General features: G+C 46.2%; 1 protein-coding gene across 1 annotated transcript; it reads left to right on the top strand.

Annotated features, from left to right (window-relative positions):
* The first annotated feature begins 68,462 nt into the window (after positions 1 to 68,462).
* CRACR2A (calcium release activated channel regulator 2A) lies at positions 68,463 to 142,688 on the top strand. Its single transcript, XM_043561959.1, has 17 exons — positions 68,463 to 68,953; positions 77,832 to 77,943; positions 79,077 to 79,260; positions 82,820 to 82,966; positions 97,156 to 97,246; positions 100,816 to 100,911; positions 103,112 to 103,299; positions 108,422 to 108,493; positions 112,422 to 112,467; positions 114,403 to 114,509; positions 118,327 to 118,645; positions 122,714 to 122,846; positions 128,884 to 128,965; positions 129,107 to 129,221; positions 137,698 to 137,799; positions 140,482 to 140,558; positions 142,184 to 142,688. Exons 1-17 carry the CDS (start codon positions 68,738 to 68,740, stop codon positions 142,266 to 142,268), a joined length of 2,172 nt encoding a protein of 723 aa, XP_043417894.1. The 5' UTR covers positions 68,463 to 68,737; the 3' UTR covers positions 142,269 to 142,688.
* The last annotated feature ends 1,491 nt before the right edge of the window (positions 142,689 to 144,179 follow it).

Below are 144,179 nucleotides of genomic sequence, written 5' to 3'. Positions count from 1 at the left end.
AAACAAAGGGAGGAGGGACTGAAAGTTTCTGCATCACCTCAGGGAATGATGCACATTTTGTTCCCATCAGACAACTTTTTGCCTTACATGGGCACAGGCAACTTCCGGTAAGGCTGTAACCTCTGTAGTACTCAGCCAATGAGGAACCAGGGGAGGGACTTGCACACTAGGAGATAAATGGTCCGCCGTGACTGTCCCTTAATATGCCTTTCAATCAGACACCCCCTCTTGCAAGAATGTTGATTAAAGAAAGCCTCACTTCACTGTGTTCTGAGTCTCTGTGTCCCTCCTTTGATTGGGTTGGTGGGCTTATTTCTTACAGTAAACTTACATAAAGACAGACAGAGAGACCTTATAGCTATTGTTTTAAATTTTTAGCCATGAGTCCGGTACAATAATCCAAAACTAACTGGTTTATAAAATAATAGTTGAATCCAAAATTTGTTTTGCCAGTTAGAATAAATTAAATTCATCTGCTCAGATAGCTAAAGCCTTTAACTCATATTTGCCGAGAAGACATTTAAGATTTTTTCATTAGCCCAGTTTCCAAATCAGTCCTTCTTTTCTCCCCTCCTTCTCTTGAGAAACTTCTCCCTTAAAGCTTTCACTTCAAAGAATGGCTCTTAGTCTTAGAGAAGATGGAGGTAGAAAATTTACATCACAAAGGCACATTTTCTTCAAGGAATTTTGGGGTATATTTGCCTATTATCAGAGGTCTAGAGTAATTATTTTTAAATATTTTCCTTCTTTTTCTTAAGGGCAGGACAATTCTGTTTGTAGTGACATGATCTTCTACAATACCTAACAAGCATTTTGAGATGAATAGGAGAGGCTTGGGGATTGGTAAGGATAAGTGAGGTTTGCATTGCTTCTAGAGTTACATTTATGGTTTTGTAGAGATTTGTTAAGACAGTAAATTGTTTCTAACTCCTCAAAGAATTGAACTGCAGCTTGAATATCAACAGAACAACCCACCTATCCAACCAGACTTGCTTCTTTATATCAGGGAGATTTCCAACTAAGATGGAAATCAGAGAGTTCTGTGTTTTAAAACCTCAAGATTAACTTCTTTAATGCAGAATGCCTTTTTAATTTTTTTAATGTTTATTCATTTTTAGAGATGGTGACAGAGTGCAAGCCGAGGAAGGGCAGAGAGAGGAGGAGACACAGAATCTGAATCTCCAGGCTCTGCACTGTCAGCACAGAGTCCACGCTAGAACTCAGGAACCAAGAGATCATGACCTGAACTGAAGTTGGACGTTCATTGACAGCCACCCAGGTGCCCCCACAATGCCTTTCTAAAAATCTGTGTAAATCAGGGGTGCCTGGGTGGCTCAGTTGGTTAAACCATGAGGGGCTCAGGTCATGATCTCACGGCTCATGAGTTCAAGCCCCACATCGGGCTCTCGGCTGACAGCTCAGAGCTTGGAGCCTGCTTCAGATTTTGTGTCTCCCTCTCTTTCTGTCCCTCCCCTGCTTGCACTCTCTGTCTCTCTCACTCTCTCTCAAAAATAAATTAGCATTAAAAATTTTCAGAAAAAAATCTGTGTGAATCATTCAACAAAGGACTTTGAGTGCTCTCATTCTTTCTGGGTACACAATTCAACCTTGGGTCAATTCACCTTGGGTAGGGGGGAAGAATTTAATTTGCTTTTATCAGTCCCTGAATATCGGCCTCCAGCTGATCCATTTCCTGATCATTTATAGGAAGACCTGGGAGAAATTCTAGTTATCCTTTGGGGAGAGGGCATTCCCCAGGGGGCTATCTGGCTTGTCTGATAAGTACAGTGTAATCATGCATTGAGAGAACATCCCTTAACAGCGAATTGGGGTCTCAGTGAGTGGGATTGTGAATGGCCACTAATCTTTTCAACCCTTGTCTAAATTTGTTAGGTTATTCTGAAAGTGGAGGTAAAAGGGTTTTATAATTTAGAATACCTGCTGCTGTCCAGGGGACATGAATTCTTTGCAAGATAGGGGGGTGTCCAATATACATCTGCAAAGACGTTGCATAGGAAGGGCTGATCTTGCAGAACCAGATTACAGAGTCCTAGAAAGTAGGAGTTAGAAGGGACAGAACAGTGAGCCTTACTGCCCATCTCAGGTGCTTCTGCCAAATTACTTTCTTGATTTTCATATTTATATGGGTAACCTGCATACCCCAGGCCTGGAGTATGCTGTTCATAAATCTTGCAAAGAAAGGGAAGTCAAACCAAGCAGCTGGGTGTTGAAAGGATTTTCTGGGAAAACTGGAGGAATTGGGGGGGATCTAAGGGAATTTGATGAGGTCATAGGCTAGATTTGAGAGAAAGGGCCCAGTGACCCAAAATATCTTCTGGAGCATCAGGGACAGGGAGCTGGGGATGAGGAGAAGGGAAATTCATGTTAGATGTGGATTTAAATTTTCATTTTAAGTACAGTTTCTATTCTTCTGTCTTATTAAGGAAGCTCTTAGGGTTAGCCCTCATACTCTTTTGTGTCCAGTTTTAACTTGATCTTTCCACAGGTACTGTTGGAGAAATGAATAAAGTACACCAAAGATGGCCGATGGGGCTAAAACAAACTCTGGTCTCTAGCTTAGAGACCCCTCCTCCAGTTCTTCTTCCTTTGCTGAGCGTGCGAAAACCCCCACAGATATGGAAGCTGACAACTATAAATTACCCTTCCCACTTGCATTCAAAGCTCAGGTCTTTGGAGAAATGGTCTCCTCTGAGCTCACTGGTGTTAAATAAATCTCCAATCCACCAAGATCTCCAAGTGCCGCTTGGTTTTTTCACCAGCGGTCCAGCCTGGTTCTGTAACAGTACTAGTGAGACAATTGTTTAGGATGAGTGTTCTCTTGAAAAATTTGTTTTTCTTTGAAATATAGGCAATTCAAAGGATCCATCATCTGGCAGTGAGTGAGTAGGATCTTACAGGGACTCAAACCAAAATGTTTTTTTATGGCTTTACCACGAACACAAGAGGCATCCTTCAAGGAGAGTGCAAAAGATACAGCCCTCCCCATTTCCACAAAGTTCCACAAATTTCACTCTCAGGGTTAGTGTAATAAAGATCTAGCCACAAATGGGATGCAACCCACATTTCTGTCTTACCAAATTAGTGAAGTGCTGTTTCCCTTTTCCCATGAGACTAATGTGGAAATGAGGTTGAGACAACAAAAGTCCTGTATGTGCCTGGACCCATTATAACAAATCCCCCACTGTCCAAGAGTTGGGAGTCAGACAAGAGAGCAAGTGCACGTCAGTATGTGCATCCTCTGGTTGGTGGAGACAAGAGAGCATATACTCACTGGTCATAAAACCAAGCTCACAAGACATAGAGCAAGATGAGAGAGGAAGAATCAGTTAAGCATCTGACTCTTGATCTCAGCTCAGGTCTTGATCTCAGGGTTGTGAGTTCAAGCCCTGAGTTGGGCTCTGTGCTAGGTATGAAGCCTACTTAACACACACACACACACACACACACACACACACACGGAGGAAACTGTTCACATTAACAGCTTTAGTTAAGCCTTGGGTTTCTTAGCACCAAATTAATATCTGAGAGCGATGTGCTGCTGGGTCTGGGATTGTGTGTTGTTTTACAGTCTACTTTGCTGCATAGAAATTTTCTTGAGGTTGACAGGCGACCCAGTGTCAGTCTAACCCATTTTGTGACCAACTTATCTTAGCTCAGAGACATAGCGTTAGGTGGCCAGAGCTCTATCAGCTTTGAGGTGCTGATTTGACCACCACACGCTTTCACTTCCAAGATTGCCTTAGCAATAGCCTTTACCTCATTTGCATGTTCACTCACAGCAAAGTTTGTCTAAACAGACATCAGTCTGGAAGAACCATGAATTCACCAGTCTGTAAGGCTGGTCTGGACAATAGGCTATAGGACTTATGCCTGTCTTCTACCTATGGTTTTCCTCCTTATGACAAATGACACAAAAGACAGAGACAAAGGGAAAAAATGACCATCTCTGGGACAAAAGGGATCAATACAAAATAAAGTACTCATAACAAATCTTTTTGAAAAGTTTATTTATTTTGAGAGAGAGAGAGAGAGAAAGCAGGGGAGGTGCAGAGAGAGAGGGAGAGAATCCCAAGCAGGCTCTGCACTATCAGTGTGGAGTCCAATGTGGGACTTGAACCCATGAACCATAAAATCATGACCAGAGCCAAAACCAGAGTCAGATGCTCAACCAACTGAGCCACCCAGACGCCCCCATAACAAATCTTTAGCAGAGTTGCTGTCCCCAAGGAGCTAGTTCACACAAATATTCTTTCCTACCAATCTAACTTTACAAAAAGAAGAGGACTCTCACCACTCTCCCCTCCATCAGACCCTGTAGACAGGGATCCAGGAGACTGACGTGTTAAGAATTCTTACCTTCTGTCAGCTTTTGTCAGAGGCCCCAGGATCTCTCAGCAGCAGCAGCAGCCCCAGAACCAGCGGTGTCCAGCCAGTGAAGATCCCTTTCACAGTTGCCAGATGTAGGGGTGGAAAAAATTTCCATTCTTCTCTTCCAGGTTCTTTGGCTGGTATAATTATTACATTGATGTAAGACAGATTAACACAAGAAAAAGAAGCACATTTTATTTCACGTATGGTGGCCCCATAGAAATATGAGCCCCAATGGGCAGCTAAGTTATAGAACATCCTAAGTTAAGGAAAGGCGTTAGGGGTCTGGAAATACAAAGGAGAGGCAGATCGTTCACAAGACGGGAGGAGACGTTTGGAAAACAGGTTGTCCAGTTACACACATGAGCTTCTTAGGTAAAAAGGTATGTATCTTTGATAATAGCTCTCTTCTAGTACAGGCCTCCTTTCTAATGTAAATTTAGGCAGTTGAGGGGGAGGTAAAGAGCTTTTCCTGAATCTACAGTTTCTTAAAAATAATCAGCCTAAAATAATCCTTATGCTGGAGAGCATATTTTTGGGGTGACAAATTTTGCTCCCCTAAAGTTTCAGTATATTTTCTTTTCTCCCCTCCTTTGTTCCATTATTATAATACCTATTTCTACATATGTTATATAGTTAATACAGCATCATAAAAATTTTTGCTTTGTAAAATTTATGTTTTTTAAACAAGTTAGGAGGAGAACTAAGAAATTATACTTATAGGGTCTTTTATATTTACCCACATGTTTATCATTTCTGAAGCTCTTCATTCTTACTGTGGATTCAAGCATCATCTGTTATCACCTTCTCTCAGATTAAAGGGTTTCCTTTCATATTATTACAAGTTGTGTCTGCTAGCACAGAACTGTCTCCGTCTTTCATTATCTGGGACAATCTTTATCTCACCTACATTTATGAAGGATGGTTTTGCTGGATATAGAATTTTCAGTTGACAGATATTTTCCAGCACTTTGGAATACGTCATTCCACTGCTTTGTGGTATCCATTGTTTCACGATTGATTCATTTGTATAATTTCTATCTTTTTATTAAGATTGTTTTTATTCATTGAACTGTTGTCCTCCTTTCTTTAAATTTTTGAGTAATTTTGTTTTGTTTTTTGTTTTGTTTTGTTTTTTTTAGTTCCTAAAACATATTTATAACAGTTGCTTTAAAGATTTAGTCTCATAGAGCTGACACCTTAGGGACACCTGGTCCCTACTGACTTTTTTTTCTGAATAGGGTCACACTTTCTTGTTGCTTTGCTTGTGTTACAGTTTCTTTGTTGAAAACTGCGTATTTTACATAGCATTAAAAGAGGACTTCAACTACTCTCATTTTGACCTCAAGCTTTCTAATTGATTAAGTTCTTTTCAGCTTATTTCTTATCCCAGGCAAAAGACTGTGCAAGCAAACCATCCCCTGATGGGAACCAAAACTATCCCCTCAAGCAGTAAGGACTTCCCTGAGCCAGCAAGACCCCAAGACAACAATCAGATTGACCTTCATTGCCGGCCTGCATGTACCCACCCACCATTGTCCCACATTTTCCTTCTATAAACCCAAAAGTATTTTGGGCACTTTGAAGACCATCTATGAGATACTAGTCCACTGTCTTCCTGTGGTTAGTATCACTGAAATAAATCATTTTCCTGTCTCACCTCCACTTATTTGTCTTTTCTCTTTCTCCCATCAGAGGGGGAGAGAGAGGGGGAGAGAATCTCAAGCAGGCTTCATGCTCAGAAGGAGCCTTATGTGGGGCTCAATCCCACAATCCTGGGATCATGATCTGAGTCGAAATCTAGAGATCTAGAGTCAGATGCTCAACCAACTGAACCACCCAGGTGCCCCATCATTTCCATTTCTTTGAATTTTTTCCAATGGCAAGTGGCCAAACCTCATCTGTTTTGAACCCCTAGAACCAGGTGCTCTTGCACCCCTGCACCCCAGCTACAGTATATTGTAGTAACTACATATTATAGTCTCCCCCCTGAGTGCTGTTTTGTGTGTGTGTTTAATAACTTGCCTCGACTAAATCGGTGAAGTCTGCCTCCCCTGCAATGTGCATCCACAAATGTTTCTGCTGCTTTGTTCTTCTTGCTATTTATTCAATAGGCCCTTTGACTTTTATTTTCTCAAATTCCAGATTGTCAGCTAGTATAACTTTTGATATCTAAAATCTAGCATTGGTTGACAGCACCAACAATTTTTTTTTTCTTTACCAAAACAAAACATCTTCCCAAAATGGCGACGTTCCTAACAAGCTGTAGATGGTGGACGAGTGAGGTAATCCGGAGCCTCCCACGGTGCACGAGGCAGCAGCTTCCTTTTGTTGTCTCTGCTTTTAGAAGGGCGCTCCATCCACCAAACTCGGATTACAAACATTTCCTGGTTTCCGGAACCCTGTTTAACTTTCCTGTGTTTCTCATCGCCCTATTTACGACGTTAGAATCCAGGGTAAGGTGGTTTTGCATGAATGTGTGCGCATGCGCGAGAAAGCAAACTTGTGAGGACAGAAGAGCTGTCCTTTCCTTTTTGAAACATTTTATAAATAGCAAAATAGTAGATATAAAACATTAATTTAATCATCCCCACGGAGCTAATTCTACCTGAATTTTCCTGTACTTTTTTGGGTAACATATTACTTATGGTAGACTCTAACTTTTTTTTTTTTTTTAGCAGAAGTAATGATATGGTTTCTACTGTCCTTTAGGAAACACGCTTGACTATATGGTGCCTTTTCTTTCCTTGCCCCATAAATGTGAAATTCAGAAATGCCTGATAGAAAAGTACAACCTCCTACCCAGGGTGGCATCAGAGGCCACACTTAAAGAGGGTGGAGGTGGGATGACATCCTGCATTCACAGCCAGGAGTGGTCATGTCACCACTGCCATTGGTCAAGTCGCCCTGAACCACAGTTACCCTCTTTATGATAGATGGGATTGGCTCTGTGACTCTAGTTTTCTTCCAGCTCCCTAACTACAACCCCATCTGAATGATGAAGCCCATCTTGCTGCAGGAGGGAGGGCAGAAAGCCATTGCTCATGTCTTGCTTGACCTGCTTCTGAAGGATTCCAGATTGGTGAACCCCGCAGGGGAAGTACATGCCTTTCATAAATTTCCTCAAGGAGACCTCATTTTTCCTAACTTCTGGCTTTATGCTTCAATAACAGCCATGAGCCTGACTTGGCCCCTGCAGCCTCATGGAAAATGTCTTTCCTCTGCAAAGCCCAGCATTTTCAAAGAGGAGAAAGATGGCAGATGTGGATACTGGGCAACCTTCCCTGGAGTCCACTTACTCCAGTCGAGCTCACTAACCCTCTGCCCCCTCAGCAACTGTTTGCTTTGGACTTTGCTGGATAGGCTCTGGGAGGTGGGGCAGATGCTGCCATTCTGCATGGCGCCGCCCTGGAGAGTCAATATTGAAAGGTCTGTTTGTTTTTCTAGCCTCCACCTGTTGGAAACTCCATAATTACAGCCACTCATAATCAGGAAGAAGGGACAGCAGGGGAATTCCTGTACTGGAACAGTGAATGTTTCCACTGTTCTCCTGGGGGGACCAAGAGAGACCAACCCGCCTTCAGTTATAGTTGAGAACAGCGTGTAGGCAAGAAGACACAGAGATGACAGGAGGAGGGTGCCATGAAGCTTAATGGTGACTCAGGAAGCACACCTCCTGGAAGTGTCCCGTGCCCTCTAAGCCTACTTGCTACTCTTCCTTATTGGGTGTCCCCCCACCACTCCCCCAGCAAAGGAGGCAGCAACTCGCAGCATAAGTGTCTAAATGCTACCCACCCCATTGGCTTACCCCAGACCCTCCAACCATCACCTATTTTCCTGTGTTCTAGAGAAGTTGGGGAGTCACCCAGGACATCCCTCCACCTTCCTCTTGGGCCTCACTCCCCACCCTTACCCACTGCTATCTTCTGCAGTCTCTGGGACTTAGGGGCTTCCCCACCCCCACCCGTGCTCTCCAGGCCCTCCTGTCTCTTCTGGAACCAGGGCCTTTGACCCCTCTGCTCTCCCCATTCCTTCTTTCTTCATCAGATTCTTGACCTCGATCTAGAAACACTTTGTCTCCTTTACATTTCTCTCCCCCTCCCTGCGCACTATCTCCTTCCCTCTGCTGCCAGCCTCCCTGAGAGGGGCCCCTCCTCATTCCTCTATTTCCTCACTTCCCATTCACTCCCAAACCATAGTGTTGAGGCATTCAACACTCCTCCCAAATAAGAACAAAACGCAACACAACACAACAAAACCCCTGTTGTAGGACCAGAGGAAAGGGAGAAAGGGGGTGCTGGTATGAGCAGCACCAGAATGGTGCACCCAAAGAGAAGATTCAGGGGTGTTCTACTGGGGTCAGTGTCTGGGGAAGGATTCCAGGAGAAGGGGACATTTCAGCGGGGCCTGGATGCATGAATAAGAGTTCCAAACTCAGACAAGAAAGGGGAAGGGTGTTCCAGGCAAAGCAAGAACTCCCAGAGGCTGCTGTTTGGCAACAGCCTGGGTGCCTAGAGCCGGGGTGCATGTGTGTGTCTTGGGCAGCCGGGTTGAGGCTGGAAAATGAGCGTGTGGCCAGTTTGCCCAGGAAGGTTTTATATCCAGGCTGAGGGTCATCTGTCAGCCTGAACCTTAGGAGGCCTCTGGAGATTTATTTAATGCTTTATTAATACATATGTATTGGATGTTATTATGTGGGCATCTATGCCCACAGTTCACCGTATAGAAGAGGCAGGAGAGCATGAAGGACAAAATCCAGGAAGGCTGAACAGCAGGGGTGGGTCTGGGGTGGACCTGGAGTTTTTCAGGGGTGCATATCCAAAATGAGAGAAAAGCAGCGCCCTACCAGGCTGTCTGTAAACATTCTGAAACCTGGGCGAGGGGCCTAGGGGCACTGGAGCAGAGGGGCCCGGGAAGTCTGACCAGTCAGGCAGGCTAAGTCAGCAGCAGCCCCGCCCTCACCACCCAGGCTCCCGGGCTGGCTGAGGTCGCCTCCCGCCGGCCCAGACCCCACCGCGCGGCGAGGGCGGATCCTGGAGGGCGCCCAGGGGGCGGCGGCGCTGGCAGCCGGGGTGGGGGTGGGGGGCTCCAGGCACGCCACCGCCGCTTCTCTGGCGCCGTGGGCTGGTGCTGCCTGTACGGGTCGGGGCGGAGAAAGTGGAGCAGCCCCGCCTGGCAAGAGGCCACCTGACAGCTGTGAACTGAACCCGCGGCAAGGGCGGGTCAGAGGGAAGGCAGCGAAGCCCAAGGTACGGTGGAGGAGGGTTGAAGGGTCGAGGGGTGCGCGCTCCCCCTTCCCCGCTGTGCGCGGTGCAGCCCGGGAGTCGGCGTTTCCTCTCTGTACCCCCGGGGGCAGCCAGGTGTGCGCGAATGTGTGCGCAGCACATGGAGTTGGGGGGCAGGGGAGGCTGTGTGCCCCGGAGGGGAACAGCGGGGCTCCCTCACTCTTGCCCCCACACTGTGCCCGGCCCTTGCTCCCTGGTCGGGAAGATCCCTGAGAGGGACTGGAGGAGGGTGGAGAAGCACTAGGGTTGAGATCCAGAAGGCCCTCAGGGACCCTTTTGCCACACCCAGCCTCTTCGTTTTACAGAAGAGGAAACTGAGGTTCAGAGTGAAGTGACTTGCCCAAGGTCACAGGTCTAGAAAGGAAAACTCCTTACTTGCATGTCAGTGCTGTTATGAGCTCTTGCCACGTGGACCAGGACAAAAGCATGGCTGTTACCTTGAGTAAACACAAAGCACTGAGAGAGACAGAGAATCAAAAGACAAAGAGACAGAAAGAGAACCTTCCAGAGCAAAGGAAGAAGGTCAGGAAATGGGCTTATTACTGGGGCTGCACTTCCTCCCTGGGCCTGTTCCTGCTGTGGTCTGGCCACATGACTCAGCTGGCCCTGCAGCTGTGGACTAGGTGTGTGTGCGTGTGCATGCATGTGTGTGTGTGCATGTGTGTCTGTGTGTGTAGTCACATGTGTATATGTGTGTGTGCACACGTGTGTATGTGTATATTAGCACCAAGATGTAGTGAATCTCACCAAGCATTTGGAAAAGCCTGCTGAGTCCATATGTCCATCCACTTATACACAGTGAACTTGTTGGGGACTGCCCTGTGTTTGACTCTGAGGAGGTTTTTATAGACAGGTTCTGGCATTGAATGGACCATTTTAAGCCCGTATTGCCTTTATTTCCTTTAAACAACACACGCATACACAGAATGGCCCATTATTTCCACTCATCCATCAAGTGGTCAAGTAATTTCCTTGACATCTCAAATTGTTTCCTTTCCTTTAAGAGACATTTGGTTAAGGCTTAGCTTTAGTCAGAGCCAGAGGGTGTCCCATCCAAGTGTGCATGGTCAGTGAGAGCTGTCAAGTCAGAAGGTACCTGTGCCCACTGCCAGCCCCCGTAGGCACTGATGGGGGGAAGCAGAAAGGAGAGGGTGGTTGTGGGAGAAGAGGAAGGAGAGGGAGGGACACAGTGAAGAGATAAAGGAAGGAAGGAAGAGCTAAGTCCATGGCACAGACAAGTCAGTGGCATGGGCAGAGCTGTGTTTGGGGATCTACACTTCAGGAACATGCTCCCCAGTACTTAGAGACGGCACAAAGTCGGGAGATAACCAGATGGACATAAAAGAAAAGACAAGAGCTAGTCAGCCTTAGAATTTATCGTGCAATCCATTCACTTATGAGAGTGAAAAGGAGAGTGTTAATAATGATGCAGGACACCCTGGACAAATTGGTCTTCCTTATGACAGCCAGTACACATTAACTGGAACACATATGCTTCCTGGTTGACGCTTCACTAACAACCCCATCACTCTGCTGTCATACTTTTTTTTTTTTTATAGAAAAAGTAACTGAGGGGGGTGCCTGGGTGGCGCAGTCGGTTAAGCATCAGACTTCAGCCAGGTCACGATCTCACGGTCCGTGAGTTCGAGCCCCGCGTCAGGCTCTGGGCTGATGGCTCAGAGCCTGGAGCCTGTTTCCGATTCTGTGTCTCCCTCTCTCTGCCCCTCTCCCATTCATGCTCTGTCTCTCTCTGTCCCAAAAATAAATAAAAAACATTGAAAAAAAAATTTAAAAGAAAAAGTAACTGAGGAACAGAGAGGCAAAGTATCATGCCCACGGTCACGCAGCCAGTAAATGGTAGAGGCAGAATTTGAGTGCAGGCATTTGGGCTGTTCCAGAGCCTGGATCTGCAGCATCACATGACCCTGGCCCTCCACCACCAGCACTAAGATAGAGAGGACTCCCCTGTCCCCTTCCAGAACTCAGCATGTGAGCTTTTAGATAGTTGTTTCCTCTTATATCTGCTCTCAACCGTCAGCTTAGCATGACATCAGCTGGATAGGAAGCCGAGCTGTGGTCAAAGCTGTAGTGACAGAGGAGGAAGCACGCTGTGGGCCTTGTCCTTACAGGCTGCACCTTGTTTAGACAGCCTTGGCCTCGGGTCTCTAGGTTCTGATTCATTCTTGCTTTGTAGCCACTCTGGCCTTTCAGACTGGGTCCCTGAGGATGTTTGGTCTGGGTTAGATGTAACAAGATCCTCTGGAGGGCCTGTGTTGGGAGTGGGTTCCTAAAGGCCCTCTACTGCCAGGAGTGACTCAAGGGGGCCACCGTCTGATGGACAAAGTTACATTCAGGGGTCCCTCCCAACTTGAGGAATATAGGATTTTCTTTTGTGACAGATTCTTATGCTGACAGGCATTCCCTTTGTCAGTTTGTTTTGGCTCCCAGCCCTGGCTTTCTCAAAATGTCAGTGGGGCTCTTTCTTCCCTGACCTGCTTGTTGACACACCCTGGATGGGCTGGCCCGGGGAGGCATTGCTGGGGGCAGCATCTTAGCAGTGAGCAGAGTCTGGCCCTGGGTGATGCTCTGGGCATTTCTAGGAGATGCAGGAAGGTGGGAGCAGACAGGCTTCCCATGTGGTTCAGGTTCCAAGAACCTCTGTCCCCACTGACCTTGTGCTAAAGACCCCTTATTCACATAACAGAGCTACCCTGCCCTGGGGGCTGGGCCTGAGAAATTGTGGGAGGGAAGGAACCTTCCTTCTTCTTCTTCTTCTTTTTTTTTTTTAATTTATTCATTTTTGAGAGAGACAAAGACAGAACATGAATGGGGAAGGGGCAGAGAGAGAGGGAGACACAGAATCCAAAGCAGGCTCCAGGCTCTGAGCTATCAGCACAGAGCCTGACGCAGGGCTCAAACCCATGAACCGTGAGATCATGACCTGAGCCGAAGTCAGACGCTTAATCCACTGAGCCACCAGGCGCCCCCAGGAACCTTCCTTCTATAAGGGAGCTCCAGCAGTGTGGCTGGATTGGCTCAGCACCCAGCCCTTGCTCCTTGCACTCTCCTGGTTCTGTGCAATCTTCTGCCCTCCTGGGCTTGGAGGAAAGGTGAGAAGGTGAGAAGGTACAACTTAGCACCCAGGCTGGAGTGTGCCAAGACCCTCTGGGGCCATGGTGTGGGTGCCCTCCCCCCGCAGGGCCTGCATTTGCCTTTCTGGCCAGGCAACTTCCTTAGCTCCCCTTCTAACTCACAGCAGCACCAGGGAAGTATGAGCCTGGCTACAATGGCTCAGTTGCCAGTGCAGACAAGAAGACAATCTCCCATTAGCTGGGCGATGGGTTTATTTTCACTTTATTTACTTTAGAGATTGCTCAGTGTTGAGCTCCAGGATATGCAGCTGGCCCAGGTATTTGGATGGAGCTTTGCCACATTGAATCCACATAACCCCACACCTGTACTCGATGGGGTGGGAGGGGAGAAAGATGGACTTCCAGCAGCCCCACCCTGAGTAAACACAGAACTGAACCCCCATTTTACAGATGAGGAAGCCAAGGCTCTGAGAAGTAGAGTAATTTGCCTGAAGTCATATAGCCAATAAGAGGCCAATCTGGGGGGCACCTGGGTGGCTCAGTTGGTTAAGCGTCCAACTCCCAGTTTCGGCTCAGGTCATGATCTCACAGTTCCCCAGTTCGAGCTCGCATCTGACTCCAAGCTAACAACACAGAACCTGCTTGTCATTCTGTCTCCCTCTCTCTCTCTGCCCCTCCCCGACTTGTTCTCTATCTTTCAAATAAAAGTTAACCTAAAAAAAAAAAAAAAAAAGAGGCCAGTCTGGGATTTGAACTTGCAACCTGGCCCCAGGGCCATGCCTCAACCATCCCTCAGCTTGCACCTCTGAATGCTGAACCCAGAACCAGAACCAGACTGGCTCTGACTCTGACCAGCCATGTGTCCTCAGCCTGAGTTTCTTCCCTCTTCAGTGAAATGGGAATAATTACCTGCCAGTCTGCCTTGGGTGAGCAAATGGGTATGAAAGGGCACCGCAGTGAAGGCTTTCAGGAGCCCTTTGGTCGTGGTGTCTTTTGCTGTTGAGCTTCACCGTCCAGGGCTTGTCGCTCCTTGCCAGCATGCCCATCTTAGCCCCCGCTTCCCCAGAGGACAGGGACAACTTCTCTCACCTAATCAGCATCTGTGCTTCCTGAGCTCCTCTTGGCCAGCTAAGGGCCCCCAGGGGACCTGATTTAAGAAGAGAGGCCATGTCCCTTCAGCCAGCGTTCACAGTCCCCTTGGAGGGTTAGTCTAAAAAAATGGCCAGTCCTGTTGGGGTTCAGAGCAAGCAGAGTCAAGTATATATCTTGTGGCCTCACAGGGCAAGTGGGATTTGAGCTGAACCCAGAAGAGCGGGTCAACCTTGGAAAGACACAGAGGAAAGTGGAGGCGTTGGAGGTAGAGCCTGTGACAGGGTACGAAGCACAGTGGGCAAAGGCATGCTGGTGAGCAGCAGGAGGGCCTTCCCGATTGAAGGGTCCCCACAGAGGCCTGTGTCACTGAGTCAGTGTGTCCGGCTTCCAGCAGAACTCCGCATCACATTGCTGCCCTTGTGCTTGTAATGACAGCTGGGAAATGCTGTTGGGCCCCAGTGAGGCCAGGCCCAGGCCACAGGGCATTTATAGCAGGAGTGCCCTGAGGCACAGGACAGCCCTTTACACTCTGGAATGGTGGCACCAGGCTGGCATGCCTTGCTGCGGACACCAGTGAGGTCATGGCCAAGGGGGTTAGAGACCCTGGCCAGAGAGGCTACATGTGCCTCCAGCTAGAGTTTATATTTCTTTGGGAAGGAGGGGGGGGGGGGTGTCAAAGCCACTCTGTTTATAACCTGAACAAGACAGCAGCACCACTGTCCCCAGAGAACATGGAAGGGAAGGGGTGGAGGTCCTTGGGAGCTTCCTTCTATTTCATCTGAATTATGGTCAGAAATTCCTATCGGGGAGATACCGTCAGAAAAGACGAATTGTTCTGTATAAGAATCTTAGCTCTTTCTCTGATGCCATGATCCGTGATGGCTGTGGGTTTTCAAGTCTTCTGGCAGCTTGTATGAAACAGACGTCCCGGGGGCACCTGGGTGGCTCAGTGGGCTGAGTGCTCGACTTTGGCTCTGGTCGTGATCTCCCGATTCGTGAGTTCGAGCCCCGCATCGGGCTCTCTGCTGTCAGAGCAGAACCCACTTCAGACCCCTCTCTCTCTGTCCCTCCCCTGCTTTTGCTCTCTCTCAAAAGTAAATAAACCTTTACGAAAGTAATAAACAGATGTCCTGGGTAAGGATCAGCTTCATGCGAAAGAGGTGGTAGCCTTCAGTGTGGTGTCTGGGTGCATGGACAGTGCCTTCCCTGAGTCCCACAGAGAGAAGGCGACCCTAATTCTCCTTTCTGTTACTTTTGTTTTAATGTCTTCAGTGGGCTAAGAGTTCAGTTTTAGGATATTGTTTTATTTTAGAGTTTTTTTTTTTTTTTTGTTTTTTGTTTTTTGGTAACTTGGTCTTTTTTTTAATTGGAGTAAAATATACAGAACATAAAATTTACAATTTTAACCATTTTTAAGTGTGTAGTTCAGTGGCATTAAGAACATTCACAGTGTTGGGGCGCCTGGGTGGCTCAGTCAGTTAAACGTCCAACTCTTGATTTCCACTCAGGTCATGATCTCACGGTTTGGTGAGTTGGAGCCCCGTATTGGGCTCTGTGGGAAGCCTGCTTGGGATTCTCTCTCTCTCTCTCTCTCTCTCTGTCTCTGCCCCTCCCCTGCTCACACTCTCTCTGTCTCACTAAAAATAAGTAAATAAACTTAAAAAAAACAGCATTCACAGTGCTGTGTAGCCACCACGACCACCACCAGACGTGTCTTCATCTTCCCAACTGATACAGTGAGGTATTAACCCTGACCCCAGAGAGTTCCCCAGTCTTGCTGTGTCTCAGCTTCCTTTCTTGCAGTGGCCTAGCTATCAGATGCTCCCTCCACTTGGGCAATCTTTTTGCTGCTGTTCCTTGATACTTGCTGGGGTGTTGTTTTTTTTTACTCTTTGCTTCTGCCACACGAGCTTCTGTGACCCTACACTCCTTTGGGCTGGGTTCTGTGCTGAGCACTTTATACTGCACCTCATATATTTCTCCCAATGGTCCGCTATGGTATTTACTATCATTCATCCTTCCGAGATGAGGATGAACAAAAAAGATGTGGTTTATAGATACAATGGAATACTACTTGCATCAGAGATGCAACATCCTGAGGCCATGGTAATGCCAGAGGCCGGGATTGACTCTGGACTCTCTGACCTTCCTCCTTCGTCTGGATGGGAATGTCATTGTATAGAATCAAGCACAGTGTCTACTCCAGAAGGTTTCTAGAATCTGCAAAACTTTGGGTATATGTCCCATGAACCATCTTCCATTAGGATTCCTCACTGGAGGCTTTAGCCAAAAAGGGTTTGCTTGTAAATAGCTTAATTACATACCATAGATAAACTGCTAATGGAATTTACCAAACTGCTAAATTAAGCTTCTCAACTAATTACACACGTACTATAAAGTGCGAGTTTAGCTTTGACCGTGCATGGGTCCCTCCCACGGCGAGATAGATGGCGAATTCTCTTTGGCCATAGGGATTTGGTCACCATGTCAGTTCTTATTCTTAATCACGAGCAGTTGTGCTTTTCTGTCCCCTCTTGGTGTTCTGATGAAGCCTGACTCTGCATTTACTCAGGGCAATGTAATTTATCCCTACAACATGTTTGTCCTGACTACAAATGTGCCAGAATGTATTTCCTGTTTCTTCAGCAGACATTCTTTCCAGCATTTTTATCTTTTGCAGTGTGTGTCTCTTTGGCACCTTTCTCCTCCTCCTCCCCCTCCTCCGCCTCCTCCTCCTCCTTTTTTTTTTTTTCTGTACTAAATGACTTATTATTTTGTAAAAAATAATTGATTGTCAAATTGGCTTACATGCAACACTCAGTGCTCATCCTAACAAGTGCCCTCCTCAATGGCCATCACCCACTTTCCCCTCTCCCCCACCCCCCATCAACCCTCAGTTTGTTCTCTGTATTTAAGAGCCTCTTATGGTTTGCCTTCTTTCCTCTCTGTTTGTAACTAGTTTTTTCCCCTCCCCGCCATGGTCTTCTGGTAAGTTTCTCAAGATCCACATATGAGTGAAAACATGTATCTGTCCTTCCCTGACTGACTTCTTCCATTTAGCATAAAACCTTCCAGTTCCATCCACATTGCTGCAAATGGCATGATTTTATTCTTTCTCATTGCCAAGTAGTATTCCATTGTATCTATAAACCACATCTTCTTTGTTCATCAGTTGATGGACATTTAGGCTCTTTCCATAATTTGGCTATTGTTCAAAGTGCTGCTATAAACATTGGGGTACAAGTGCCCCTATGCATCAGCACTCCTGTATCCCTTGGGTAAATTCCTAGCAGTGCTATTGCTGGGTCATAGGGTAGATCTATTTTTAATTTTTTGAGGAACCTCCACAGTTTTCCAGAGTGGCTGTACCAGTTTGCATTCCCACCAACAGTGCTAGAGGGTTCCCATTTCTCCACATCCTTGCCAGCATCTATAGTCTCCTGATTTGTTCATTTTAGCCACTCTGACCGGCATGAGGTGATATCTCAGTGTGGTTTTGATTTGTATTTCCTTGATGAGGAGTGATGTTGAGCATCTTTTCATGAGCCTGTTGGCCATCTGGATGTCTTCTTTAGAAAAGTATCTATTCATGTCTTCTGCCCATTTCTTCATAGAATTGTTTTTTGGGTGTAGAGTTTGATGAGTTCTTTATGGATTTTGGATACTAGCCCTTTATCTGTTATGTCATTTGCAAATATCTTTTCCCATTCCATCGGTTGCCTTTTAGTTTTGTTGATTGTTTCCTTTGCAGTGCAGAAGCTTTTTGTCTTGATGAAGTCCATTCAATAGTTCATTTTTGCTTTTAATTCCCTTGCCTTTGGGGATGTGTCAAGTAAGAAATTGCTACAACTCAGGTCAGAGAGGCCTTTTCCTGCTTTCTCCTCTAGGGTTTTGATGGTTTCCTGTCTCACATTCAGGTCCTTCATCCATTTTGACTTTATTTTTGTGTATGGTGTAAGAAAGTGGTCTAGTTTCATCTTTCTGCATGTTGCTGTCCAGTTCCCCCAGCACAATTTGCTAAAGAGACTCTTTTTTCCATTGGATACTCTTTCCTGCTTTGTCAAAGATTAGTTGGCTGTACATTTGTGGGTCCAATTATGGGGTCTCTATCTATTCCATTGGTCTATGTGTCTGTTTTTGTCTGGCACCTTTCTACTTGCTTTTCATCACCCTCTCTGTGGACTCTGCTGGCCCCTGCTGTGTTGCCCCACACTCAGATTTCTAGGGTTCATCTTTGCTTGGGGCTCAGGGTTTCGTTTTTAGGAGATGTGGCTTAAGTCCAGGAATGAAGTCAGCTGGAGAAACAGCAAGGTATCCAGCAGACTTTGACATGGGCTCCCTGCATAAGATAATTTATTGAGTACCTACCATGTGCCAGGCACTGTTTCTAGTCTAGGACTTAGCATCCCCATTTTACAGATGAGGGGACTGAGGCTCAGAGTGGTTAAATAACTTGTCTGAGTTCACAAATCTAATTCTAGATTAGATACTTACATCAAGGACATCTCCCCCATTGCTGCCGATCCTTCTATCAGAAAGGCTCCCTGCAAAGGCTAATCCCTTGGGGAATGAGGTCTGCTGAATAACAGAGCTCTGTTAACACACCTGTAACATGGGAGCAGTTTCCTCTGACTTGGCACTAGGTAACGTGCTCCAGGCACAGGCCAGTCAGAAATATAGGGATGGGGAAGACCGATTGAAAAGTCTGCTCTAGCATTTTTTAAGGAATGTGATTTTAATACACTGGACCGCTGCTTGAATCAGAAACAAAGACACAAAAAGGAACTGCTAAGTGAAATGAATGTTAATGAAAAAAAAAATTACTAGGCCTCCATTATGCAATCACACATTGCAAACTAAAAATATTTTTTTAAACATGCAAGCCCTATTTGCTGGAGTTAGAAATAGAATGAAGAGCTCTAATTTGTTCTGAATAACAATCACATTACACCACTTACCACATCTGAATTTTCGGATACTTCAGGGGCTAAGTGAATGTGTTTTTAGTGATTATTAATGCCAGCCTCTCCCACCCCCTCCCCCAAAACCCCAAAACTTAAACAAAATGGATCAACAGGTAGTGATTAAGCACCTACTGTGTGCAGTACGTTGTGCTGGCAGAAAGAACAAAGGCCCTAATACTTGTGTTGACAGCATAGGTGACTGTTACAAAGAGAGCAAGACAGAGTGTGTACTCTGGAAAGAAATGGGCTTTAGAGAAGGCGTAACAGTGTAGGTGAGAACTGAGCTGGGCTTGCAGTGATAGTGGAATTCAGCAGATGGGTGGCCACATCGAGTCCTGGGAGGAGTGTTCCATGAGAATCCTTCAGTTCATTTTAATAGACAGTGTCTAAGGGCCCTTCTGAATGGAAATTAAACCCAAAAGACATGCTTTAACCCTGCCAATAATTTTTTAATGTTTTTAAATTTATTTTTGAGAGAGAGAGAAAGAGAGAAGAAAGATTGAGCATGAGTGGAGGAGGGGCAGAGAGAGACGGGGACAGAGGATCCGAAGCGGGCTCTGTGCTGACAGTAGAGAGCCTGATGTGGTCGTTGAGCTCATTAACCATGAGATTATGATCTGACCCGAAGTCGGATGCTTAACCGACTGAACCACCCAGGCGCCCCAACCCTACCAATATTTTCAAGGGTTACCTCTTCCTCCTACTGGCCATCACTGACCCAGTTTACCCTCTAAAAAATGTTAGGAGCCAGAACTCTCTGATCCTTCCTCTCTCACGTGGACAGAGATGTTGTATAGAATTCAGCACAGCCTGTCCTGCCTGGGCACATGTGTGTCTACACTCGGAGGGTTCTAGATTCTGCGTGGGTGCAAACCTGTGTTATATGGACCATGCTCCATTAGGATGGAGATGTGTTCAGAACCACACAGAAGGTTCTATAGGGCTGTAGAGTGGAAGCAGGCAGGGCCACCCACAGAGACTCACACTCTTTGTACAAAGTTATCCACCAGGAAAGCTACCCAAAACAGACAGAGAGGAGAAGCCCAGGTGATAACTCCTTTAACAATAGCCCACCATTGGCTTCTTCCATGTCTGCTGCCTGATTTCTTTTCAGCCTAGTTGTGGGGCACAGCCGAGGCCTGGCAACAGCCTTAACCATCCTTTCTGCCCCTACCTGCCTGGGTCCCTTACTAGTTCACGCACCACACAGCCATGCCATGCTGTCTGCAGCTGCAAAGTCAGGGCCGGGCTGTCCCAGAGGACTTTAGAAAGAGATGTTAACTAGCACAGTGGCGGTCATGGCTGACTGTCTTGTCCTCACCCAGGGAACACATGTGTTCACGCCACTGCTCAGGGCCGTTAGCCTATAAACTCCAGGCTGATTGGGCCTAATTAATGCTCCTGAGCGTGTTTTTCTTCTGTAGCTTAAGACACAAGCTGAGTGACAGAGTCATGCTTCATGTCCCCCTATGCAAATGCCAGTCTGATGGAAGTCCTAATGGGGTTCTCTTAGGATGCAGTTCTCTTAGGACCTGGTCCCCAGGAGTGGAAGCAGGCAGTCGGGTAAGACCAGAAAGCTCAAGCGGAGCAGTTATACTTGGCAGCAAGTTTGTGGCACTTGCTCACTGTTATTGGCCTCAGCCACCCACCCCACTGATGGCCCCATGCCCATCACATCTCTTAGGCATGTTGTGAACAGTAGAATGAAGCAGTAACAATGGGAAACCACTTTACAAGGATAAAACCTTTTAAATGGAGGCTGCTTATATTTTTTTGCAGCCAAGTAGTCCCCATCCGTTCACCAGGCTGGGCTTAATTGACCATTTGCTTTGTAGGTCTTTAAAATAGGTCCGTGGGGAGTCAGCTCAGGCCTCAGTGCCATTTACCAATAGGGTGAGCTTGGCCAGTGACCAGAGTCCAGAGCTCCCAGCTTGCAAGACTCTCAGGCAGAAATGGGAAGGGTCCAGGCTGACTGGCGCCTCGGGGAGCCCGGGTTCCGTTTCATCCCCAACAGCATGGAGATGCCCCACAAATAGAGGTGTTAATCTGAGGCTTTGTCGTCTGTAAGAAACGATCCACAGTACGTCCTGATATCCGGAGCTCCTGCCCTTCCTTCACAAATATTTGCCCAGGGGTATAGAGAGTAGAGGTAGCTGTGGAGAAGAAAGGATGGAGCATGGTGCCTGGCCGCAAGTGCAGGTGTGTGTGGTCAGACACCTGTCAGCTTCACTTGGTGTAGATGCAAGTGCACTCATTCACTGAGTGCCTCCCATGTACCTGAGTTATGAGACAGGACTATTACTCTCATCCTTAGCTTAGAGGTGAGGAAAGTGGAAGCCAAGCCACCTGCTCAAGGTCATCCGGGTAATAAGTGTAGAATCAGAATTCAAATGCACATGTTTGGACTACAGATCCCCGACTCCCAACAGGCTAAGACCAGTACGCTGACGATGATCCTTCCTGTGGACCAAGCTCTTTGCTCTTTGCACAGCGGTCCCATGCTCCGCTTTTAAATCTTCACAGCAGAGCAGTGAGGTGATTATAATGCTGGGTGTTGTATGCTCCACTGTGCATGTTAAATGAAATGATGCCTATGGAAACACTTAGTAAATTGTAAGATGCTCTCCAAATATGATATAATTACTGCCTCCAATTTACAGGTGAGGAGAATAAAATCAGAGAGGTTCAGTGGCTTGACTAAGGACACATGGGAACAAATGGAAGAGTAAGGATGCCAGCCCAGGTCTTAGAACTTCAGGACTGGTGTTAGTTGTTTCCTTGACACAATCAAGGGAAGATTGGTTCTGGATTTGTCCTTCCCTTCCCTGTTTGTTTGGTTTTTTTCCTTAGTGTTTATTTTTGAGATAGAGCGCATGTGCACAGGGGAAGGGCAGAGAGAGAGGGGGACAGAGGATCTAGAGGAGGTTCTGCGTTTACAGCAGCAAGCCCAGCACAGGGCTCGAACTCAAGAACCACAAGATCTTGACCTGAGCCAAAGTCAGATGCTCAACTGGCTGAGCCACCCAGGTGTCCCTATCCCCTCCCTGGTTTTGTCCACCCTCACTCCCCATCACCACCCCCCCCCCCGCCCCACTGCCTTCTAGATTGTTGCCAAATGAAAATTAGGCAGAGAACTTCAAAGGGTCTAAGCTAACTTTTCTTAGCTGCCTTTTCTCTTCTTTCATAGTCCTTATGAAACAGAGTGAAGTCCAGGATGGAGTCAGGGAGAGTGTCTCAGCATGGGGACAGGGGTGCAGAAGCTGCAGCAGAGGGGTCATCTGTGTGCCTCCTGCTGTCTCCTGGTTGTCAGAAGAGCCCTGGGACAGGGGAGCAGGTGGAATGAACCATTTTGCCCTATGGATGGACGAACACATTTTTTATGATCTCTTAAAACTGCGAACGTAGGTTATCTTACAATTGTGAGTTAAATGGAAATCCAAAGTGTACATATCCCTGGAACGTGTGTGTGCGCACATGCAGTATTTTAAAAATAGAGATATCATATTTTGTTTGGAAGATCTTGGGCTTGATACTGAAAAGATAACAAGGAAACAGCTGCTAAGCATCAGCTCTGTAGTGCAGATTCATATGCTGTGACAAAGTGCCAGAATTGTATCTTCCACCTGAAGCAGAGGCAGTAATTCTCTGTTGCTAACAGTGTCTTCCTTCCTTGTTTATTTATTACATTTTGAAGAGGTAGGAAATTAGGATTTATTTTACATCTTCTGGAGGCAGAAGCTATGTTGAGAGCATTTGTATGTGTCTGCTCATTTATTCCTTACAACAGCCTTGAATAAGTGGTATTATTATGTGAATTTTTAAGTTTTATTTATTTATTTTGAGAGAGAGAGAGGGACAGAGAGAGACAGAGAGAATATGAATCTCAGCAGGCTCTGCAGGGTCAGCAAGAAGCCCGATGCAAGGCTCCAGTTCCCACAAGATCATGACTTGAGCTGAAACCAAGAGTCATATGCTTAACTGACTAAGCCACATAGGCGCCCCATATGAATTTTTTAAAAACATTTTATTTTAAGTAATCTTTACACCCAGCATAGGACTTGACCTTACAACCCTGAGATCAAGAGTCGCATGCTCTACCAACTGAGCCAGCCAGGTATCTCTATTATATGAATTTAATTTTTTTAAATCTTTATTTATTTTTGAGAGAGAGAGACAGACATGAGCAAGGGAGGAACAGAGAGAAAGGGAGACACAGAATCGGAAGCAGGCTCCAGGCTCTGAGCTGTCAGCACAGAGCCCAACGTGGGCCTCGAACTCAAAAACCGCGAGATAATGACCTGAGGTGAAGTCAGAAGCTTAACCGACTGAGCTACCCAGGCACCCCCCTATTATATGAATTTTTAAGATGAAGATTCAAGTTTCGCAGGTAGTAAGAAATGACAGCAAGAGATTAGTGTAAACATGTCTGACTCCAGATCTACCCTCTTTTGTCAGTGGACTGAGAAAATCCATTTTCGTTTTCCTTCTTCTTCATTCCTTCTTTAATCTCAGATCTTCCATCAGAATCTTTCCTCCTGTCAGAAATATACCTTTTAAAAATTTCCTTTAAGGGGCACCTGGCTGGCTCAGTCGGTTAGGCATCTGACTTCGGCTCAGGTCATGATCTCGAAGTTCATGAGTTTGAGCCCCAAATCGGGCTCTTTGTTGTCAGTGCAGAGCCTGCTTTAGATCCTCGGTCTGCCTCTTTCTCTGTCCCTCCCCCATTTGCTCTGTCTCTCTCTCAAAAAAAAAAAAGTACTCTTTAATGAGGGTCTGCTTGTGGCAAACTAGAATTTTGTTTATTGGATAACGCCTTCATTTCTCTTATTCTTTTTTTAAAAAAATATTTTATTAGTTTATTTTATTATTTTTTTAATGTTTATTTATTTTTGAGAGAAACAGAGAAAGACAGGGTGCAAGCTGATGAGGGGCAGAGAGAGAGAGGGAGACACAGAATCCAAAGCAGGCTCCAGGCTCTGAGCAGTCAGCACAGAGCTGGATGCGGGGCTCGAACCCACGAACCATGAGATCATGACCTAAGCCGAAGTCGGACGCTCAACTGGCTGAGCCACCCAGGTGCCCCTTTATTTATTTATTCTTTAAGTAATCTCTACACCCAATGTGGGGCTCAAACTCACAACCCTGAGATTAAGAGTCACACGCTCTACTGACTGAGCCAGCCAGGTGCCCCCATTTCTCTTATTCTTAAAGAATGTTTTTTTAGGTATAGAATTCTCAGATGACAGTTACTGTCTTCTACCATGTTGAGGGCATTTGACCACCACCTTTTGACTTAAAATCATTTAAAGGTAACTTGTCTCTTCTCATTGGCTGCTTTTAAGATACTCTTTTTGTCTTTGACGTTCTGTAGTCTCACTAAGATATAACTAGTTGTGGGTTTCCTTTTATTCATTCTTCTTGAGATTCATTGGCATTCTTGAATATGTGTATTGGTATCTTTATTCACTTTTATAGCCATTATCTGTCCAAATACTTTCTCTCTCTCTTCCCTTGCTAGGGCTTCACAAAGGCACATGCTAGTTTCTAGTTTTCATGTCTCTTAAGCTCTCTCCATATTTTTCTGAGTCTTTGTCTTTCTGTGTTGCATTTTGGTTAGTTTATTTTGACCTAGCTCCTAGCTCACTACTTCTTTCTCAGACTGTATCTAATATGCTATTAAGTCTGTCCACAGATTGTGATTTTAGTTATTTATTTTTACTTCTAAAAATTCCTTTTGGTCCATTTTCCCCATATATTCTTCATTATTTCTCTCAATTTGTTGCTGTTGTTCCTTGTACATAATTTTAAGCTTGTCTTTAATTTCTTTGATTACATTATAGCCATTATTATAATCAGAACCTAGATATTCCATTATCTGCAGAAGTCCCTGACCAGTGAATTCCTTCTTCTCTTGCCAGCTCATCATGCTCTTAGAGATATTTTTTTTTTAAATGTATTTTATACAAGATTTTTCAGTTGTTTTTAGTGCAGGGGTGGGGGGGGGGTGGTGGTGGTCAAAGTACTTAGCCTACTATAATGCCAGAAAAAGAAGTTTAGAATATTTATTTGAGGAGGGCACTTGTTGGGATGAGTACTGGGTGTTGTATGTAAGTGATGAATCATGGGAATCTACTCCTGAAGCCAAGAGCACACTGAGTACTCTGTATGTTAGCTAACCTGACAATAAATTATGTATATATGAAGAAAGAAATTCTGTTAAAAAGAATTGACAAAATTGGGGCACCTGAGTGGCTCAGCCAGTTAAGCGTCCAATTCATGATCTCTGCTCAGGTCTTGATCTCAGTGTTGTGAGTTCAAGTCTTGTGTTGGGCTCCACGCTGGGTGCAAAGCCTACCTAAAAAAAAAAATAAATAAAATGGCATATTATGAGTGGGAAGAGTAACCCAATGGAGATTGGCCTCTGGGACCTAGAATTGTCCACACTGTACTGAATGTAGTTTATGAACACCCTGAACAGTGCATGTATGCCTTAATGAGAAGCCAGCCAGCATGGCTTTCCAGCCCAAGTGGTAGAGTGATGGAGGCTTGTTCTGCTCTGTGCCCCACCCCCCAAGGACATGACCCCAGAAGTAGTACAAGCAAACAAGGTGAGGAGGTTTTCAAGAGACCTCCTATCTGAGGGATCATTTTATCTCTAAGGGGTTAGAGGCACCCTGAGGAGAGGAGGCTGGTAAGACTTGTCTCCCAATTGCTGCTATGAGTCATGGAGAGCCACTGGGGCTTGGTCTTGTCTCTGTTTGGAATTCAGGGACACATGTTACTCCAGCTCAGTGATCCTCTGGGGGTATCCAAAATGGATGTAGAGAGGACCATAGAGCACAAGCTGGCCTCAACCCCTCTCCCTATTTACCATATCCAATCCCTCAGTCCTCCTGATCCCACCTTCTAAGAAGTTCTAGAATCTCCCACCTTGGTCCAGGACACTACCATCTCTCACCTGGACTATAATATTCCCCCACCTGCTTTTGGTACATCCACTCCCCATTCCATCTTTCCCTTACCCATTTTATTCCCCACAAGTTGGCCAAAGTTATCTTTTAAAAAACAAATCAGATTGTGACTGTCCCAAACTTTTAGACTACAATATCAGTGATTTCCTAAAACTGCTTGGATGAAGTCCCAGATCCCTAACCCGGCCCCCAGAGCCCCTTCATCCCGCATTCCTGGCCACTCCCTGCCATGTTAAAATTGTTCTCTTCACTTCCATTTCCTTCCATTTCTTGAACACATGAGAGCTCTTTCTCCTTGAGGGTGTTTGCAGGGGCTGCTCCTTGTCCCTGCTTTCCATCCTCTTCCCTGGCTCACTCCTGTTCGTCTTGAGGAACTCACCTTAAACGTCCCTTCCTTTCCCTCATCTTCTGTCTCTGCTAGTGCTGTTGCTTTCCACTCCCTAGAGCAAGCATTCTGTATGTCTTCATGTCTTCATCAGAGCCACTTCCCTCACTTGTGATCCCATCATTATTTTTGTCATGTCTGTTCATTGTGTGTCTTCCCTCACCACCTGCTGGGGGTTGGATTCATGTGTGTCCTGCTTGTCACTATATCTCCAACATAAAGTACAACGCCTGGCTGGAGTATGGTAGATATTGCTTCTCTAGAGAATAAGTCTATGAACGAATCTGGCTTCTGCCTCTATCCCTCCACTGGGACTGCTCTTTCTGAGTTCACCTGTGACCTCCCCATTGCTAAATCCAGTCTTTCTTCTCAGTCTTGACACTTGACACTTCCTTATTGGAAGCCATTGTCAACTCTCTGCTTCTTTAGACATTCTCCAACTTTTCTCGTCCTTGGATTCTGAGACAACATTCTTTCCTTTGTTTTCTTCTGCCTCTCTAAGTTCTTCTTCTGAGTCTCCTTTGCTCACTTGCTCCAGAGTCCCTTAAATGTTAGCATCCTGCATGAATCCAACCTTCACTCTTTTCCTTCCTACACAATCTGTGATCAGCCTTAACTTTATCGTGGCCTCAGGTATCACATTTATTCAGGTGAACCCCAAACCTATGTGTCCAGCCTGGACCCCACCCCTGAGTACCAGATCCTTCTTTCTCATTGTATTTTGAAATGCCTTCATCCCAATATGCCACAGATACCTCAGTATTCACGTTTCCTAAATGTACTTAATTATCTTCCCTGCCAAACTTGTTCCTCTTCCAGCATTTCCAGTCTAGCTAAACACTTTCTCCACTGACCTAACTTCTGAAGCTAGAAGCTGTGGAGGCATCCTGGATAACTGCCAACACTGTATCCCATGTCCAGCCGTTATCACAACCTGTCTCTTACGTTCTCCTCTTGCATCCCTGTTTCTGTGCACTACCACCAGCTTAGTGCAACCCCTGCTCTTACCTGGGCTTCCACCTTCTGGCCATTTCTCCTCCGGTTCATTCCTAACACCAGTGCAGAGATCTTGCCCCAAAGAACAAAGCTCAATCATGCCACTTCTCTGCCTCACCTCCCACCTTCATTCAAAATGCCTATACCATAACGCCCATTCTCCTTAGGCTAATATGCAGAGTTCTTCAGATTTACCTCATTTTCCCTGCTGACTTTGCTTCTGTTCCCAACATCCCTCTTCCTCTGAACATTCTGAACACGCCATCCTTTCTCATCATGTGTTTATGGTGTCAATCAGGGGTTCTCAAACATTATGGGGCTTCCAGAATGACACAGAAGGCTTATTAAACACAGCATGCTGGATCTCACCTCCAGAGGTTCTGATTCCGTAAGTCTGAAATGAGGCCCAAGATCTGAATTTGTAACAGGTTCCCAGGGGCTTCTGGTGCTGTTGCTCTGGTGACCATTGTGAGAATCACTGATGTAGACGAGTCAAGAGTATGAGCCTGGGAGCACTGGCGCCAGCAATGAAATCCTGCCTCTGCCACTCACTTCCTATATCAGCCTCTCCACGCCTTACTTTGTTTTTCCATAAAATGAGGCTAATAATATGAGCTACCTGATAGGCTTTGGTGGAGGACTAACTGAGTTAATACTCAGAAAGCACTAAAAACAGTCAGTGCCTGGTTTGCTGTAAGTGCTCAGGAAATGTTCGCCGCCATCATTGTTTATTATATTTTCATCATTATTCGTATCCTTGGTTGTGAAGGTCTTTCTGCTCACCATCTTCTACTCTTCCCTCAGGAATTAGTTTCTTTTCCGCGGTGCTTTTGCTAGCACTGCCTACCCCGAGGTCTTCCATGCCCAGTGTGCACATCCTACCATGTGCTTGCCACATGGCACTTAACCTCCTTGCCAGGGGTGGGTCTTACCCACCAGGTACCCCTCAAGGCTTCATTTTTGAGTCCCTGTCTGAAACATCATAGGGAACTCAAAATGTCTAATTAATTAAATAACCAAATTGGCATATACTGTAGAATTGATTACTGTATTGAAAAGATGGTCAAATGTGTCAAGTCTGGGAAGATGATGGACTACCAAGAAAAGGTGGGAAGATGGGGTGCCTGGGTGGCTCAGTCGGTTAATTGTAGACCTCAGCTCAGGTCGTCATCTCATAGTCCATGAGTTTGAGCCCTCTGCTGGGCTCTGTGCTGACAGCTCAGAGCCTGGAGCCTGCTTCAGATTCTGTGTCTCCCTCTCTCTCTGCCCCTCCTCTGCTTGCACTCTCTCTCTCTCTCAAAAATAAATAAAAAAGAAAAGGTGGGAAGAGAATGATGTGGAAGTTTGGGAAGCTATAGTCAGTATGGTGAGATTGCGCTTCAGAAATATGGTCCTGTGGTTCCAGGAATGTCTGAACGCACATCACTTAGGATCATCTTAGGTGTAGGCAGTAAAAACAAAACTCCAAAACCCATTTCAGTGAACATAAACAACAGGGGTATTTATTACTTGTATAATGAGAAGTCTGGGGGTGGGGGAGTGACATCAGGGCTGATTAGTCCAGTGGTTGGTTCAATGATATCATCAAGGACCTGGGTTCTTTCTTTCGCCATTCTTCCCTTATGCTTATGCATTATGGTCACAACGTAGTTGCAGAAGGTCACCGTGTGGCTGGACAAGACAACATCCAGCAGAGGAAGAGGTTGCTGCATCTCTCTTTTTAAGAGCCAGGAAAACATTTCCAGAAACATCCTCAGGAGACCCCTCTCATGTTTCCGTGACCAGAGGGAGTGACATACCCATCCCTAACTTGCCCACAGGCAAGGGGCCTGCATGTGTTCTGACTGGATAGGGCCCCTGAGCTGGGCATAGGTCGCCTATGCTGAGTGGTAGCACAATTGGAGTTCTGTTGGAAAGGAGCAAGGGAGAGATGGATGTTGCTGAGGCAAGTAGTGGTGTCTGCTTCAAAGCCAGACTCAAAGCCCATCTGGAAGTTCATTTGATAAGCAACAGGCTAAAAATTAAGTGACTTCAAAGGCCTTTTCTACTCTGAGAATCTATAATGAATTACATGAAGTCAAAGTGAAGAGACCTTTCCTCTGTCTGTTCGACCTACAGGTCATACCCTGACCACAGCTGCCCCTCAGGGGACTGGCCTGGAGCCAAAGTCAGGTCATCAGGCTGCTTGTCAAGGGTGGAGCCTCAGCCACTTGCCACTTTTCCTCATGAGCCCTGCCTGGGTGTCCACCTGGCACTCCCACGGCCACGTCTGTTCGTCTCAGAGCAGCCCAACCCGGAGGCCTGGGCTTCAGAGAGAGCTCCAGGAGAGCTCAGTCCCGTGTGCTGCCTCCCCGACCCCAGGCGTGGAAGCAGATGCAAGGCTTCCTTCTGGTAAGGACCGGAGGTTCCTAGAGGCAGGTATAGTGGGAACCTGCCAGGGGGTTGGGACAAATAAGCAAAGGTTCTGAGTGATGATGCAGACGACAGTATCTTTGCTAAGGGTCTCTGATTTTCTATAGCCCCTCTTAAAACCTCTTCTAGGTGACCTGCCAAAGCAGACCCCAGACTACCTGGATTTTGTGTTTCTTGCATATCAGATTTGTAGATAAGTGTAGAATAGGCTTATTGTTCATGGTCTTCCTCTTTGAACAGGAAAAGAGAGCTGATAAGAAACTGAGGGGTAGCAGACAGTGATCATGGACAGCAGTGGGCATCCGCAGTGGGCAAGAGGTTTGGGCTTTAGGCTAGGAGCAGTGGTGACAGCTTCTAGAAATTGTCTACTAGCCTGACATTCCAACACTTTCCCAGGTCTTCCGGACACACATGTCAGGAGCAGCTAAAATGAAATACAGTGGAAGATTGAGGCCAGACAGCAGTCCAGTGGGATTTAGTTGAGAGTGACTTCTGTGGCATCCACTGGGGGGTGAGATCATGGTTATTTGGCCGATATGAAATGTATTGTGTTATATTACATATATGTATTATATATGTATATAATGTGTATGTGTGTATATATATGTATATAATGTGCATGTGTGTGTGTCTCCCTCTCTCTCTCTGTCTCTCTGTCTCTCTGTCTCTCTGTCTCTCTCTCTCTCTCTCTATATATATATATATGTATTATATTTTTTGTGTCTGTCTGACATCTTCAATCACATTGTCAACTCCCTTAGGGCAGATAGAGAACATTTTCTTTTTCCTGTGACCTTCACAAGGTCAGTACTCAGTGATTATTGACCAACTGAGTTTTTGTTGCATACCTATGCAATAAAACTTGATCAGCCAAGGTCCTAAAGTTTTCATTCACTGGGACAGAGTTGCCCTCTGTGTCTACCGAGCCCCTACTGAGATGGAACAGTGTCAGATGGCTCTGTCACTTGAGCTGGCCGGAGTGTATTTATTTCCTATGGCAGCCATAACAAAGTACCACCAACAGGGTGACTTAAAACAGCAGAAATTTATTATATCAGAGTTCTGGGGGATTGAAACCCAGTGTCAAGGTGTGGCAAGGCCATGCTCCCTCCCTAACCTGTAAGGGAATCCTTCCATGCCTCTACCCAGCTTCTGGTCGTTTGTTCGCAATCATTAGCATTTTGTGGCTCGTAGCCACATAATTCATGCTCCACCTTCGTTGTCACATGGCTTTCTCCCTGTGTGTCTATCTTCATGTGACTGTCTTATAAATACACCAGTCATACTGGATTAGGGGCCCACCCTATTCCAGTACGACCTCATCTTAGCTAGTGACATCTGCAATGACCCTGTTTCAAAATCAGCTCCCACTGGAGGTCCTAGGGGTTAGGGCTTCACCATATCTTTATTGGAATTTACCCTGGAACACTAAGTGAGCTCATTCAGGGTGACAAGATAGAAACACACAAAGGCTAGGGGTGAATATTAACAGAGAGAGAATCCCAAGCAGGTGTGGGACTTGATCTCACAAAACCATGAGATCATGATCTGAGCTGAAATCAAGAGTCAGACTCCTAACCAAGTGAGCCATCCAGGTGCCCCCCCCCTTTTATTAGTTTTATACATCCTTCTAGAGTTTCAATTTGCAAATACAAGTCATTACAAATATATCTTATGTCTCCATCCTGTTTTTTCTCACTATACACACTTCTTTTTAACCTTGTTTTTTTTTTTTTTCCTTCACTTATCTTGGCACTCTTTTTCTATTAGTATGTTTAGAGCTTTCCCACAATTTTTTTAAAAGGGGCATAGTACTTCATTGTAGGGATGTACCCTAATTTACTCAACCAATCCCCTCCTGATGGACACAGGTTGTTTTCAGTCATTTGGCATTTATTACAAGTAATGCTGCAATGGGTAAGATTGCCATTTTGTATTGTACCTAAATGTACCTTAAAAGTTCTGAAATGTCTATGAATTGTCAAGGGGACTGGAAACACTGGGTTCTGATAACCATATGCTGACCATTGATTTGGACATTTTCCCAACCCTTATCCCCACCCCCCAATTTGTCATCTTCTTTTTCTTCTTCTTTTTTTTTTTTCTTTTTTGGAGGGTAGGGAGGGGCAGAGGGAGAGAGAGAATCTTAAGCACGAAGCCTGACATGGGGCTTGATCACATGAACCGTGAAATCATGACCTGAGCCAAAATCAAGAGTCAGAGGCTCAACAAACTGACCCCTCCAAGCGCCCCCCCAAAGGGAGTCTTTTTCAAGAAGAGAAGAAGAGGGTAGATTTCTGTGTGGATGTGATTCTGTTTCATTTGCACATGACAAGTGCGCTTTCCTGTGTTACTTGTCCAGGCACCTGGGTGTGCAGCCTTGCCTTGTTATGTCCATGCCATTTTATCCCAGAGTGGAAGGGAAGAAACCCTACTCACTATTTGTTTTAGCACAGCCTGGGTGGCTGCTTGGGGACCAAGGATAAAAATGTCAAATGACAGTCAAAAGGCTCATTCTGTCACATGTACTGTCTCACCAGAACCCCATGAGGATGTGGGATTCCCATTTGCATTTTATAGACAAGGAAACAGTATCAGAGTGAAATCATTTGACAAAGATTCATGACTTGTGCTTTGTAGAAGGAGTATTTGAACCTACAAATTTCTCTGCCTCTAGAACCTGATGCTTTAACTAATATATTACACTGCCTCCAGGGTCTTAAAAAAAGTGTGATTTACAGTTATACCTTTTACCTTTCAAGTTTGCTGTTAGTGGTGGCATGGTGATGATGGTCATGACAGAGGTAAGAGAGCAGCTCTGAAAATGGGCCAGTTGGTGACATGCCCCAAAGAAGGCTTATAATGAGAATGCGTTTTTGTTCTCCTAACAAAGGTGATGGCTCAGCCTTTTTGGTCTGTCGCACTGTAATTGGCCCTATTGCCCCCTTTACTCTTTCAGTCCCCAAATATTTATAGTATGACTTCTGAATGTGAGGTACGGTGCTAGATGTGAGAGATAAGAGGGGTGAGCCACACCCTGGTCCTTGGAGCCCAGTTAGGACATGTCAACAGGAAGCTGCTGTGCCACCTGGGAAATGTGGTATTGGAATGGCATGATGTGTCAGGCTGGGGCCTGAATGTGATCAAAGAAATGAATTCACTGCAGTGGGGGAACAGGGTGGGTGGTTTCCAGTTGCCTTGGGTCTTTATCATTGCTTGATGAAGGAAGGAAGTGAGGGTCCGGAAGTGGAGACTGTGGGCTAAGGTATTGAGCCATCCTTCTGCCCACAGCAGGGGGTGGGGGATGAAGCTGATGGTGACTGCAGCTCTGTAGGCTGTGGGCTCGGGTTGAAAGGTGGGTTGAAGGAAGTCTCCTCTCCCCTTTGCTGCTCCCAGCTCAGCTTTTCTCATGCTTGGCCATTCTGCTGGTGGCTCAGCTGGCCTCCCCTCACCCCCAGCTGGGACACTCACTCAGGGGGTTAGCATTCCACTGGATAGGATGGGGGGGGATGGGCCAGGAGTTCGTAGGTCACTGAATCTGACCTTTTTTTTTTAACACACTTTTTAAAAAAAATATAATTTATTGTCAAGTCAGCTAACATAACAGTGTATACAGTGTGCTCTTGGCTTTGGGGGTAGATTCCTGTGACTCATTGATTACATACAACACCCAGTGCTCATCCCAAAAAGTGCCCTCCTCCATGCCCATCACCCATTTTCCCCTCCTCCCCCATCAACCCTCAGTTTGTTCTCTGTATTTAAGAGTCTCTTATGGTTTGCCTCCCTCTTTGTTTGAAACTGTTTTTTCCCCTTCCCTTTCCCCCTGCTAATCTGTTAAGTTTCTCAAGTTCCACATATGAATCTGACCTTTTAAAGTTTGTTTATCCATTTTTGAGAGAGAAAGAGAACACAAGCAGGGAGGGGCAGAGAGAGGGAGACAGAATCCCAAGTAGGCTCTGTGATGTCAGCACAGAGCCCAGTGTGGGGCTCAAACTCACGAATCCTGAGATCATGACCTGAGCTGAAATCAAAAGTTGGACTCTTAGGATACTTAACTGACTGAGCCACCCAGGCACCCCTGAATCTGACCTTTTAAATCACACCTCAGCAAAAGGATCTCCCACTGGAGCCTCTTGTCACAGGGAAGCTCCTTTCCCTGCTTTTTCATGTTGCTATTTATGTATCTTCTGCCTGAGTCTGCATGCAACAGCATCTGTCATCTCTGTAGTTATCATAGAACAACTGGGGTGGGGGGGTTGCTTTTATTTCTTCTTTCTCTGAGAGTGAAGCCCACCACAGCAGCTTACTGGCAGAGGGAGTGGGGAGGGAGACAGTTGCTCTTCATTCAAAAACTGGTCTTAGGCAGGCTGGCAGTGAAATTTACAAAACACCGGTGTTGAAACTCAGTCCCAGTGAGTGCTGGGGATCTATTGCTTGTGCTTCTACGGAGGAGTAATGGAACTTGTTTTTTTTCTGGTTAAAAGGAGGATTCAGCCCTGAGGGAATACAGACAATGGGATTTTTTAGGGCCACAGCTGTGTATGTGTCTCTGTGCTGGTGGCTGCGTGCAGATCCGAGAGAAGAATCCCAAACCCGTCTTGTCCTCAAGTAACTCAGTGACAGGAAGAGGAGCAAAAAATACAGGTGACCGACCTTTGACCTTGGTGGGCTCATTGGAGACACCAGTAAGGTTGGGTTTGGTCAGTATTTCTAATGGGGTCAGCACTGCCCCCCAGAGGAGTGCTTCCCAGGTGTTCAGTGTGCCTTTGAATCACCTGGGGAACTTGTTAAAACACACATTCCCACCCATAGGTCTAGTTCAAGGCTTCAGATTCTGCATTTCCAACAGACTCCCAGATGCTGCTTCTGGCCCAGGGACCACAGTGCTTTGAGGATGGAAGCCCCAGAAGGCATTTAGTAAATCTGTAAGGATGGCTTTGAGTTGCTACATCCCCTGACAAGGGCCCTGCAATTTACCGTGTGGGGGCTGAGGGTGCTACCCCATCAGTGAAGAATCGTCACCTGCCCTGTCAAACTCAACCCCAAACAAATACAAATCAGTCATACTTTTCTACATGTAATACTGAGAAGTTTTCAGAGACGTTATGCCAAAAACCCAGTAATTTAGGAGATGGTTTCTGGGGAAGAGAAGCCTGACTGGAATAAAGACAAAATCTTGAAATGACTGGATAATTTCCCCACTCTATGCATTCTGTCTAGATTAGAGCATTTCCAAACATATATTTAACTGAAAAGGGTTTTAGTGCAATGTGTAGTTACTGCAAAAGCAAAGAAACCACTTACAGATTTGTAACAGAAGATTTGGGACTTCACCTAACACAGGAAGATGTAGGGCAACATATCATTAAATTAGCAGAGGCACATGAAATATTGCCATGTCAATAAACTCCTTTGTAAAACCTGCTTTTAAAATAGTTTCTATTCTCGGGGCACTCGGATGGCTCAGTCGGTTGGGTTGATTGACTCTTGATTTGACTCACAGTTTGTGAGTTCAAGCCCTGCTTGGGATTCTCTCTCTCTGCCCCTTCCCCCCTCAAAATAAATAAGCTTAAAATAGTTTCTATTCTAATATATGTCTATATAATCGTAGGACAATGATAGGATCACATTACGGTGATTTACTTTGGGGTTGCCTTTCTTTTTCACTCTTACTTTGATATTTCCCTTTGAGATCTATCAAACAACATTTTCCAATCTGCCCTCCTCTTCCCACTGCCTGAATGAAAAGGCTATTGCTTCCATAGCTTTTTTAATGCTGAAGACTGAATGTATGCCTCCACTCTGTGGGTGGGATTTCCAGATGGGAGACAGTGTTTTCCATGACTCTTTGTCACTGCCCTGTGCCATGTCAGCATAATGAATTTTTAGGACACTATATAAAGTTTAACTCATTCTCAAGAATAGCATCCTTCCTGGTTGTATCTGCTTTCACATTAGTAATTTCACCTGACTTGTTATCCCTACCTCTGTTAAGACTATTTCCTTCTTCCTCTTGTCAGATCCAAACCAGCAAGTGGGTTTGTTATTTCTTATCCTAACATTTTTAAAATTCTGTCGTCCCTTAGTCTTTTATTCCCTCGTACTCCTCATGTAGATGTATTCATTGTAAGCAGGTGTAAGCATTGACTGCTTCATTAGTGTGTTCCCATGCAGTCATGCATGAACACCTACATAATGAAATATTTATTATTTTAATATAAATTGCTTTCCTTTTTTTTCTCCTGCATATTGCAATTAGAGCTAAATTATGCATGTGTGTTGACTCACTTGTCTGGGAGTATCGTTTCAGGGAGTAAAGAGAGTGGTTGCAAATATTTGTTATAAAAATGGGGCGTGGATTGGAGAAGGTGGAGCACTAGGTCTCTGACATTTGTCCAGCATTTATTATTTTTTTTAAGTTTATTTACTTGAGAGAGAGAGAGAGAGAGAGAGAGCACGAGTGGGAGATGGAGCAGAGAGAGGGAGAGAGAGAGAAGATCCCAAGCAGGCTCCGTGCTGTCAGCACCGGGCCCAACTTGGGGCTCGATCTCACAAACCATGAGATCATGACCTGAGCCAAAATCAAGAGTTGGACATTCAACTGGCTGAGCCACCCAGGCGCCCCTGTGCAACATTTAAAAACCAGCAGATGGCAGTCTGATCTGAGGCTACATTGAAATGATCTTGGAGGAGAAAGCAGTCAGGAAAGTCAGTATCCCTCGTAGTGTCTGCTTGGATGAGATGCATGAGTCCTCCACACTTGAAATGGTCGTTATTCCCAGGTTGTTCCTGAGAAACTGGGAAACCCAAACAAACAAAAAGCAAAAACCCACACACATACTTCACACATTGACCCCACCCAGGGTCATTTGAAACTGAATCTCTGGACTGAGGCCACCCCTGCCCGCCCCCCGCCCTGGCATCTGGAATCTAAGTCTTCCCAGATGAAGACTGAGAATCACTGCCTGCAGTAAGGTGAATGGTGAAAATATAGGTCCACGTCCAGACCTACGAATGTGACTCTATCAGAAGAAGGGTCTTTGAAGATGTAAAAAAGACACAGATCTCCAGACAAGATGGTGTTGGGTTGTACACGTGGGCCCTCCATTTGATGACAAGTGTCCTTATAGAAGACGCAGAGAACAGACACTGAGAAGGGACGCCCATGTAGAGGACAGAGGCACAGATTGAAGCTGGAAGAAGGAAGGACTGATTTCTCCCCTAGAACCTTCAGAGGGGGCATAGCCCTGTGGACACCTAGGATTAAGACCTCTGGCCTCCAGGGGCGCCTGGGTGGCTCAGTCGGTTGAGCTTCCGACTTCAGCTCAGGTCATGATCTCACAGTTCCTGAGTTCAAGCCCCACATTGGGCTCTGTGCTGACAGTTCAGAGCCTGGAGCCTGCTTCGGATTCTGTGTGTGTCTCTCTCTCTGCCCCAACCCACTCACATTCTGTCTGTGTCTCTCTCAGAAATAAGTAAACATTAAAAAAAAATTAAAAAAAAAAAAAGACCTTTGGCCTCCAGAACCATGAGGGAATACATTTCTATTGTTTTTAGACACCTAATTTTTTTTAAGTTTATTTATTTTGAGAGAGACAGACAGAGTGTGAGAGGGGGAGAGAAAGAGGGAGAATCCCAAGCAGGCTCTGCACTATCAGCACGGAGCCTGATGCGGGACTTGAACTCATGAAACTGTGAGATCATGCCCTGAGCTGAAATCAAGAGTCAGATGCTTAACTGACTGAACCACCCAGGTGCCCCAAGACACCTAACTTTTGATGATTTGTTATGGCAGCCCTAGAAGACAAAGCCCCTGCCTAAACGGTGGATGACGTTTGGTAGGAGGGAAGGGACATAGGAGAGTTTTAGATATGGAAGCAACATGAGTGAGAAGGAGTGGCTGGAGGGAGGATGGGTGGCAGGAAGAGCAGAAAGGATTCTTCAGAGAACCCACCAGAGAATCCTTGGATGTAGATGATTCCTTTTCCTAAGAAAAACACCTTCCCCTCCAGGCTGGTTGTCCTACTTCAGGGAACTGTCTATGCAGCACCTCTTAGGACCACAAAGAGCCCCAGAAGCTCAGGAAGTGAGTTCACTCCTCCTTTGGCAAATGTGGAAACCACTGAGGGGTTCAGAGGAGGGAGTGACAGGGTGATGTTTTAAGGGTACAGGCCTGTATGGCCTGAGATCACATGCCTAAACACTAGTGTCTATTGTGAATTCGTGTAATTTTTCACTGAATCCATTCCACTCTCCAGCTCTTCCCACCCCAGAAGTGCTCCCTACAGTGGGGGCTTCCCTTACAAAGCCATTGTTTCCCAGCCCTGGAAGTGTGGGTGGTATTACTACCATCATCGCCTGGATCTGCCCAGGTCTTAGACATTGATCCCACCTCAGATCCCTAAGTGCAGTCACATCACTTCTGATGATCTCCAGAGGGACCATCCTCAGTCAACTGCGTTGGGAGGAAAGCAGCCAACCTCAAGCCACTTGTAATGCCAGCCGTGCTTCCTTAACCAGCCTGTTGTCTTGCAGAGGCATCTCGCGGGCACCGCACGATGGAACACAGATCCGTGCCCTACTTTCTGCAAACGTAAGCAAGGGAAATCATTCATTGACAATGCTCGTGAACTCCGTGTCCTCCCGGACTTTTGTGGCTGGCACATAGGAGCTGAGCGGGGGCGAGAGTGCCCCGGACCAAGCCTCGCTGATCACATTGCTGGATCTTGTGTGTGCATCTCTCATGCATTCTCAGCAGCCGACTCAGGAAGGACCAGTAGTGTGGGGGCAGAGAGGTCACCTGAGTACAATTGTCTTCAGGGTGGAGAGGCAATCATACACTGTCTGGCAAGGACCATCCAGGGACTGCAGTGCCAAGCTGGAGGGGAGGGGAGGGGGAGGATACCGGACTGGAAGCAGAGAGAAGAATCAGAGGGGAGCAACCAGCCCACGGTTATTCTTAGTCTTCAACTGTCAGCTGTGTTGGGGAGTTAACGTTACGCACTGTCCCAGAAACAAGCAAAGGACAGAAGAACTTCATTTCGTTTTCTGGGAATGAATGTCTTAAAAGGAAGGAGGTCACTTCCTTCTGTGGACACCACCCTATGGCACTGTGAAGTCAATGGCTACTGTTTTCATGTTGAGGGACAGGCTGCAAACTGCTGGGTGCAGGTTGGATTGGAGCTGTTAGCCTCAGGAGTTATTTGGGGATCTTCTGGACAGGATGTCCTGCAAGAGGGCCTCCCCGGCCTCCCCCTGCCTCCAGGAACCTGAGCGGCCATCCTTGCCCATTATGGATTGTGAAGGAGAAGGGCCATCCTCAAGTGAGATGTGGGGCCAAAGTTAGGGGGCAGGGATGAAGGACCATTGCTGGTGTCAAGTCTCACAGGGGCACTCAGCTGCGCCTTCCGGAGGCAGAGGACCAGGAAAAATGTTTCCAAGTTGAGCAGTGAGGTGTGCAGAGTGCAAATATACAGTTTCATCACTGTTTGAAAGAGGAACACTCCCTTGCTCACCATCTCCTGTTTGCAAGGGAATCTGAGGAATTTTCCCGGGGTGGGCGGAGGGGTGCATAAATCTTACACTAACTGACCACGTGAACTGTGGGGAGAAACAGTGGCCCCCAGAGGGCCAGCACTGCTGGAGGATCCCTGCCATGAGGAGAAGTCTGGGGCATGGCTGCCTTCTCTCACACAGTCCCAACCCAGAGAGAGGGCATCCCAGAAACCAGCCATCGGTCCACCCACCAGACACTGCAGCTGCCTCATGCTCAGTACTCTAGGGAGGTGCTGGGCGGACCGCTGGGGCTGAGACGGACAGGCCCTGGCCTCAGGGGGGCTCACAGTCCAGCAGGGGAAAGAGATGGTAACTGATGACACATGTAGTTATCCATTACAGTGGGGAGAGATGCTAGGGAGGGGCTTGAAGTCTGTGAGAACATACAATAGGAATCCTGGTCTGGGGGTCAGTGATGGAGGTGGGACTGGACACCGTTCCTGACTCCCCACTTGGCTTTCATCTGGGCGGAGGAAATTGATTTACCTGTGTCAAGGCCAGCCTTATTGATATGTTCATGAAGATGTCCCAGGCTGGGAACTTTTATTTTTTATTTTTTATCATTTTTTAAAGTGTATTTATTTATTTCAATAGAGAGAGAGAGAGAGAGGGACAGCAAATGGGGAAGGGGCAGAGAAAGAGAGAGTCGGGGAAAGAGAATCCCAAGCAGGCCCCACACTGCCAGTGCAGAGCCCAATGCGGGGCTTGAACCCACGGTCCGTGAGATCATGACCTGAGATGAAGTTGGACGCTCAACAAGGGCCCCTACCCCCCCAGTCTGGGAACTTTTAGAGAAATACAGTGGACAGGAAAATGTCAGAAGGCTGCCTGGGGAGGAGCTCTTTCCACAAGCCCTGTTCTGATGGGTGGGAGCTCTTCCAAGGACAGGGCAAGTCCCATTGGGTACTGTCTGTCCCTCTGTTGACATCAGAAATAATAAATGTGCTTGGGACACTTAGCAGCTCAGGAGCAGTCAGCCCTCCGTTCTCAGCACTGCCTCCAGACTCCCCCACCCCGCCTTCTATTTTCCTCACTTCCCTTCTCCGAGCAGCGGGGCTACCTCAGGTCCCTTCAGCCTCGAATGGGTGTCGTCTCTTTGTTTCTGTGATGTTGCCGTTTGACCCTGTCCTCCACACCGTCTTCAGACTCTCCTGGCTTCTCTGTCCACTGGCTGTAAGACCTTAGGCAGGTTACTCAACCTTTCTGAGCCTTGTATGTGAACAAGGGTGGACGTAGCACACAGGATTATAGGTGGGACCAACGAAGACAATATAGTTTTGCACTTAGCATAGTGCTTGGTACATAATAACTGCCTGAAGTATGTTAGGTTCTGGATCTCATGATGACTCCTTACTACCTACAAAATAAAGAATAACCCTCTTAGAATTCAGTTCATCCAAGGAGCATCTGTAGACTCCTGTTATGGGCTAGTTGTTATGCTAAGTGCTATGGTTACAGAATGAATGAGCCACGATCCCTGACCTCTGAGACCTGAAAATTGAGTAAGGTATAGACAGGAATACAGCCATGTGTAATGTGGTATGATGAGTGGTATATTAGCAACAAACACAAAGGGCCAAAGAAACACAGAGAATAAGCAACTGAGTCTACTTGGCACAGCATTTGAGGCCTCCAGACCCCCTGCTATACTTCCCACTCTAGGTGAGTGCCTGTACTACTGTCCTCTTACTCACATTTTCCCAAATTGTCCTCCCCATCGCTTCAGCCCTGGGGGCCATTTCATGCTTCTCCTCAGCCTGAGATCATCTCCCCCAACCTCACCACCCAATTCTATCTATCCTGCGGGGCCAATGTCCTTACCCTATTCTCCACAAAGCCTTCATTTATCATCCAAATAGCTATCCTTCATAATGTGTTGGTTTTTTCTTGAAAAACATAGTTTATTTGTTTATTCATAAGCAGCATATTATTTTTAAGTAGGCTTCACAACCAACGTGAGGCTTGAACTCACGACCTTGATATCAAGAGTCACATGCTCTACCAACTAAGCCAGCCAGGCGCCCTGAAGCACTGTGTGTTTGTCATAAAAAGAACTATCTGAGAATATAGCAGATAGTATAAGAAGAGAAAAAAAATGGCCCATAAATCCAATAAACAGAGATAGTCACCATTAACATTGGGGTGTATTTCTTCCCACCCTTTTTTAGTGCACACACAAACATACTTTTCTTACTACTTTTCCTCATTCTGCCCGACATTTAAGTCTGTCATGTACATCCATCTCCATTAGACTGTGAGCTTTTGAGGGCACGAATAATGTGCTCCTCACTTTTTATCCCTGTTACGGAACACAACGTCTTGCACTAAGGGCTTCCTCCATAAATGTCCGCTGAAGATATCCACCAGGTGAATTTGTTGGGCTTTGGAATGCAGCACACCGTTATTTTTGAAAAAACAGATTTACTGCCCTGGTGCTTGCTGCTTGTTTAAAACTAGCGTGCATTCCTCAAGCCCTGGTCTGCTGGGTGGCGGGAAAGGGGACAGAGATCCATAACGGTTCAACAGGTAGCTGAGACATGGGTGGGTAACTCGGTTTGCCCTGCATCGTGCGTCAGGTTGCACTGGAAAGGCAGTACTGCCCCTGGTGCCTGGCAGAGGCCCTTTTCTTGCTGTAGAATGACACGGTTGAGCCTGGTAAATCTTTTTTTATCCTTTCTGATCAAAAATAGTGTTGGCGTCTCACCCCGGGCTGGGGAGAGGTGGGTGGAATCTCCAAGAAATCCGTTTGGGCTCTTAACAACTGTTATCTTAGGTTAAAATTCGAAAGGCCCTTGGAGCCAGTGTTGGAAATGGAAATAAGACAGGGTCTTTTCCGGAAAGCTCCATGTAGGGAGGATAGGGAGGCCGGGACCAAGTCAGGAGGGGAATTCGCTCAGTGCACCACAGGGGAGAGCAAGCAAGGCAGAGACATAAGAGGGTTTCACCGGCATAAAAGCAGCGGAAAATGTTCACACAGCATCAGGATCCCGAGTGGAAACATGAGAGGCTGCTAGTGGGTTGAGTACCTTCCGTTTTTCGAAACAAAATGTAGGGAATTCATTGGTATAGTTGGCAACGGAAGAGTAAAGGCAGATGTAAGGGAGACAAGCCCCTTTGCCTTCTGAGATTTTTATTTGAAGATGGCAGGATGTTTATTATTTAGATGTCTTATATTTGTGGCATAGCCGAAGCTCTATCTAGAATTAAATATCTCTAAGGGAATTTCATTACAAGATCAAGGAAAAAGTCTGCAAGGTTTTGGCTTCTGATGAAAAGCATCAAACTAAGCAAAATCAAAGCAAACCCTTAAACAAACAAATTATTGATTTGGACTATGTGAGGAAACCTCAGTGGGAGAGCCTTTTTGGGAGTCAAACAGTGGAGAGGAGAGTGGGAAAATATTTAGGGCTCAGCCTTGGAGACTACCTTCTGGGCTGGGATTTCTCCTCTATGCCCACCGGGAAAAAGAAATGAAATTGATGCCATCTCGTGGTTTATAGAGTGGAAAAGACATGAGCCCAGCACCCAAGGAGGCCAAGTGACTTTTCCAATGCTGGGGCATCAGCGCTAACGTGAGGGAGTATGCTTTTTTAAAAAAAATCCAAAATCGACTTTTCTTTCTGCAACTCTATATTGCTGTGGGAGGTAAAGGGATTTAGTAGAAAGGGCATAGGTCTGAGACGCCCTTGGGTTGAATCTGGCTGTTTGGGGACAAGTTTTTAATACTGCTTTCAGACTCCATTTACTCACCTGTATGAAGACCACACTGCCCCCCCAGACTGCCTCAGGACTGTCCCCACCTTCTCAAGCACGGCCTCCAGCTCTTGAAAGCTCTCCCCGAGGCCTCACACACTTATGGGTTCACTCATTCATTTAGGGCCCGTTCCACGTGCTGGGGACCCAGCTGTGAACCAAAGCCACAAAGCCTTGGCCTCCATGGAGCTTACTTGCCAGGCCAGTGCTATGCGGTAGACACATAACAGGAGCCATACATAATGCTTTTCAATATTCTAGTAGCCATTTCAGAAAAAGTAAACAGGGGAAATTGGTTTTATTAACCTTTTGTTGAACCTGATACACACCAAATATCATTTCAAGTGCAATCTGCAAATGTGCTAATCAGATATTTGACATTCCTTTTTTTCTGAACTACGTTATTCTTACAACACATGTCAGTTTGGCCACATTTCAAGCACTTGATGGCCTCGCGTGGTTTGCAGCTACTCTATTGGACAGGGTAGTGGTAGGGGTCAGGAGCAAGACTCCGCTGGCCACCCCGGTGACCACAGTTGCCTGCCTGCCTGCGGGAGAAGGTGCCTACCCAAACCAAGGTGCCTCCCTGGGCACCCGGGTCCACCCTGCTGCAGCACGCTGATTTCACGAAGCAAGAGGGACAATGTCTACCCCAGGAGTTCTGTCCTAGTTCATGCATTCAGGCGAGAGAATGACACAGTGCTGTCTCTGTGATAACAACAGTAACATAATCAGTACTTAATGAGTACTAAGTATGGGCCAGCCCTGTGCTACCCACTTCACATGCTCTGTGTCTTAGTATCTTCTGGACAACTTTGCAAGAGGTACTCCTATCACCCGTGTTTAACAAAGGAGGAAAGTGGCTCAGAGAAGTTACATACCTTGCTGAGGGTCACATGAGTAGTAAGGGACAGAGCTGGGGCTTGAACCCAGGGCTGTCTAAAGCCACAGACTTGTGTTACTCAGAGAAAGCAGAGAATGAGATCCAGGATGAACACAGGTTCCCGGAGTCTTTGTCTAAGGCTCTCCTGCTCCACTCACAGGCCACACTGCCAAGTCAAAGTGCCTTGGGGATGCAGGTGTCATTGAGGATGACTCAGGGTCACATGGAGAGGTGACATCTGTGAGATGTGTGGGCGTTCCCGGGCCTAGGCATGTTCTTACTACAAATAAGATGGCACAACCTTTGAAAACCATGTAGCAGTGTGTGTATGCGCACGTGTGTGTGTTACAAATAAGATACTAGCTTTTTAAAAAGTTACTTATTTGTTTGTTTATTTATTTATTTATTTATTTATTTTAGAGAGAGTATCTCAAGCAGGCTCTGCACTGTCAGCGCAGAGCCCGAGGCAGAGCTTGAACCCATGAACTGTGAGATCATGACCTCTTGAGCTGAGATCAAGAGTTGGATGCTCAACCCACTGAGTCACCCATGTGCCCCACAAATAAGATATTAACTTGTAAAAAAAAGTGTCTCCTAACTCTTAAGTTTCATGTGAAAGTTTGCTGCCATTACTAAATATTTATTGCTATACTGTTACTGTGCAGTCACCAGTGTGTCCAGGGGGCTCACCACAGCCTTGATCCCTGGTGCCGTGATGTAATAGCAAATGGCAATGGAGAACAGAACCTGGCTTGCATATTCTGTCCCCAGTGGCTCCTAGCACCTGGAAGTTTTTGAACTTCACTTACAGATATATTGCAGTAAAACCCCATGCCCAGGTGAGCTAATTAGCCAGGTGTTCTCATTTGCCGGCTTTCCTGGTGCTGAAATCAGTCTTTATGTTCAGCCTTGGGTGGCCAGCAGCACTCCTGGCTCTTCAGAGCACAGCTCGAGAGACACTTAGAAGCCTTCAGACATGATCGAGGGCCCCAGGACTCCCTGCTCCAGTCCCTGGGCCAGTGAGAGGCCAGGAAGCCAGCCACCAGCATCTGGAAGAGAAAGTGTCCTCGAATGTGCCTCAGGTTCCAGGGCATCCTGGTGGTCTTGCTAAATGAGATTACCTTGAAGACCATCCAAATCCCATGCCCTCTCCAAGGCTATTTAAGTCCTGCTTTATGTACAGAAGACTTTCCTGCATGTGCGCCCCCTCCAACCGGTAATGTCCTGCAGTCTTGTGTCACTCAGACATGGAAGCTCCTTTCCTGTATGGTTAGCTGCACATTTTCCTTTCTTTCCCATTCCCAGACTTCTGTGAGTGACCTCTCCCGGCCACAATCATCCTGTGACATGTCTGATGTTGACTTGTGACATTTCTGGTGATGTGGTTGGTAAACTCCACCTTGCTGAGGAGAAGGTTTAGTGGGTTGGTTCGTTACTGTAAGTGTGCACAGTGTCCTTAATTAACTTTTCATTTGGCTTTGCCTGCCACCTCTCCATCCAGAACATGCATTCTCCGAGATTTGGGCTCTTGTAATTTTGACCTCCAACTGTATCTGCCTGACTTACCTTGGAGACTCAGCAACAATGTGTTGCTCAATACTGAGCAAAGGGCTAGTAAGTAGTACCTCAGTTCCATTCAGCTCCCTCTGATGCTAATTATTTGCATAACACTCTTTACTTTTACTTCGGTGCAGTTATATGTGTATTATATTTTCATGTATTAGTTAAAGCCTCTCCCCTGCACTGGTGGTGGGGGTGGGGGCAGTTAGTTCTCCGCTCTATCCTGAGCACCTAGTACAATGCTCAGAACCTGGTAGGGACCTGGACTAGTTAGTTCAGTAAACTCACATATGAACGAATCAGCGTGGCCACTGTGGGGGGCAGGGGTGATGAAGGCAGAGAGATGGGGAGTTAGGACCTGGGGTGCTCAGAGGCTTTCTGAAGGCTTCAGCTATAAAGAGAAGTGAGGTCAGCTATAGAAGGGCATGTGGAATAATGAAAAACATACTGGCCAAGAAGCCAGGGACCTAAGGGTCAGGTATTTTCCTGCACTGGGGTTTATTTCCTGTGTAACCTTGAGAAAGTCTTGTGAGGGTTGAGGGTGATAATTTTGCAAAATTGCTTTCTAAACTACAAAGTGGTGGGGTTAGATGCTATTCACCATCCTGAGATCTGGTCCCTGCCTACTTGTCCAAATATACTTCTATTAATTTTATTTAGCTAAGTTTTTCTTCTCATTTAAAAAACTGTTTTTTCTCCACTATTGCACAAATAATACATTGTAATAGCAAAAATATTAGAAAATACAGAAGGAGAGAAAAAAAAATCACCTCTTAAGATTACCATCCAGAGAGGCGCCTGGGTGACTCAGTTGGTTAAGCATCTGACTCTTGATTTCGGCTCAGGTTATGACCTCACGGTTCATGAGAAGCAGCCATGAGTCAGACTCTGCAGTGACAGTGCAGAGCCTGCTTGGGATTCTCACTCCCTCTCTCTCTGCCCCTCCCCTGCGTGCTCTTGTGTGTTCATGCATGTGCTCTCTCTCTCTCAAAATAAATAAAATTTTACATAAACTTAAAAAGAAGATTACTGTCTAGAAATAACACTGTTGATGTCTCCGTGTATAGCCTATGTAATTTTTTTTAAAAAAAATGGGTATGACCAGGAGCGCCTGGGTGGCTCAGTCGGTTAAGCTGAGTCGGCCGATGTCGGCCTAGGTCATGATCTCGCCATTCCCAAGTTCGAGCCCCGAGTTGGGCTCTGTGCTGACATCTTGGAGCCTGGAGCCTGCTTCAGATTCTGTGTCTCCCTCTCCACTAGAGTGGAGCCTCCCCACTCTGGTTGCTTCTAGCGTCCTCAGCAGCGATGCCAGTGAGGGGTACCGAAAGGTGACTTAGGGAGGAGGGTGTCTTCTTCCAGCACTTTTTACTCTCTCAAAGTACTTACTGGATTTATGTATCTATTGTTCGTCTCTCTCTACTGGAATATAAATTCCGCAAGGTCAAAAGCTTGCTAGATTTGACTTATTGCTGCCTTTTGGCACTTAAAACAGTGCCTGCATGTAGTAAATATTTATTAAATGAAGGCATGAACACCCCCGTGCTGTATTCACATGGAATAGGAAGCATTTGCTTTGGCTGAATTGTGCATATGAGCTGTATGGAAGGCCATGTTCACTGGTAAGACACATCTGGTCTGCCAGATCAAACTATAGTTGGAGACTGGGCTTAGCAGCAGTGTGATGGATAACCCCAACCCCCTCTGAGTCACCACTGCTACCTCCAGTGATTGCAAGCCTGCTCTCAGACCGTGCTACTTAGCATGTGGCCAATGCATTCTGCAGATTGGACACAAAGAGCTTCAAGAGCACTGCTGGGAACTGGGGCTTTGAGAGGGCCGTCCAGTTAGCCTTGAGGCTATGCCCTTCTCAGGCACAAGGGTCTGCCCTCACTGGGCTGGACACAGTCTCCAGACTCAGACCACTAAGCACTCAGGCCACTAAGCACTTCCACTTCATCTCCTCCTCTCCAGAATCTGGAAGAGGATGGGACTACACCTGGGTCATTGCAGCCCTGCCGGGAGGGAGGAAGTGAGGAATGGATCCTCTGTTTTTCCCCAAATTCCATAAAACCCCTTCCACTGTGGTCCCCAGTGGAAAGTGAGTTGTGATTGTGATTTGTCTGTGTGTGTTTCCTAGGTGGGATTCAAATCACAAGTAGCATAAGTGCCTGCCAGACAGGAAGAGTTATCTATTCCTCCCTCACCCCTGTCTTCAGCCTGTGTTGGGGCCACTGATATTGTTTTTAGTATTCATGAGGATCATTAGCAAGTGCTTAGATTTCAGAACCTGAGTCTTCTCCCAAGCCTTCTTTTCTCCCAAGCCTTCTTTTTTTATTTTTTTAAGTTTATTATTATTTTTTTAATGTTTATTTATTTTTGACAGAGAGAGAGAAACAGAGCATGAGCAGGGGAGACGCAGAGAGAGAGGGAGACACAGAATCCAAAGCAAGCTCCAGGCTCTGAGCTGTCAGCAGAGATGGCGAGATCATGACCTGATCCAAAGTCGGATGCTCAACCGACTGCGCCACCCAGGCGCCCCATAGGCACCCCTTTTTAAGTTTATTTTTATTTATTTTGAGAGAGAGACAGAGCAAGCGAACATGAACTGGAGAGGGGTAGAGAGAAAGGGAGACAGAGAATCCCAAGCAAGCTTCACACTGTCAGCGCAGAACCCTATGTGCGACTCGATTCCACCAATTGTGAGATCATGACCTGAGCTGAAACCAAGAGTCAGACACCTAACTGACTGAGCCACCCAGGTGCCCCTCTCCCAAGCCTTCTTGAGGACAGTTTCTTTCTTCTTTTTTTCCAGCTTTATTGAGATACATAGGTTAATTAACATATGACATTAACATATTAACATATAATTAACATAATTTACATATAACATTGGTTAATTAACATATAACATTGTGTAAGTTTAAGGTGTATAACAGAATGATTTCATATATATAATTGACAAATGGTTAGCACCATTTTGTTAACATCTGTCATAGCACATAGTTATAATTTTTCTCTTGTAATAAGAACTTTCATATCTGCTTCCTCACTATAGTCACCACTCTGTATGTTACATCCTTAAGACTTATTTATCTTATAACTACAAGTTTGTGATTTATGACCACCTTCACCCATTTCCTCCATGTCCTGTTCCCCACTTCTGGAAATCACCAGTCTGTTCTCTGTGTCTATGAATTCTGGTTTTTTAGATTCCACCTATAGATGAAATCGTATAGTATTTGTCTTTTTCTGTCTGATGTATTTCACTCAGCATAATGTCCTCAAGATTTGTGTTGTTCACAAATGACAGAATTTCTTCTTTTTTATGGCTGAGTAATATTACATTTCATGGCTGAATAATATAATATTTTATGTATATATACATATATATATAATGTAACACATTTTCTTCATTAATTCATCCATTGATAGATACTTGAGGTTGTTTCCATGCTTTGGCTTTGTAAACAATACTACAATGAACATGGGGATGTAGGTATCTCTTTGAGATAATGATTTTATTTCCTTTGGATATATATCCAGAAATTGAATTCTTGGATTGTATGGTGGTTCTACTTTTAATTTTTTTAATGTTTATTTATTTTTGAGAGAGAGAGAGAGAGAGAGAGAGAGAGAGAGACTAGGGAAGGGGTAGAGAGAGAGGGAGACACAGAATCCAAAGTAGGCTCCAGGCTCCGAGCTATCAGCACAGAGCCTGATGCAGGACTCAAACTCATAAGAACCGTGATATCATGACCTGAGTTGAAGTCAGATGCTCAACCAACTGAGACACCTAGGTGCCCCTCTCCTTTTAATTTTTTGAGGAACCTCCATACTGTGTCCCACAGTGGCTGCACCAATTTACATTCCCGCCAACAGTGCACGGGATTCCTTTTTCTCTACATCCCTCACCAATGCTTGTTAGCCAGTATCTTTTTGAGAATAGTAATTCTGACAGGTGTGAGGTGATATCTCATTGTGGTTTTGATTTGCATTTCCCTGATGATTAGTGATGTTGAGCACATTTTCATGTACTTGCTGTCTGTTTAAATGAGTGCCTTCTTTGGAAAAATGTTTTTTTAGATCCTTGGGTCATTTTTAATTGGATTATTTGCCTTTTTTGTTTTTGTTTTTGTTTCTATTTTGCTATTGAGTTGTATGATTCCCTTATATATTTTGAATATTACCACTTTATCAGATATGTGGTCTGCAAATATTTTCTTCCATTTTGTAGGTTGCCTTTTTATTTTGTTGTTGGTTTCTTTTCCTGTGCAAAAGCTTTTTAGTTTGATCTAGTTCCATTTGTTTATTTTTGCTTTTATTGCTTATGTTTTTGATGTCATTTCTAAAAAATCATTGTCAAGACTAGTATCAAAGAACTTTTTCCCTATGATTTCTTTCTATGAGTTTTATGGTGTCAGGTCTTACATTTAAGTCTTTAAGCATTTTGAGTTATTTTAAAAAATTTTTTATTATTTTTTAATCTTTATTTATTTTTGAGAGAAACAGACAAAATGTGAGTGGGGAAGGAGAAGGGGAGAAGAGGAGCGAGGAAAAAGAGAGAGAGACACAGAATCTGAAGCAGGCTCCAGGCTCTGAGCTGTCAGCACAGAGCCTGACATGGGGCCCAAACTCATGAACCACAAGATCACGGCCTGAGCTGAAGTCAGACACTTCACCGACTGATCCACCTAGGTGCCCCCATTTTGAGTTAATTTTTGTTAGTGATATAAGATATGGGTCTAGTTTCATTTTTTTGCATATGAGTATTCAATTTTTTTAAGCATCATTTATTAAAGACTATCTTTTCTCCATTGAGTATTCCTGAATCCCTTATCAAATTGTATATGTATGGGTTTAGTTGGGGGTTTAGTCTCTACCTCTGTTTTTATGACAGTACCATACTGTTTTGATTACTATATGGTTTGAAAGCAGGAAGCATGATACCTTGTTTTGTTCCTCTTTTGCAGATATGCTTTGGCTATTTGGAGTCTTTTGTGGTTCCAAACTAATTTTAGGATTATTTTTTCTATTTCTGCTAAAAAAAAATGCCTTTGAAATCTTAAGAGCGATTGCATTGAATCTGTAAGTTGCTTTGGGTAGTATGGACATTTTAACAATATTAATTCTTCTAATCCATGAACATGGAATATCTTTCCATTTATTTGTATCTTCTTTAGTTTCTTTCATTAATGTCTTTCAACGTTTATTTATTTTTGGGACAGAGAGAGACAGAGCATGAACGGGAGAGGGGCAGAGAGAGAGGGAGACACAGAATCGGAAGCAGGCTCCAGGCTCTGAGCCATCAGCCCAGAGTCCGACGCGGGGCTCGAACTCACGGACCGCGAGATCGTGACCTGGCTGAAGTCGGACGCTTAACCGACTGCACCACCCAGGCGCCCCTCATTAATGTCTTATAGTTTTTAGTGTACAGATGTTTCACCCCTTTGGTTAAATTTATTCCTAAGTATTTTATTGTTTTTTGATGCTATTGTAAATGGGATTGTTTTCTTTATTTCTTTTTAAGATAATTTGTTGTTATTGTATAGAAATGCTACTGATTTTTGTATGTTGATTTTATATTGTGCAACTTTACTAAATTTATTGGTCAGATCTAATAGTTTTTTGGTGAACCCCTTAGAATTTTCTATATATAAAACCATGTTATCAACACACAGATCATTTTACTTCTTCCTTTCCAATTATTTTTCTTGCCTGATTGCTGTGGCTAGAACTTCTAGTGCTGTGTTGAATAGGAATGGTGAGAATGGGCATCCTTGTCTTGTTCCTGATTTTAGAGGAAAAGCTTTTAACCCTTCACCAGTGAGTATGATTTTAGCTGTGGATTTTTCATATATGGTCTTTATTAAGTTGAGGTACATTTTTTATGCCCAGTTTTTTTTAGAGTTTTTACCATGAATGGATGTTGAATTTTGTCAAATGCTTTTTCTACACCTATTGAGATGATCATATAATTTTATAATTCATTTTATTAATGTGATGTGTCATATTCATTGATTTGCATATGTTGACCCATCCATGCAACCTAAGGATGAATCCCAATTGATCATGGTGTATGATCTTTTTAATGGTGCTGTTAAATTTGGCTTGTGTCTATATTCATCAGGAATAGGGTACACAGTTTCTTAAAAACTAGATGACAGAGGTCAGTTCTACTATATTAGGGTAGTTACATTAGTGGTAGTTCCACTACAAATGTAAACATTGTTTCAACAATGCCTCGGCAGGAGAAAGTTTGTCACTTTTACATGGTGACATTACATGCCATTTTAACATAGCTCTTTTACATGGGAACGAGAAAGCCTAGAACCTTTGCTGGCTGCTATGATTTGTTGTTCCACAGTCACTTGTCACTTACAGAGCCAATTCCCTGGCAGAGCATGACCACAGTCTTTTGCTTTCCTCTCTCTGCTCTCTGACCTCTCCCATAGCAATGATAAGGATATATTTGTGTTTGTATGTAGCATTGCTATTCACTTTCACATCCAGTGTTTCATCTGACACTCCTCTGATGGGACAGGTGAGAAACAGTTATTCCTACCTTTTCAGAGAAATGAACCAATTTTCCCAAGGTCACAGGTGGTGAAGCCAGCACCTGAACCAGATTTTTTTTTTTTAACGTTTATTTATTTTTGAGACAGAGAGACACAGAGCATGAACGGGGGAGGGGCAGAGAGAGAGGGAGACACAGATTCGGAAGCAGGCTCCAGGCTCTGAGCCATCAGCCCAGAGCCCGATGTGGGGCTCGAACTCACGGACCGCGAGATCGTGACCTGAGCCGAAGTCGTACACCCAACCGACTGAGCCACCCAGGCGCCCCTTGTGTCCTAAAAGGTTTTGACCAGGCATCAAAAAATCTGGTTCAGGGGGCGCTTGGGTGGCTCAGTCGGTTGGGCGTCTGACTTCGGCTCAGGTCACGATCTCGCGGTCCGTGAGTTCGAGCCCCACATCGGGCTCTGGGCTGATGGCTCAGAGCCTGGAGCCTGCTTCCGATTCTGTGTCTCCCTCTCTCTCTGCCCCTCCCCCGTTCATGCTCTGTGTCTCTCTGTCTCAAAAATAAATAAACGTTAAAAAAAAAAACAAAACCTTTTAGGACACTGTGGTTCCTGCCGGCCTCTTGATGGAGGAGCTTGAGACAGAACAAGACTTCTCCATTGAGAAGGAAGTCAGACTAGATGTTTGATGAGGGAAGGTTAGGAACTGTTAGCTAAGTTGCCAATTAGGCTTATCTCTGCAGTGTGGATTCATTGTTGTCCTTACTCCCCTTTCATTTTCTACCAGCCACTAAAGTTCATGATAGGACTATGCTGTCCAAACTCATCGTGATTCCTGCAGGACTGTGACCTGGGAGAAAATGTGTGACTTTAGCTCTTTGAGTGGCTGTTGTAGAAGGTGCATTAAACAGTGGTTCTTGGTTTTCTTTTCTGCTTCAGATTAAATCAGAAAAGAGAACATGGGCTTGGATTTTTTTTTGTTATTATTTATATATGTTCATTCACTTGGCTTTGATAGTGAGCCAGACATTTTGCTAAGTGCAGGAAATAGGATATGATCCGTTCTCTCAAGGCATGTGCAGGTGGTATGTATGTGTGTGTATATGTGGGGGAGAGAGAGAGAGAGAGAGAGAGAGAGAGTGTAAGAGAAGGATGGGGGAGCACAGACAAGTCAATCTCTACCAGGAATAATTCCTGCAGCAGACATAAGTCCTGGAGACTCTGAAAACCCAGAGGAAGAAGTCAGACTGTGCTGAGGTCAAGATGATTTCTCAAATAAAGTGCCCCTTAAATGGAATTCTTAAGTGTTCATAGGACTTAGCATAGACAAGGAGAAGGGCATTCCAGGCAAGTAAGTGGTATGTTTGAGATGCTGAGGCATTAAAGAGATGTGAGAATAGAAAATCATTTGGAGGGAAGAGAATGTGGAGAAGATAACTGTAAAGAGGTGGTGGCAGTCCTGCGTATTTAAGAGTTATCCTGAAAGCAGTAAGGAGGCATGGTCAGGTCCCCCGGGCAATGCTGCCATGGCTTGGCTAACTGGTCTGTTTGGGTAGTATCTATTAAAAGCCATTAAAATATGCGTACAAAATGCCCTTTGGCTCAATAACATTACCTCTGGGAATAATAATACTTACCACCTACTGCATAGTGCTTACCATACCAGATATTTTTGATATATTGTGTATGTTATTTTTAAAATTCTTATAACAATTCTGTAAAGTGCAAACCATTGGTCCCATTTTACCGATAGAGAAACTGAGGTTTCAAAGAGTCTGGTTTAGGATTGAATTCACACTGTGTCATTAATTACCTGCTTTCCTAAGACAAACTACTTACCCTTCTGGAGCTGTTTCCTGAAGAAGTACTATTTAAAAAAATAATGCAACCAGAATTAAATGCAAGGTGTTCTTTTTTTTTTTTTTTTTTTTTTTTGGTTATCCATTTATTTGGGTTGTTTCTGCCAGAGCTGACCTCCATTTTCTTAAATATTTACGATTAAATAGAAGAGCCAGAATTGAGTGGCGTGGAGTGGTGTGGACAGTGGCCTGGTTTTGGGGGGACCATTCTGACAGTGGCTTGCTCGTGCAGTTTTCCTTGTGTGCACCCATGCAGCTCTTATCTTCTACCTCCTTTATTTGTATCTTGTCCCCCTGCAAGATTGTAAATTCATTGAAGGAAGGGATGGTCTTAAGTACATCTTTGTATCTCTCACACCATCTGCCTGGTTCAGTGCTTTCCATGTGCCCAAGAGAGTTCAAAGTTTAGCTTTTTTTTTTTTAGTTTAGTTTATTTATTTACTTTGAGAGAGAGAGAGAGGAAGAGAGTGTGAGAGCAGAAGCAGGGGAGGGGCAGAGAGAAAGGGAGAGAGAGAGAGAAAGAGAGAGAGAGAGAGAGAGAGAGAGAGAATCCCCAGCAGGCTTCACACTGTCAGCCCAATGCGGGGCTTAAACCCATGAACCATGAGACTATGACCTGAGCCAAAACCACGAGTTGGATGCTTAACTGACTGAGCAATGCAGGCACCCCAAGATTAGCCTTTCTAGAAGTAATTAGAACATAATGATTCAAGGAAAAATAGGGGCTCTGAAAGTAAAGAGACTTGATGGCATAGGGAAGGACACAGAAAAAAAAGAAGATATTTTGGGCCGGAGACCTGGAAAGGAAGGTTTGGAATTAGGGGATCTGGGAGAATGTATTTAACAGGAAACATGCAAAATGTTCTCATTAATGCTGAGTCGAGAGAGTTGTCTTAGTATGGGTTCCCCAGAAGGAGATCTTGAGGGGAGGGGATCCATGTGCAAGTGGATGGAATTAAGGAAATGCTCTTGGGAGAACCCAGTAAAGGAGAGGGAAGGAGGACAGGTGTAGGGGAAATAGCCAGAGTGTCAGGTGGAGCTCCAGCCTCAGCCTTGTCCTACAAAAGTGTTCCAAACTGTAAAGTACAACTCGGAGTTTGTCCTCGCTTGGGCTTTCACACTTCCACCCCAGCCAGTCATTGGCTATCAGCTGTTTAGAGGTGACTGGGAAGCCCCAGGCACTTCTGTCTCTGTCTATAAGGACAAAGCCACTGCGGCAGCCCAAGGACCAGCCTTCGAAGAGGCACAGGTGCAGGGAGTTAGAAGCAAAGGCATGTAGATGCTGGTGAGGGGCGGGGGAGGGTGCACAAATATCCGAGGGGATGTGGGTGGGGCATCAGTAGTGTCACCTTGATAATTCCTGTCTTAACTGTGTCCAGCTGTACATACTGATGTCTGCCTCTGAAGCCCACTTTGCAGCTTCCTCACCTACAAAGCGGGACAGTCTTATTTTGCTTTTGCTCATATCACAGAACGATTGTCAAAACAAAATGAAATGAGACAGGGTACCTAGAATCATGTTGACATCAATAAGCCATTATACAAAGCCAGATGTCATTACCGTATCTTTCTTTTCCAGGCCCAGAGGATATATTAACTCCTGGTCCTCACTGGGCACTTGTCTTGCAGGCATCGATGCTGACAGCCTTTGAAAAGAGCTTGTTCGTGTTGGGAAAAGCGGGCACTTTTTTAATGTTGTTAAATTTTGCAGCAGTTTCTTTAATATATACCAGCCGCCTTGAACTACATCTAATTAACCACCAGATATCACGCTGTGGCAATGTTTGGCTTTGATGTGCTCATCAGCATCAGCAAGAAAATATTGGAAAGCTAATCATAATAGGACTTAGCTCTTATAAAATGCCTTTTATCTTCAAAGTGGTTTACAACCACTAATTATTAGAGGAATTGGGGTGAACAGCAACCATCTCACGGAGACCTCAAACCATTATCAGGACCTTTAATGTATCTTATAATAGAGCAAGAGAAGTGTGAAGGGGGATGTTTAATAATAGTTGTCCAGACCTGGAAGAGTTATTTTATGGAGGTAGGAGACAGCTGTTCCCTGTCTCCCTTGAGGCGAGAACAAGGAAATTGGACCTAATTTGAGGGAAGAGGAGGCAGGATGTAGCAGTTGCATAAGCGACAGCAGGCAGCAGAGTGGTAAGATTGCTCTCCCAAACGCTCTCCCGTACACCTGCCCCTTTATTTAGGCTGAGGAGGCATGTGGCCTTCTTGGTGGCCCGGGGTGGGTGACATCACACCACAAAGTCCCACCCAGCTGTGGCAGCCAGGGGTAGATTTAGGAGTTTCTTGATTGTATCTATTCATGTAATATTTTCTTTGTTTCGTTGCTTTTTTGCTTCTTAGTTTGCCCTGTTAGAATTTTATCTTGGGTGGAGGAAGCCCACTTGAATTCCATAATAGTAAGAATAACCGTAGCTAATATTTTACAGATGAGAAAGTGGGGCACGGAGAGCTTAGGACACCTGTCTGTGGCCATAGAGCTAGTAACTTGGGCGGGCCAGCGTTGGAATGTGTGTTCTTATCCACCACAGTAAGAGGCCTGTCAGAGAAGGGGAGGGATTGGTCCAAAACCCCCTGCACCGTGTGTCAAAAAAGTAGGTAACAATTGTGTTTTCCATACGCAAAGTCTCATTTCCAGTCTGGTTCCTGTGCTAAATACTTTAATCCTGAGCAGTGAGTGGTGAAAGGGGCCCTGCAAAGCAGCTCAGCATCTTTGTTCCTCACTGCAAGGAGGCATGTACCTGCCTCACTGTCCTGAACACACCAGAGGGTCTGCCCCAAGGCCGTGGAGAGGAGGGGAGGAGTGCGGGCATGAATAACAGGCAGCCACCCGTGAAACCCTGAGGTTTGGTTACAGAACGTCTTCCCCAAGTACCAAGATGCATTTGAGATGGGCTGTGCCCCTTAAGTCATAATGTGGGGACAGCGATAGGAGGCATCAGCTACCATCGCCTGTGCAGACAGTCCTGGGGATGCAGAGATCAGGACACCCTGGGCAGAAACATTAGCCTCATGATTCCTTTCTCAGTGAGGGCTGATTGTTGGAAGCTTGAAATGGGCCGTGATAGGAATACTGACGTTATAGGAACAGGCAGATGCTACAAATCCCCCCTCCTCACCCTGGAGAACTGGTTGCCGGATATTGCGGTGTCTTTTTTTTTTTTTTTCAGCACCATTTCCGACACAAATGATTCAATTCAATTCTGATGCTAACTCCCCAGAGTTAGCTTAGACCCGTGGTTGAGGGCTCCTTCCTGTAAGACTGCCCCCCTTCAGATCCCGATCTCAAGTCCCCAGTTGCCACCCATATGTCCGACCGACCCGCAGGAAATTCCGGGCTTCTCACAACCCCTCCTCACATTCAATAATTCACTAGGACTCACGGAACTTAAGCAAGTGCTTCACTTATATTTACTGGTTTATTATAAAGGATACAACTCAGGAACAGTCAGTGGAAGAGATGTGAAGGGCAAGGAAAGGTGTGTGTAGGAGAGTGGCATGGTGCTTGCATACCCTCTCACCTCCTCCATGCACTCACCAAGGTTTGGAAGCTCCCAAACCCCGTAGGTTAGGGCTTTTCATGGAGGTGTCATTATCAAGACATGATTGATTCAGTCATTGGCCATTGGTGATTAAACCTAAGCATCAGTCCCTCTCTCCTTCCTGAAGGTCAACCGTCAAATCTCCTGGTTGTTTCCTCTGGCAACAGGCCCCCATTCTGAAGCTTTCTAGAAGCCCACCAAGAATCAGCTCTTCCCCATAAACTCAGGTGTGCTCAAAAGGGGTTCATCATGAATAGCAAGAGACACCCCTTTCATTTAAGAAATTCCAAGGATTTTAGGAGCTCTGTGCCAGGAACCAGGGGCAAAAACCAAATATCTATTTTTTCATTAATCACAAATATTTACCACTCTCAGCCCTCACTGTCGATGGTCAGTTAAGAAGCCAACACATATTACTTAGGCACCTGCCATATGCTAAGTACCAGACTTGGAATTGGCAGGGCATTTGTTTATTTAAATATTCAAATATTAATTTCATACTCACTAAGATTTATTGGGATGGCACTTCTGGCTTCAAGGACGAAGTAAGTCATATCATGTACGCTTGAAACTCTAGGCAACTAGACCAAGCTGTATATTCTAATGCTGAAAGCATAATAGAGTCAGTAAGAATTCAGAGGGACAGCAGCCAAAGCAGTCCAGACTGGGCAGCCAGAAAGACTTCTCGGAGGAGGTGGACTTATACCTGGGCCCTGAAGGCATACCCAACACTGAGAGTCGGAACAGACCTATATAGACTGTTTTTATAGGATGAAGAAGGAACTGGAAAACTTGCCTTTGTCAAGTCCTAGAAAACACTTCGCATCTGAGGCCTTGATTCCTCCTTAACTTGCTCCTTCCCCGGGGGGCCCACCAGTGTCATTCCCTCATGACATCCCATCCACTCATATTGCAGTTGTGTTTGAAAGCCTTTGCTCAGCACCCCTCCTGTGCCCTCTGCAGTTTGACAAGACCTGCCTACCTCTGCCTCCTTTTGACACTGCCCACTCACAGTGAATGTCTGAGACTTTGAGCGGCTGCTGCATACGGACAATGCCTCTGGGGAAGCCTGGGTAATTAAAGAGATGCGAACAGATCCTGAAGATGCCTTTGTGCTTTTGATTTCCCAACTTCCCGGCCTGCAGGAGAGATTCAAGCGAGATCAGGGTGATTTAGTGGCTGCTTTCAAGTGCACAGCGGGTGTGGTATGTGTTGGGGAGTGGGGACCAGCTGCTCTCTATCTCCACTGAGCCCTGAGTAAGGGGGTATTCAGCTTAGAGCCCCTAGGAGGGATTTAGGTTTGATCTATGACCTTTCTGATTATAGCAGTTACTAAGCTACTGGAATTACTGTGGAATTCTGGGAAGTGTTCCTGGAAATGTTTGAGGGCTAGATGATTTCCATCTGTGTGTAAAGGCTTTTCAGGAAGCACTCTGGAGGGAGAAGAGTGGTCTGCAGGTCCTGATAGAGAAAGGAAGATGAAAAGTGGTGTCATGGCTCCCCTTGTGATGGTGGTGGCATTTTCCCTTTCCCTCTGGAATATACCCCACAATTTTCCCTTTTATGGCTGTATGTTAATCTAAAAAATATTTGAGGCAGAAAGTTGTGTTCGGCCCTGAGCCCACAGCAACCATGGGCTTCACCCAAATGTGAAACAGCCCAGCAAGCCACAGGGCTTTGTTTTATTTCTGAAAGAAAAGTAGAAACACTTCTGTTGTTTTGTCTGCTATTTCCCTTGGAAAACCCACAGATGCTGTTCGAAGATCACAGGCCAAACCAGAGGGGGCTGGCGTCACAGTAGGGGAACGGTCTGCCCCATTCCCTTACTGCCAGAGTTCACTGAGCTCTCTATGGTAAGGGACTGAGGATTTTCACAGAGAAATTACTTGATTTTATGCCGTATCCTGCTTTCCAGAGTTGAATTTAGAAGGAAGAATCAGGCTCCTAGGGATAAATACAGTAGGTGAGGTCAGATTTGCAAGTCGGGAGATAGGAGAAGGTTCTGGCCTGGGCCTATTCTCTCTCTGTCTCTCTGTCTCTCTCTCTCTCTCTCTCTTTTAATAGATCTATTTAGCTATTGACATATAATAAACTGTACATATTTAAAGTGTACAATTTGGTAAGTTCTAATATATATTTCTACATACATATGTATGTGTATGTAACTATATATGTGTATATATGTGTATGCATATATAACTATATATACACATATATACTCATACATGTATACATACATACATACATACATATCTGTATATATCTATCTAAATATATAATTTATATATATCCATGAAATGATCACAATTAAGACTGTGGACATATCCACACCCCCAAAAACTCTCCTCTTGCCCATTTGTAATCTCTCCTTCTCACCCTTCTTCACCTTCCCTTATCTCTTTCCTGTCACTATAGATTAGTCTTCATTTTTCTAATTTTATATAAATGACATCAAATACTATGTGCTCTTTTGTCTGGCTTTTTTTTTTTTTTTTTTTTGCTCACATGATTATTTCAAGATTCATCTGTTTCGTTGCTTAAATCAATAGTTGATTCCTTTTAATGCAGAGTGGCATTCCATTGCATGCATATATGACAGTTTGCTCACCCATGTACCTGTTGAGGAATATTTGTGCTGTTTTGGGCTACTACAAATAAAGCTTCTGTGAATGTTCATGTACAAGTCTTTGTGTGGAAAGAATGCTTTTATTTCTTTGGGTAAATATTTAGGAGTGGGATGTCAGGACCGTATGGTAGAAGTTTGACTTTTTAAAGAAACCTCCAAATGTTTTCCTAATTGGTTGTAGCATTTTACATTCCCACCGGCAGTGTGTGAGAGGTCCATCCAATTGTCCACATCTTTGCCAATACTTGGTATGCCGATCTTTTTTTATTTTAGCCATTCTAATAGGTGTTTGGTGGTGTTTCAGTGTGGCTTTAGATTGCATTTCCCTTATGACTAATGATGTTGAACATTTTCATGTAGTTATATGATATCCATATATCTTATTTGATGAAGTGGCTGTTCAAATGTTTTGCCCATTTAAAAATTGAGTTGTTTTCTTATTCATGAGTTCTGAGAACTTTGTATATATTCTGGATCAAAACCCTCTATCAGATACAGGCTTTGCAAATATTTTTCCCAATGTGTACTTAAATGGTGTCTTTCAAAGAACAGGAATTTTAAATTTTTATAGAGTCCAACAGATCAGTTTTTAAAATATGCTTTTGCTATTGTGCCTAAGGAAACTTTGACTAAGCCACAGTCACAAGGACATTTTCTTCTTGTAGTTTTATATTTTTAGACGTTACAGTTAGGTCTATGATCCATTTTGAGTCAATTTTTGTATGTGGTATAAGGTATGCATTGACATTCTTTTTTTTGCAAATGGTTATCCAATTATTCCAGTCCCATTTGCTGAAAAGATTATCCTTTCTTCACTGCATTGCCTTTGCATTCTTGTAAAAAAAATCAGTTATATATATGGTCTATTTCTGGATTCTCTATTCTTTATTTTGTTCCATTTATCTTTTTATTTTTTTATTTTTAATTTTTGATCTTCATGCCGATAGCATACTGCCTTTTTTACTATAAATTTATAATGTTTTGAAATCAGATAGTGTTAGTCTTCCAATGTGGTTTGTCTTTTTCAAAGTTGTTTTGGCTATTCTAGGTCCTTTGCATTTCAATATGAATTTTAGATTGGCTTGTCAATTTCTACAAAAAAAAAAAAAGCCTGCTGGGAGTTTGATTGAGATTGAGATGAATCTTTTGATGAATTTAGGGAGAAATGACATCCTAGTAGTACTGAGTCTTCCAAACCATGAACATGAATATCTACCCATTTATTTTGGCCTTCTTTAATTTCTCTCATCAATATTTTGAAGCTTTCTGTGTACAGGTCTTACACATTTTTGCCAGCTATCTCCCTATTTCATATTTTTGATGCTATTGTAAATGATATTTTTATTTCAATTTTAAGTTTTTGTTGCTGCTGTACAGAAACACAATTGATTTTTTAGAGAAAACTTATATCTTTTAACCTTGTCAAACTCACTTATTGTTCTAGTAGCTTTTTGTGAATTTCACCAGATTTTCTACATAGATAATCATGTTGCCTGGGAATGAAGATGATTTTACCTTTTCATGTCTGATCCGGATGTTTTTTATTTCTTTTCTTGCTTCATTGAACTGGCTAGAATCTCCAACACAATGTTAAATTGACTAAACACTTTTTTATGTATGTAATTTATTGTCAAGTTAGTTAGCATACAGTGTATACAGTGTGCTCTTGGTTTTGGGAATAGATTCCCATGATTCATCGCTCACATACGACAGCTGTCCCAACAAGTGCCCTTCTCAATGCCCATCACCCATTCCCCTCCTCCCCACCCCCACCATCAACCCACAGTTTGTTCTCTGTATTTAAGAGTCTCTTATGGGGGCACCTGGGTGGCTCAGTCAGTTAAGCGTCTGACTTCAGCTCAGGTCATGATCTCATGGTTCATGAGTTTGAGCCCCGCATCAGGCTCTGTACTGACAGGTGAGAGCCTAGAGCCTGTTTCAAATTCTGTGTCTCCCTCTCTCTTTGCCCCTCCCCTGCTCACTCTCTCTCTCAAAAATAAATAAACATTAAAAAAAAATGTAAGAGTCTCTTATGGTTTGCTTCCTTCTCTGTTTGAAACTATTTTTCCCCTTGCCTTCTCCCATGGTCTTCTGTTAAGTTTAAGTTCCACATATAAGTGAAAAATAATGATATCTATCTTTCTCTGACTGACTTATTTCACTTAGCATAATACCCTCCAGTTCCATCCACATTGTTGCAAATGGCAAGATTTCATCGTTGTTGCAAATGGCAGGATTTCATTCTTTCTCTTTGCCAAGTAGTATTTCATTGTATATATAAGCCACATCTTCTTTATCCATTCATCAGTTGATGGACATTTGGGCTCTTTCCATAATATGGCTATTATTTATAGCCCTGCTATAAAAATTGGGGAACATGTGCCCCCATGAATCAGCACTCCTGAACTCTGGATAAATTCCTAGTAGTGCTATTGCTGGGTCATAGGGTAGATCTATTTTTAATTTTTTGAGGAGCCTCCACATTGTTTTCCAGAGTGGCTGCACCAGTTTGCATTCCTACCAACAGTGCAAGAGGGTTCCCATTTCTCCACATCCTCGTCAACATCTGTTTCCTGAGTTGTTAATTTTAGCTACTCTGGTGTGAGGTGGTATCTCAATGTGGTTTTGATTTGTATTTCCCTTATGATGAATGCTATTGAGCGTCTTTTCATGTGTCTGTTGGCCATCTGGATGTCTTTCTTCTTTGGAAAAGTGTGTATTCATGTCTTCTGCCCATTTCTTCACTGGGTTATTTGTTCTTCAGGTGTTGAGTTTGGTAAGTTCTTTATAGATCTTGGATTGGATACTAACCCTTTATCCGATACGTCATTTGCAAATATCTTCTCCTGTTCCATCGGTTGCCTTTTAGTTTTGTTGACTGTTTCCTTTGCAGTGCAGAAGCAGCAATTTCTTGCTCGACATATCTCTGAAGGCAAGGGAAATAAAAGCAAAAATGAACTATTGGGACCTCATCAAGACAAATAGACATTTTTGTTTCTTGATCATAGGGGAAAACATTTGGCTTTTTACCATTTAAGTATGATGTTACCTACTGGTTCTTTTGTGGATACCCTTTTTCAGGTTGGGCAAATTTCTCCCTACTGCTGATTTTCTGAGAGTTCTCATTAGGAGTGGGTTTTGGGTTTTGTCAAGTGCTTTTTCTGCATCTACTGAGATGATCATAATGGTTTGTCATTTTTAATTTGTTAACATGGTGAATATATTGTTCATTTCAAATGTTAAGCCATTCTCTCATTCCTGAGTTAGAACTCCACTTGGTCAGGATATGTTTATTCTTTTTATATATGGCATTGGATTGAATTTGCTAAAATTTCCTGAAGAATTTTTGCATCTGGGGCACCTGGGTGGCCCAGTCGGTTGAGCTTCCGACTTCAGCTCAAGTCATGATCTTGCAGTTTGGTTCATGAGTTCGAGACCTACATCAGGCTCGCTGCTGTCAGTGCGGAGCCTGGTTTGGATCCTCTGTCCCCCTTTCTCTCTGTCCCTCTGCCATGCACTCTCTCAGAAAAAAAAAAAAAACTTTTTTGCATTTATGTTCCTGGGGGATATTGGCCTGTATTCTTATTTTCTTATAATTTCTTGGTCTAGTTTGGGCATAAGGTAATCCCGGCCTCATAGAATATGTTAGGAAGCATTTCACATTCTTCAGAGTTCTGAAAAGTTTGCATAGAATTGGTATTAATTTTTCTTTAAATATTTGTAGCACTCATCAATACAGCCACCTGGGCCTTGAGTTTTCTTGCAGGAAAGGTTTTCACTATTAGTTCAATTTCTTCAATAGTGTTACTCATTTTATCTATTTCCTCTTGAGTGAACTTTGTTATTTAGTGATTTTCAAGGAGTTTGTCCATCCCCTCTAAATTGTCAAATTTATTGGCATAAAACTGTTCATAGCATTCTCCTATTAGCCATTTAATGTCTGTAGAATTTGTAATGTGCCACCTCTCAAAGTTCTGATATTATCATTTGTGTCTTCTCTCTTTATTCATCTTCTTAAAGAACCGGCCTTTATTTTTATAAATTTTTTCTAGTGTTTTTCTGTTTTCTAGTTAATTGATTTCTGCTCAGACCCTTATTAGTTTTTCTCCTTACTTTGGGTTTCATTTGCTCTTCTCTTTCTAGTTTCTTAAGGTAGAAGCTGATGTCATTGATTTGAGACCTTTCTTCTTTTCTATTATATGTGTCTAGTGTTATAATTTTTTCCCTGAGTACTACTTTAGTAATATCCAACCAAATTTGATATATTGTGCTTTTATTTTCATTTAGTTAAAAGTACTTTTTCATTTCCCTTTCCATTTCTTCTTTGGCCCATGAGTTATTTAAAAGTGTGTTATATAGTTTTCACATATTTAAGGGTATTCCAGGGGTCTTTCTGTTATTGGTTCTGGTGTAATTCCATTGTGGTTAGGGTACATACTTTCTATGACTTCAGTCCTTTAAAATTTATTGAAACTCATTTTATGGACCAGGATATGGACCATCTTGGACCACATATTCCATGTGCACTTGAAAAGAAAGTATATTAACCCTTTGTTGAGTATTCTATAAATGTCAGTTAGGTCGAGATAGTTGACAGTGTTGTTCGTGTTTTCTGTATCTTTACTGATTTCAGTCTACTTGTTTTATTAACTATTGATAGAGGGATATGAAAATCTTTGAATATGATTGTGGATTTGTCTATTTCTCCTTACAGTTGTATCAGTTTTTGCTTCATGCATTTTAAAGCCTTGTTATTAGGTACAGAAGTATTTAGGATTATTACTATCTTATTGATGAATTTACTTCTTTATCACTATGAATTACTTTCTTTATTCTCATTAATATTCTTCCTTGTAGAATCAACTTTGCCTAATATTAATATGCAGCTTTTTCTTGACTAGTGTTAACATGGTATATATTTTGCTAACCTTTTACTTTTAACCTATTTGTGTCATAAAGTTGATACTTCTTATAGGCAGCATACAGTTGGGTTTCCTCAACTTGGAGACTCTGCCAGTCCCTGCCTGGATTTCCCCCTTCCTGTGTCATGGCCTAAAAACTCTTTATGCAATAATAGGGCTCGTTTTATTTGTTTCTGTCAGGAACAGGCCTTGGGCTAGAGTGAGGTGAGTAAGGTCCCTAGGGTGCAAAATTTAGAAAGTAATTACTCTCTAATGCACAGTTTTCAGAATGGATTTCTCTTTGAATATTGTACCTTAGGCGCCTCTTCCTTAAGAAGACACTCACTTTTGGGGTGCCTGGGTGGCTCTGGCTCTGTCGGTTAAGCGTCTGACTTCGTCTTAGGTCATGATCTCACAGTCTGTGGGTTTGAGCCCCGCGTTGGGTTCTGTACTGACAGCTCAGAGTCTGGAACCTGCTTCAGATTCTGTGTCTCCCTCCCTCTCTCTGCCCTTCCCCTGCTTGCACTCTGTCTCTCTGTCTCTCAAAAATAAATAAGCATTAAAAATTTTTTTCAAAAAAGCAGGCACTCACTTTCAGAGTTGTGCAAGTACAGGGCTAGTACCTGAGAGTAAATTCCTCCTTTAATTTTGCACTTTAGGGGCCTCATTCAGCTCACCCTAACCTGGCCATGCTGAAGGATCACTGTCCTTCATTGACTGATGTCTAGTGTCTTAGAAAGAATTTTCTTTTTTTTTTTTTTAATTTTTTTTAATGTTTATTTATTTTTGAGACAGAGAGAGACAGAGCATGAACGGGGAAGGGTCAGAGAGAGAGGGGGACACAGAATCCGAAACAGGCTCCAGGCTCTGAGCTGTCAGCACAGAGCCCGACGCGGGGCTCGAACTCACGGACTGCGAGATCATGACCTGAGCCAAAGTCGGACGCTCAACCGACTGAGCCACCCAGGCGCCCCAAGAATTTTCAAAAATATATTTTGTTTGGATTTTTTAAAAATTATTTTAGCTGGGAAAGCAAACCCAGTCCCTGTTACTCCATCTTTTCTGGAAACGGAAATCTGAATTTGTTCTTTATGAGATAAAATCCCACACACAGAGCTATCTGATTGAAACACAAATGTTTTTAGGCCTCCCTGCAAAGGATGCAGCAAAAAAATTGTTCTTCCTTCATTTAAGAATCAATCAATATGCACTTACTGTGTACCATATTCTGGGATAGGAACTATGGTTAAAATCAAATAAGACATGGTGCCTATCTGCTAGTTGCTCATAGCTGGCTGCTTTAGAACTATTGGACTGGTTCTCTCATGCCATGCATTACCTGGGACATGGGTCAGGGAAGGCAGAGAGCCAGAGAAAGTCAGGCCTAGAACTGAGAGAGCATCTCTACTAATTTCCAGGCCAGAGTGGCTCAAGGGCTTACTTAGCTCACATAGGTGGTTAGAAGTAGTTGATTGCTATGTCGTCCGTTTTGAGAGATATGGAGGAAGGACCCAACCTGAAATACCTTCCCTTACCAGCAGTTACCATGACTGAATTCCCACTATTTGAGACTCATTCATTAACAGCAGGGACCATGTCTTATTCATGTTTGCATTTTTCAGTGTTAGCTCAGAGCCTGCTAATTGGGTAGTTGATAAATAAGAATGAATGAATGAATGAATGAATGATAAATGTTAAAAGGATGATCATGTCTCTGGGAAGTGACTTAGGTTATTATCTGTTGGGGATAAGTAGACCATCAAGAGCAAGTCCATAGCTTGGAGCCATGCTAGGAAGGTAATATGGTATAGTACATCGGGTCTCTAACTATACTAGACCTTGATCCAAGTTGTTTAACCTTTCCCTAACTTAGTTACCTCATCTGTGTGATAGGAATCCTAATTTACCTAATAGAGGGATTGGGTTCCATTAGGATGAAGTATGTTATGGGGCTGGCGAGAGAAAAGCCTCAAGGAAGAACAGATATTATTCATCCAGTCTTCTGGGAACAGCAGGTGGGAATAAGGTAGGGGCTACTGGATGGCAGAGACCTCGAGACAGTCCTGGCTGGGCAGCGGGAAGACACAGACTGTTCTGCTAATGCTGTACATTTACAGAAGCTCAGATGTTACCACTTCTATTATCCAAAAGCCCTTCCTAAGCTCAGTGTTGCGATAGATATTTTGGGCAATACACGTAAGCCATGCAAAAACGGCCCTACTCTCTTGGGACTTATAACCAAGGCCTTTAGTTCCCTCCGGGGAAGACAGAATAGAAATGTTAAGTCTGTCTATGATTAGGTGACAGCCAGTTCACACTGTGTAGGAATGGAGAGAAAGACCCGATTCCTGAGTGAAGGGCTAGTCAAAGGGATCAGGTGGGAGCCCATTGTCCAGTCCAACTGGAGCAAGAATGTCAAGTCTCCTCTACTTTGTCCAGCCTCTGTTACACATGGTGCATTCCTGAGGCCAGAGGTAGTCTTCCAGCTCTGGGTCCACAGCTGTTGACACATCTGGTAGGTGGAAAATGTTGACCCAAATCACAGATTACTTTGGAGTTATGGTGTAGCTGAGCCAGACCCCTGGGCTCTGATAATCAGACAAACCCACCTGGTGATAGTGTGATTTTCCTCCTTTTTTTCTGACAATGGTGTAGGAGATATGATCTGTATTTCCTTCTTCACTTTTTGCATTTCCCCAAAATGCATTACAGTGTGTATCTGTATTTTAACATTTAAATATTTAAAAATTTAGACCTAGCTTACTTCCAAAAAGTTTTCAGATAGAAAACTCCAAGGATATGACTATTTCCTTTCATCACATTGACCCATTTTTTTTTATTAGTAACAATTTATTATGTTGAAATATCATACACTTACAGACTGTCAGAGGTAGAAGGGGCCTTAAAGAAAATAGGACCGGTCTTCTCAATACACAGATGAGGAAACTGAGACCCAGACAAGTACTGACTTATTCAAGGTCACTTAAGGAGCAACAGAGTCCAGACTAGAAGTTGGTTTCTGCATAACTTCTCCCATAGCATCACATTACAGTGCACCCTCTGAAAAAAAAAATCCATAAGGGGCTTTAAATGTCTGATCAGGACATATAATTTGTGATTTTATGTTGGCCAGAGACCAAACTAGGCCTGGCAAATCCAGTAGAGCAGGAAGCTCCTTGAGGACACAGTACACTTTCCTCCATCAGCTTTCCGCTGCATGCTCTCAGGCCCCGTAGAGGCCTGCAGTATGAGCTAAGAGCTCACCAAGAACTTGTTGATTGTGAAGGGCATAGGAAACAGTGAATCTGAGAGAAGAGAGTTCTCCACCCTTCGAAATGCTGAAGAGTCAGGACAATGTAGGATTAAGGTCAAATACAAGTTTGATGAGCTTGGATTTACATCTGTTTTTGCATTAACTTGCTGTGTGGCCTTGGTCAAGTCACTCAGCCTCTCTGAGCATTGATAAAATGAAGATGCTAATATCTATTTTGGAGGGATGTGAGAAATAAATGAGAAAATGTATACAGAGACCAAGACATGGTGCCTGCCTCCAAGTGAACACTCAATAAATGGTAGCTGGTCTGTCTATCAGGATCTGTTTTGTTGCTGTTAGTTTAAATGGGGAGAAATTATTTTCAGGCTTCCACTACCCACCTTCTTTCACTCTAGAAATGTCTGTTTTCTTTTCCCCCTTCTTCTTTTTCAATGGGCTGGCTGATCTATTAGCAATCACAGCACATTTCCCCTTGCCGTTCTGTTAATGAGGAGGTGGTTGGTAAGAGAGGCCAGGCACACTGGTGAGCAGTTATGGCTGCCCTCTAATGCCCTCTCATTCTTTCTCAGCCTCACTCCATCCACACCACACCCACTTGTCTCTCTCATCTTCTGTGTTCAGGTTCTGCAAAGACTTGAAGAAATTGACAAACCCGGATGGCTACCCCTGACAGGAGAATGGTCTCTAGACCCCAGAGACCTGGAAAGGGTCCAAAGGAAAGCGGGGCCTGCCTGAGTCCCCTGGACAACCTGGAGTGTAAGGAGACCCAGGAGCTGGCACCGGTAGAGCTGGCCATGCTGAGCAAGGCACAGGAATTCTTTCAGACCTGTGACACAGAAGGCAAGGGGTTCATCGCCAGGAGGGATATGCAGGTAAGAGGCCAGCCCACCTGGAATGCCAAATGGCATGGCTCTCTCCATCTTGGGTTAGGACCTGCCCCACTGGGGGCAGTAAAGGTGCCATCTACTCTGCCCTGGAAGGAGGTGTCAGCCTCAACTCTACTGGGAGCCAGATCTCCTAGGTTCATTCCTTTCCTGGCCTTTGCTTGCCTTCAAACTCACAGATTGTTTCCCCTTTCTGACTCAGTAACTGTCAGGTTTGGAAAATGGTGATAGCAACATACAGGACTTGAGTAAGACATGGTGGAGAACCTTCTGAAACAGAGTGGGAAGGCACCAGCTTGCTACTTCACAATAAAGCTTTGAGCTATGCTGAGGTGCTGTGTGTGCCTTAGGAACACATTGACAAGTGCAACAACCAGGGAGGAAGGCATTTCTGGAGCTCCTCCAGAAACCCAACCACACTCAACCCCTCATAACTGGGTCCCAAGAGACATACTGCAGAACCCCAGTGTACCCCATTGCCTGGTGCAGGGCTCAGCAAACTTTCTTTAAAGGGCCAGACCATAAGGATTTTAGGCTCTGTGGGCCATGTACACGATCACAACCACTCAATGCCATGCTGCTGCACAAGCTGACATAGGCAATATGTACACAGGTGAGCTTGGCTCTGATCAAATGAAACTTCTATGGACACTGAAATTTGAATTTTATATGATTTTTGTGTGTCCCCAAATAGTCTTCTTTTGATTTTTTTCAACCATTTAACATTATATCTCACCCCCGAAACTAATATAACATGGTATGCTAATTATCCTTGAATAAAAAATGATAAAAGTGTAAAAGCCACTCTTAGTTCACTAGCCATAAAAAACAGATGATGGGGTTAGATTTATAACCCTGGGGCATACTTTTCCCACCCCTGGTCTAGTGCCTTTCCAGCATTCGTGTCAAAAGCTTCTTCTGAGTGTCTTACTTAAGTCCGTTATGTTGCAGCCGTGATGTCCTCTGACATAAACAAGATGCAGGCTCCACCAGAGCAAGCTGGACTCAGCCCTTCTCCAGCTCTTTCCAGCCAAGAGCATCTTGGGGAGGAATGCATGGCCGTGCTGTTGCAAGAAAATCCTGCAATGGTCAAGTTTTCTTCTTTTTATTTTTTCATTTTATTTATTTATTTTTGAGAGAGAGCACGAATGTGGGAGGGGCAGAGAGAGAGAGAGAGAGAGAGGGGGAGAGAATCCTCACTGACAGCATGGAGCCTAACACGGGGCTCAATCCCACCAACTGTGAGATCACGACCTGAGCCAAAATCAAGAGTTGGACGGTCAACCAACTGAGCCACCCAGGCGCCCCTAAGCTTTCTTTTTTAAATTTGGCTTTTCAGAATACAGTGAAGTTGGGCAGTGGAATGTAGACACTCATGGGGCTCAGTCCCCTTCTGGGCTCACATGTGGGAGCTGCAAAGAGATGAGCCATGTGACCCAGGTGAAGGCCATGGGTCTTTCCCTGGCTCCACAGGATGGTGTTTTCAGGCTTTTCCCAGAGCTCTTCCACCATGCCATAGATGCACGAATGGAGGGAAGAGACCCGGAGGACAGGACAGGCTTAGCCCACGAGAGAGCTCAGACCATCTGTGTTGTCAGTAGTTGGCTCCCCAGTACATTTCTGTCACTGAAACTCAACCCAAGTCTTACTCTCCATGGAAGGCCAGACTCTGTGTGCTTTGAGGAAACCCTGTCTGTGAACTTCCTTATTGTCCTTCACAGGTCTGTGGTGGTTGTTGGTGGTGGTTTTAATGGCATACTTAACTTTTGATCGTCCCTTCTGGAAGGAAAGAAAAGGGAATTTGACATGTACTGATGGTCAGCTCCGGACCATATGCGTGGTGCAATTCAGCACTTTCTCTGTGTGTGTGTGTCCCAATTAACCTTCACTGAAGCCCACACTTTACTGAAGGAGGAAGAGTCATGGTGAATTTAAGCTGCAAAGTGTAAGTTGTAAGAAATCATTTGTATCTGACCTGGAATGAGGTCATAACCATCAAGTTGCAGAGGTACCAACACAGCTACATTCCTGCTCAGTCCTTGATTGTGACCGAGGCAAGAGGAAAAGGGGACAGACATCCTACCTAGTGGATACTTACACATCATGGCCTTTATTTCTACTTTGTTTTCCAAAGCTTCTTGTACCTGTGGGCAGTGAAGCATTTGAAATTTTCAGTTTTGTAGGCTGCGAAAGTGCTATCAAGGAAGAACAAGGCCCATCACTTAAGCGCTATCTCTTTGCTGCTTTCTCGGGTCCTATCTGGGGGAAGATGGGCTGGAAAGAGATACGTGGAGAACAGCAACCCACACATCATCAACACTGGATGCTCTGTGGAAGCCCCACGTACCCCTTGGCTCTCCTGGGCAGAACCTACAGACATCTGTCTGTTCCTTGTCACTCCCTCAAGGAGCTGCTTTGCCAGGTGACCCCTTTGGTTGGTGGTCACCTCCTTGAACCTGACCACTACCACCTTGCTCACCTTTGGTTCTCAGCCCGGCCTCATGGGAACTGAAAGAAGAGCTCAGATTATGCATGCACACGAAAATTCAGCCACCGGGAGAGGCCCTTTAAAGCAGGGACTGAGGGGTGCCCGGGCGGCTCAGTCGGTTAAGCCTCCAACTCTTGATTTCCGCTCAGGTCATGATCTCATGGTTTGTGGGATCGAGCCCTGTGTCTGACTCAGTGCTGACAGTGCAGAGCCTGCTTGGAATTCTCTCTCTCTGCCCCTCTCCCACGTGCTCTCACGCTCTCTCAAAATAAATAAATAAATAAATAAATAAATATTTAAACAACAACAACAACAACAACAGGAACTGATTGTCAAGGAAGGTGAGGCCATGGACCCGAGGGAGAGCAGATCCAGGGGCTGGAAGAGGTGGGTAAAGAAGCAGAGTCAGAACAAGACCATACAGGGCTTACTGTCCTTTAGGAAAAAGAGAGAGTTAAGCTCCTCCCTTGGTGCTCTTATTCTTCTTGGTCCTGATGGACAAAAAACTATTTTCAGTGGGTGAGAAAGACTTTGTGTCCATCCAAGAGGTAGGGGTGGGGAGGGTGCGGGTGGGGAAGGACACTGCTGCAGGGTCTGAGCCCCAGCAGTATGGAGCCAGCCCACTCTGAGAGAGCAGGGACCACAGAAGGAAAGGAGCAGGGTCCAGGAGAAGTTTTTTCCTTTGGGGTCCCTGGAGGAACCAGAAGCAGGCTGCACTGAGGGCAAGGGTGCAAGCTGTCCTATGCTGGGGCTCCATATATGGACGTTCTACTGCGGGGACAGCCGGTGTTGGAATCAACCTGTGTGAACAGATTGTAGGCAGCAGTTTGAGAAACCTAAGCTCCACCCATGGCCCCTCAGACCCCACCCCCTCCTCTATGAGGAAACTCTCTGGGTTCCATGGGGATCGCTCCAGGCAGAATTGGGGTGAAGACTGCTTTGCAGGGCAGAGTCTGGTGCAGCCCCTAGAGAAGCAGAGTCATGGGGCTGAGGACCCCGAGTGAAAGTCAGTCCTGCCTCATAGGGACAGAGGGACATGAGAAGGCCAGGCTGGAAGGGTGTGAAGGGACTTCTTCAGCCCAGAGAGGGAGAGGGGGCCAGTATGGGCAGAAGATCTCTCTGAAGACACCTAGAGCCTCAAAACCCCTGCTTCCTTGACTTTTCAAAGTGAAATGATTACCTACCAATGCCAAGTACCTACCTCCCAACACTGCCTAGAGTTCCTAGACTAGCCACACTGTTAAGAATCATCTAAGAGTTGGCAAACCAAATATTGCCTATTTGTGTGAGTAAAGTTTTGTTGGAACACAGCTGTGCTCATTCATTTACAACTTGCCCATGGCAGCCTTCATGTTTGTGGCAGGAGTGAGTAGCTGTGACAAAGACCAAAAGGCCTGCCCAGCCTGAAATATGTATTTCCTAGTCTTCTACAGAAAAAGTTAGCTGATTCCTGGTTTAGGTTAACTTTGGACTCTCTAAGATTTTTATAGCAAATTGCACTGAGTTTTAGCCCCGAATCTGCAACTTAATAGCATGTGAGTTTGTGTGAGCCTCTTAAACCCTCTAGGCGATAGTTCCTCATCTGTGAATTATTTATAGTACCTCCCAGGGTTAGAGAAGAATTAAATGTGCGTATGCATGTAGAGCTCTTGGCCATAAGACTGGGACCTGGAAATCCCTCCATAAATACACTTTGTGTGTGTGTGTCTGTGTGTGTGTGTGTTGGGAGCAGGGGTTGGGGGTTTGTACCCTATATGTCCTCCACAGTGTGATTTTTAAAAATTGCGGCAAAATACACATAACATACAGTTTACTGTCTTAACCATTTGTACGTGTACAGCTCAACAGCATTGAGTACCTTCATGTTGTGCAACCATCCCCACTGCCATCTTTAGAACTGTTTGCGTCTTCCAAAATGGAAACGCTGTACCCATTAAACACTAACTTCCATGGACTCCTCCTCCCCACAGTCCCTGGCAACCACCATTCTGCTTTCTGTCTTCTTGAATTTGACTACTCTAAGTTCCTCCTATCAGCGGATCACAGGTGTCTATCCTTTTATGACTGGTTTGTTTCACTTGGCATAATGCCTTCAGGGTTCATCCGTGTTGTCACAAGTGTCAGAATTTTCTGCCTTTTTAAGGTTGGATGATATTTCATCGTACATGTGCACTACAGGTTGTTTATCCATTTGCTCATCGACAGACACCTGGGTTGCTTCACACCCTCGTGTGAGACTGATGCTGTTGTGAACAAGGGGGCGCAAATACTCTGAGTCCCTGCTTTCAATTCTTCGGGGTATATGTGCAGAAGGAAAATTGCTGGACCATATAGTAATTCTGTTTCTGAATTTTCTGAGGAGCCACAGTACTATTTTCCAGCCAAACCATCATACTATGACTTTAAGTCCTCATCTGTCCCTCCTCGGGGACAAAGAAAAGGCATGCCTGCTAAAGAGGGGGCCTTCCACTCATATCCAGCTGGTGCTATTGTTGTGTGTGTCCAGTCTACATGAGTGGGGCAATTTTGCTTCTTAGAGGATGTTCGGTGACGTCTGGAAACATTTTCAATGGAAACTAGACGGGAGGATGCTACTGGCACCTACTAGGTATTGTCAGGGATGCTGCTACATACCCTATAAGGCACAGGATGGCACCCTCTTCGTCACCCAACAAAGAATTAACCATGCCAAGATTTCAGTAGTGCCGAGGTTGAGAAACCCTAGGCTATACCAAACAGTCAGCCCAAAACAAGCACTTGAAAACATAAAGCAGAATAAAGGTAATCTTACATCTCAGACCTTGAATTCTCCTTATAAAGATGTTTGGAGTAGCTGAGTTATGATACAGGGTAGAGAGTTTTTGGTGCTGGAATAGAGAGGTCTGAACAGAATGCTGTAGAAGCCCCAGAAGAAGGGAGACTTTAATTCTGGCCATAAAGATGGATCTCTTCTGGTTTTCTCTTTAATAAGTTTTCCTCATACATGTTTGAAGCTGTGCACCCATTCATTTTAAGCTGTGTGAGGCAGGTTACTGAACTGGTGACCAGGAAGGTAGAGGGGTCTGGCTAGAGTGTAGAAGAAGATGGCATTTTTCCATGGTTTTGGGAGCCCCAGGCCTTTACACTGCTGCTGCAGAATTGCTTCCTATTCCTGGTCTTGGAAAATGTCCAGTTTGTAAGACCTTGCTGAGAATCTGCAGTAGTGCTGGCCAGGACTGGGAGTATGAGAGGTCCAGACCAGTGCTCCCTAGATAGGAGTTCAGCGTCTCCTGCCATCACCCTTAGCCATTCATTCATTCATTCATTCAAGAAGTATCTGAATACTCCATGTTGGTCAGCATGGGGCTACCTGGGAACACGATAGTAAGTAAAAATGAACAGAATCCCTGGCTCAGATCTCCTAGTCCACTGAAGGAGCAGACATTCATCAACTGATTGCGTCTATCAGTATATAACTACAAGCTGGCAATGTGTTCAGGGGAAGGCACAGCCTGGCCCTGCCCCAGAGGCTGCAGAGCCTGAATGAAACAGGAGTTCAGAGCTAACTTAAGGCAGTGGAGGGAGGCTGGCTTTGAAGGAGCTGCAGAGTTTTACAGAGCAGCAGCATGAATTGGGTGAGCTGACTTCCTCCCCATTCCTCCTCCCTCCCCCGTCTGCCCTCCCAGATGGAAGTACAAGTGAAAAACAGGATCTCTGGAAGGCTAGTATGTGGTGCTGCTGGCAAGAGAGACTTTTGGTGGTAGGTGGGTAGGCAGGGCATGGTAATGCTGAGTACGGAATTCTAGAAAGAACACAGCAGAGGACGCTTTGACTATAGCTGAAGCCCCAAATGAGAAATCAGCTCTTTAATCCCAGCGCTGGTCTCCGCTGTGACTTTAGGCAAATCTAGAGCCTTGCAGGCTCTCCGATCAGTGGAATGAATAATCCTGTCCCTCTTTGCTCTGCTTACCTCACTTGGCTGAAAATGTAGACAGCACCAGGTGCCCAGGAAACAAGACCAGAATGAGTTGGTTTCACATGTCTCTGTAGGCCCTGAGAACAAAATACATAAGAGGTGATTATGGTGATTGAGACTAAAGAATTTTTCCAGTAGGGCCAACAAAGAGAGGGTCAAGAATCTGGCATGGTGCAGCGTGCAGAGAAGGCTGAAGAAGCACTCAGTACTAATTTGCCAGGACAGGAGGAGCAAGAACTACTTGGAAGATCTAATATCACTTTCTCCAGGTTCACGGACAGCAGAAAGAGGAAACCAGCCTGAGTTGTAGACAAGAGAGGCTGAGATTAGGTGATGGAGGGATTTGTGTTAGATTCAGGAATAGAGCCTAAGGTGGTGTATATTCAACAGCTTTTCCCAGTTCACGTCCTTGAGAGAAAAGGTACCCACGTGTGGGGGTGGCTTCAGTGAAAGGCAAATTGAGGGTCCCACCAATGTCGGCAGACCTCTTGCAGCCCATTTGTAGCTCCAGTCCTATGTGAGGCACGTCACTGATCAGATCCAGCAATCCTAGGCTGATGGTGACGGTGGGAAGGAGGAAAGATTACCCCAAGGAGAGGGCCAGACTTGCAAGGGTTTTCACCCTACTTCCCGTGTGATGCCTTTGGTTTCAAATGGGGCTAATAAAACTTCCTGCTTGCAAAATTGACTCACTCCTCACCCCGCATACTCTTACTGTGGCTTTTGAGACAGCTGGTTTATGGATGTTGATAAGCCAGAGATTCTGCTCTGTGCTGAGCAGATGCGCTTCTAGACTCTGCACAAACGCTCACTCCCCTTGCTTTCTAAAAAACTCATTCATATTTAATTCAGTTCTCCTAAATGGCTTCCACATCATCCTGTCTTTCCACTTTGTAATGCATCACAGTCTGCCTTAATGCAGTACCTGCCAAATTAAACTTTATGGCTTATCAGCTAGAAGATTGCCATAGGATCAAGCCAAATGTTCTCGCAAGTTGTGTTATGGGCTTTCACACCTGCCGGCTCGTTTTCATTGTTCAGAGGGGTATATACCTTCCATCCTACAGCCCTGTGTTGTCTTCAGCTGTCAGTCACTTGCATACTGGCGATTTTGTGCACCTGTCCCTTGGGTAACGGGGAGGAAGGGGAGGGGCAGCTGGGCTATAATGAACTCCCTTGGGGAGTCCTTGTTTGGAGACTTAGATTATTAGGGTATAAGACTACGCTTGCTTCAACTATGCAAATTAGCCTTGGCCTGGGGCCACTGCACATCAGGCAGAAGGCCAGAGGGAAGCATCAGGAGCTCAGCCACTTGCTCCTCATCCCTTGGGCTGGTCCCTGCCCTCCCATCCTGTGTGACCCTAGCCAGGCCAGGGCTCAGGTTCAGTGCTTAAATGTAACTTCCTTGCACACCATCTTGTCCAATTCTCCCTTAGAACACAAATGCTCCTGGGGGAATGACACCTTAAGCCAGTGACAGTTAACATCTTTTTGGTTGGCAGCCAGTAGGGGGCAGAAGTGGGGCACAGCCTGGTGTGATGGGTAGGGGTCACTCAGAAGAAGGGGGCTTATCCAGCTTCCCCCGCAGAGCTGAAGGACCAAAATGTGTGTCCGCCAAAACTTACAAATGTGGTGCCGGGGCCCTGGGACGTGGGTGGCCTCCATCAGGAAGGCTCCTGAGGGTGTGACCCATACCTGCATCTCAGTAGAGGAGGTACCAGGGCAGAGGACAGGGGCCTGAGGAGACCAGGAAGGACTAGACATGAAACCTGGCTCTGCTATTCACTTGCTGGGCCTTGGTGGGTCAGTGGATCCATCACTCTCATTCTCTCTCTCTCTCTCTCTCTCTCTCCCCCTTCCTACTACCTTTTACCAAATGCTTTCTCTGGGCCAGGCACTGTGCCATGTTCTTTATGTTCACAGTCTCATTCAACTTGACAACACCATGTCCCATGGCTGTGATCCTCCCACAGGATTCAGTCCAGTACAGTTCTGGTCCTTTGTGGCTGTGAAGAGGGCCAGTTTTGGAGTCAGACCCCGGATTTGACTACTCATTGTTATTTACTGGCTAGGTGACCTTTGGGCAGGTAACTTTAACCTGTAAAATGGAGATAATAATGCCCACCTAGAGGGCTGCCACGAGAATTCAGTACAAATATACATGTTTATAAAAATATTGATAAATATTTTATTTATTTATTATTTATTATTTATGGATCGCCTAGCAAATTGCCTAGCACATTAGGAGGCACCCAATAAATAGTCAATGTTGTAACATTCAAAGGAGGAGAAGGATAGATGGTAATGGGGTCTTTTGTAGGCCAGGGCCCACTCTGGACATTTCTGGCAGAAAGCTCTGCCTTCCCAGGGCAGCCCTCTGTGATGATCCGAGTGTTAACCAGTGCCGTCTGGATTGTTTTCAGAGGCTCCATGAGGAGTTACCACTCAGCCTGGAGGAACTGGAGCATGTGTTTGACGCCCTGGATGCTGATGGCAATGGCTTTCTGACACCAGAGGAATTCACCACTGGATTTAGTAAGTTCTGATGGATGCCGGAGCCCCAGCTACATAAAGCTATGTAAGGTGCATGCCTCCTCCCACACCACACCCATGGGTCTGTGTAGCACAAGCTTCCCTGTCCTCCTGAAGTTTCCAGGCTCCAGATTATTTGGGCCTCTTTTCTGGTGTCCGCACCAGCTGTCCACACCACTGTTCTCTCAGTGCCCACTGCACTGTCTCTGCCAGGTCCCCTCCCACCTGAGAAGGGCAAGGGGAATGCAAGGGAGCTTGGGCAGAAGGCTTGATGTAAGAAGGGAGCCGAGATGAGATTTCCAGCCTCTCCTTGTCTCCTTTCCTTTCTGTGACACCAGTTCACAACAAAGTGTGATGGCTGCATGGCTCATTTCAGCCTGGGTCTGGCTGAGTCTTCCCGGGTGAGGGGAGCCAGCTATCAGAGGAATTTCTAGAGGGTTTGAATAGACCGGTCATTCTCAAAGTACCCAGGAGGAAGGAGGACAGAGATTCATGAACAAGATAAAGAAACCAGAAATACCATCAGATAAGATACTGGTCAGATACTTATTAGAGCAGGTACTGGTCAGCAGGCAGGTCTTACCACACATCTGCCTCATATAAGGTGCCATATAGTTTGTTTAGAAGTATCTGAGGCCTTTCCTGACCTCTAGGAGCTTCTAACTGCCTTGGGAGCATAAGACAGATTGCTGTATATTACAGGCAGTATGAGTATGGAGAACGTGCACCAAAACTGTTATGTTGCTTGTAAATGTGAAGTTCAGTGATGCCACTGGGGGAAGTGACTAGATGGTAATATGGAGCACAGTCAGCCTGCTGGAGGTGGATGGAGGGGAGGCTCTTGTTGTTTAGAGAAGAACCCAATGAAGAGATGAGCTCTAAGCCGGAGAGCCACAAAGGTGCCACAGCCCTGTCATCCATTCTGCTTTTCCCAGGTTGTAGCAGCTCACTCAGAATCTCATGGAAGACGGGAAGACCCCAAATCCAGGAGCTGGTGTCCAGGAATGTTTGCTGGAGGGGGTTTCCCTTTTTTTTTCCCTCAGAGGAGCCCCAAACGATTCCTGGCAACTAAGAATGATAAGGTCTTCCTGGGTGCATATTGCCTAATTCAGATCCTTGTGCTGTGCATCCTATAGGCCACTTCTTCTTCAGCCAGAATAAGCCAGGTCAGGAAGATGCAGGCGAGCAGGTTGAACGGCTCCAGGAAGAGAAGGTATATCAATCCAGAGGGGAAGAACATGCGGGCGGCATGGATGAAGATGAGGAGACTCAGTTCCAAACACTGATGGACAAACTTGGAGCCCAGAAGGTTTCCGAGGAGTAAGTGACGACAGTGATTTGGGAAATGGAGCCCAGCCTAGGAGCAGCCCCTTCGTCTGCCCTGTGCACCATTAAAGTTTGTTAAGCACTCAGCCAGGCCCCAGGTGCCAGGCTTCCAGTGAGGAGGCTTGTTCCGTACCACCTGCCCTTGGCAGACCCCTGTCTGTGCGCCATGGACCAGGGCTCTCTGTCTGCTTTTTTACACTGTCTCATGGGAAACACTCCTAGGCCCCTCTTCTCCCACTCTCCTCACTTCTACCCTACGTCGTCAGCATGGTCCTTGGTTCCATGAGGAGTGCTGTGCAGCACGGGGCGTGCCGGGCCTGGAGGGTTTCTCAGTGTGTTTTCCTGAGGTTTCCAGTCACCATCAGCCTGCCAGTATTTCCACCTCCCCAAAGCCAGCCCTGGGTCTCAAGGGCTGCAGGGCATCGCAGCCAGCCCCACGGTGCTGTGCTCCTGCCAAAGGTACCTTACATGCAAGCATTTGCACACTGTATCCCTGAGCCAAACCTAACCATCAGGAAACTGAGGCAGGAAGTGAACCCATTTGTACCAGCCCACTACTTGGATAATCAATAGCTCGGCTGAAAATTTCAGATGGCTGGAACTTCAAATAAAACATAATCCCCCATTTTCCCCCCAAAATTTATCTAAGCCCTGACATTTAAAATGAAATGCAATGGGTCGCCTGGGTAGCTCAGTTGGTTGGGCGGCCAACTTCAGCTCAGGTCATGATCTCATGAGCCCCATGTTGGGCTCTGTGCTGACAGCTCAGAGCCTGGAGCCTGCTTCAGATTCTGTCTCCCTCTCTCTCTGCCCCTCCCCTGCTCATGCTCTGTCTCAAATAAATAAACTTAAAAAAAAAAATGAAATGAGATAAAAATAGGATAAAATAATTAAAATAAAATAAAACAAAACAAAATACAATACAATACAATACAATACAATAAAATAAAATAAAATAAAATAAAATGTGATGTAGCTGGTGGAAACCAGTGGCCTGAAAAACGTGGAATAACTTTCTTCTCCCTTTTCCCATTGCATTTTGCCTTTCCGTTTCTGGGTCCCCTCGGTCCTGGCTATGTGTTCCAGGAGTAAAAATGGCCTAATGATTGGAGCTGATGTGTCCCAGGCTTGGGAGGAGAAGGAACTGGGATTGAGAATGATAAAGAGGAAGTAGGAAAGGAGTGGTCAGCACACAACACATAGGCCAGAAAAAAGATCTGCAGCTCTGTGGAATTTTGAACAAATGATTTGATAGACTGTGTCAGAGTTGAGAAAGGCTGGCAAAAGCCTAGTTGGGATCCTGGTGAGAGGCTTGGCGGGGGTGGGGAAGCATGTTTGACCCCAGCAGCAGGGGCAGCATCAGGGGCAGATCTTCTGGGCGTCGGCTGGGGCACGTGGGTGTGCAGGTGGGTGGGAAGTGCATGAGACAGAGACCAGACTCAGATCCTCTAGGGGTAAGAGGCACAGCGACCACTGCCAGTGACCCTGTGAAGCCTCTTCCTGGTGGGGGGGGGGGGGAGGGGGGTGTGGGTGAGCCGAGGAACCGTCATGAAAGAGAGGCACTTCTCCATCCACCCATTCCTTCTGGGGAAGCCCCCTTCCTGGCCAGGCTCTAAAACCAGTCTACCCAATGTTACCCCGAGGGCTCGTGTCAGAGGCCAATGCAGAACTGAGCCAGCATGAGGCATCCTGGGAAGGCTCAAGGGAGGGTTTCCACAGTGGTCACAGACATTGATATGTAGAAGACGGTGGCCAGCACCTTCCATCCCCGTGGAAGCTAAACAAAAGGTAGAAGGCTCGTGTTGCTGCATGAGGAGGGTGTCAAGACCACGGGGCCCCAGATGAGGAAACAGAGGAAGCTGTGAAGACTTCAGAGGTCTTCCAAGATTTCACACTCCAGAATAGCTTGTGTGTTGTTCTGGAAGCAGGCAGATGGGTCAGCTGACCTCCCAGGGTCTCTTCTAGCCCTGCACCCCTAGCCCCTTCCACCAGGAGCAGAAGCAGTAGGCTGGACGTCTGGACTCCCAGCTTTTCGCAGTTGTCCAGTTGGCTGAGTGATTTGGCAGTTTAAGGGCCTTGGCTTATTTTTCATCAAGAATTGACAGATTTGTCCCTTCTCCAGAAATCTGGAAGGGAGTGATGTGGCCATGAGTAAGTGGTTCGAAGAGCTTTGGAAGAGGGTCGTGTGGGTCTGCAAATCTTACTGGAGGCTCTAGCCGATTGGCTGTCCCATATCTGTGCCCCAGGCACATGGCTAACATGCACTGTCAAATGTCACTTCTTTTTTAAACATTAAAAAAATTTAATGTTTATTTATTTTTGAGAGAGAGAGTGTGAGCAGGGGAGGGGCAGAGAGAGAGGGAGACAGAATCCATAGCCGGCTCCAGGCTCTAAGCTGTCAGCACAGAGCCTGACGCGGGGCTTGAACCCATGAGCCACGAGATCATGACCTGAGCCAAAGTCAGATTCTTCACTAACTGAGCCACCCAGGCACCCTTCAAATGTCACTTCTCAGGCAAGCTTCTCAAATATAGCACTTGTTACACAAGAACAAAGGATCTTATTCTTTATCCTGAGGGTTCCTGGTTGTAGCTCCCCTCAGATCATGGTGGTTTTAGAATTTCATGGGTTACAGGTTGGACCGCTGTTCTGGCTCAGTTTGATGGTCGGCTGTTTCTCCAGAGAGGGAGAGCATGGTCCGCGGGGTGCGCCACTGCCTCCGTCCTCCCGTCACTGATCAGTGTGGCCCTGTGAGTCTCTCCTGCTCTCCAGTGCACACCTGCCCTGTGTGCCTCTTAGCCAGGGGCAGTGGGGGTAGCAGTGGCTCTGGACATGTCACTCTGTGTCTTTGTCTCTCTGCCTGTCCGTGTCCCTGCCAACTTTCTACTTGTCTTACCCTGTGTGCACACACATCCTGCAGATTTGCACCTTCCCTTCCTTTCTCCTGTCACTCATTCCTGGTGCCACCAGGCCCCAGTGGGGTGCTGCATATTCTCCTCCATTCCCCGCAGTGACAATTGCTTTCTGCCATCCATCAGATGGCATGTCTTTACCTCTCAGCTGTGAGGACCGTCCTTCCTGGGGCGACAGGCTCTCTCCTTTAGCTCCATGGCGTTTGTCCTCACATGCACCAGGCTCCTGTCCTCTCTCTTCTTCCTGACATTCTGAGATGCTCCCAGCACGTGGCCTTGCACAGTCAGCACCACCAGCCCCTGGGGAAACCAGAGCGTGGAAGCAGTGGAGGGTGCAGTTAAGGAGGCGAGGACAGAAGCCAGACAGCCTGAGTTTGACTCTTGACCCTGTCATTCAGCAGCTGAGTGATCTGAGACAGCTCACCTCACCCTCTTCCGGGGGTAGTAGAGCACCAGCCTGGTAGGTTACTGTGAGGGTCAAATAGGCCGATGTACATAGAGTACCTAGCATACAGGAGGTACTCAATACATGCTAGCCACTCCTGTCATGATCATGACAATGGTGTTCTGGCTGTCACTTTCACATCTGGGAAGCTCAGTGTTTGCATGCTCTGACATCAGTGTCCCCCTTTCTGTCGCAGTGAAAGTGATATCAAGCAAGTCTGGCTGCAGCTGAAGAAGGACGAGCCTCACTTACTGTCCAACTTCGAGGACTTCCTGACCAGGACCTTCTCTCAGCTCCAGGAAGCTCATGAAGAGAAGAATGAACTGGAGTGCGCCCTGAAAAAGTGAGTACCCAGTCTCAGCCATTCTCTGTTCCTATGTGTGGCAAACAGAAGCAGAAGGTGCGCTTTCTCATATTCCATGAAGCCTCCTTGTCACTGTCTGCCAGAGTGGGGCCCGGGCCCTATGGCGGCCGTGATATATAGATACTGTCAAGCCCTTGCTCACTTTTATCAGGCCCTCAACATATGCTAGGCACTATTCTAAATATGCACACCACCTCATTTGGACCATTCACTGTATTTTTTTCAAGTGCATTTATTTATTTTGAGAGAGAGAGAGCATAAGTGACTGGGGGAGGGGTGGAGACTGAGAGAGCAGGGGAGGGGCAGAGAGACAGGGAGAGAGAGAATTCTAAGCAGGCTCCTTGCTGTCAGCACAGAGCCCCACGCAGGGCTCGATCCCACAAACTGTGACATCATGGCCTGAGCGGAAATCAAGAGTCAGATGCTTAACTGACTGAGCCACCCAGATGCCCCCTGGACTATTCACTGTTACTCACACTTTATAGATATGGAAATAGAGGTACTGAAAGGTGAATGACACGCCCCAGGACATACAGCTTGTAAGTGGCAGGGCCAGCATTCAGGGTGAGATAGCCTGGCCCCTGAGACTACACAGGGAGGGTTCCACAGCCCGGCTCTCGGCTCTCCCCCCCCCCCCCCCCCCCCCCCCCCCCGCCGCTGCCGCCCCGGCTCTAGACCTGCCCTTGGTCCCACTGAGTACCATCCTGACCACTGTTGGGAGCATCACACCCTCACATCTCTCCTGCCATCTCCTGGCCACCAGGGCCTCTGCAGTAACTAGTGGTTTCTAGTGCTCTCCCTTTGCTTGGAGAAAGTATCCCAGCATGAACCTGAAGCCAACCTGAGTCAGCCTTGTGCCACAGCCATGGGGCCACATAAATGCTCGTCCACCTGTGAGAATGGTGTGCCATTGGGGTACCACACTTGTCCCTACTCATCAAGTGTACGTTACAGCAGTGAGCTCACATTTTGTGAAGCCTGGTGTAACCAAGAATGGTTCCTATTCCTGAAGGTGTGGCCGAAGTACCGGCTGGGTTTGGGTAGCACTGAAGTGGTCCTCCGGGTGACTGCACATGCTCTTGTCCCTGCCCAAAAATCGCTCCTATGGCATGGGCAGCCTCAACAGTCCTAATGCAGACCACAGGCCCCTCCTTGCGAAGCTCCTGGTGCCCAGCACCACGCCCTGGGGGCGGGGCTTCAGAGTCTATACTGACATGACCCTGGGGAAAGCACGCAAGCCCCTGATTTAGAAAGAGACCACCACATGTCTGTGTCTTACTGTGTAGATCAGTTGTCCACACATTGCCCTGAACTCCTTCGCATCTTGTGTCACCCCCAGATCAACTCTAAAAATTACTTGTTGGGGTCCACCGGGTATACACAGGTCTGGAAAAAAGGACCTTTAAGAGCCTGAGTTATGAAAAAATTGTGGCCAAATAATACTGGGGAAAGCACAGTTTGGCTGGAGGAGTGTTATGAATATTCTGGGCAGAGGCCCCAAGGCTCAGAGAAAAGAAGGATTGAGAGTATACTTCTATATAGTTTTTAGCTGATTAAGTTGTGACTCAGGCAGATCTGAGTTTGCATCTTGGCTTTGCTCCTTAATAGCTGTGTGACTCAGGCTAAGTTACTTAACCTCTCTGAGTTTCAGCTTCCTTATGTGTAAGATAGGGATGATAATAAAATACTGGCACATAATAAGTATTCAAAGGATGTTAAAATAATAATACTTACCATTTTAAATAAGTATGTTTGTCAGTATTAGAGGATTTGCCTGGTTAAAGTGAAGAGTTTGAGCCTGGATATGACCAGTGGTGAGGTTTAAAGATCCCTTTACCCTTCCAGACAACATGGTATACAGTCAGTAGCATTGGCATCACCTAGAACTTTCTTTGGGATGCAGAACCTCAGGTCTCACCCCAACCCTACTGATTCTGCATTGTAACAAGATACCCAGATGCTTTGTGTGTGGGTCTGAGAAGTGGGGAGCTGGGAATCAGGAGCTCTGGATTGAAGTTATGTGTGGCTCTCCAACCAGCTAGCTCTGTGACCTTGCTCAAATCTTTTGGTCTCTCTGAGCTATGGTTTTCTCACCAGTAAAATAAGGGGCTGTTTTAGTTTCTGACTCTCCCTGCAACCCCACTTTCCTCTGACCCCAGCGTTGCTCACCCTGAGGAGCCACAGAAAAAGTCAGGTGGTGCCTCCCAGAGAAGAGGGTGCTCTTTTCTCTAAGGAAGGTGAGAGGAGTCACAGCCTGAATGGGCAGGCAGCGACCCAGCTCATGGCCTGGAATCTTCACTGTAGGATGCTTCTCTGCTGGCCTGCACTCCCACAGGGAAAGGCCAGCGCTCTTGACTTGTTTCAGAGCTGGTTAGCCCTCACATTCATCTTAAAGTGACCTCATTTAGTGCTTTTGCCCTCATTTAATGACTATTAAAGAGTTCTTGAGATGAAAGCCAAGGTCACTCTTGGCTGCATGTGCAAAACTAGCTCAGCCAAAGGTTCCAGTGGATTATCCCTGCCAGGTGCATCTGCCCTGGGTCAGCCGATGGAAGCCCCCTCCTGGCTGGAGAGCTGTGGTAGGATTAGGGGTCCCCGGAGCTCCCTAGCCCACCTCAGGGGTGTTCTCTGGGTGCAGAACCAGAGACCGCAGGCTGTAATGAGCAGAGCACTAAAATCGCTCAGGAGAAACCCAAGCTCTTGCCCAGGCACTGCCACTGACCAGCCGTGTGACCTTGGGCAGCTTGCTTTATCTCTCTGTGTGTCGGTGTCCTCCCTGGTGACCTGAGAAAATAGTTGTGGTGTTTTTCACAATTTTGTGATTGTGAGTCACCAGAAGAAATGCATTTGACTTTGCAATTCACATACACTTCTGTGTGTGGGTAACTGAACATTTCCTGAAATGGAGCTCATGCTTCCTGCATGTGATGTATTCTGATATTCTCTATTAGAGCCTCTTTTATTCTCTTGTCTTCTGTTAAAGAAACCAGAAAGGTTGATCACATCAGGGCTTCTGGGTTGTGACTGAAGCAGCTGATCTACAGGGGCTCTTGCAGCTCAGCTGTCAAACAAGTAAACAGGAAATCCCGATAACGTATAGACTATTTAAATGGGAGGCTTGACGAATAGGCCAGGGTGAGGTTAAGTGATTCTGAGACATCGTCGAGGAGATGAATTTGGAGGTTTGGGGATGTGTGCGGGAGGGGCATGTCCAGGCATTAGTGAGGGAGGAGAATGGAAGCTCTTGGAATGACCCGATTCAGGATGGAGTCGGGGGGATCCTGAGGATGGTCTGAACCCCTCCCAGTCTCCTCCGCAGCTGGTTTTTCAGTGTGGGGTATAACATGTTGACTCCACAAGGCCAACGAACGCCTGTCCCAGACATGGCTCAAGTCATTGCCACTGTGTGTCCCCCCCCCCCCAAGCTAGGCACCCAGGACACAGGGTGTCCTCGTAGCTCGCCTTAACAAGCACTTACTCTGTGCCAGGCTCTGAGTTAGGCAAATAGAACACAGAGTCCTCATCTTGAGGAGTTTATGATTGCACTGATAAGGTCGAGCTCATGCTCATAAAAATTCTGCAACAAAGCCAACCAGAGAATTTGTACCGTTGAAATGCTAGACAGCGCTGACATAGGCAGCAGAGGCTTTTGTTTCCTCCTCCTTTTCCAAACCACACACCTTGTTTATCCCTCCTGTGGAGCCCAGAGAACATGGGACTGACTGGTGGGGGCGGGGGGAGGGTCCTGTCCCAGCTCCCCAGGCTGAGTCATGTCCTTCAGGGATTCAGTTCTGCTGCAGTGAGTGAACCAGGTCTGCTCTGGCTTCTGGGAGGGAGGGCTGTGCAGCTGGCCTGAGCGCCTAGGGAAAGCTCCTGAGAGCTGGTGTCAGGAGACCAGGGGCCCTCCTTACCTCACTGCCCTGGATTGATTTTACAATCTGTATATTGGGAATAGGGGAAAAAGGCAAGTCTGGGAGCACTGAGTCTCTCACCCCTTGTCCCTTGGAGTGGAGCTTGACTCAGATCTTTGATACAATGTTCGACTCTGTTGCGTGTTCACTGGGAAGAAGCCACGGCCCATGGGGCAAGGTGGGGACATGGTCAAATGCACAAACCTGGGGCCAAAGCCCAGTTCTCCTGTTGAACTTCAGAACCTACAGGAGCCTCCACATTTCTCTTAGGAAGTGGAGGCCAGACAAATGGAGCCACGCTCCTTGGTCCACTGCGCAGAAGTTCAGAGAACTTCACATTTAGCGTGATTAATATGGCTTAGGCTTCGGAAGAACTTCTGACTATCAGAATTATGAAGTGCTTTGCCATGGAAAGCATCTTCCCAATCACCTTTTCCTGGGGCGGGGGGGGGGGGGGGAAGCTTCAGCTTTCCAGGGGATGGAGAGCGATACTGTCTAGAGGCAGCAATAGATTCAGACCTTTTGCCAGAATCACTAGTGGATGTTAAGGCCCCACCCCAGGAAAGTCTGATTTATTTGGGCTGGATTGGGGGCTCGAAGTCTGCATTTAAAAAGTATCCTTAGGAATTCTGACTTTTGACCAGGGTTGGAATCTGCTGGATGCATGGACTTGATTGGCCCCTTACCAGGATCTAATCCTGAGGCTGAGGGTAAGGATGAATTAGGTGGTGTCTGGAGAGTGCTTTGAACCTTGGAAGAAAAGTGCTTTCTAGATCAAAGGCAGGTCGTGGCTGTGCTCTGCTTACTCAGTCGTCTGCAGCTCAGTAGCCTGGAAGGCCACCCAGGCTGCCTATTTCACATCACTGGTGGACCACACTTGGCTTTGACAAACTTATCAGCACCCACCAGGGCCACATTGGAATCAGTTCCTCATCTGTACAGTCTTTCTCATCCAACTGAGTCAGGCCCCATGCAGCTTCTTGAGGGCATGGGGGCCCTTAAGTTGCATCCCTTGCCCAGCCATTCTCTAGGCACTTTCTGTCCAGAGTGATTTCCCTGGGTTCTGGGACAGTGTTCAGACCAGGAGGGAATGTGTCTCATAGCCTGACAGTCTCAGCTATGATACCTGCTGCTCTGACATAAGCCTGAGAACTGGGATTCTATGATATGAAGCTTCAGGGACATGAGAGTCTCTGGGGGAAGCGGGGGTCATTGTTTCCTTGGCCTTGCCTCCAGATATGGCAGCAAATACTGCAGCATATATATGGCGGGTGGCCCTTACATTCCATTTGTGAAGGACTTTATCTGCATGGTTCTCCAATGTTAGCTTGCTTCGGAATTACAAGAGGATCTTGGTTAAATGTAGATTCTTAGGTCTCTCCCCCAGAGAGTTTAGATCAGTATGTCTTGGGGAGGGAGCCCAAGAATGTTCATCTTAGCATACATCCCAGTGGTTCTGATGCACACAGGCTACACACCACACTTAAAATTTTTTTTTTTTAGTGTTTATTTTATTTTTGAGAGAGAGAGAGAGAGAGCACGTTTGCAAGCAAGGGAGGGGCAGAGAGAGAGGGAGACATAGAATCTGAAACAGGCTTCAGGCTCTGAGCTCTCAGCACAGAGCCTGACATGGGGCTTGAACCCACGAACCGTGAGATCATGACCTAAGCCTGAGTTAGACACTTAACCGACTGAGCCACTCAGATGCCCCAGCACTTTGAAAAAATGCTGCTCTACCTTCTACATTTTTCCAAAATGTATCAGTCTGCAAAAAGCACGATCCAGGGTGCCCTTCCAGTCTGGGATTTTAGTCTCTTTCTTAAGGTGAAGATAAGTTTTTGGTGAGGGCTCTAGGTAATGATGCTATGGCTTAGTCAGGCACATGTTTTTTATTGGTATATTATTATCTGAGGCAGAAGCACATTTTTATCTGAGAGCAGATTGAAAGGTGAGGACTGTTTGTGCTCTGTGTACACCCTGGGCATGATTTGTAAACCTGACTAATCAAGAATGGGTTGCTTTATAGGATGGGATAAAGCAGCAAAGTTAGTTTATACAAGGCAGGAGAATCTAATTAGGGAGAAACCATCCATCTTGAAAATCCAATTGGCGATTATAGAGCCTGCAGAATTTTGTACAAATTCTGATGTTTATCCCTCATTCAGCTCCACTCCAGTCGTGTGTGTGTGTGTGTGTGTGTGCGTGCGTGTGCGTGACAGAGACAGACAAACAGACACAGAGACAAACACAGAGACAGAGAGAGGGAGGCAGTTAGAGAGACTGAGAGAGACTCTGAAGATTTTTCTAGTAAGAATTCTCTTTGCTGTCTGGAGACTGCAGCTGCCTGAAGCAGGTGGCAGGGGGCAGCGGTGAGCCTGAATCCCTCATGTACCTTTCTCATCCCAGCCACTAAGTAGGCTGAGCCTGAACGTGCTTCCATTTTCTTCTCTGGCAAATAGCAGACTCCTTGAGAATTTTCCGGCCCAGGATCTTCACTCTGTGCTCAGTACACATGGGGGAGATGGGTGGGAGACATGGGAAAAAGGGTCAGGCCCTTCTGGTGATCTTGGCCTTCTCCAGCCCTGGTGGGGCACCTACTCTGGTTCACACGCACTCTACAATCGAAAGACTCCAGATGGGATTTGGATTGTTGATGATCCTGAGCACAAATGTATGGAGTTACCAGTGTAGACACTCAGGATGCTTGGGAAGACACTGTGGTGTCATGGATGGAACAGGAGACTGGGACTCAAGGCCTGTCTTCTCCCCTGTACTCAGACCTGGACTATCCAGATGCCCACAGACAGGTTACTTCCTTGCTTTGACCCTCATTTTCTTCATGTTAAGCTCAGTCTATGATGAGGAGGGGGATTCTTCCTCTCTTCACATCTGCCTTTCACCAGATTGTGCAAACTAAGAGACATACTGATCAGACCACTGCCCGCCCACATGGAGACATGTGAAATCAGAATGGTTAGTCTCCAAGGCCAGAGACATTTCTAAGTTCTGCCTTGAGTTCAAGCTTCTGAAATTTATTGAAAGTGTAGAAAAATGCCATTTGTCCAAGGTCAAGACTACACCATTTAGGGAAAGAAGAAGCTACCTTTTTCCTGAAATGATTTCAGCACCTCCTGCCTAGAATCTAGAAGGTTAACCAGATGACTTTCTGAGACCCTCTGAAATCTGAAGGGATCCTGTTCCTAAGTGCAGGCAAAAAGGAACGAGGGAACGGGAAAGAGATATTTTGACCAGCAGTATTCTATAGTAGGAAGGCCTTGGCCCGTGTGTCATTAGCTGGAACCCCAGTGGTACTGAGTATTAATGCTTTCCTCCAGTGTGGTACCTTAACTCTCAGTGTGCAAATCACTTTGTGAAGGTTAATTAATTTTCACAGTCCCTGTGGGAACCTGGCAGGGTAAGTTAATTGCTAACTACATCTCGCCTTCCAATTCCCTGCAAATAATCTGTAAAGGTTTCTCTGAACCTAAGCCTTGTACTTACATGAGAATCACTATAATCCCCACCCCTACTTCCTTCCCCCACATCCCACCCTAAATCTTCAATATCACGCACATGTGTATATGCACACACATGCTTAAGGGCCTCCTTTAGACAAGGGGCATCTTCTACAGTTAGACACCCTGGGTGGCATTCTGCCCACTATGCTGGACCTGGGCTTTTCATCCTGGCTTTCACTAGGACTCGTTCTTTCATATCTATCATGCCCTATGGTATCCTCAGTATATAATTGTTGCTTCTTCCCTTCACAGTTGAAAATCTCCCTTTTCTGGACTCAGCCGCTCTTAACTTGTTCCCAGAGAACTCTGTCATCCTCCACACTACTAGAGTAAGGGACTTTGTCCACTTCCTTCCAGGAAGGGCTCTCTGGTCACAGAGTTATTATCAGCCAGAGCCCAGGAAGGCATAGCAGGGTGGGGTCTACTCCACAGTATATGGCTTCTTCTTCCATTCCTTTCCTCTATGCCACGTTAGTGTCGGACTTGGTGTTCTTAGATGCTAAAGTCCTGGTGTACAGAGCCCATTCCATAAGTCTAAATTATTTTACCTAGAGTGTTACTTTACAAAGAGCTTAACGAGTACTTAATGTTGATGTCTCCCTCCTTCCATGCTTTGTCTTCTCTCCTGAGCCACCCCAGGTCTTGTCCTTCCCCAAGTCTTCTGTTCCCTGATGTTGCCCTATTCTCTCACACCCCTGTTGCTGCATCATTCCCCTTCAGTCTCTACTTGCCCCTTGGCTGAAATTTGAAGGAATTAGAAAGCAGCAGCTCTCAAAAGGGTGTCAAAAACCCCTGGAGAATCAGAGAACTCATTTACTTAGAATGTATTAAATGCATACTATCTGCTCCCTATTGTGCTAAATAATTCCACATGCATTATCTTATTTAAACCTCACAACTTCTCTATAAAGTAGGTATTAACCATCTGATTTTCCAGATACAGAAAACCTCAGGCCCACTGAGGATATGTGACTTATCCAAGGCCAGAAAGCTTGTAGATATCAAAATCAGGATTTGAACCACAGCCTTTTTACTCTGGGTCTAATGAATTCTGAGACAACCATAGCTGTCAGCAGGGGGATTATAACTTAGACTACACTGGAATATGCTAGAGGCACTATCCAGCCATTATACAGAAAGAGCAAGAAAGAGAGAATAAATATTGGTGCTCATGACTCCTTTGCTGCCTTCTTCCTACATTTGTTTCTCTGTCTCACTGAGACTTCATGTCTCTTTCTCTTCCTTTCCTTTCATCTCCCTATTCTCTGTCCCTCCTCCCCCTGTAGCTCAAAATGACTAGGCACAGATAGCAGACAGGGGATAATTAAATAAACACTGGGTTGTTGGGGAGTGTTTTAAGGATGACTAATAGAAGATAAACTGGATATTTATGCCCACAAGTTATTAATAGCTCAGAGAGCTCTATTCCAGATTGCTGCCCTTGTCTCTTTCAATATTTTTACCAATGGCAAAAACAGAGATAAGGACGAATATTTTGTAGTAATAAAAAAAGTTCCATCCACAAAGAAGATACAACAGATACAAACTTTTATGCATCAAACAACATAGCAACAAAATAGATAAGGCAAAAACTTTTAGAAAAACAGAAAATTTGATAAAAACAGACTTTAGAGGATTTTAACAAACTTATCTAGGATTTGATACATTAGGCAAAAAGTACAATATGTATGTAAAATATTTAAAACTGTCAACCAGCAAGCTTAATTTAAGAGATAAATGTAGAGCTGTGTACCTCACAGTAGAATACACGTTCTCCTCATGGAAGTTATGCAAACATTGATCATGTTTTTTGGCTACAAAGCAAAGGTTAATAGGTTCCAAAAAGTAGATAACTTACTAGTATATTATTTTTACTATAATACAATTATTTTACTATAATACTATAATACTATAATATAAAAACAGCAGTTTTTATATTAGAAACACTCTTCTGAATAACTCTCAGATGAATTAAATTGTCAAAACCAACATATTATTTAGCTTACATTATGTCTGAAATTTTTAAATACCAACAAAGCTTGGAAGGTCATTGAGTACACTAGATGACCAGTTGGGATCTATTAAGATAATGTCAGCCTGGAAAGATGGACTGAATCTAACAGAATTACATCCGAGCTCTTGTTCTGGTGTCCAAAAAGCCAGTGACAGAAACACAAGGTGGAAGAGATATGATTCAGTAGCACCATCTTTAAAAGAAAAACAATCACACAGACTTAAGATTTAGAGGTTTTAGTTGACAAATGGGTTCAGCATTCATCAACTGTGATGTGGCTGCCAAGAAAAGTTAATGTGTTCTCAGGCTGCATGAATAGATATGCAGTGTCGAGAACAAGAGAGGTATAGTCCAGCTCTAAACTCTGCTAATCAGACTTGATACACTGGGCATTCAGTCTGGGGCTCCATGGCTTGAGGAAGCTAAATCAGGGCACATTCAAAGAAAAGTAAAGAGAAAGGTGAAGGGACTTAGAAAAAAGAAAAAGAAAGTCCATGTGAGACGTGGTTGGAGAAAGTGGAGAGGCATGGCATGAACCCAAGCAACCCCTTGAAGTCTTAATGCTGTTTTCAAATATATAAAGGGTTTTTATGCAGAGGAGAGATAAGGTCATAGAAAGATATATTTCTGTGAGTCAGAATATTCCAAAGATGAAAGAGCTGTTTAGAGATCCAGCCAAGTTCCCTATTGCTGGAGGTGTTTTAACCTACTTTGGGTAAATACATGGCGGGGACATTGTGGCAAGGATTTTAGCACTGGGAAAATAGGTGATTGGATCAGATGAAACTTTCAATTCTGAAATTCTTCAGTTCTTCTGGAATCTGGTATTCCTCCAGTATGGTCCTTCCATGGGCTACTGAATTAGGGATCCCAAGTCTTAAATTGATTTTATACACATTTTCAGCATTCACATTTTGAGCACAGACCCTGTGGGTGACAAAAATGTCTGAGTTTTCCTAACCTAGTTGAGACAGCATAAACCCAGGTGAAACAGTTTTTGAGGATTTTATTTATTTTTTTTAATGTTTATTTATTTTGAGAGAGAGAGAGAACATGCATGAGCAGGGGAGGGGCAGAGAGAGAGAAAGAGAGAGAATCCCAAGCAGATTCCACACTGTCAGCACAGAGCCTGATGTGGAGCTTAATCCCACGAACCGTGAGATCATGACCTGAGCTGAAGTCAAATGCTTAACCAACTGAGCCACACAGGCACCCCAGTTTTTCAGGATTTTAAAAGTAAATGTTCATTGAAAGACATTTGATATTCTAAGAGTTCAGAGAAGAGACAGTGAGGATTAGAATAGGTGAGGAAATCCTCATAGAGAAGACTAAAAAGTGTAGGTGTACATCAGGCAATATGAGTGGTTTTAGAAATTGTGGCAATATAGATGTATCTAATAAGCAGACGTAATTGGTTGCCTCTTTCCTTTGGTGGAGGAATATGGTGTGCCCGCTGGAACAGCACATGCCACATGTGCAGGCCTTTTTAGAGTGTCTCTCCCTGTTACTGTTCTCACGGCCACTGCAGAGCTCTCCGCAGACGCAGGCTTCGGGCTCAGTGGCTCCTGCTCACACACAGCCTGTGTCTCTAATGGATTGATCTGACAGGCGCTTTTATGGACGAAGCTTTCTGCTCTTCATCTTCCTGATTGCTTCTCACCTTTACCAAACCCAGCAGCACTTTTATCCTTGAAACTAAGACCTTCCTCCCCCTTGGGGAGCAATGGCCCTTGCCCTCCACAGCCATGACAGTAATTACAATAATAAATAATCCCTTATATTTATTTAGGGCTTTGCAGTTCCAAATGCTTTTCATGCCAGCTCTCTTGTTTGTTTGTCATGCCGGTGCTATGAGGCACTCCGGGCGGGTGCTCCTCTGGGGCATAACGAGGTCAGAATGCTCAAGGTCACACTGAGAATATGAACAGGTCTTCTGAGCCCTGAGCTGGTTTAATGCTATGAATGATGTGAACAGCACCATGATGCTCCCCATTCCTAGGGCTCGTGTGTCTGACCCAGGCTGGTCATGAATCAGTCAGTTCTTGGGGCACCTGGGTGGCTCAGTCTATAAAGCGTCCAACTTCAGGTCAGGTCGAGATCTCACGGTTTGTGAGTTCGAGCCCTGCATCGGGCTCTCTGCTATCAGCACGGAGCCTACTTTGGATCCTCTGTCTCCCTCTCTTTCTGCCTCTCCCCCATTCTCTTTCTCTGTCTCTCAAAATAAATAAACATTAAAAAAAAATGAGTCAGTCTTTGTGGGATTCATCTTCTGAAAGCCTTTGGGCCTGGCCCGGGTCCCCTAGGATGCCAGCTGTATTCTAAAGCATTTCCAGAGGGTTGGTTTCACAGATAAGTCTGGTTGAGCTGGACCTAGATGCATTGAGGCCCACCTGGAACCCCTGGGCTTCTCTGCAGTGGACCCAGCCTTTGTCAACGAGGGCTAGAAGTAGGCACCATTCAGCAGCTACCTCTGCCTTCCCCCCATTTGTTTTTTAGCAGTCTGCAAAATTACTTACTTCATGACGAGTGAACTGACATGTGGGCATGAAAAACAGTTTATTAATTTAATCAAATAAAACTTAGAGCAAAGTTAACGTAATGCAGTTAATGATAGTGTAGAATTGGTTATTAAGCACAATGGTAAACAGCTTCTATGGATGACTGTAATTAGTATTACTTTATCAGAGAAAATCAGTTTTTAAATTTCTCCCATCTCACTTTATTAGGTCTTCAGTATTTATGTAGTTGGAGTCACTGTCTAAAGTTATCTAGCACCTGAATTTCTTCAAGCATAGGAAGATAATTGCAGGGACCAAGTGAAGACTTTCTTTCTGTCCTTGAACTTTCTGTCCTTGAACTGTTCCTATTCAACAGCCAGTGCCTGTGCTCCTCATTTCCCTCTATATTTCCTTGTATTTATTATGGGTTAGCTCATAACCAGCTCATAACCAAAACATCTGTCATTTACCAAGAAGGGATTTCTTACTGTTAGCCAGCAAGACATTTCCTACACCCAGGATGGTAAACACAGGCTCCAGCTCATGGAAGTCTTGGAGAGCTGTCACCTTTTGTGCTCAGCAAAAGTATGACCATTGCCATACTCACTCAAAGGATTTCTGGTCTTAGGGGTATGGCCGGGAGAGGGAACCTAGAGGCTTCTGGCCTGATATAAGTGACGTTGGCCGTGGAGACTTACACCAGTTCCTTGTCTGGGTCAGTTTTATGGTTTCTACAGATCTAGAAGGATGTCAGTCAAAATGGCTCCTTTGAGTCATAGTCATGTGGTTTAAAGGTACCCCAGCAGGTAGCAAGTGAGGAAGGGACATCTTTTGGTGCAGCAGGGAAGGCTGGCACTGGATTGGAGTCCCAAGTGGATATAAGGTGGTAGGCGTTGAAACGAAGGTTTCAGAGTAATATATACATTCCCATCCTTAATCTTTTGTTCATAAATCTCCCTAGTACCTCTCAGAATTGAAAACTGGAGCTATTTCCTCAATTATTAAAGTCTCCTTACTTGTGTAAAGGACAGAAAGTGCTTATCACCATTTCAGTTTAAAATGGCAAGTGCCAAAATCTGCAGTATGTGTGTGTTCAAACAGCCTTGGGAGCCAAGACATCAGCCTGCTCCTGAACTTGGATTTCCCTTAACAGGTGAGGAAGAAGAATGGGAGGGACTCAGAGAGAGAGAGAGAGAGCCCTTAGCTGCAGGTCAGGGAAGAGGGGTAACTGTTCAATGCCCTGGAAATGGGAATACATTGGAGTGATAACTTCCATCTCAGTTCAAATGCTAATACCTGATCCTTCCTGTTTGAATTTGGAGGTGGGGGCTGGGGGTGGGGAGGCATTCAAAGAAGGATCTATTTGGGGAGAGAAGGAGGAACAACACCAGAGATGACCTATAGCCATAGCCATATTTGTTCCCATAGCCATATTTGTCTTGGTCTCTATATAGGAGCAGAGTACCCAGGTTTTTCCTTCCTGTCTTGTGGGGCTCTTCAAGTGTAGGGAGAAGATGCTGGCAGGGAGGAGGAGGGATGTCTCATTATCACTGCCCACCTTTAACCAGCCTGCCCCTTCTCATACTGTCTGCCTGGGGCCGTGGGCCTGAGATGGCATGAGCACTGGCCAAGTGTGGCCCCCACTTCCTTTGTAGGGGGCATGGTTTCCATGATTGTCATTGTCATGGAATCTTTTGTCATCTGATGAGAAATGTGGATCACATAGACTTAAGCACACAATTTCAGGAGAACCCTATGACAGTATACTTTAGACAGGGCTGATGGAGCCAGGTAGAGAGAAAGCATCCACAGTGGGAAGGAGATAAACCAGGAGCCCAAATAGGAAAGAAGCCCACACAACACAACTTATACTGTCTATAGGTGTAGGGACCAGCGGATAATAAGGAGGTGCGTTCAGCAGAGGCCAAGGGGCTTGTTGTGGAAATAAAGCAGAATTAAGGAAGATAGAGCCAAGGAAGCTTCACTGAGGAACGTGTGGGTCATCTGGGACTGATGGCTTCCTCATCTAGGAGGAGGACGAGGTCCTGCTGGGCCTCTATGGTCAGCTAATCCTGAGGAACTGGTCCCACCTGACCTACGCAGTCGTCCCCACAGCCCCAAGCTCCTGTTGGGATTCTGGTGCCCAAGCTCCAGAGGATAAATACTCTGGGGGATAAATGAATTTTGGTGTAGACCTTCGCAGACTCTCTTTCTGCCACCTCTGCAGGAAAATTGCTGCTTATGATGAAGAAATCCAGCATCTCTATGAGGAGATGGAACAACAAATCAAGCATGAGAAGGAGCAGTTTCTCCTGAAAGTAAGAGTCCACACCATGGCTTGGCTCTGAGCACCAGGTGGAAATATCGCCTACTCTGACTACCTCTCCCATTTTAAGATTGCAGTGCCCCCACCTGTGGCACTGTGGATTCCCTGTCTCTCTGCTGCTTTATTTATATTTTTCAAGACATTTGTCACCTTCAGACATGACATTTAATTTCCTTGTTTATTTTTGTTGATTATGGTCTGTCTCCTCCTACTATCATGTAAGCACTGCAAGAGCAGGGATCTTTAAAAAAAATGTTTATTTATTTATTTGAGAGAGAGAGTGTATGAGCAGGGGAGGGGCAGAGAGAGAGGGAGACAGAGAATCCCAGGCAGGCTTTGCACCGTTACCACAGAGCTCGTCATGGAACTCGAACCCACAAACGTGAGATCATGACCTGAGCTGAAACCAAGAGTCAGATACTTAACTGAGCCACCCAGTCTCCCTGAGAGCAGGGATCTTTATCTTTACTTGTTACTGTATCCACAGCCCCTCAGCCATGCTTGGAATACGGTTGGTACTCAGTAAATACTTATTGAATCAATGAATGAATGAACTAATGACGAAAGGATGAAGGTGCATGTGCTTACCAGTTACAGCAGCTTGGAGACCGGGTCTGATACTGGCTGGTCCCAGACCTGGAAGGCAGGCCCACCCAAATGCAGTCCATTCTACTCCATGCCCAGCAGCTCCTCTAGGGGGACCATCATTAGAGCCTATGCTTCCCATCCTTTCCCTTAGACACCTAGAAAACTTAATAACCAAGACAAGTCAAATCCCACCCTTCTCGGACCCCATGGGAGAAAATGTAGAGCTCATATACCTCGTTCCGACTCTGGCATCTAGCCTCCTAGCAGCCTCTAGCCTGCTGTTTGTCTTGGGAGGTCAGAATTGGTGAAATTCTCTCCTCTTCCAAACTAAGCAGGGTCCTTTTGGGAGCATATTTATAAAACAAAGCTACAGGAAACTCTCTCTTACCCATTTTTTCATTATCCACTTGGTGAGTTCTCAACAGAAAAGTCATTGATCTTGAATGGTAGCTTTAGGCTGCCGTTACAACAATCCCATGAACTGGGTGGCTTATAAACAACAGACATTTATTTCTCACAGTCCTGGTGGCTGGACATCCAAAATCAGGGGGCCAGTGTGGTCAGGCTCTGGCGAGAGCCCACTCCCTGGTTCTGGCTGTGGCCCTCTCGCTGCATCCTCACGGGGCGGGGAGGCAAGTGCGTCCATGGGATCATCACCTTGGGGGTTAAGTTTCAACATAGGACTTCTGGGAATATAGCAGAGGGACCACATCTTGCGCTGCCTCTCAGAACAGAACCTGGGCTATTGCCACAACCCTTCCCTCCTCCTTAATGCAGGTTGGTTTGAACCAGTTTTTATTTATATGCTGATTTGGATTATCTACACCGAGGATCTATTTATTATCACAGATACCATTCAAAAGGAGATGAAGTCTGAATGCTTTCCAGAAAAAGCCCATCATATTCTCCAACTAGAGCCCTCTGAAGGCTTGTCTGTATTTCCAGACTCCCCCTGTACCCATTCTTTCTTAGAGCTTTAAAACAGTCTGCCTGTCCCCTGCCCTTCAGCATAGTTGGATGAGTATAAGGCAGACAGAACTCACACACTTTTCACCCAGCATACCCTAAAATAGTTTTCTGAGAACAGTAGCCTTTTTTTTTCCTGCAGTAGGAGAGTCACTCCCTTTACCCCAAATGATCTACTGCTGGGCCATGACTACAGGTCAGAGGTCCTAGCTAAAAAAAGAGGCCTGCTTCCAGAAGCAAAAGGTGGGCCAAGGTGTGGGAACTGGGAATGGGAAGAGGTGGGAGGAAAAATTTCAAGGACACATTAGGATCATGTAAGGGTATATGACCACACCACTGTACCCTTCACCCCCCATTCCACTCCCTCCTTCCCCTTCTAGTAACCCAGGCCTTTCAGGCCCAGTGCCTAGGTTTTCCACTTTTGCACAAACACAGAAACTGTTAAAATGTGCTTGGCTTTGCAGACACAGGCTTTTGCCTTGTCACAACGTGAGGACAGTGGTGTGACAGTTTATGACAGCATGAGAAGGGCTGGGCCTTCTGGCTCTACACGTAGCAGTCTGTTTGACCACGAGGGAAATACTTAATGACTGGCACACTCCGGCTCAAGGAAAATAGACGCCCCCCCTCGATGCTCTGTGCTGGCCGGGGCTATAAGGCACTCTGCAGGCCCACCATGGGGATGGCAGCATCCGTGCTGGACTTGTGGAGCTACCCGCCTCCCCGGCACTGTTCATGGGGCACCTACTCTGTGAGTGACAGCCAAGCTGAACGAAGCAGGTTCCCCGGTGAAGGTGTTGACAGCAGGAGCTTCCCGGTCAGATCTTCCCCCTATCGTTGCCTGTGGTTGATGTGAGGGCGATCACAGGCTGTCCCTGAGCTCCATGTACCTACCTGAGAACAGGCTGAGGACCAGGTAGTGTCTACAAAAGATGAGTCCAGGAAATAATTCTGAGCCTTGGAACGGAGGTGTCCAAAGGCCTGTGTCCTGAGAGTGGTTGTGTGCTCCCAACACCCTGGTGCCACCATCATACCCAGCCTCATAGCCCCTCTAGTGTCCAGCATTCCAGGCTGTCCTCCAAGGCAGGTGGAACCCCAGGGGCTCCTGTCATGAGCTCTATGCACATTATAATGGTTTCTTCTCTCCCTGGAAGTTTCACACCTCATTTCTGCCTTCAGGGGAGGGAAGAGCTGTAGGTGGCCTGCATATTTTTGTTTCTGTCCTGTGAACAAAGAAACAATGATAGATGAATGAAGTCAAGTCAGCTAGGTAAGACCAGGGCTGGAGCCCCAGTCTCCTGACGCCCAGATGAGGGACCTTGTACCAGACCAGGCTCTGTGAGAGTGTCAGGCGTCCAGACAGCCCACACAGTTTTCTCTTTACCCCACCCCAAGCCCTTTCTCACTGCGTCAGCAGCTTCCTGAGTGGGGAAGACCAGTTCTAGGGTGGGAGGGGAGGGGCTGTGGATCACAGAGGCAGAGCTATCACAAGAGCAAGGCTGGGACACCTCAATCATGGTGGGACACGGTGAGGACCTAGACCCTCAAGGGGAAGAAGTAATGCCCTGTGTTTCCCGAGCAAGGGGTAGTGTGAGGGAACAAATGACTGTACCCAACGTGGAACAGAATATCCACATTAGAAGGATACTCCCCCCCCCCCCCAATTTAGAGATAAAGAGATGGAGGTGTGAGATTCTCTATGTTCAGTACTCCACCACTAACCAACACTGTCTCTCTCTGGGGGAGCGGTGCACAGTCATTGGTCATGGTCACACATGGTGGGAGTTGGGGAGTTGGCATGACCCCTTATGAGCACTTGCTCTGTCTCCGTCCCAGTGGGCCTCCCTGACCAGCCAGGCAGGGCACCGAAGCCCTGGAATGTTGTGGGAAGGGCCCTACAATCCAAAAGGATGGGGAGGCCCTGCTGTTGAGCAGGTGCAAGGTGGGGGACAAATCTCCATCCCAAGTGCCCTGGGGCCTCACGCGTCCTTCTCTCTGGCCCGGCAGGACATGGAGAGGTTTCAGGCCCGCAGTCAGGAGCTGGAGCAGAAGCTGTTATCCAAGGAGCAGGAGCTGGAGCAGCTCATCCAGAAGCAGCAGCAGGTGTGCCTTTGCCACGGCCTTGGAGCACCTGGTTCCTCTCTCCATCCTCCTCCCCACTCCCCGGCTCTTGCCCACTTTCCCTGCTATTCACTCAAGGATTTGGGTTTGTTTGTTTGTCTGTTTTTAATTGGAGGAGAACCATTTAGCTGTACAAAAGATAGCATTTTGAAACCACAGGTGATCTCAGGATAAAGCCTTTACCTCTCCAGCGCCAGGTGTTTAGTTGGGAAAAGTTGCCAAGAGTTCTCCCTCGAGGCATCTGAAGACATTGTCAACCTAATTACACCCAGGAGCCGCCAGAATGCCAAACATTAATTTGTTTCCTGCATCCTGGTAAGAGGAGAGGGGGGTGCTGAGGTACAAAGGACGGAGTCACTAATGCTTTGTGGGAGGCTGCAGTGATGTCTTCCCACTGGGATGGCCATGGATGCCTCCAGCTGGAAGAGACTCTTCAAAGATCAATTTGCCCATCCCCTGTTTTCCTGTGTGCCCGGAAGAGGTTCCTTAGCCTTTTTTTTTTTTTTTTTTTTGTGGCTATGCCCATCACCCCACAGGATGGATGCAGACACCAGATGTTCCTCTGATGCACTTGAGCCCCCACGAGGCGGTCTGGGCAGTACACTGTGTAGGGTGGTGTCCAGCCACCATGGCTGCCTAATGACCTCAGGAAGATTGATTACCTAGGCAAACTTCACAATCATAGACTCCTCCCCAAGGTGAGGGCTCGTGGGGGAGAGAAGGCCAGAATGTCACTTGGCCTCCCGTTTTGTTTTGTCTGGCTCTGGAAGTAATCCAGCCCTGGACAGACCCAGACACACCGCATCCATTTGTATAGAGAGGGCTATTTTCAGCAACACAGTAAAATATGCTTGAGGCTACCCCATGCTGAGGCTAGAGACTGTCCCTCTCCTGCTGCTCCCTGACCTATGTATGCATTCTGGTTTCTTTCTTTCTTTTTTTAATAAATTCTTTTTTTTTTTTAAGTTTATTTTTGAGAGAGACAGAGACAGTCTGAGCAGGGGAGGGGCAGAGAGAGAGAGAGAGAGAGAGGGATCGAGAGAATCCCAAGCAGGCTCTGAGCTGTCAGCACAGAGCCCAGTGTGGGGCTCGAACTCATGAAACCATGAGATCATGACCTGAGCTGAAACCAAGAGTCACCCATGCGCCCCTTGGTTTCTTTCTCTTGCAACACGATAATTTCCACTGGAGGAACTGCCAGCTGCCTTCCCATTACCCTTCCACAGCTATCCCTTGCTTCTACTCTTTCTCCCCCTCACTATTATGCATTAAGTTCTTACCAATTAGACTTATCCCTCAAACGAATGATTACCACTCGATTTAATTACTGCATGCTTGCCTGATTACACAGGAGCCTCTTGAGAATCACACAAAATTCCTTGTTGCTGCCTCCTCTTCCCCTCACTGGCCACATTTATAAAACTAAATTTATTATGATATATTTGCCTTGGTTTGATTCCTCCTCTGGTGAGAGGGTTAGAAGCTTTGCAAAGCAGAATCACCAGCCAAGAAATGCTGCAGTTATACAAATGCAGGTTTTTTTAGTTCCTTTTGGGACATGAAAAAAAAAAAAAGGTATGTGTTTGGTCTGACCTGTTTTAGCTGTTTCCTAAGAATTTCCAGGGTTTCTGGCCACCACACAACATTTCTCTAGATTAAAGGAATGGATTTATTTAGCGGAGCAAAGAAAAGGGGATACACAGATTTGCTGTCAGAATTCAAAATTAGGAAGGACAGTTAGCTGCCACTAGCTGCTTCCCAGGTCCATCAGGGCCAAGGGGGACAATTGGCTGAAAGGACAAGAGGGATTTAGGTTGGCTCTCAAGACTATGGATGAGATGCTAATGGCATCATTATTGTCACCGGGATTGGGGACACAGATGGATTGTTGACCTCCCTTTCCCAGCAGTCTTTGTGAATGGTGCTGTTCCCTCTGGACTGTTCAGTAGCCCTGTGGAGACAGGGGAGAGATGAGATGTGCTCTGGCCATTCCTCCCTGCCTCCAAAAGTGCATCTGTGTGACTTAAGGAGCAGGACAAAGCCTGTCGAGTCCCAAGGGCAGCGAGGGCTGGCAGTGAGGGCTCCTGCCCACAGGTGGAGAAAGTGAGGGGAGACTGGGGCGGAGCCAGATGGGATGGGGGTTGTTCATCATTCCCTCCTGCTCCCCCACCTTCCTTTCCAGCTGGAAGGCCAGTGCACCACCCTGCAAAATGATGAGCATGAAACCAAGGCTGAGAACACCAAGCTGAGAGTCACAAACCAGGAGCTGGCCCGGGAGCTGGAGCGGACCTCCCGGGAGCTGCAGGATGCCCGGAAACAGCTGGAGAGCCTCCAGCAAGAGGCCCACCAACTCCACCAGGAGAAGGAGATGTGAGTCTGGCCCTCATGGGTTCCTGTCCCTGCTGTCCAGCCTCACCCCCTGCTGTGAGCATGACATCGTCTCCTCCCTTGGAGACCCTGTCGCCTTGCCTAGAACGTGGGGCTCAAGGGCTCCTTGGTCCCTGAAATCTCTTCTAGGATCCCGAGGCCATCAAGCAGACCAGCACTGTAGCAAGCAGAATCTAGGATTGACAGGAAATCTACAACCCTGTTCTTGGGAAATGTATCATGTGATTCAAAAGATGTGTTATCCACCCAACAAATACAGGGCGGTCACTGAGAAAAGGCTGAGTGTGTGGACAGACCACACGTGACTGTCATAGGTTAGAGACCCAGGACGAGAGTGAAGCAGGTAGGCTTCTGAGATTTAATCTGATGGAGTATATGACAGTACCCTGGAATCTTCACTGCAGTCTGCCTACTCTCTCCTACCAGTGTCCCTCTGTGTGGACACAGTGTGGTGAGCCCCACATCTCTCAGGGCCTGGTTTGCCAGTGACCTGCTCTTGGTGTGTGACCAGTGGACTCAGCCTGCTAGGCAGAAGCACACGTAAGGAAGAATCAAGAGCTGGGTCTGCAGGCTGGGGCTGAGGAGCTGCCAACAGTCGTCTTGGGAGTGTTAGGTTCTGAGAACAAATGCACTCTTTGGCGTGCCCAGGGACAGGAATCCCACTTATTTGTTCACACATTTATATTTGTTTACTTACTCATTTGTCAAAAATTTATTGCAGACGGCTCTGCCCCAGGTACCATGTTGTACATTCAACATATCTCACCTATGTCAACAATTTGACATTGTTTCATATGAACTTTACAGCATCCTGATGTGGCAGGTACTGTTATTATCAACTCTAAGTTATGGACGAGGAAGCTAAGAGTCAGAGGTTTTCAGTAACTCTCTAGCGCAACACTCCGTGCTAGACACATCTTGCTGACTTTACACAGTGAATCATGAACCGGCCAGAAAATATGTACTCAGGAATGGGACTGGCCATCATTCACTCATCACTCATTCATGCATTCGTTCATTCCCTTCATTCATTCTGCAGAAGGTAACGTGTGCCTGGTCCTGTGCCAGGTATTTAAACAGTGTGATTTCAGAGGAAAGGGCAGTATTACTTACCAGTGCCTGAGTGTTACATACGTTAACTGTCCTTGTTCAAAAGGGAAAGCCCTCACTCCGTCTGAATGATGGCAAAATTTGGGTCCGTTGGCCTAAATCAAATTGTTCTGCTGTCTGTCCTGTGTGTGCTGTCCTGTACTGTTTTGGACTGATTTGCCAGGGTGAAAGAGAGGAAATGTGTTTGCATGTGGAGTTTTACCCTAAAAAGACTTCTCTAGTTTTTTTATTTATTGATTTTATTTTTTTTAATGTTTATTTATTTTTGAGAGACAGAGACAGAGAATGAGCAGGGTAGGGGCAGAGAGAGGAGACACAGAATCTGAAGCAGGCTCCAGGCTCTGAGCTGTCAACACAGAGCCCGACGTGGGACTCGAACTCACAAACTATGAGATCATGAGCTGAGCCAAAGTCGGATGCTTAATGGACTGAGCCACCCAGGTGACCCGAGATTTCTCCAGTTAAAAAGAAAATGTATTCTGAGCAGCTGACTTAAGACAAACCCCTTCACTCCAATTCTTGGGTGACCAGGGGAGGACAGTGTATTTCATTGTAAATGAGCAAAATCAGTTCCTCCTCATTGAGAGCAGGCCAACAAGGCACAGGCATTTAACTTTACAAACAGAATTAAGGACTCAGGCTCTTAAAATTGAATCAAGTTTTAAAACAACAAACATCTGAAGGCACCAGCATTAGAACAGCAAATGGAAATAAGCACCCAGTGCCAGGGTATCAAATCACAGCATGAGGATTAAAATCTTTCTGAAGTCTTATCTTAATTAACCAAGCCAGAGACAATCTCTGGAGGCTGGGAACTGAAAAAGAGGGTCAGGAGGAAGAGATAAATGATTTCAAGAACTTCATGACTTGTTTTCAAAAAGCGCACAATGCCTTATGCAGCTGGAAAGCATGCTGGAGCCCAGGAGAGTGTGTCCTGTCTGGGGAGGTCAGGAGAGAGGGCAGTGAGAGCCTTAGCTGGTTCCCTGTAGAACAGAGTCCCAGATCTGCAGTACTGATAGCAGGTGAGTGCTCTAATCCACCTCTTCATTTTATAAATGAAGAACTTGAGGCTCAGAGAGATGCAGTGACACAAAGCCACACAGCTAGCTAGCGCCAGAAAACAGGGACAGAGCCGAGTTCTCCCCATATCATGTGCTTCCCCCCCAACTCACAATGTCTTGCTGTCTGATGCTGCACCAGAGCAGCTGGGAAAGGAGAGGACGGTACTGGGAGATAAAAAGACTTAGTCACTTATCAGCTAGAATTCTAAATGGGCAAAATTAATTTTTCTGTTCTCCAAAGATGCTCAAGGAGGGAGAACTTGATTTTAAAATAAGATAAAGAAAGAACAATCAAGCAGGAGAGATAACATAAAGATGAAGGTCAGCTGGAAAGCAGCACCTGTTTATTTTGTTAATGAATTTTTATTTGGGGTGGGTAGTTTATGACGAGACACAAAAGGATCTATACTCAGCAAGAGGTCTGCAAAGACCCAGAGGCCACCCCTCAGGGTTTCTTGTGGATCCTTCCAGAGTGTTCTATGCATATACAAGCACACACACACACTTTTCATTTACACACTGTTCTGCATTTGCCTGTGTTTTCACTTGGCGATATATTTTGGAGATGCTCCCTCTCTCATCCCTCTCCAGAAAATAAAGCCAACAGCAGTTCCCTAAAGACAGCCATAAACCTGTCACCAGTCACTCCTATGAAAAATGGTAATTTCTTTCTCTTTCAGTCCACATAGTACCAAGTACAGACCTTTAGAATGTCTAGGTTAGATGCCTTCCTTTTTGTGAACACAGAAAAAATCTGACAATGTGTGTGTATCTAAATAGATGCATGTTTATTAGACAAATAGGTAGACATATTTCATCAATATGTAATGTGTGTGTGTGTGTGTGTGTGTGTGTGTCCAGCAGTCAACTCTGTTGTGTCTACAGTGCAAAGACCTGGAATGCCTTATTTCTTAGGAATCGCTCCTAAATCAAATGTTCTGTGAGAACACAGATGTCAGGTGTCCAGGGAGTGATTTCCCTTAGCAGGGGTAGAGTCGTCTGCTCCTGGTTGAGAATCAGAACCCAGGGCTGGGACAGAGGATCCACAAAGCCATCGTGGCTCACAGGGCACCGCAGCAGCAAACAGCTGTGCTCACATACTGCTCATCACAGCAGAATCCTAGACAGGGATTTGGGGACCCGGTTTGGATAATGGGAAATACATTGTTTTCCCTCAAGTTGAAATTAAATATAATTGGTAATAAAGTGTTAGGAATTGGCATCTCTGCAGGAGCTAGAGAAGTTTTATTGCTTAATTAGGATTGTCTGAGGTGAACTTAGAATTTGATTCGGTCTGTTATTGTTGTAAATTGACTTTATAATTATTCCATAAAGGGGGAAGAACCACATAGATACCTTTTAAGGAATCTCTTGTGAGGTGGGCTCAAGCCTTATGGACCGAGCAAGCAGGTGCTGTTTTTGCCAGCTCAGTAATGACATTGAGGGTGCGGCAGAGGGGTGACTGTCCCCGCCCAGCCCGGTGTGTGCACAATCGGGGTAGTCTGGACAGCCTATGGAAATGGACGCATTTTGTGAGACTATAAGATGCTCCCTACACTAGCAACTATGCTGTGGTTTGGAAATGTGGAACTTTGGGCCTTTTGCAGTAACCTTAGGGGTGATTTAAACATTTCTAAAAGCACAGCGAAGAGCCCAGAGGGAAGGATGGAGGCAAAGTTGCGAAGTTCAGCAAGGCTTATTTTCCAGTGTCACCCAATTCTGCTTTCCTTTTTTTTCTTTCTTCCCCGGGTGGTGTTGAATACCTCCCCGACTCACCCCTCCCTTCCTTTCTTCCTTCCTCCATCCCTGCCTCCTTCTTTCCTCCCCCACTCTCTGCCCTCTCTCCTTTTGTTTCTTACTGCTATTCGTTTGTTGTTGTTGTTGTTGTTGTTTATGTATTTATTTTGAAAGAAAGAGAGCATGAAGAGTGCACAAGCGAGGGAGGGGCAGAGAGAGAGGGAGACAGAGAATCCCAAGCAGGCTCCAGGCTCCAAGCTGTCAGTATGGAGCCTGATGTAGGGCTTGAACCCACGAACTGTGAGATCATGACCTGAGCTGAAACGAAGAGTTGGACGCTTAACCAACTGAGCCACCCAGGGCCCCCTGTTTCTTACTGCTTTTTGTTGACGACACCTTCATGCTGGGCACTGGGTTGCATTTAGAGATGCAGACAAACCAGGCAGTTCCTACCTCACCATCTGAGTTGGTCTCCAGACACCTCCACTACCTCTCAGCTCCTCCCTCCCCTTACTCAAAGGGTGATTGACATGATTGACGTGTTCACACTGTGATCTAAGTATCTGATTATAATTGATACATTTGATCTCTGCTTTATGGCTAGAGATGAGAACTCCTAAGTTAAAGAAATGAATGACCAACAGAGGAAATTACAGAGATCTAAGAACAGATTGGAGACTTATAGGGGAGGATGGGGAAGGGGAAAGGATTCTTCTGTAGCTCCTGGAAACAAATGAAACCAGCTACAGGAAAAATACAAGTTCTGCTCTCACTTGCAGGCTTGGGCTGGAGAGTATTGGTTCTGGGTAGGACAGGGTCACCTGGAGCCTGGGAAGGCCAAGTGATTATTATGAAGCCCTGTTCATGGGTTTGGGAGTAGGGGGTCCTAATCTACTCAGCCATGGATTGTCTATGGGACATGGGGAGAGTTACTGGTTCTCTGTCTGTGTCTATAAAATAGGGGTAATCTCACCTTCCAAATCGGGAGTCTGTGATGATGAAGTGAGATCATAGCTGTAACCACCTGTACACAGCAGGTGCTCATCATGGGAGGCATATCCCTCTGACCCCAGGGTGGGGTGCTACCTGCTGGTCCTGGGTGCCCTGGACATCCAACTACAACACAGCCCCTCACACCGTGGTGGCTTAAATCCCTGCTATAGAAGCTCATAAGTCTGTGTTGGCCTCTTCTTCAGGGAAGTATACCGTGTGACGGAGAGTCTGCAGCGTGAGAAGTCGGGGCTTCTGAAACAGCTGGATCTCCTGAGGTGTGTCAGCACCAGATGTGTTCTGAGAGCATATCCCACATTCCTTGGGTTGGAGGAGCTAGGCTGAAAGTCTTCCCTGCCTACGTTCTGGATGATCACAGCTGCTGAGAGAGTGCCCTCATTCCCCTGATCCCCAGCATATTATGTTTGGTCCATTCACACACACACCCACATCCCTCTCCAGTTTGTACATCTGCAGGTAGGCTCTGCCTCATTCTTTGTGGCATCTCCCACAGCACCTTATGTGGTACTTGCTTAGGTAGGAGCGGAACTGAATTTCTTGAGCATCTACCCAGTGGAAGATATAGTATCCCTTTCTCTTTAAAAAAAAAAAAAATTGATGTTTATTTTTGAGGGAGAGAGAGCGCAAGCTGGGGAGAGGCAGAGAGAAAGGGAGACAGAGAATCAAGTAGGCTCCACATGTGGGGCTCAAACCCATGAACTTGAGACATGATCTAAGCCGAAGTCAAGACGCTCAACCAACTGAGCCACCCAGGTGCCCCTGGTATGCCTTTCATCTTCAACAAAATTAAACAAAGGAGGGCAGTTCCTGATAGGGGAATTAACAGAGAAGGAAAATGATAGCAGAGAAGTGAAGCAATTTACCAAAGGAGACAGACACTCCAGGAGTCAGAATTGAGATCTGTATCTGGCTGATTCTCTTGATTCTGCCATAGTCTCCTAATGTCTGTTGAATGAGCAAATGAGTCACAAACAGAGCATAAACAGAGCAAAGGAGTTTAGAGTTTCCTCCACTTGCTAAAACTTACTGTAAATTCAAAGCTCATTGGTCTGGAATGTGCCAAAACCAAACCCAAAACAAAACCTGCGTGTGGAAAGATGGGATTTTCACTTTTGCATGTGAGGTTTCCAAGTTACAGTGCCTTCTGTCTGCCAAACACCTCTTGGGAATGGTGATGGGGCACGAGCACTTTGGGTTCTGCTTTTTATTTTTGTTTAAGCTATTTCATTTATTTTGAGAGAGATAGAGTGCTGGAGGGAGAGAGAGAGAAGAATCCCAAGCAGGCTCCACGCTGTCCGCACAGAGCCCAATGTGGAGCTCGAACTCACAAACCATGAGATCATGACCTGAGCCAAAATCAAGAGTCGTCCGCTTAACCGACTGAGCCACCCAGGCTCCCCAGGTTCTGGTTTTTAGAGTGCAGTTGTCTTAAATCAGGTACACTCTGACTTGTTTTGTTTTATTTGAAAGCAAGGTGAGGTCACCGTGTCTGGCATCTGTGATGCTACCAAATTGAAAAGCGCTCAGAACTGAATGCATTTCAGATTTACTTCCCTCAATACATGATTCAAACAGGACTGCAAAGGCTGGGGAGATGGAAGGGGGTTCTGACATGACCAAGTTCTAATCCATTTGAGAGCAGGTCTTGAATCTTAGAAGGCTTTAGTGAAAAGAAGAGAACAGGGTGTACAAGGACAAATTTTGATTTTTCCCCTTTTTTTCTGTTGTACTTAGAAGAAAAGGACAGATTCAAAGCGAATGAGCAGAAGAGAATGACAAGGCAGATCTCTACAAACGCATGGGTCTTTTTGATGGAGACTGGCATTTGTGCAGAATTACATGCCCAAAGTCTTTCTGTGCTATCACATGCATACAAGCTTAGATTCTGCAGCAGGTCAAAGTCCATCCGTAGCAAGGAAGGCCCCCATGGCAGATTTTTCCTCCACAGTGAAATCATCGGGTAGTGACAGACAGCAGTGGGGAAATGGGAATCAAGGACAGAGATAATGCCGAGGCAAGGGATGTCAAGTTGGAAGTTGGGGGGGAGGATGGGGGTCTGCCCCCATCATGGCAATGGCTGGGATATGACAGTGTGAGGAAGGGACTGCCCTCCTAGGGGCAAGTAGCAGCAAAAGGAAACAATTTCAGGGGGCTCAGTTGGGAACATGGACTTTGGGGCCGGATCTGGGTCAAGACCCAGCACTACCCTTATTACTTTGTGTGACCTTGGGCAATTGACTTAACCAGATGGAATGTTAGTTTTCTCATGCCTGCCTCACAGGCTTCTCTTGAGAGTGAGATGATATATATATGAGTGACCATCACGACAGGGCATTAGTGTGAATTAAGGTGGACATTTATTTAGAGGGTGTAGCATCTCTTTGACTGCCGAAGCTTCTGCCTGGAGATGACTGCACGAAGCAGGAAACACCACAGTGAACTCCCTGATGGAGATGGGGCTTCCCGGGGCCCCCATGTCCTCACCCGGGTGCAGGGCTGCTAACCTCTCTGCCAGCATAGAGCGAGGGGCCTTCTGGAAGGAAACTCTCCCTTTGCCATTCTCAGGCTTTGCTACTATCATGGAGACAGGCAGAACCATCACATGAGCATGTCCCCTGTGCCAATCCATGCCTACCTCCTGCCTTCTCTGTCGTGGTGGCTGAACGCCCCATGTGCCTGGCTCTCCCAAATGTGCACTAGAATGAGACCTTCCTCAAGGGCTGGTCCAGCGGGTATTGTCTCTCCTCCATGGCTGGTTGTTTCTCTTTTGGGGAGACCAACCAATGTCCTATAGCATTTCTTACCCAGTAGCTCCTGTCACCACTTACGCATCCAGCTACTTTGCATTTCTTTAATGGCTTTCAAAACCTTTCAAAAGAATTGTTTACACTTGTATTCCATCTCCACTTCCTTTCCTCACATTCTTGACCCTCCAGTCAGGCTCCTTCTGCCTCAATTGCACTGAAAGGGGAACCAGGGACCTCCATGTTGCTTGAAAGAGTGGCCAGTTCTCAGGGTGCCACCCTTGTCTCCAGCAATGTATTCTTAGCACAGCATCTATAGGGCTCCTTTGAAAACTTGAGTCAGATCAGGACACTCCTCTGCTACTCCCCCAACCCCCACGGCTTCATATCTCATCTGGAGTAAAATCCCAAGTTCCTACAATGGCCCACAAGACTATGAATGAGCAGGTCTCCATTTGTCCCCTCACCTTTCTCTGACCTCATTTGCTTTTTTAAAAAAATGTTTATTTATTTATCTTGATGGGGGGAGTGGCAGAGAGAGAGGGAGAGAGAGAATTTCAAGCAGGCTCCATACTGTCAGCACAGAGCCTGACGTGGGGCTCGAACCCACAAACTGTGAGATCATGACCTGAGCTGAGATTAAGAGTCAGACACTCAACAGACTGAGCCACCCGGGTGCCCCTCTGACTTCATTTCCTAGCGGCTCTCCTCTGAGCACTCTTATGCCCTCCTCTGTGTTCCTAGCACACCCCTGTTTGAGCCTGACTCCAGGCTTAGCCTTTGCTGTCTCCACTGCCTGTGCTGCTCTTCCCTCAACTGCTGGCATAGTGCCCCTCCGCTCCTGCAAGCCTCTGCACAGATGCCCCTCCCTGACCGGCCTCCTGAAATACCACTGCACCCCTGGCACTCTTTATTCCACATCCCTGCTTTATCTTTCTTGAGAGCAATGAACCCTGCACTAAAACACCAATTCCCCAAGGACAGAAACTTTTTCTTTTATCTATTTGTGTAAACCTTGAGAGCTAGGACTTCACTTAGCATATAGTGGGTGCTCAGGGGACATTTGTGGGAGTACTGCATGCATGCATGAAATGAATGGTTCAGAGAGAGAGCGCGCCCAATAGCAAGCTCACAGGTGCAGCTGGAACTGCTGGTCACCCTCTGGGGGAGGCTCCCCCTAGTGGCAGGACAGACCAGTGCATGATCCTGAAGGGCGGTGGGTGTCACAGTCATTCTATGTCCCCCCACCCCTGCCTCCAACTGATTTACACACAAACTACCCTCCATCACCCCCCCCCCCCTTGGGAAAGAGATTCCACGCACTCCCTGGGCCTTCCACATAAAGCCTTTCTCAGCACTCCTCTCACTGGCAAAGTGGCTGCTCTTGGATTTCTCGACTGCAAATACCATGTCTGAATAGATTCCCCTTTTCTGTTTTCAGGGAAAGGAACAAACACCTTCGGGATGAACGGGACATCTGTTTTCAGGTAATTGCCCTGTGTTCCCTTTCCCGACGGGGTTTGGGTCCCCTGGCCGCCAGAGACCATGCTGGGACAGGCCCAAGAATGTCCTTGCAGTCTGGCTCACCCTTTCTGTAGAAGCAGAAAATGGCATGGATTTTTTGAAAATAATAAAAAATTCGAGGGGGCCTTCTGAGTAGCAGTGTGTTAGTTTTCCGTGAAGTAACACACTTTCTTCTTGGCATGAAAAGACTACGATGCTTGGGAGGGTCACAGATTTCTTGGACATGGACATGGTAGCTCCATCCAGGAGGCAGTGCAGTTGAAATGTCATGATCACTTTTAACCAAAACACTCACAAGTTTTTTTTTTTCTTTCATTAAAATTTTTATCATTTGATGAAATTTGCATTTTTCCACAATCATGGAACAAATTAAAAATGTACATTTGACTATTAACATAGCTGATTTTAAGTACCCATTTTTTATCCTGTGGGGACCCTGCTCCTCCAGACCTGAGCTCTACAGTACACACTTTCCCTAATAGCACAGAATCCTATATTTATTTACAGGTCATCATTTTGAGCCACATTAAACAAAATCCAGGATTCTGTGTTCTCCTACTCATCTTCCCTTTTAGATAGGAGTCATTGGATGCTCTGAAGGGAAGGAAAAAGAGGGAAGAATTCATTGATGCAATGTTCTAATGATCAGGATTTATCACACCATGAATTTCTCGTATGTCCCTGGGCAAGTCATTAATTTCCTTGAACCATGACCCCAACTATCACATGAGGAAAGGGAATGCCTATCTTTTTTTCCATATTATAGATACTTTTGAGGGAAAAAAAAAAAAACTCTTGGAAAGAGGAGGGTCATATGCTGTGGGCCCTTAGCTGGACAGTGGCCTAAATGTGGTCAGCACAAGGCAGCCGGTTTGCAGTGAATTAGGTCCGACCTGGTTTATAACTGCAAATCCCTGGGAGACCTGGTTACACCACTGTATCTTTTCTGTCACTGACTGGCAGCAAACTTCTCAACCGCCTACCTCTGTGTACTATTCGAGCAAGGCTTAAGCCTACACATGTTTGTTTGAGGATGATAATGGTTATAATTGTTTTAGAAGTAACACTGAATTTATTATGAAACTTCCAACCAAATGTCCCCCTAATCCTTTGACCTCACGTCTCTCCACCTGCCAAACTCATTTTGCTTTGAAAAGGGAATGGAATTAACAACCCCTAGCGGGGAATAGAAAAAAGAGGGATAAAATCACGTTCATGCTGAATAATAATTAAAGATTAATTTGGAATCATTATAGCCATACCTTCAGGGACCCTGGGAGCACTGCAGCCCCTCCTTCTCTCATTAAGAATCACTGGAAATCGTGGGGATGGTTGATGAGAGATTCTTCCTTGTGATCTAACTCCCCCTCATGTTCTGGAAGACATTTGCTAGGGAGAATTGCCAACAGGGTTGCAAGCCCTGACTCCTCCCCTCCCCCACAAGGGCGCTGGGCTAATCGATCTTCTGGGCCAGTCCCTTTCTCATTCCTGGGGCTTTGGAAGTAAAGAGTTAGAGGCACACAGATGAGTGTGATTTAAAGATGTACAGACATTTCCATGCGTAAATATTTTCCTATGCATTCCACATTATCTCTTCTTATTGTCATCTTGCAAACTGTTAGTACTCCTGTGAAGGGTAACAAGATGGACCCCAGGCTCTAAACTGTGTATAGATTCATTCCCTTAGATTTTGGGGTGGGAGATGTAGGGATCCTGGCAAGAGACAATAACAAAAGGAAAGAGTGGGTGAATGTTAACAGGGAGCATGTGAACATTGCGTCTTACTTCAGAAATTTGTTTAGAGCCTGACCTGTGAGGTGGGAAAGTTGAGCCCTTTCTGCTCAAATATTGGGACATATCAGCAGGCATGGATCTGAGGGCATTCTGTGTTTCTGCAGAAAGATAAGGCAGCCAAGGCAAACACAGCTGCTTCCAAGGCAAACTGGAAACAGAGATCTGGCTCTGTGATAGGCAAATATATGGATGGCAGAGGGATTCTTAGGAGGTAAGTTATCCTGTATTTCTTCATTCATTATGTGTTCATTTGTCTTGCACTCCTCCAGAGCTGGCTCTGAGCCCGTTGTTTTTTCAAGGAGTGGCCCTGGGTGAGGAAGCCTGGAATCAGTTTCACTCATTCCCCTTGAATCTTGGAGGACATGTTCCTTCCTTACCCTACATCCAAGTGGGAGGAGGACTATGCAGAGCAGGTCCCTAGGACAGGACATCGTCTTCTGGGGCTGCCCCACCCTGGTGTGTGTCTATAGAAAGGAACTGAAGAGACGATGTAGATCAGTGGAGGAAAGAGAGAGAGGACGAGAGGGGTCGAGCAGGAGAGATGAAGCGTGGCTGTAGGTACTGTGCTCTCTGTTGAGTAGGCTGAATGCACTTGGTTTTTCAAGGACATGACTATTTGGGCTCTGAAGGGAAATTAAAGTGTGGTATGGAGTCTCCAATAGTTGAACTCCTTTATAAGCAGGAATAGGGCCTGTGCTTGACAGATTCCTTTCAATGACTCATATTTAATTACTTCAAAGATAACATTTTTTGTGGTTGTTAGACAGCACATTATTGAGTTGGAGTCCCCAAAGGGGTGGCTCATTGCCCACTGAAAGAGGCAAGCCAGTCCTCTGCCCTCTCTTCTTTTTTGACATGTTGCTCCATTCACATAAAGGCCACATAAAGGTAGAGGCAACCAGACCCCTAAGTATGAAAGCCAGGGAAAAAGTGAATAGATTTGCTTATCCAGGAGACCCTGAGGACAGTAAGTATGAAATACACAATACAAAAAGGGGAAGTGACTCTGGAGATGTTGATGAGCTCATCAGTCAAAGCTTGGACCCAGTCATCCTGAATTCCTTTTCTAAATAGCTCAGAGAGGGATACAGTTGGGGATCCAAGTTTCTGCAATAATAGTTGGCCTTTCACCAACTCAGCATTGAATATATTCATTCAACAAACATTCACCGATGGCTTACTTTGTACCAGACATTGTTTTGAGTTCTGTGAAGATCCAAAAATAAGTTAAATATGAGTCCTGCCATAAAATCCATTATTGAGTGCCTCCTATGTGCAAGATATTATGCTATGTGCGAAGTATACAGTGGTGAGCAAAATAGACCCTATCTTTGCTCTCATGGAGCTTATGGTTGAGTAAAGGAAACAGGAAATCAAGTAAATAACAAATTCTGTGCCATCAGTTCCAATACAGACTTTGGCAGAGGCCACTGCTCTCTGCTGCTGGTACATAGCCTTTGGTGACAAAACCAAAAATGAACACAGTCGTGCTAAGCCAAGGGTATTACAGAGTGTCAATAGTGCTCGAGAATTTCCCAAATCAAAAGCTTTTTTCAAAAAAATGCTTCATTTTAGGGCTGTTGCGGTGGCCATTTTTTTTTTCTGGCTGCAAAGCCTTTAAAAAATATGCTGCATGTGTATTCACACACTTGCTCACATGTGCACACATGTACATACTTGGGTGGAAGCAGAGTGAAAGTGAATGGGAATACTAATTGTGTTCTAAAGTGGATAAGCAGTCAGTAGGGTTGATAGACTAGAGAAGAAATTTGTTGGAGAGAGGACAGTCAGCTTCTATTAAAAACTATGATTTTATAAATAACTGGAAAAGTCCCTGAATTGCTATAAAGTTCTTTATTTTATATCAAGGAAACCAAATTAAGTCACCATTTTTGTGAGCAAGCCTTCTCTCTTAATTTATCTTTTGGAGTTGTACTTAACTCTGGGACAATGATACATGCAGTTTTTCCTTTTTCCTTCCTATTACTGGTCCTTAGGAATAATAAATATTATAAGCTGAAGACAGGGGGGAAATGAAGGGAGCTTCACTTTTCTGCATACTCTGTGACCTTCCCCCCTGCCTTCTTTCTCCATTGGCCCTGTCATTTCCTTACCTCATTCACATTCTGTTTTCTTTTCTAATCATTGCATATTTGTGTGCATGTGTGTGGACGTGCATGTGTGTTTCAGTTTTGGACTCAAAATTCTCCCTGTCAAACTTCCATTTAAAACACTTCCCAGCTTTAATTGTTCACAGAGACCCGAGCTCCTGTGCCAGGAAGGGTCTATGAAGCCTTTGCTGTCAAAACCTTCTGAAAATACAGCCTGTGCTTTCGTTCTACATCTGGTTGACCAGTTCCCTCCTTTCACTTCCTGCTGCTTTTCCTTATTCTTTTTTTTATTTTTTTTTTTAAATTTTTTTTCAACATTTATTTATTTTTGGGACAGAGAGAGACAGAGCATGAACAGGGGCGGGGCAGAGAGGGAGACACAGAATCGGAAACAGGCTCCAGGCTCCAAGCCATCCGCCCAGAGCCCGACGCGGGGCTCGAACTCACGGACCGCGAGATCGTGACCTGGCCGAAGTCGGACGCCTAACCAACTGCGCCACCCAGGCGCCCCGCTTTTCCTTATTCTTGATGCTCAGATGCTTCTGGGAGCAAATATGCACGTAGACCTCTGAGGCCACTTACTCTTCACTCTGACTTCCAGGGACACTGAAAGAGAAAAAGAAAGGTAGAAAAAGCAGGTAGAGGTGCCCTGTCTGGCTTGCTTCCAACCCCAAGCCCATCCCCAAGTGGGCAGCTTCTTTGGAGCCAGTGGACGTCCATCCTGTGGTGGGGGCTTCTCCCAGAGCAGCAGTACCCCTCACTCACATTGCCGAGGGCTGTTTTGTCAACATGTCTACTTTTATGCATTGTCTTATTTGTGAGATAGGCAGGGGAGATGAGCCACATTTTATGCTGAGGAAACTGAGATTTGGAAGGGTGGAAGTGTCTTACCTAGTGGCATAGTCAGTAAGGGCTGGTATGGGACCACAGCCAAGGCCACCTGATTGTTAATTGTGGATACTTTATTTCCAGATCTTTTTTTAAATGTTTTATTTATTTTTGAGAGAGCACAAGTTGGGGAAGGGCAAAGAGAGGGAGACAGAGGATCTGAAGTGGGCTTTCCACAGATAGCAGTGAACCCCAATGTGGGGCTTGAACTCACAAACCATGAGATCATGACCTGAGCCGAAGTCAAACACTCCACCAACTAAGCCATCCAGGTGCCCCTGTCTCCTTTCCTCACACCCTCACTCCACCTTTTAAGCACTTCCCATGGCTTGTCAAAGTATATTTAGTTGTGCCATTATTGCTTCCACTCCCCACTACGCTGAGCATTCCAGGAGGACATGTCCACCTGTGTGTGACTATGTCATTAGCTAAATATCTGGTGGTAATCATCATCACCACCACCTTCATCATCTTCATCACCACTACCATCACCACCACCTTCATGATTGCCATCATCATCAACATCACCACCATCTTTATCATCATCATCACCACAACCTTCATCATCACACCATCAACATCATCATAATCATCACCAATGCCTTCATCATCTTCATCACTACCATCATCACCACCACTTTCATCATTATCACCACTACCTTCATCATCATCACACCACCTTCATCATCTTCAACACCACCATCCTCACCACCACCTTCATCATCATCATCACTACCACCGTCATCATCACCATCACCTTCATCATCATCACTACCACTTTGTCATTTTTATATTCACTAAGCACTTCCATAAGTGTGTTGGGTGAATGAGCCAAAGAATGCAGGGTCTTGTTTTTTCCTTTCCTGGAGCTCTCTGCCCCCAAGGCATGATGCTCTTCAGTTACTTGTTTGTCACAGAGCTTTCAAGACATCTTGTTTGTCAAAGAGCTATGAGACATCTCTCCGGTTTCCATATTGATATATTTTGTGCCATTCTCCCCATTTATCTTCCTTCCCTATCCAAAAGTAGCCAGTCAGAGGAGGAAGAAGATGTATTTGGCTTCTCGAGAAGGAGAAGCTCCCTGGGCCTGAGTGGATATCCCCTTCCAGAAGAGGAGCCAGGACCTGGGGGTCCGCTCACCCGGGCATTCCGCAGAATCATCTCTATTGAAGAAGACCCCTTGCCCCAGCTCCTGGATGGTGGCTTTGAGCAGCCACTGAGCAAATGCCCAGAAGAGGAAAAGGTCTCCCAACAGAGGGCAGAAAGACAAAGACAACAGGCCAGACCTTTGGAACACATGCCTACATCTCCTCGAGGGCAACCTATTGGAAAAGAAGACCTGTCTAAGGTAACAGCACATCCTATATTGGTCCATAGATGTCACTTATCACCTCTATACCTGTCATTTGCATTTGAGCCCAAGAGCCGCAAAAGCAGCATGAGAAGTCAGGTTCAGCTTGGGAAGTCAGGTGCAGCTAGTTTTATGAATCATCATATTTGTGTCCTTCTGATACCAGCTTGCCCTGCTGAACTGAGTGTCACTGGGGAGACTCAGGGGTCCTGGTAAATACTCTATAACTTCTGTTGTTTTCCCCACTCCCTATGTTCTCATTTCTGATTCAGATTCAGAAGCATTTACTGAGTAGCTACTTTAGACAAACAATCTGCTTGGCTCTTAGCATAAAATTATCACATACTTTTGAAATTACACATCCTCTCTCACATTCTGTGACTGTTCCCAACAAGGCCAATTATTGCTCTGTGAAGTTTGTGTACCATCATTTTTCTCTCAGTTCCTGATCAGCTAATCATGTTTTCATTCCCAAATGCCCTGCCCATGCCTCCCTTTGGGGTGACCCTCTCTTCCCACATCCCTCCTGCACTCCCTACCAGGTATTCCTGCTAAATCCTGTGGGAGAAGTAGGCCATATTAACCATCTTCCTCTCGTTCACGGTGATGATGTTCCTCACCTTATTGGTGATCCAGGCCCATGAATAGACTCCTCAAGCCCTTTCACCTCCCACTTGACCCTCTAAAAGGCTATAGAAATGTCCACGACAATGTGAAAAAGGCTCCCCCCTGTCCACTGGGGCAGCCCTTTAGACCTGAGCCCTTACCACTGGAGCATTTTCAAATGGCTGTGTTAGCATGTATGACAGGAAACCTTTCTGACCACTGCAGGGACCTGTCGGCATCATTGTCATTCTTGGGCCTGGCTTAACATTCATGCCTACATATCCTTTCCCTGAAGGGCCCTAAGCCAGGGGAAACTGAGAACTGGATGGCACCAGTGGTGGGTAGGAGCTCCTCCTTCCTACACGCCCTTCCATGTACCCTTCATCACAGACCTACACTTGCAGGCAGGGGGCACATAGGGGTTTTAAATATCCCAAGATATACCCCCCAATATAAAAGTGTTAAGAGGTCAGTAGGAGACCAGATAAAAGGAAAAACTAAGCATCCATGTGTGCTGGGCCATGTGATCCCCACAGTTGTCTGATGGGATGCATCAGAAATGGCTTCTCCCATGTGGCAGAGAGGGACACAGAAGCCCAGAAGAGTGGGGCCTGGTCTAGCCCCACGGGGACATGCGCCCAGGCTTCTCACCATGTGCTCTCCTGTCAGTGCTGACTGCCCCAGGTGTGCCAATAGTTAGCCCAGGACAGAAACTACAGCAATGGGGAAATACGCTGTACGAGGAGGCAATAGCAGCTTCGGTGGAGGCTCTGGTCTTTAGAAGAGCGCTGTGAGGCAGGCCCTCCCATGCAAGGCTGCTAAGGAATAAATTGGTACAGCCTTTCTGGAAAGCGGTTTGATAACAGGAATCAAGAACTTAAAAATTCCACATCCTACAAACTGGCACTTCTCGTCCTAGCAATCTTTCCTAAGGAAATAACCAGATTCAGAAAAAGACTTAACTCAACAATGGTTATGTATATTTGTAAACACTTGAAAAAATGTCCAATGAGAGAAACATAAATTCAAGTGTATTAACTCAATAGATTACGTAGCACTGCTAAAAATAACATTTTCAAGAAACTTTAGTGATGCAGAAAAATATTTATAATTTAATAATATATGAGAAAGTAAAATAAAATAGTATATAATATCTCAAATCTTTTTATTTTATTTTATTAAGTTTGTTTATTTTGAGAGAGCAGAAGAGAACGAGTGGGGGAGGGGCAGAGAGAGAGAGGGAGAGAGAGAATCCCAAGCAAGCTCCACACTGTCAGTGCAGAGCCCGATGCAGGGCTCAAACCCACAAACTATGAGATTGTGACCTGAGCCAAAATCAAGAGTCGGACACCTATCTGACTGAGCCACCCAGGCGCCCCAATATCTCAAATCTCTTTAAGTAAAACATATATTCATTCATCTATATGGAAAAAAGCCTGGAAGAAATGCATCCAAATACAAATAGTGACCACTTCTGGGTGGTAAGGTAGATTATGAGTAATTATTTTCTTCTCTACTTTTCTGTTTTTCTTAATTTTATTTTTTTATTATTTTTTTAATGTTTATTTTTAAGAGAGAGAGAGAGAGAGACAGAGCACAAGTTGGGGAATGGCAGAGAGAGGGGGAGACACAGAATCTGAAGCAGGCTCCAGGCTCTGAGCTGTCAGCACAGAGCCCGACACAGGCCTCGAACTCACAAACCATGAGATCATGACCTGAGCCGAAGTTGGCCGCTTAACCAACTGAGCCACCAGGTGCCCTTGTTTTCCCTAATTTTAAAAATTAGCATGTATTATCTTTAGTTTCCTAGAGCTTATTTAAAAAAAAAAAAGTGCTAGGAAGGAGAATGAGAACAGGTCTTTCTCTAGCCCTGGCACCCCAGTCTGGTTGCCTCACTGCAGACTGCCCCCCAGAGGGGACACAGGTTACATGAGTAAACATGACTAGGAGTTCCCTGCACCCGTCAACTGGGTCCTGCCTAGAGCTGGACCATCAGTATGTTGACCTTCTTTGGCCTACAAAAAAATGTGCTCTTCTTGGAGCAGGGCCAGCACAGCATCTGCAGCCAGAACCTCCTTCTCTTGCCCTAGGCCTCACATTCCCCACCTGTCACTGTGCCTAGGGATACACAGACTGCTGCACTGAGCTGTAGTCTCAAATAGATGACAGTTGGAGGCAGAGAGGCTGAGCAGAGACCATCAGGTTGGATGCCCTTCTGCATTACAAGAATAAAGAAAACAGGGCAGAGAGCATAGTTTATGAGTGTGCGGTTTTTTAAAGGTTTAGTTTAAACTCCTGTAATTGACCTTGAATTCCCTCCTAAGTACTACATGGAATTGATTTCTCCCCAAAAGGCTGTTAATGGCTTTTCTCTGAGACTCAAGTTCTGCTAATATCTGCTGTCACTCCATTATAGTATTTGCTCAATGAGAGGAGCTAATTCCCCCAAATCCGCTTCTAAATAGATTCAAAAGAGCCTCCTGGCTTGGGCAGGCGGTGCTGGGCCCAGAGGCAGGATTTGGGCGAGCACACAAGCAGCTCAATGGAAGGGAGGATCATGCAGCTGAGAGGACTTTGTGCCAGAAGGCGGCTCCTTACTCTGCTGCTCCTGGCAGTCCTGGAGCAAGTCCATTCCCCACTGGGCTCTAGCATCCCAGACTAAAGAGCAGGCCGGCTCCCAGTCTATCTCCCTACTGCTGCTGGGCACAGGAGAAGGAGTACAGTGACTGTTTGGCTCTGGAAAGCTCTGTCCAGTGGCCTGGCATTGTGGATTTCCCAACCTACTGAGTGGAGACTGTTCCCCAGGGCAAACGGGGTCCTAAACAGAAGCTGATGAGATGGACAGAAGAGTGATATGCAGGGAGGCAAGAGAATCCTCCATTCAGTCCAGGCTTGCAATGATAGGGCAGAAATCAAGGCTCCCTAGCCCACCCCAGGCAGTCTCTGCCCCTGTGATATAGACATGCTTCCTTTTTTCTATCTCCCCCCACCCCCAGCAAACATCCCACCTGTCCTTCCCCCGCATGGAGCATCTCTGCCTCCTCTTTAAACCCCAGCTGAAAGTGTCCTCCCCTGTGGATCCTTGACTCTTCCTCTGTGCTCCTAGAGTACTCAGCAGCTTGTTTTATAATTTTTTGTTGCCACGCCTGCCTCCTTCCCTCCACGGCAAACCAGGCCTGCCTCCTTGTCCCTGTGTCTTCAGGGACAACACAGGGGTCTGCAACACAGGAGGCAGAAAACACGTGGTTGAATGAGTGTCTCTCTTCCCTCCCACTGAAGCTAGAAGGAGCCTCTGTGCCCAGAGCCCAAAGCTACGTGCATCCAAAGCTGGAGTGCCCTCCCTCATGCTGGTCCGGGGGCAGGTCCCCACCTTCGCCTGGACACTGTAGGGACAGGTCGTAGCAGGAGGAGGGGCTGGTGACCATCCTGGCGGTTGGCCAGACTGTCTGCCATCCACAGGAGGAAGCCTCTCCCTCCATCCCAGACCGGCTCTTCAAAATTGTGTTAGTGGGCAACTCAGCCGTGGGGAAGACATCTTTCCTGAGGAGGTTCTGTGAGGACCGGTTTGCCCCAGGCCTGGCAGCCACTGTAGGTGAGTTCTCGGGCCCCACTCTGGGAAGGGGACGGTGTGAGAAGGGGGCCCAGGAAGGGACTGGGGGCCCAGCAGGAGTGACCATGGGGGCCTGGCGGGTAGGGGGGCCCATGTCCGCTTGTTCCCCAGTGAGGCTAAAGGGGCAAGGTGAAGTCCACCTCTCTCACCCTGCACGGTGCTAGCTGCTGAGCTTGTTCCACATGGAGCGGAACCACAGAAGGCTTCCTCTGTCCAGCCTCAGGGGAACTGAAGTTTGCCTCATGCTCCCTCGTCTCTGAGCCCATCTATTTCTTATCTTTTTTTCTCCATTTTCAGCAGGGCCCTGAGTGTTCATGCTTTTCCTCAGGTGCACACCTGACACCACAATCCCCACCCCAGGGGCCAGAAGCTTCCTGCCCTGCCCTCCGGTGTGTGTGTGTGTGTGTGTGTGTGTATCCCCACCTCCCCCAGGGTCCAGCAGCTTCTTACCTGCCCTCCTGTGTGTGTGTGTGTGTGTGTGTGTGTGTGTGTGTGTGTAGATGGGTGGAGTGGAGGACAGTGCATTGGGTGGCTTCATTTACCATCACATTTTACCCATTCTGCATCCCAGGCCTGCTGGGTGACAGCTGGGTTTCATCATTAGGCTCAGCCACTAATGGATGATCATGGCTTAATGTGTTCCCACTCCTGAGTAATATTTTATTCACATGGAGGCCTTTGCTCACTGCATTGGAATATGTGACAAGACTCAAGGGTGTACTGACCTTTTAGCTTTTGTTTGAATCACTCAAGCAAAACATAAATCCCTTAAGCACCTACTATGTACCATTTAACTGTAGTGATCGGTCAGCTGGATTTGAAAATACATTGATGTGACCTGCATAGTTAGCATGGGCTTTTATGTTCATCTCTTCAAACCTGTGTTCACACAACCCCTGTTATCAGCCCAATGGAGAGATCAGGAAACTGAGGCCCAGAGAGGTTAAGGACGCTTGTCCACATCCCCTCAGCTGGTTTAGTGCTGATATCGGCCCCCTGCATATCCCTTCTAGTCCATCCCACAGTATCTCCTAACAGTATTGAGTTGTGTGTGCCCAGCACCCAGTGGGTGGTGAGGACACTTCCCTGCCACGAGAGTTGGGCACACATTGATACAGGCAGGGGAGGCTGTTAAAGTTCAGTGGGACACCAGAGGACCTGGATCTTCATCCCAACTCTGCCGCTGGCTGATCAGCTGTGTGACCTCTGGAGGACATGTCCACCTTGGGGCTTCAAGTTTTTCCTCCTGGAGGATTTGAACCAGGTCATCCAGGAAGGCTTCCAAGCCTGGTTCTCAGTGCAGACCATGTTTGACCTTTGGCTATCTGACAAGCTGGCTCTATAAGACAGACTTTCCCTGCTCCAGGGCCCTGCCTGGGGAGACTCCATGTTCTTCCCTTTCCTTCCAAATTTTTTCCTGCATGTGGATCCCTTCCCATACACTTCAGGCATCCTGTTCTTACGGTTGGGTCTTTTCCTATGCTGTTATCACATCTGGAACATTCTCCTGTCCCCTCCCTTCTGCCTCATTCCACCCAAAGACTGAGAGAGTCCCCAGATGAAGAATCAGGACCCTGACAGGAAGAGGGGCAGAGCGTGTGACTCAAGCCTGGAAGAGTCTGGCCTTGAGAGGCAGGTCTGGGAGTGAGCCCAGTGTGCTGCAGAAGGCAATGGCTGTGGGAGGGAAGACTCACTTTTCCAGGAGCATTCCATGGGATAGGAACCCCAGGTCAGGGCTCCAGCACAGACTCATGGGAGGCAAAGGCATCCCCCTAGGCAGTGCACACAGTGTGCCTCTCGGGTTGATGAAATCAGGGAATCAGGGTCCGTTTACATTTCCAACTTGTGCCCCTGAGCTGGAAGCCTCTAAAAAAGGAAAAACCAGACTAATTTGCACTTCCCAGGAGGCCAATTATGGAAACACCTGCAATTTAGGAAGGGAAAAATATCAAAGATTCCAAATCAGGAATGCCCTTCATCACACTGCGCAGAACATGCTGGAACAGCAGCTGAAATTAGTCTCCCTGCCACATAATGTGCCTTGTTCTGGTACACATGTCAGTAACAGATGTCATGCCAACCACCAGAAAGATGCTCCCTTTAAAGAGACAGAAAGCCCCAGAGTCCTGCCTATGGCCAAAGCAGGGAACCTAGACTGGGGCTCTGGCTGCCACCTGTTAAGGGCAGCAGCACCATCACACTCAGCACAGTACTAACAGGGGCTCTACAGGTCCTTCAGTCTTACCACCACCATCAAAGGGGACTTCAGGTCTCCTACCACATCATATGAACGTGATCTGTGCTCGACTTGTGGCTTGTGCACCATGTAAGTGCTATAACACAGCAATGTGACTGGGAGCACCCTGCCCACCCCACCTTAGGACCAGCTTTCTTCATGGGAAGGTGCTTGAGCCCTGTGGGTGTCCCGGAGATGTCAAATGATGGCTTGTGTAGAACGTTGGAGCTCACTTTGTCAATGACAAGGCTGATGAATAGAAGATAAAGCTCCATGGAAACCAGGACTCTGAGTCCTGTGCTCCTTCCACTGCCCCACATTGGCTCACAGACCCCTGCTTTAAGTCATAGGCCACAACCCAGCGTGTTTCTTCTAGAAGTTTTCCCCAACAGAATGCACTCTGCCTTTTCTTGGCCACCAGAGTCTGGTTTCCTTCCTACTCAGCATTTCTACAGAGAAATCCCCAGAGTTTTTCTCCATGACACCTTGAAGACCCTCCCCACTCCCACATCCCTCCTACTCTAAATGATGTCTGGGGCCTGTCTTGTCCAGAAGGGCTAACGTCACCCTCCCTGGACTCCATCAGCCCAGCTGTAATCCATACTATCCCACGACAAGACTGGACATAATTCACAATGAACAGGGATTCCTAAGGTCCAGCTGTCATTCAGAAACCAGTTAGGTTGCAAGTTGGGGGTCACTTCCATGTGTTCATTGAATGTCACAGCTGAATTTAAAGATTATGAACATCTGGGGGCGCCTGGGTGACTCAGTTGGTTAACCATCCAACTTTGGCTCAGGTCATGATCTCACAGTTCGTGGGTTTAAGCCCCGCGTCGGTCTCCGTGCTGACAGCTCAGAACCTGGAACCTGCTTTGGGTTCTGTGTCTCCCTCTCTCTCTGTCCTTCCCCTGCTCACACACACTCTCTCTCTCTCAAAAATTAATAAACATTTAAAAAAATATTATGAACGTCTGACCTACCCCTCCATACCCTCCATCACACCTCATTTGCAGATGAGGAGTGAAACCCCACAAAATGACGTAATGCCACCAAGGTCACACAGCTCGTCAGAGGCAGAACTGAGACTAGAACATAGAACAGAGGGTTACCTCTGCTCCTGAAATATTAGAACTGGTTGTGGTCTTAGAAACCAGTTTATTCCAGGCCTTCTGGTCCCACATCATTGTACGTTGCCTCTTCTACTACTGGACTGTGACACCTTGTGTCTCCTGCCATCACCCCCAGCCTTCCCCATGGGTTTATCTGTTTCCTTGGCCTCTTTGTCTGAGGTTGCAGAAAGAAGTATGTTGTGTACCCAGCAGGGACCTCAGCAAGCTCAGCATAGCACAGAGCCCATTTTGTCTAGCACTCCGTGGTCCACTTTGCTCCCTGCAAGACAAGCTCCCTGTCCTCTGGCAAAGAATTTAGCCATTATGGTAAAGCAGAACCATGACAGCAGCCAAGACCTAGCTGCCCCAAGCAGCACCACCTGCCACCCCCCCCCACCACCACCTGCATGCCGTTCCATTCAGGAGAAGGCTCTGTCTTCGGGGGCCTCGGACCCTCTGGCCACTTTAAGATCAGGCCCTGAAGGTGTGTTGACCATGGCTGGCTTTCTCTTGAGCAGTTATCAGGAAGCAGGAAGCTCCTTCAATCCCCTGGAACACAGACTGGGGAAGCCCTTCTACTTTGAGCTAAGAAGAAAACTCACCCTTTCAAATTCAGCCCAGCTAGTCATAATCCGTTTTGATGAGAGCATTTGGCCCTGGACTTTCTAGGTGAAATGAGGCTGCCAGGTGTCCCTGTGCACAGGGCACTGCTCCAAAAAGAAGAATGAGCCTCAGAACTGGGCTTGCAACTCGGCGGTAGCTGCTGCCCAGCTGGGCAAGCAACGGTGGACAAGGCACACCGCTGCTGGACACCTGCTTCTTCATCCCTCAATGGTGTGGGGGTGGGGAGTACACATGCATTTACCCGTGAGCATTTGCATGCAGGCGTGTGCCCGTGCATGAGTGTGTATGCATGTGCATGTGTGTACAGATGTGCATGCAGGCGTGTGCTCGTGCATTGTGCGGATAATAACCCTCATGTGAAAGACACAGGAGTGTGGTGAAGATTGAGAGATGGCATGAGAAAACTAGAAATATCAAGCATTCTACCCATGGGACAAACCACTCTTTTTCTCTCTCAAATGCACAAATGCACTCCCTTCTCAGGGCCTCACCTGTGAAGCACAGGGACTGTAGAGTCCCTGTAGGTCTGCCATTCTAGGAGTGGATGACTCTCCCGCCTTCCCGCCACTCCTGGGCCCCTCCCCAGAGCACTAGCCTGTGCCTGTAGACGTTGGCTGGAATGACCTTTTCTATTTACTGCTTCTCTGTTGTCTTTTTTGTCCCATTCTGTCCAAGATTCTGTTGCTGTCCCTTGCTGAGCCCTCCATGTTAAAGGCCTCAGAGGCTGGGCCTTTTCAAAGAGGCAGGGAATGCCCTCTGGTTCCCTGATCTGATACCATGAGGGGGAAAGATGTTTTTAAAAATGTTAAGCATTTGTGAACATTCTTTTTTTTTTATTTAATTTTTTTTTTACATTTATTTATTTTTGAGAGACAGAATGAGACAAAGTGAGAGTGGGGGAGGGGCAGAGAGAGAGGGAGACAAAGAATCTGAAGCAAGCTCTAGTCTCTGAGCTGTCAGCACAGAGCCCGATGTGGGGCTCAAACCCACAAACCATGAGATCATGACCTGAGCCAAAGTCTGACGCTCAACCGACTGAGCCACCTAGGCCCCCCCCCCTTTTTTTTTTTTAGAGAGAGAGCAAGAAAGGGTGAGGGGTAGGGGGAGATAGAGGGAATCATAAACAGGCTTCATGCTCAGCAAGGAGCCTGACATTGGGCTCAATCTCATGACCTTGGGACCATGACCTGAGCTAAAATCATGAGTCAGACCCTCAACAGCCTGAGCCACCCAGGCGCCCTGACTTGGGAACATTCTTACACGATGTAGGAAAGAAGAGTATGTTCTCAGAGAAGCTGCATCAAGGTCCTTATTTCTGAGGGCCACTGTAGGGGTACAGAATGCATGTCTCTGACCTTGTCTCTCTGGTCTAAGACTCTGGGTAGGGTCCCGGCCTCAGAGAGATGATTTTGAGTGGCCCAGTGGATGGAATTAGGAGCTCTAAACCCATCTTAAGGGTGAAAGCTGCTTTTGATTCCCTACCTTACCCCTTTTCTTCTCTTCTGACCCCCAATCTGCCTACCGCCTCTTCCCCTGCCCCACTCCTCCACAAAGCTTTGACTGGGTGATGGAAGTCTGAAGGTATGATCCATTCCTGTAGGGATATTTGGATTTTATTAGGGGAACTTTGAAAAATATTTTAGGGAGGAGGAGAAGAAAGATATATGAGGACACTCTCCTCCTTTTCCATCTTTGCAATAGTAAATTCATGAAAAATAATGATTGTCTTTGCCTTGGTGTATTGCTTTTATACATATGTGATCTGATACTTATTATAGTATACCCAAAGAGCATGTGGATTACACTACAGTGAGGAACCTACAGTCAGAGAAGTTAAGTGATTTGATCAGTACCCCACAGCCACCCTGCAGTGGCAGACACAGGACCAGAACTCAGGTTCCATGCCTCCCTGTCTGGTCCCCCACGTCTCCTTCCAGGAACTGCATGGGGAGGATTGTCACCCTTGGCCTCATGTGCTTCCAGCTATGTGGGGGGGGGGGGGCATCTTTTTCTGATTTGGAAGTGATAGGCTCATTCCACCTTGCAGGCATCGATTACCAGGTGAAGATGGTGCATGTGGATGGCTCGTACGTGGCCCTGCAGCTGTGGGACACGGCCGGGCAGGAGAGGTGAGGAGCGTCCCCGATCAAACCCTGCCTCCTGCATTGCCCATCACAAGGGCTGAAGGTCCAGGCAGTGGGGGGGGGGGGGGGGGGGGGGGCGGGGGGGGGGAGCCATGCAGCCCATGACCTGTGACCCCTTGATGGCAGGTATTGCTGTATCACCCAGCAGTTCTTCAGGAAGGCCGATGGCGTCATCGTCATGTATGATCTCACAGCCAGACAGTCATTCCTGTCGGTCCGGCAGTGGCTGAGCAGCGTGGAGGTGAGCTGGTGACCTTCCTAGGAGCGCTTATGCTGACTCCTGTCTCCCCTTTGTCCCTGCCCATCTCCTGCCTGGCCCTCTGCTCTTCCAAAACCCAATTCAAAACCCACCTTCTCCAGGAACAAAACAATTCTGGCGTTCATCTGGCCATTCATCCAGCCCAGTACTGGGTACTGGGGATTCAGAAATGAACAAGACAGACACAGTCCCTGCCCTCATGGAGGCGGGGACTTGAAAAATACAAATTATATCAATAACTGTGTCACTGCAATTGCCATAAGCGCCATGAGCGAGTGGCATAGGATTGGGGGAGGGGCTTAGAGTGGAGCATCAAGGAAGGTTTCCCTGAGAAACCCACATTTAAACTGAGTCCCACCGTGTTCTTCCCCCTTTTCATCCCCGCACTGTTCCAGCTGCAGGGAGCCCAGCTGTGCCTAGCCTAGGAGAAGCACCATGCGGTGTTTTGAGGCCTCTGTCACATCCCTTCACAATGTGAGGGCGCCTGGCTCACCCCAAAGTTACCCTGGGCAGGGCACACAGGCAACAGTACTCTTCTGTGAATTCTGGGTTATCTGTGGGACTCTACTCTCTTGATTTATACTTGCAATAAGTCACTTTTTTTTTTTAATTTTTTTTTCAACATTTATTTATTTTTGGGACAGAGAGAGACAGAGCATGAACGGGGGTGGGGCAGAGAGAGAGGGAGACACAGAATCGGAAACAGGCTCCAGGCTCTGAGCCATCAGCCCAGAGCCTGACGCGGGGCTCGAACTCACAGACCGTGAGATCGTGACCTGGCTGAAGTCGGACGCTTAACCGACTGCGCCACCCAGGCGCCCCAGAGTCACTTTTAAAAAAAATTTTTTAATGTTTATTTATTCTTGAGAGAGAGAGAGAGAGCATGAGCAGGGGAGGGGCAGAGCGAGAGAAGGACACAGAATCTGAAGCAGGCTCCAGGCTCTGAGCTGTCAGCACAGAGCCTGACGTGGGGCCATCGGGGCTCTAACTCACAAGCCATGAGATCATGACCTGAGCTGAAGTCAGACACTTAACCAACTGAGCCACCCAGGCACCCCAACAATAAGTCGCTTATAAGTGCTTTTTACTTTCTGACCATCTGCATGTTCTTCCTCTACCCCTCACATGTAGCCTTCACAAGGCCAAAGTCAGTGTGGACAAGCCACATATGTGTTTTACAGGGCCTCAGCTGAGTATTTAACCAAACAGAGAGGATGTCCCAACTCCTTCCACTGGCGGGATCCATGCTTTGTTCATTTATTTGTTGAAACCACTGCCAGGCACTGGGAATTCTAACAGCAGATAAGAGACAAGTTTTCTGTCCTCATGGGGTTTATCCCTGCTCAAGCCCCTAGAACCTGCCATAGCCTTTACCTCCTGACCACACTGTAACACTGCTGTGAAGGTCACTCCTAAGAACTGACACTATGTTTGTCACTGTGTAACTGGTGCTTGGCATGGGCCCCCCCCAGAACTAGTGCTCAGCACATGTGGGAGGCATGAATGGATACGGAATCCTTACGCGGGCAGAATACTGGAGTTGTTCATTTCTTCATCCTTTTGGCCCTAAGATCTGTGATTCCTCCCACCAAAATCTGTTTCTCTTCTAGTTTAGGTTGGCTGGGCCATTCCTTTCTCTGCTGTTAATCCACATCCCTCTCATTTCCAGGAAAAATAAGGAACAAGAATGGAAACTAAATTCAAAGGTTTCTCTGAGATTTGCTTCATACAAATTATTTCTCAAAGTATTGGGCTTAAAAAACTTACAGTAGAAAAAATATAAGTTTTGAAATTTAGTGAATGGCTCTGCACCAAGCTAATAAGGGAAATAAATTGTATGGGTAATCTGGAAGTGATTCCTGTTAAAACTTTAGAATTTATGACATGATTTTTTTTTTGATACAGCTACAGATTTATCTTCCTTGCAGAAATTAAGCACCAGGAGAAACATTAGGGATTACCTAACCCAGTGGTTCTCAACCTTTCTTCCTTGGAGCCCTGGGAAGATAATGATGTCCCCCAGGAACTGGGGAGTGCAGGAAAAGGGGCCATGGTCACAATTCTGGGTCCTTCACCACCCATGTTGGTCAGAGCCACTCTTCATTCAGTTTTCTACATTGGAGGCCCAGGTACAATTTTGTTAGACAAGAGGATTTCCCTTTGAAAATCACTGATCTAATATAGCCATCTCATTATCAAATGGAGAAATAGAGGCCATGCCTTCTTTTGCATCACCCGTTCTTTTCCCAGCCACAGACATTTAATCCCTAATTTGTCTCCTAATATCTAAATCTTTTAAAAAATTTTTTTAATGTTTATTTATTTTGAAAGAGAGAGACAACATGAGCAGGGGAGGGACAGAGAGAGAGAGAGAGAGAGAGAGAGAGAGAGGAGAACCCCAAGCAGACTCCATGAGGTCAGCACAGAGCCCAATGTGGGGCTCGATCCCACGAACAGCGAGATTGTGACCTAAGCCAAAATCATGAGTCGGATGCTCAACCGGCTGAGCCACCCAGACATCCCTAAATCTTGATATATACTAAAGCAGGCAGAGGCTGTTCAAATAGTCTGGGATCAATAGTGATGGATAGAAGCAAACTTATAGAAACATGCTGTCTGCCGTCAGCAGGGGGTGTAGTTTCTGAGGCCCTTGTTTTAGACCAAGAGCCCAGGATCTAGCCAGAGAGGTGGCATGTCACACTGAATTTGGCGGTGGTGGTGGGGTGAAGGAATATCAGAGGGCCATCATGGCAGGTAGAAGAACAAGTTCCATCATTCTCTAGAAAACCAGGCCAAGCACCAGAATGTTCCATCATTCTCTGGAAAACCAGGCATGTTCCCAAGCGGGGTAGGGCTGAAAAGCATCAGCATGCACCCAGGGAAGCCCTCGTGCATCTGTAGGCCCAGAAAGCCACGCCAAAGGGGCAATTCCATATGCAGTTAACTCAGAATTATCTATGTGTGGATGGGGCTTTTCTGTATAGTTCAGAGCTTGAGTTTTCCCTCTTAAAAATTTTAGCAGAAGGTATAGGTAAACTCTAAATGATGATTCCAAACCTGGATAATCAGGATCACCGTCAGTGCTTTCAAGCAAAACAGATGCCACAAGCCTTCTCTCCCAAATAGAATGATTCAGAGGCTGGAAATACAAAGAAAAAAAAAAAAGCAACAGTTCCCCCAGGTGATTCTGATTCTCAGCTGCCATGGTTCCCCCAACCTGGGAAGTGCTTCTCAAAGTCTTATATGCATAGGAATCTCCTGGGGACCTTGTGGAAATACAGAATTTGACTCAGCAGGTTCAGAATCTTAGGTAGCCCCTGAGATTCTGCATTTCTAACAAGTTCTCAGGTGAAGCCAATGCTGCCAGTCCAGGGACCACACTCTGAGAAGCAAGGTTCTAAATCAGTTTCAAAGATGTCCGTGCTTCTTCAACAAGAATTTGCTGAGCATCATCCACATGTCTTGCACTCGTGAGGCTCTCTGGGGGACTGACTCGGTGTGGGGACCCAGTCTGATGGCCCAGGATTTCGAGAACAAGTGCAGGGGGCCGTAGTGTGAACATCTGAACAAGTGTCAGATGGTGGAGTCTGTGTTGAAGGTGTGGAACAGTGGGATCATGAATGCAATTATTCTCAAGAGTCTTGAAAAGCTAAGTCACTCTGCCTTGGCAACCAGCAATCAGGGGTGTCAGGTGACAGATTAAAACCTGACACCTAATTTGATCAGAGGGAACTGAAAATAATAAGAACTTTATATTTGTGGAGTACCTTATTTTTCCACAGAGCTCCAAGCACTTTGCCAACTCCCTCGCCTAGAGAAGGGAGGGTGGAGGGGGAGCTTTAATAACAGGCTTTGGGTTCCGAAGCCTTATTATTAAGTGAATGCTGGCCAGCTGTTCTCAGTGCCCCTTCCTCCCGCAACCTGAAAAGCAGTGTAAAAAGAGAGGACTTAAATTGCCACAGATTACACGTGGCAAAGACTCGCTGTTGGAAGAGGTTGTGTGGGGTGGGAACAGATGCTTGGGGGAGGTATGGACTTCCCTGAAAAGGAAGTTCTCACCACCCCAGCTTGGCACTTCCTGGCCACGAAACTGGCCAATCACCTAATGACAGAATGGACCAGAGGCTCTGAAGGGCTTCTCCTGGCCCCCACATGCTGACAGGCTACAGCATTTTGGTCCTCTGGGGGAGGGAGGGGGGATCCAGGATGGAGGAGTGTGCGCAGATGAGAGGACCCTAGAGGATCCTTCCAGCCCCGAGGGAACCCAAATCCTTTGAGATTGAAAGAGAATGAAAGCATGCCCTGCTTTATGAGGTGGGAGAGCCCTGTCCCCATGGCTGTTCTCCCACCCCACCCACCCTAGTTTTCACCCCCCAAGTCCAGGCAGCTTTACCTTGCCTGCAGGCCTTCTGCAGAAGGGGCCTAACAGTGTGCCCGTTATTGTGCCATTTTACATTTCCTATGTACCTGATAGCAAACCAAAGCAGGTAGCCATTCCTGCCAATGCAGTATTCCAAACCCTCCCCTACCTCCTTCTCGTCTCTGCTTGGGGGGACCGGTTCAACCAGTCTAATCTAGAGAAGAAACTGGTTGGGCTCTAAGGGTCCCATGGTTAGACCATGGAACAGACTGGACATCTGGAGTCTGGAACAGACTGGACATCTGGAGACTTTGGGGCCTGTATCAGATAGGGAAAATGGGATTTGGTATAAGCCTGAACGGGCCGTTCGTTGGTCCAATTCCAGTTTGTTGGTCCCCAATGTCTGCACTCCGGGTATGTTGAATTTCTTGTCTCAATCTTTTGTCATTCTGATAGCCCTGTGTTGTTAGGCCTATAAGTCAAGGAAGTGGAAAATGACTGAAGTCATTAAGCCAACACGATCAGTGTCTCCGAAAACAAAACAAAACTTGGAGATTAATCTAATGCAGCTTCTTGTTTTATAGATGAAAAGTCCTGCGATCCAGAGAGAGGAAGTGACTTGTCCAAAAGTACCCACAGCTTGCCAGACGCCCAGCCAGAACTGGAATCTAGGGCTCTGCCACTGCATTATGCTGCATTATGCATTATGTGACAAGAGCGTCACATGGCCCATGGTTGAAATCTGCTTCTGAAAAATAGGTGTTCGTTTCTTTTTTCAGTCCTTCCCACTTCCGCCCCAAAGCAGAACAGTCCTTTAGCTCAAAGGGGCCAGGCTCACTCTCCTCTCACTTTGTGGACCACCAGCTAATTCTCGTTCTGTGATCTTGGTCATTGGTGACAATGTACAGCACAGAGCAAAAAATAGCAGTTTGATTTTTTTCCCCCTGTTCCAAGTTGAGCTTGAAGTGCTGGCAGTTTAAAACGAACTACACAAATAAATCTTGTTTTGACTCATAGTCCAGGGGGTGGATAAATATGGAAACCCCCAAGATATAATTTTGCAGTCATTTTTTTCTTAGCATAACTACATGCTTTAATGTGCTGAGAAATTTTTTGTTCTGGCTCCAGAGAAGTAGCAGCACTATCCTGGCTAAGTGCTTTTTCTTGCCTCCCAGCAAATGGATATTAACACACACACACACACACACACACACACTACAACCAACCAACCAAACCCAGCAGCTGCACGTTCTGAGCTGAATGCCAGTCCTCTGCTCCAAGCTGACAGCTCATGTTATTTAAAGTCAGAGGTGGGTAATCTTTTGAATTTTAGCACGTCTGTCTTCCAACAAGCTCAAGTTCAAAGAAAGGCAACTAAAATGGTTGAAGGTATGGAGAGGCTTCTGTGTCAGTGTCAGAGGATAGGAACCAGCTTTTTGGGGCCATCTCATAGCTCACAGAATAGACTCTGTGAAAAGTGGTGATTCTGACAGGTCCCACACAGACAGAGACTGTATGCCCAACTAAGTATGTTCAATTCCTTCCCTCTGACCTGCCATGCCTACGGAGTTCTACCAAGCATCTATAGAAATTTCAACAGAAATCAGGTGGGGCTTAGACTTGTTTGCCAAAGGAGGTGTGCTTTCGACTTTTAAAAGGAAGTGTTGCTTCATCTGATAGGTAATGATGAGCCTCTTTGTGCAAAGCAGTATCCAGGCTGAACAACGGGTTGGGTATGTGAAAGGTGTCAGGTTTGGGCAGATAGCTCAAGACTTGACGTTAAAGTCAGAGAGGACCATGAGACACCCACCCTAAGCCCCGCCCTCCCCATGGCCCTGTGTCAGAGACTAGTCTTGGGCCAGGGTGATGATGGCTGACTGCCCATGGTGAATAGCACACCTTCTAGCCTTCCATGTGTTCTCACTTGTTTTTGCCTTGACTTTGGAGATAGGCCTGATTCTTTATCAGTGGCAGGCCAGGGTCCACAGAGGGGAAGTGAGGTGTCCAGAGTATTTGTGTAAGAGAGGAACAATGCAAAGAACAGAAGCCACAGCTCCAGCTGGGGGCTTGGCTTTTATCGGCTCCTTCTAAGATGTTTTATTTTTATACCCAAGAATTGCTTTAAAAAAGAAGACTGCTTCCCTTCCCCACCCAGAGGCAGCCCTGCTCTTTGTGGTACATGGAGCTCCAATGTTGGGCTTGTGACTATCCCTTACCTGATGCTTAGTCATTCAGTACCCACTCTCCCCTTTGCAAGTGATGCAACTGAAGCCATCACCCATTCCAGCATACCAGAATCCGGGTTCGAATTCTGCCTGGGACTTCAAGTCTGATGCTCATATTTTCAGCATTTCCATGTCAAGAAATCCCACAAGCCTTAGTCATTCCTCACACATAAATCTACAAATATCTCTCATGTGCTCCAAACAGCAAGCCTTTTGGCCCATTTCCCTGCTTCCTTCTCTTTTTTTCCCTTTTCTGTGAGAAAGTCTTCACACAAGTTTCTGTGGCACAACAGAGTCAGAAAATGGGGGTATTCCCATTACCCAGCACTCTGGTAATAGGGAGCCACAGCATTGTCTGCATGCCATTAGTGGTTTCTCATGTGCAAACAATTGAAATGCGGTGCAATCCACTTAGCACGTCAACTACAGTGCACGTAATTTAATCTATTTCTGATGGATCAGAAGACACTGTAAAGATCATGTAGTGCCTTTGACTCATCATTATCAACATTAATTACCATCTTACCATGGTTAAGTAGAAATACCACTTTTAGAGAGTTCTAGTTAATAAGACACTAAATAGCAGAGAGTTCACTGGAAATCAGAATTTAGAGAAAAACATTAGAGAATTGTGGACCCATATACTAAAGGGTCCTCATAACTCAGTGACTTTGTTATTGAATGTTCTTTGGGATTCTCTGAGCCTTAACGTTCTCATTTAGGAAATGAGAATTTTTTTCACTACCAAACTGCGATAAAAATGAATGTGTAGATTAAGGAACCGTTGAGGTTTAATTTCAAATTTAATTGCATTCGAACTTAAAATACATGTACCTATTGGGTGTACTTTGGACATTTTTTTGAAGTGGTGAGATAAAGCAGCTGAGTCATTGACAACACTGTAAGTGATTACTAGCTTGTGTTATCCCCTAACCCTCTCTATTTAGTAAAACATTTCTCTGTGATGAATAACTATTGTTTACCAAATTATTATTAAAAGCCCCTAATTAAATATCTCATGAAGTAAAAATCACAGCCTGCTTAAATGTGAATATTACCATATTTACTCACTTAATAGCTGTGTGTCCTGGGCCCTTGGCTTGCCCTCCTCAGGAGCACAAAAGGTACACGCATTTCACAAGGGAGGAAGCCCTGGGGTGCAGAGACTCTAGGGTGCAGGCCTTTGGCTGATATGCCACAGTCACTGGAGGAGTAAAGAAGGTTGACCCCTTGAACAAACCTGTTACTTCTGGCCCAAGAAGTGCAGCTTCTGTGGCCACATGCTTCTTCCCCATGTGGGCCTTTGGTCATTGCTAGAGCACCCAATAATAGTGATCTATCTGTACTGCCCCCCGTGGTGACCTCCAGTTAGGTGCACAACAATCCTTTTATAGGCACTGTGGCCCCACGCCTCAGGGAGCTTATGTGCCCAATATGAGGCCCCTGGAGATGCCACGCCTAATCAAAACAGTCCCTAGAAATGCTCCAAACCACATTGCATTAATTCCTTTCGTTCGTTCTGGTTCATTTAGACGAAGTCTGGTCACTTAGGAATGTTTTCGGGGATACCGTAAGTGCTAGAAACGGACACATAGTTCATGAATGTCTTCTGTCTCCTCATGCTGCTACCCACAGCACACCTGAGGAGCCTGCATGGCAAGGGTGAGTGGGGAGGGAGGGAGGCCTCAGACACCTCACAGAAGCCTCAGAAACTGAGGCTCTCAGCTTTTGGGATGACTCTTATCGCCTGGCCTGCTGTGGCAGCAGGGGATTCGCAAGCCAGATTGTATCTTTACTGCCAGCATTTTAAGCCTGCCCTTCTGGGTTTTCCTTCTGGATGCTTCTCTCAGTTGGGGGATTATCTGTTTTGCAGGAAGCTGTGGGAGACTGCATTCCTGTTCTTCTGCTGGGCAATAAAATTGACAATGAGAAAGAGCGGGAAGTTCCCCGAGGCCTTGGAGAGAAGCTTGCCAAGGTAAAGAGCAAACTTTCCATCTCTCTGGACAGGGTACGAGCCCGAGGACAGTCAGGCAAGTGCCCAAGAGCCTTGGTGGGAGCCTTCCCTGGAAGCCCCCTGGGAAGGAAGCAAGTGGGCAAGATGGGTGTCCTGGCATTGTGGGAATGGCATGTGGATGCCCGTGCATGTGGAACTTTCTGTAGAAAGTCACACATTGTAAGATAGAGCTGGCTAGGAATGACTAGCGTATGGGGAATTTTCCCAAACACTTTTCCCTGGAACTCAGAATGATAGATTCTTAGATAGTAGGAGGTTACTTCTTTAAATCCCCTATCTGATCTTTGAATGCCTTCCTCTGTGTTTCCACTTGATCACCTTCAGGGATGAAACACTCTCTGTAAGGCAGACTGTTCTTTGAACAGCTGTGTTCACGAGTTTATCCATTCTGATCAATATTGAGTCCAAAAGCGGTGAACCCAAGATAAACTCAGAGCATGCCCTCAAAACTTTACCATTAAAATAAGCATCAGCCCTCTTACCCACGCTGGGGGCCAATAAGGCTTGTTGGAAATCAGGCACAAACAGTGGCACTCCTTGGCTGTTTCTACTGCCTCCGAGTGCTTTTCAGGAACCTGTATGTCTGAGAAGGTGGGGGTGCTTTCCAGCCCTAGGATTCCATATCTCTTAGTGTGCTTGCTCTAAACAGGCACTCATGGGACACCTGGGTGGCTCAGTTGGTTAAGCATCCGACTTTTGATTTCAGCCAGGTCATTATCCCAAGGTCATGGGATCAATCCCCACATTGGGTTCTGTGCTAAGCGTGGAGTTGGCTTGAGGTTCTTTCTCTTTCTCCCTCCACCCCTTCTCTTTCTCTCTCTTTCTCTCAAACTAAAAATAATAATAATAATAGGGGTTCCTGGGTGGCTCAGTCAGTTAAATATCCAACTCTTGTTTCCGGCTCAGGTCATGAGCTCACAGTTGTGAGTTCGAGCCCCACATTGGGCTCCGCACTGACAGTGGGAAACCTGCTTGGAGTTCTCTCTCTCCCTCTCTCTCTCTCTGCCCCTCCCCTGCTCGCATGCTTTCTCACTCTCTCTCAAAATAAAGAAATAAACATTGAAAAATACTAATAAATAAATAAACAAACAGGGACTTGTGACCCCAGAGGTCAGGAAAATGGGCACAGATGGTAAGAGTCAAGTAAAAAAGGAGCAGGAAGGGTTTGGCAGGTGTTCCTGCGAAGGGTCAGAGGGTAGCCACATGTCTGCAGTTCCTTACCCACAATGCTCACAATACTGAAACAGAAAGGTTTCTAGTGTTTTGTCTGGCAGAAAAATCTGACCAGGACTGACATGAAGCCATTTATGGTCTTTTTGTTTACCTCACTTGGATGAATTTTCCTATGTTTCAAGAAATATTAATATGTTTGATCATAGGGTGCTATCCCAGACCAACTGAGGGTAATATATAGTATATACATCTGTTATTTTTGTTAAACTCAGAGTCTCTGGATTCCAAAGTACATCTATATCCAAGGAGTTTGATTAATGAACTGCAGGCCTGTATTTTTATCATCCCATTTTTTTTCCCTTTTTATTCTTTTTTTTTTTTTTTTGGTCAGTTTAAAAACGAACATACAAGCAAATGAGGCTCAGAGCAGTTAAGTGATTAATTCGAGTGATCGTACAGGTCCTCAGGGGTGGAGTCAAGACTTGAAGCTGGAAGGTGGATCATGCCTTCCAATTCTAGATCCTATGTACTCTCCCTCCTCCCACCGTGAAGTCTTCATTCTTCCAAAGACTGACCCAGAGTCTGGCTGTGGCACAAATGTGGACAGGGGTAGGATCTGGGCCTCTGGGGTGTGAACCAGGAAAGCTGAGCTGGGGGCCAGTGTCTAGAGCCTCCTGATCTTCAAGCCACAGAAGTGTCCTCATTCAGTGCCTGCATCCCCACAGGGCATCAGCCTCCAGAGTTTCATGCCAATAGCAATGTCCTAAGGAAGCAGGAAATCTATTAACAGGAGTGATAAATGGATATAATGATGAGGCTTAGTCAAGAGCCCCCACCACGCAGGCAGCACAGCCTCTGCGTCCTGAAGTGATCGACAACTGTCCTGTGACACGAATGCTGACAGCCTAGGCAGCTGGAATAGTAATTAACTGGTGTGAAGGAGAATTCCTACTGGTGTACCTCAGTGACATCTGCCCCAAAGTTCACGGAATGCCGGTGTCCTGGGCAAAACAAGCTGCTGGGAGGCCTGCCATTAACTCAATAAGTCACTGAATGAACTGACCCGCCCTTTATACTATGCCCTTGGTTTCCCTGCCTGTGCATTGTGGAGAATGTGGTGCATCCTGGCCTTTGTTCCTCTGCCTGCACCACAGGCTGGTGTGAAGAGGAAATGGGCATCTACATACCTCAGAGCAATTTGTGAAAGCGTGAAGCACTAAGGCAGCATACTGTTTGGTGTTTTACAATTGTTATAGCTCACCTGGGAGATGCTTATAGAACTTACATTAGGCAGGGAGCCTGAGGAGACTGAAATCAACCTTGAAGAGAGCAGGGATGGGGAGAGGAATTAAAGGGGACTGTGAGAGGAAGTGAGGCAGGCGGGCCGATGCAGATGGGGTGTTCTCCTCCCATGGGTCCCTCGAGCTCCCCCAGTACTCTCTTTTTGTCCCCTCTGCTTTATGGTTCTAGGAGAACAATCTGATCTTCTATGAATGCAGTGCCTATTCTGGTCACAACACCAAAGAGTCCCTACTTCATCTAGCCAGGTAAGGAAGCAGGCACATCCCAGCAAACAGAGTCTGGTGGGAAGCACTGCATTCACCCCTGAGAGGCCATTCCTCTGTCTGCCGAGCCTTCTGGGTAAAGGGGTTAGAGGCCTAGGGCTTTGTATGGGATTCAGGGACAGCCCTCTGAAACACAATAGGGACAAAAAAGAAAGCCCCCTTGCCTCTTGCCCCCCCCCCCCATAGTCTTCTTCTTCTGGGTCTTAAAAGCTGCCCTTTTCCCAGGGATCCTCTTTTTAAATGCAAATGCTTCCAGGAAAGGTCTTATCATAGGTCCCTGAACACTGGCTAATATCTTAGCAGGGATTAGCTGGCAGCCGGCAGGGAACAAGAACAGTTATAATATGGGCACGGGGGAGGGTGAGGAGAAGCCAGGGAGAGGAGGGGCTATTTGGGGGAACAAGAGGCATCTAAGGTGACAGCTCTCAAAGGGTTAGTTCCATCAAAAGACTGGTTTCATAAGCCTCCGCCTATACCAAAATTAAAAAAAAAAAAAAAGAACCATACAGGGCCCCATTTTCAATACTTGGAAATTCACTCATTTACCCATCTTGGCATTCATTTCATTCTATCTGTCCACCGACCTAACCATCCATACACCCAGTCACCTATCCACCCATCTACCTATTCATCCATCCACCCATCCATCTATCCATCTATCCACCTATTCCTCCAGTCTATCCACCCATCCATTCACCCATTCACACATCCATTTATGCATCCCTACATGTATCCATTAATTCACCAATGCATCCATCCATCCATCCATCCATCCAACAAATACTTAATAGTGCCCATTTTGGGTCCAGTGCTCATTCTGGGGAATTTTGTAAATATTTTCATTTGATTAATTAAGAACCCAGAATAACATTTTCTACGCATTGGAGAGACTGTGGAGTTATGGAAGACCATGAGGAAAGTTCTAGGCTTTTTTCTGCCACTGATTCTGGGGTAAAGTAAGTCTACCTCTCTGAGATTTGCCCCCAGCATAGGAACATCAATCATACCCTCCCTGCCTACTCAGACTGTTGTAAAATCAAAAGGGATGCTTAAGGTGAAAGCATATTGAGAGTATAAAGCAGGGATAAGATACTTACCACTATTTTTAATTCTTCACCTCCTACATTTAATCTGCAACTGTGGCAACATGGGACAGACCTTCTATAGAGTTAATAACCAAAAAGTATCTTCTTTGAGTCTCTACTGTGTGCCAGGTACTACGATAGGCTACAGAGACACAGAGGCAAAGTATATAGTCTCTGCCTTCAAACAGCTTTCTCACCTCAGGGACCCAACGAAGGAAGCAGTGCATTATGACATGGGGTGATGGGGTTTTTACAGAGGAATGGTCAAAATGCTATCAGGGGCACTTACATCACCTGGAAAATCTGGGGAGGCTTCTTTGAGGAGGTGTCATGAAGGATCCATATTGGTTAAACTTTGTCTTTACAAATTATGGTTATGTACCTGCACTTCCCAGGGGGAGACTTTGAAAACTCTGATGCTCTGGTGATGTTGGGTTCCCTCCTTATCATCCAGATGGCCTATATATAACCCAATGGCCTAGCAACTCTTCTCTACTGACACTATACCTTCCCCTCTCCCAGGATCCTCAAGAAACAAGAAGATACAGCAAGAGAGGACACCATACAGGTTGACCGCTCTGCCAAAAAGAAATCCTGCTGTGGCTGATAGGAGTCCTCCTAGGACTGTTCCACCCAGGCCTGGGGTCCTAGGACCTACCCTGAATCCTGCACATAGGCTCCCACTTGGATGCCTCCACCATAACCCGCCCAAACCTTTGTCTGTGTCAGTGACTTGCCTCCACCAACAGGAGGGGAAGCACATCTAGTCAGGAAAGCTGCTCTTGGAGCATTTTGAAATCTTCTCTCTCTTCTCTCTCTAGACCCCAGATGCCTATTTTCCCCCCAGCTTGGATTTGTGGGGAAAAGAAACAGATGGGATTTTCCAGAAAAATCACCACATGCCTTCTCCACCTCCCTTCTGCTCCCCTTGCCCTTTGGAGCTGCAGCACTGTGGTTGCCATGGCAACTGTGCAGGGCAGACTTGCTGCTTCCTGTAGGCCAAAGATAAAGCACTTGGGCAGGGCCAGGGTGGTTGGTCTTCCCTTGGCTCCTCGGGACATCAATGGGATGCTCTTGGCATATGCTTCGTGGACCTTGAGATGCCCACACAGGTTGAGAAAAGCAAGCCAGGGCACCCACATTCTATTCCACACCCCACCTCCAGGGGCCCTGCTTCTTGCCAGGCTGCAGAAACCAGCCTCTAAGCAGCCAGCATGTCTACTGTATTTGTTCCCTTGGGGTCTCGGGAACAGTGCCTTACAAGAAACCCACAGCCTTTTCTCTCAACCACCCACCCATGACCCTGACTCCAGGGTGGACTGCGGGTGATTTAAGTATTAAGTGTGTGCCCATGATTAGGGAGAGGGCTTCCTTCCTACTTAACTTTCACTAAGAGATGAAAAGAAAATTAGGGGGAAAAACCCATCTGCTGCTACACAGAGCGACCATTTCTGGAGTATAAATAAGGTATACATAGCTCTGTGAAAGCCATTTTCCAATGTTTCTCAAAATAGCTCTTCGGAAAATTGTACATGATGATTAATGGGATAGATTGACATGCAGGCAGTGAGACCCAGCACCAGGTCCACAGTTACTGACTTCATTTTATTTTATTTTATTTTTCCAGAGGACTGTATTACAAAAAAGAAAGTGAGGCCGTGGTGTTGACATATAGCTGGTGTTTAAGAAGTAAGCAGAGTATAGCTATAGGCTTCAGCATCCCTGTGACTCTACCAGCACAGGGCACTCACACTGAGGGGAATGATCTGGGCCCATGTATTGTTCCTTTGTCTGGGTAGTGGTGAGTTTCCAGCCCCAGCAGTGCTCCAGCATCACTGGGGTGGAGGGTGCTGGTAAAGGCATTCTCGCCCTGGGTGGGGAGCTTGGGTGAAAAGATCATAAAGATCACTGCATATTACTGCTCTAGGGCTGCAGGCCCAGCCCCACAGGGAAGTGAGTGGTACCCACACCCAATCAGAACATGTAAGAATAGAGAGGAGCAGAAAGTGTCCACAGGCCTCCAAGAAGATTCAAGACAACTGTGCACAGCCAGCCAGGCAGAAGAGAATCCTCTGGTCAGAGTTCCCTGTAGCCTCCACCCTAGACTCCTAAAAGCATCAGTGCCCTGTGGGTCACCAGGCAAGTGCCTGCCTCCTTTTCGTAGGCTTTTCTTTCCCCCATTTAGTGCTTGGAGGCACCAGGGAGCCCACGGAGGGTGTAGAACAAAAGCCAGCACTAAGTACCAGGAGGTGCCCCGTGGTCTTGGGCAAGTCAGCTCCCTGCCTGGGCCCCCTTCCCATCAGTAAAATGAAGCGTGGGCTATTCGACACTTCTGGCTCTTCCTGCTCAGAATGCTTATGATGACAGTAGGGGCTCTGGCCCCTAGTCCAAATTTGAAGGGAACTCACAGGAAATTCCTTTCTCTAAGAGAGGGCACTGGTGATGGTCTCATTAGTGGGATGCAGGGGATCACCCAGAAGTAGCCCTCCAATATCTGTGTGGGTGTGTGTTGCTGTGT

Source organism: Prionailurus bengalensis, chromosome B4 (assembly GCF_016509475.1).
Source record: "Prionailurus bengalensis isolate Pbe53 chromosome B4, Fcat_Pben_1.1_paternal_pri, whole genome shotgun sequence".
NCBI classification, from domain to species: domain Eukaryota; kingdom Metazoa; phylum Chordata; class Mammalia; order Carnivora; family Felidae; genus Prionailurus; species Prionailurus bengalensis.
This window is presented reverse-complemented; position numbering and strand designations above follow the sequence as displayed.

Excerpts from the sequence above, each read along its gene's own strand:
- CRACR2A (XM_043561959.1), top strand. The coding sequence starts at position 68,738 with ATGGCTACCCCTGACAGGAGAATGGTCTCTAGACCCCAGAGACCTGGA. Across the intron at positions 82,967-97,155 it reads CTGGAGTGCGCCCTGAAAAA|GAAAATTGCTGCTTATGATG; the intron begins GTGAGTACCCAG and ends CCACCTCTGCAG. Across the intron at positions 100,912-103,111 it reads TCATCCAGAAGCAGCAGCAG|CTGGAAGGCCAGTGCACCAC; the intron begins GTGTGCCTTTGC and ends CTTCCTTTCCAG.